Here is a 144,179-nt window from a genome sequence, read left to right on the forward strand (position 1 = left end):
CAGATTTGTAAAATCAAAAAACCCCTAGATATTAATTCACACTGAAATGTTACGAATTATTGAATATTAATCCTTTAAATGGGTCCTAAAATGGATGGTGCTGCAGTATAAGTACCTTGATAGTATCTTTTCACTAAATATATTAGAATAACAACTAGAATCATTTTTATATTTAGAAGAAGGAAAAGAGTTTGCATTTATGTCCCCCTTTCTCTCCTGTATGGAGACTCAAAGTGGCTTACAATCTCCTTTCCCTTCCCCCCCCCCCAACAAGCACCCTGTGAGGTGGGTGGGGCTGAGAGAGCTCAGAAGAACTGTGTCTAGCCCAAGGTCACCCAGCTGGCATGTGTTAGAGTGCACAAACTAATCTGGTTCACCAGATAAGCCTCCAAAGGTCAAATGGCACAGCGGGAAATCAAACCCAGTTCTCCAGATTAGAGTGCACCTGCTGTTAACCACTACACCATGCTGGCTTTCCTGTACTAACTGTAGAAAGAGCAACTTTCGCTTATATTCAGAAATCCGAAAGTATTCCCATTTAAGAAAATTGTAAAGATAATGTGAGAGAGTATTTCTACATGGTAAAACTAATTACTTTTATGAATAGAAGAACTGAATATAAATTTAAAGCAGAATGGATGTCATATAGCAATTATTTTAATATGCATAGGTCTATCAAGTCTTTGCTTTGCTGTTATACTTTAGTAATATATGAATACAAATCAATATTTTTAAACATTTATAGTTCTTTATTACATATAGATAATGATAAATAACCTCTAATAAATCATTTATATGAGTATGATTATCCATTGAAGTTGATTAACTGATGTATTAAACTTCTGAATTGTAATCAGTTTTTTAAAGTCCATCAAGTTATTAATACAGACCTATTTATTGTATTACTGTACCTTCCCCCCCCCCTTTTTTTTCCTTTGCTGTATCATGCCCTTTTCTTTACATATGGGAAAAAATTAAAAATTAACAAAGGGTGGGAACATCATGAGAGTTGTGTATCTAGATAGTCTATTAGCCATCATAGTTTAAATGACCTTAGCTTTGCTACACACCTGATTCTCCCAATTTCATGTTTCTTTTCACCTCTGGGAGCAGCAGTGGCATAGTGGCTAAGAGCAGGCGTACTCTAATCTGGAGGAACCAGATTTGATTCCCCGCTCTCCTGTTTGAGCTGTGGAGGCATATTGAGATAAGGAGGAGAATTCAGACTACTCTGTGCACTCCAACACACACCAGCTAGGTGACCTTGGGCTAGTCACAATTCTTCTGAACTCTCTCAGCCCCACCTACCTCACAGGGTGTTTGCTGTGAGGGGGGAAGGGGAAGGAGTTTGTAAGCCACTTTAAGTCTCCTTACAGGAGAGAAATGGGGGATATAAATCCAAGTCTTCTTCTCTTCTGAAAGGGTTGTATGTAATCTCTTTGATCTGGTGATGAGCACTTGCTCATGACATATCAAATATAAACTGTTATTAGAGATTAATTGTCTCAATCAGCCCATAAAGATACCTAATAAGAAAAAGCAAGTCTCCAAATCACAACAAATATGCTTTTGTGGGTATATACTTAATAATTTAAAAATACTCATCACATGCTAAATTTCATTGCATTATGCAAGGATTAAATGCAGAGGAGCTAAAAGCAAATGTCCCATCCCCTTGGCACAATTTTTTGTAGATAGTAGTGGAAGCTCTGGAAAAAGAGAAGTTTGTACACTGTGATTGCTCAAAGGAACAGAATGTGCTTAAAACAGATTATATGATGGCTTAATACAGGGAGCTGAATAAAAAGCACAGCATGTTTACAAGATGGGATTATGGTAATGACGCACATCAGCATTCATGGAAATATCTAAAACACCTCTGGCACTATTGTGCTAGTCTGTAACACTTAACATTGCCCTGAATACAGCAGTTTGAGTGCCTGCTGAAGGCATTTTTGTGCATGAGATTCAGACCATGTGAATCCTGTTGGATTCTATGAACACTTTCTTTCTTTCTTTCTTTCTTTCTTTCTTTCTTTCTTTCTTTCTTTCTTTCTTTCTTTCTTTCTTTCTTTCTTTCTTTCTTTCTTTCTTTCTTTCTTTCTTTCTTTCTTTCTTTCTTGTAGTCTAAACCCATAAACTGCAGTCTAATCACATCTCTTATCACGTATGGAATGAAACCTAGTATAGTTGTGGTGGCTGATTTCGGTAAAGAGTATCTCCCCCTCCCCCTGACCCAGAACTGTTGACTTGCTGTGCATTCATGACAACATTTTGTAGGGGAAGAAATGGCCAAAACTAGCTATGCCAATCACATATAATTTGGACTCCAGCCCCAAGCATGTTTTGTTTAGACTAGCTTGATATGTGAATGTAAAATGTAAAATGTAAAAAGAACCTTGCTGCCAGATTCTATATTCCCCCCCCCCCTTTGAATTTTGCATGCTCTCCCCCTAGTTGGTTCCAGAAATGTTTTTCTTTCATTTTTCCTCCATTGTTTTCTTTTAACTGCAACATTTTAAAATCTTTTTTCTGAGCCAGCTTCCTTTGAGCATGAGATCACGTTGATCTCTTATCCATGTCACATGTAATTGGCAAGCCCCCTGTCAGTCCTTTTCTCCTCCCCTTTCTCCTCTGTTTTCAAAAAGATTTTTAAAATGCCACTTTATTATATTGAACTAGTAATGTAATGTTCAGGAAGAAAAAGAAGAGTTGGATTTACATCCCGCCTTTCTTATAGGAGACTCAAAGGGGCTTACAATCACCTTTCCCTTTCCCCCTCACAACAAACACCCTGTGAGGTGGGTGACAGAGCGGGGAATCAAATCTGGTTCCTCCAGATTAGAGTACACCTGCTCTTAACCAATATGCCACTGCTGCTCCTAGCAGTGGCATGGGGAGAGATACAAAAAGCAGGAGTGACTGGATCAGCAATAGAATGCGGAGGTGCTGGGGTGACTGAAAAGAGTACTAGGAATAATTGCTGCAGTAACAATCATGCATCACTGCAGGTCAAATTTAGCAATGTGGTTCTTTGTATGTATGTGGGAAAGTGGGCTACATGTTTCTGTTCCTTCAGGTAATGGTGCTTGTTCCAGGAATTGTTTTGGCTTCCATTTTGGGTTTCAATAGTAGAAATGGAGGCTGAGATATTTTTGAATTGCTATTTCAGAAGGGGGAGGGTCATTCTTCTGCATCACAGATAACATCCCACCACCAACTTATAATAAATACCGGTAATTGGCTAAGGATTCGAATGTCCGACATCAAACCCTTAGTCTAGGGGTCTGCAACCTGTGGCTCTCCAGATGTTCATGGACTACAATTGGCCATGCTGGCAGGGGCTGATGGGATTTGTAGTCCATGAATATCTGGAGAGCAGCCTTAGTCAATTACTGTGCAGGATGCACAGGGGCCCAAGGTATTCCCATTGGCCATTGCTTCCACTAGTCTTGGAAAATACTACAGACAAGGACAGCGGAACAGCTGATCCACATCCCGGCAAAGCCTTCCTACCTCCCCCATCTCCAAACAAAGCCCTCCCTATCATCTACCCACCCCAAAAACTTCCCATCCAGGTTTGACCACTGGGAAAATCTGTAGTATGTATGCAGAAAAAGCCATTATTTAGTCCTTGAGTAATAGGTCTGATCTAGATTGCAGTATATTGAAAGACTAGTGGAAGCCCACCTCCAACTATATCAAACACATGGTTAGAAGGCTCACCTAGGATCACCAATTTCAAGTTGGGTCCTGAAGTTCTGGAATTGAAACATACCTCCAGATTCAAGATTGGTTCCCCTGAGAGAAGTAGCACTTTCAGAGGGCAGACTGCATGGTATACAGAGAGTCAGCATTTTGAAACTGTAGTTGTCTAGAGGAATATAGGAGAAAAAGAAGTCCTGGGGTGATATGACATCCTTATTGGGCTTGCTTCTTCCCTGAACTCTACCCTCTCCAGGTACCACCTCCAAATCTGTAGGATTTTCCCAAGCCAGAATTAGCAACCCTGCCTGTGGCATGATCATTTTGCTGAAATTAAGTGTGTTTGTCACTGCCTGGATAGGATAACAAAGACATATATGCTCCATGATGGAAGAAAGGCTGAATATAATTAATGAACACAAAGTTTAATCAACATTGCAATGATCATCTGCATCAAGTAGGCTCATGGGTCATTCTTGTTGGAATGGGCATATGTGTTTATGTTCAGGGAAGTTGCCAATGTTTTGTTTTGTTTTTATATGGTCAATACATAATGTTCTTCAGAATATATAGTATTTTTTTACTTGTAAGCTGTCTGGAGCAGAACTCTGGAGAGGTAGCATATTTTAAATAAATTACCAAACTTGGAAAGGGGTGTTGAGGAAGAAACAAAATATTTTATTATTTTATTTGCTTATTTATTTGTTCTACATAGTTTGGTCATATAACTTTGTGGTCAATAGCTCTTGGTCAAAGGGAATCTAGTTCACACCCATGTTAAACTGGTGGAAGCCAGCTCAATTATTTCCACTTCTATAAAAATGAATTAAATCCAATCAAATAATTTGTATAAATCACATATAAAGTTGCCAACCCTAGGTTGGGAAATTCCTGGAGATTTGGCCATGGTGTATGGGGATGATAGGGTTTGAGGATGAGAAGGAACTCAGCAGGATATAAATGGGATTTATTTTCTTTGGGGGAACTGATCTCTGGAATTTGGAGATCAGTTGTAATTCTGGAGGTTGGCAACTCTGGTGTACTTCACCAACCTAGGACTTTTTACCATATTCTGGCCTGCAAATTATTACAAATGGCCTCCTCAATGAGTGGGAATCCCGGTGTTCACTAGGGAGTGGCCTAGCATCCCCATGGATGACACTAGGTACGTAGCAACTAAAGAGGAGGCCGAATTGACATGAACATTGAAGTCCCCCAACACTGTCAGGTTAGGGAACCACAACGCCCAGTCAGCAACCAGCTCTAGGAGCCACGGCAGGCTGTCTACCAGCGCACTAGGTGACCGGTACACCAGCAGAACAGCCAATCTCTTTGATGATTTCCTGGAGAACCAGGGGTGAAGGGAGGGGTTAGCACAATGAAGGTAATGTCTGAGAACAGTGATTGAAGTTTATTTGAGATGACTGGTCAATTTGGTGCTTTTTCAAAATTCCAGCCAACCTCCGAATCCTTCCTTCCTTTCTTGGATCCAAAGTGGTTTTTGCAGATGACTTTTACAAGGAAAGTGTATTTTTTATTTCAAAATAAAATACAACAGCAGCACAACAAAAAGAAGTGCATGCAATATAGTGTGGAATATTTAAAGTATGGATTGATATCAGCATGAAATAACCAACAGCAGCCACTTTGCCCACTGTGTGAAAGAGTCTTCTCTAATGAAGTCATGAAACCTTCTAGGCTTCTGAAACATTTGAAGAAAGGCCACTCTGATAAAGCTGAAAAAAACCTAGCATATTTTCAGTCACTCCCAGAACTTCCAGGAGCAGAAAACCATTGGAAATAGCATTCACAATAAACCAATGGTGGTTTGCATGCATCATACAACATCTCATTGCTGATTGCTAGATCTGGTAAACCTCATACAATTGGAGAAGAGCTTATTCTGCCAGCAATGAAAGACGTGATGAACACAGTTTTGCACAAGTCACCTGAACCAATTATCATATTCCCTTCAGTAATAACGCTGGTCAAAGAATGGATAAAATGGCTGAAAACATTGAAGACAGATTGCACAACATGGTTAGGGCAACAGAATTTAGCTTACAATTAGATGAGTATGTCAGACAATAAACTTTTGCTTCTTGATGATGTTTGTTTCTTCAAAGATGAAAGTTTGGTTTAAGACCTATTATTTGCTAGAGAACTAGAAACATATGCAAAAGGGGAGTGTTTTGGGTTCTTGAGAATTTTTTCAAAGAGAAAGACATCCTGCTTAACAACATTCTTGCTTGTGCAACAGATTAGGCAACCTTAGGGTTAGGTTATTGTCATGACTTCATCACTTTCTCGAAAAACACTGTACTTGGTGTGCTTGCAATGCACTGTGTAATCCACAACATCTGGTCACAAAAAGCTTATGTTCACAAATCACTGAGCACTGTCATCACAGGTGTAAATAAAATCAAGGCACATACTCTCAATTTGTTACTGTCTCGACAGCTCTGCATAGAGAATGATTTTGAACCTTTGTTGTTGCACACAGAAGATGGCTGTCCAAGGAAAACTGAGTCATTTCTAGTCACTTTTTAACATGATTGTTGAATTATTTCAAGACTGCAATTCTGTTCTCTGTGATGAACTTATAAAAATCAAGGATGACATTGCTTACTTAGCAGATGTATTCACAGTGTTCAACAAAGTTAATTTGCAATTGCAAGGAAGTGATGTTAACTTTATCAAAGTCAAAACTGTCCTCTCCACAGTTCTAAGTTACAGTTATTCAAGCATAATATAGCCCAGCATGAATTCTTCCAGTTTCTGAGTCTCTCTGAATTAGAGAAGCAGAAGAGCATGCCAGATGATGATCTTCAAGGGTATTGTACACACTTGGACGAACTGCATAGAGACCTGTCTGACAGATTTCAGGATCTTTTTTTTTTGCTTAAAATACCAGATTGGGTGATTGATCCATTCATAGATATTGGCAGTGAAGAGGCAGGAATGGTGGAAGAACTCCTTCCATTCCAAAACGACATTGAGCTGAGACCAGGGTTCAAAATCCATCCCATTAAAATTGTTAAGACGTAATGAGTGAGATGCAAGCACATCCTTTCATATTGCTGAAAAAGCTCAATGAATTTGTTTACTTTTACTAGGTCATGTTTTATTTGTGAAATATGTACATGTGTTTACAGTGTTAAAAGATTTTTGAATTTGCAGTAGACTTAATGCCAAGAAAGAAATATGTGCATGGGTGGGTGGGGTGCTCTATAGGTGTGGCCTGGGAGCCAAGTGGGCAGCAGCTCCAAAAAGTTTGGAAACCACTGATGTAATACGTTTCCACCAGAATTCAGCTCAATCCACAGGCAGAAACTTAGAGTGCCATTTGTCAACATGGTGAAATAGTCTGGTTAAGTGAACAATGTGATTGAGTCTATGTCCAGCACCCCTCATCACTCCCTTTCCATATAGCACCCCACTAGGTAATCCTACTGCCCTCTAGGGGATGGACTGCCTATTTGGGAACCACTGTTCTAACCAGTACGCCACATTGGCTCTCTGTGAATGCTGTGCATAGTGTGGTGTATTTATTGTACCGTTACAATGTTTAATCTCATGGGATGCAATCCCTGGTCCTTAGTTCTGTTCATTAGTTATAACTGTAGGCTACATGGGCTTCCTTGTCATGAAAACCATTGCTCCCCTCCCTGTATCTTTTTGCTGATGGGGCCATCTTAACAGCATTAGAGGCCCCTGAGCAAAACAGTGCATAATGATCATATTTGACAAAGGGAGCTTTGAAACTCAAAAGTTTATATCCCCTTTAAGGTACTAGTGGTCTCAAATTTAACTGTGCTATTGCAATTTCCTGAAACTGATCTCTTAAGTGTAAAGCATAATATCCTTGACAAAATGGGACTACAGTACTGTTACCAAGCTTTAATTTGGGAAAAATAATTACTTACATGAGATTTGACAGATATAGCTGTAGAGTTTACATCACCTTGCAGCAAATCTAAACACTGCTGATCTGATCCAGAAAAGGGAATCTGCATATGGAAGGAGGCTTTCTTGGGTACCACTGATACTAATGCAGCTTTGTATCTGGATTAGTGTCTGGAGTGACATTGCCTGTCCATGTCCTGTTGAACTATTTGGATAAATTCTCCATGTGGAAGGAAAGACCACTAGCTGTGATAAACATTTCATGGCAGTTGTCTGGTGTCTGTTGGGTCCAAAATGTCTAGTCCTATCTCTTGCCTATGTGAGTTATTCTTGTTATGGACAAACAAGAGAAAAGAAGATATAAGGAGGGGGACAGCAGCAAGAAGATAAACACAGTTGTTATTTCATTGACAAATCCCATGTAATAGGAGCATTTTAGTCTGCCTGAAAGATTTGTGCTTTTACATAACAGAAATCAATAAAAAAGCAGTTAACTTTACAAACATGAGGCAAAGTACATCAAGTAAACATTAATTTATTTTAAATGTAATAATTGTTACTGTATTAAGATAACTAAGCAAGAGTAAAATATGCTCAATTAGGTATAAGCTGTAATGATTGCAATTATTACAGCTTTTTTTAAAACAAAAGGAACACATCATAGTGCTAAAAGCTACTGTCTGTATTAAAACTTAAACACATCTCTTCCAGAGTTTATGCATCATTTTAACCACAATAACAAAACAACCAATGGTATTTATGAAGAGTGTTGTTTTAAGTTATCATCTCTGATGCAGTATGAAAATTACCACCTTGGAATGATAAATCAGAATGATAGGCATTTTACAACTGGATGCTAATTGGAGATAAGCAATCTTGTTCAGCATGAAATTGAGTTTGAAACAATAAAAGATGAGTGTAGGGATGAGCTGCTGACCCAGCAGCGCCGTAAGTAGAGCGCTGGCACACCGGCGCTCCTACGGTCTTCTGGTCGCACCGCTCCCCCACTCCTCACCCCCCGATGAGTCACGGGTCATGAACCACCTGGCTCACAACCACCGGGCGTCCCAGACAAAGGGACAATGGTCTTGCCCCCAGGTGAGGATTAGGCCCAGACGCTGATGCTCCTCTCCGCACGTAGCAGCCAGGTGAGATCATGCATCACATGATGATCTCTCAGTCTCCCGCTCTCCCGCTCTCCCGGATTTCCCCCCGCCCTTCTACACGCCCCCGCTAGAATCATAATAAAAGGTGCCAGGAACCAGCACGCGGCAGAGTCGCTAGGAACACGGACACCCGCGCTCCCGCTGCTGGCACTCTCCACCAGATGAAACCTCCGCGTCTCGCCTCTTCCTTAGCGACGACCCTGCGGGGATGACTACAGATGAGCTTGTTTTTATAAGAACAGTACATCTGTGATCTGAATCAGTGATCATGCCACTAAAACAAATATCTGATACCTAAACCAAAAGAACCTGTTTAAAATTGTAACATAGATAATGAAGATGTACAACAGTATTTTAGAGAACAATCCTAAACACTTCTACTCAGAATCCTACCCAAGTCTATTAAACTTACTTTACTCCCATGAAAGTGTTTTTAGGATTGCAAAATTAGGCTGTAATCTTAAAGGCACTTTCCTGGGAGTAAGGTTCATTGACTATAATAGGGATTACCTCTAAATATAGCCACTGAGGATTCTACCTTAATATTTTAACAATCTCGTCAGTGTTATTAATTAGCTAGCAGTGCAATCCGTGGAAGCTTTACATCTTTCTAACTTTTTAGGTCTCTGTGGGTTTGGAAGGCCATGTTTCTGTTTAGAATTGCAATGTAGTTACTGATATAAGCTGAAAAGAAATGTAGCTGAGCAAAAAAAGTGTCACTTCTCATACATTTAGAGAATGCCTTTTAACTTCATAGAAAAGCCAGCTTGCTCCCTAAACTCAAATATGTGTAGAAATCAAATGGAGCCCTGTTCTGCAGGCACTGTATAAGTAAACCCATAAGCAATGTGTGCATACCTCACTTCATTTCCTGAGTATAAAAAAATTCTCCATCTTTACATCAAAACAAGTTCCTATCAAACATTTAAAAATTACAGATGCTGTATGTCAGTTTGATTGCTATGGACACCAATAATTCTATTCACCAATAATTTATTGCTATGGACACCAATAATTCTAGGGAGCCTCCAAGAGTGCTCCATGCTGCTAATAAAACTAGCCACCTGTTTTGGCTGCATCTGTTATCAAATTCCCATTAACCTCCTTCATTCTCTTGTCAACATTTTCACTCCTATGGAACTGTTGCCACCTGAGGAGAGGAAAATGAGCTTGAGGGTGCGGAAAGGCAACACAGACAACCATCTTGTGTGGAATAACATTTGGCCACAGCCTGTTTATTGATATGCAGGCTGAAGGAAGCAGAGGCACAGCATAGGGGTGGATCCAGCACTGAACAGCACATTGCTGTCTCCCAGCAATAACCTTCCCCCAGCCTGATGTATGGGGGAAAATAAACACCCAGAGCAGCAAGATAGTGGAAGCCATACAGGCACTGGCCTCTGGATGAACTCCCCTTGCTACCAGGGGGCACAAGCCACCCACAGCCCCTGTCTGGTCATGCAGTACACATGCTTGTTAACACCCCTAGGCCTTTTATGGAGGCCCCAACCAAAAGGGGATTCCTAGCACACAGGCTCTTCCTCCCCTGAATGGATCAGTTTCCATGCGCAACCCACCAAAGAGCGAGGCCACCTCGCTCCTGCCAAAGCTTCCTAAGCCAACAACCAATCACACGAAGCAGATCTGATGCTGTGCAGCCAAAGCTCTATACCCCTTTCTGAAAGATGGGTACTGTTATTCCAACACAGCACCAGAAGGCAAAACAAAATGTCTAGGTGGCAGATGTACCTGCCCCCCAGAGATTGCACAAGTCATGCCACTATTTTATTGGTCCTACATCTGGCAAGGTCCACTTTCTCCAGGACCAATGCCCCACACCATACTTGATGCCCCAATAGGTGTGAACAGAAAATAGTAGTCCCTTGAAATCAGCGTGTCATGAATTCCAAGTTCAACACCATATCGTGAGCCAGCAACACACACTTTTCTGCAAGCAGATCATTCTCTCTCAGCTGGGTAATCAAGGCGTGAAGTAGTCCATTGTTTGCAACTGCTCCATCCAGTATTGCCAGCAAGGCCTCAAAATGCATCCTTCTCTGTCCCACCCAGAACATGGTTGTGTGGCTGGTGAGGCTAAGGTCTTTCCCCCAACCACAAGACAAAGTATACTTGAGAGCCCAATGGACAATGCTATGGCTGATAATCCAGATAGTCTTGTGGTGACCTGAAAGGACTGAAAAATGAGAAACATTAGTGCATGCCAGGGAGTACCAGCACCCGATGGTGTGGATCTGCTACTTGGGCAAACCAGGTGTGCTGCAGTGGTAGCAGCACAGATACAGAAGGAGTGGGGGCCAAACTTTGATGCCAGGAGCCCCATGCGGCCCAAATAAGTCTGAAGGATGCTGGTAAATTGGAAGCATGAGAAGCACGTACCATCAAAATGTATAAGGGGACCTGGGTTGGTCGCCAGACAGAAAGGTTGTCGGCTGTGTCTCTGACTGGATAGGGCAATCCTGAGGGGGAAACCCCAAGAATCACCATGGTCCTACATGCATGCTCATCTGTCTTGGACTGGCAAAGTCAGATGCACACCTCGAAGCCACCCACCCATAGGTCTGACAGCACGAGGGCCTTGCCACTACGTCATCCCAAGATGCAGGCACCAATTTGCTAAAGCAAAAAGTCCAGAAGAAGGTAAAGGAAAAGGCTGCCTGGAACAGCTATAGTTCGAACTGGGAGGAGCAGATACTTGACAGCTGGCTGGACAGGCCCACCAGCATGACTAGGGTAATGGGCCTGCAAATGTCATGGGGTCGCAGTGTTAAGCAGCTCAAGGGACCTGAGAACTCCCTAGATGGTCAGGTGCTGCCAAGGCTCCAGAGGTCCATTGGAAACATGTCAGGGTGAGGTCTTGTGTCAGGGGCCTGGGCTCAGAACCTCTCTTTCTGGAAGCAAGACAAGGCATCTGCGATGCCATTATCAGTGCCTGGAATATAGTTAGCTGAGAAAGAGATGTTATGAACCAAGCATATAACAACAAAGTGCTGCACTAAACGCATGACCTGCTTGGAGTGGGACATTTGGCGACTAATAACCCTGACAACAGCCTGGTTGTCACATAAAAATTTTTTTTTGCTTGACTTAAAATAGGTCACACCACAAACAAACTGCAACCAGGATGGGGAAAAACTCCAGGAAAATGGGGTCCTGCAGTAAACCAGAGCCCTCCCAGCTGGTGGGCCATCATTGAGCACACCACCACCCCTTGAAATCCATGTCGAAATCCAGACTGCCAGAGGCGTCAGAGTACACCTGGAAGGCCTCCCCTGGGTTGAAAGGCATCTGGTAGAGTGAGATGTCATGGTAATTGTTGAGGAACTCCAGCTACGCAGCCAAATCCAACTTTAAACCCTTGCCCAATCTGATGAAATGATGTGGGGAGGAGGGCCCTGACATGGCCCTGGCTAATCTTGCACAGAATGTGTGCTCAGGTGCCACAACCCTGGCAGCAAAGTGAAGGTGCCTGAGGGCCACCTGCAACTCCCAAAGCGTGCATTTTCTCTTGCCCAAGAGGTCCTGGAGGAGCAAATGTAGTGATTCCAATTTATCTCTTGGCAGGCAAGAAGTGCCCTGAATGGTATCTAACAAAACACCCAGGTAAACCAATTAAGTGGTGGGGCCCACCGTCTTTTCTCCTGTCAGTGACACCCCCAGTTCTTTGGCAAGAACCTGGAAGGCAGCCAACCTAGTATGGCAGGTGTCAGACCCCACTGGGCCCACAAAAATAAATTAATAAATCATCCAGGTAGTGATGTGGAGGCTGGCTGTGAGCCCTTTTACCACCCATTCAAGGAAGGAACTGAATGCCTCAAAGGCAGTGCAGGCAACTGAGTAACCCATGGGCAAGGCTTTATTCATGTACCATCGACCCTGGAACTTAATGTCTAATAGGCAGAAATAATCCGGATGAATGGGCAGAAGGCTGATTGAATGCCACACTTTGCTAAAAGGGTTCTGGGGCCTCAGGAGAAATGATGGACACAGTGTGGTCCAGGGATGCATAGTGCATAGAGCAGAGGTCAGGGTCAATGGCATCATCAACAGAGGAACCCTTGGGGTAGGATAGATTATGAATGACACGGTACTCCCGAGGGGCTTTCTTGGGGATCACACCCAATGGGGAGACCCTCAGATTTATGAGGTGGGGATTCAGGAAAAGGCCAATGATCTGCCAGCCATGCATTCTTTCTGAATTTTGGAGGCAACTACATGGGGCAGGTCCTGAGCAGATTTTAAGTTTCCTCAATCTGTGGCCACCTGGGCCCCTTTATAGGGGATCCTAAAGCCCTGTGTAAAGCCCTTTATCAAGTATTTTGCAGCTGCTCTGTTGGGATAAGCCTGCAACAGGGGCACCAGAGAGCCAAATTGGATGGGGGGGGGGACTAGCTTCCCCAAATTTGGCCTGGCTAGAGGTGGTGATGGTGGAGGTGCCTGACCCCCCTGTCCCACCTATCCCCTGAGGGTTGGCAGATCGGGCTTCTTGAAAGGGCTGCTGGCTACCCCCCTTTCCACATGAAAACCTGGGGTGGGACTCAAAGCATGACACACAAACATGCTGGAATCTGCACTACTGCTGCTGACACTTCCCTTGGTTAAATTCTCAACAGACAAGCTGGAACCCATCCCTTTTAATAGGAAGACAATGTTTTAAGGGGTCACCCTGAGGTTTGGCATATGGATGAATGGTGACCATCCAAACCTGGTTATGGGTAAGGTCCCAGTGTGCAGTTTTGTCATGGAATGTGCTTTTCCTAAAGCTTTCATCATAATTAATGGCAGCAGCATCCCCTGTTCTGGATCGGGCTTTTAAAACATATCGGTTGCAAGATGCCAACCTCTGGATCGGCATAATTAATGGCAGCAGCATCCCCTGTTCTGGATCGGGCTTTTACACATATCGGTTGCAAGATGCCAACCTCTTTTGGGGTAGGCAGCAAAGATTAAGGCCTGATATACATAACATAACCCTATAATGTATATACATATACATATACATTATATACATATACATTATATACATATACATTATATACATTACATTATATACATTATATATTATATACATTATATACATTATATAATTATATAATTATATAATTATATACATTATATAATTATATACATTATATATACATATAATGTATATACATATACATAACCCTGCATCCAGGAGGGTCTCTGGCCTCCCCCCGAGTTGTCTGTGGCAGCTGGCCTCTTGGCCCTGGGCCCACTGTCAGAGTTGGACCTTCTCCACCTGGCTAACCAATGAAGCAACCCAAGAAGATCATCCCCCTCCCTAATAAGAGCCGCTGGCTTGGACAGTGTCCTCATCTGAGGAAGTCTCACTGGATGATGAACTGCTAGGGTTTGCCAGCAAGACAGCAGCATGACCACTCTTGCTTCTGATAATGATTGCGAGCCTTGAAGCCAGTGCCTGCTGATGGGCCAGTGATTTCGCCGCTGTCTGAATGACCCTCCCCTATGCCCAGGCTGGCATCTTTCCCCTTTGCTGTGGAGCCCACTCTTGATTTTCACTTAGGGGGGGGGCTCCCCGTGCTGAGTTGGCTATGGAGGAATTTGGTGCTTCCATGTTGATGGTGAAGGGGCATGAGGAAACAGACCAACCTGCTCCATAGGGTGAAGAGGTGGCTCTGGCTGTGAGCCCCCTGCCAGGAGGGGAGTGAGGGTTGGAACCCTCCCTGGCTGCTCGTCCTCTTCCTGTTGGCTAGTGAGCTGTGACATGTCAGATAGGGGCTGGACCAGGCATGCTGACACATCCATCTGTCCCGCTGCTTGCCCCATTGCTAGGGGCCCAAAACCCGCCCCCAGTGGTAGCTTGAGGTGAGGCCTGTCACTCCCGTTCTTCCCAGATGCTGCTGGAAAGGCCCCCAACTGTTAGCTTGGTTGATTTGTGCTGCCGCTGTAACTGGACAAGAGCATGTAACTGGAGGCCAAGCATCTTGGAATTGACTGATGGCTGTTGATTGAATCCATCCCCCCAAGATATCTAACCAGTGGCTGCTTGTGGGGATGCCCAGAGACCCTGGAAATGTGGGCTGCTGCCCCTTGTCCCAGACCCAGGGAGGCCCTCTTCTCCCACCAGGGACTCGCACTGTGGGGGCCTGTGCAGAGTGCCCCTTGAATTTCATGGCCTTGGTCTTGCCTCAAGCTGGGCAGGCTCTTCCCAGTGTGCAGCACTGCTGTCGCTGTGTCAGCTGCACTTCTGCTGCCCTTGGTACCCCTGTTTGCCCCTGCTCTGAAGGTGCCTGGTGCTACCTGTGATCTGGAAGGACACTTGCCTGGGTTGCTGCTATTGCCCATGCTGTTCCCTCTTGCCATTGGTACTCTTCCCCCCCCCCCCCCACTGTGGCTTCTTTGCTCTTTTCACTGGCTTTTCCCACTCGAGCTCCAAAAAGAAAAAATGGGGGCCTCTGTTACCACTGGGCCTACTGCAGCAGGCCCCTTGTTGTCCTCCCTCATGTGCCTCATGTCCTCCCTCATGTGCACTGTGATCTGCCGGGGGCAATCCACTAATTCCCAATTGCTCGCTGCTGTAAGTCTGCTGCTGCTATCTTGCTCAATACAGGCCTTCTTCCATTGCCTAGAGACACTAAGCTAAAAAGCTGCTTTCCCGCTGCTCCATGTAGCCTGCTAAACATCTGCCAGGTGATGCAAGGGAAAGAGAAAAGAAGCCGTCATGGCTGAAGTGGAAGAGAGGCACAGGAAGACATGGCCTGCCCTTATAAGGCTGAGCCTCGTCCCCTCCACCAACATTATGTGTCTTGCACCAGCAGCAGAATGGCCCTGCCTGCTGGGCTAGAAGCCGATGCTGAGCCCATCCCTCTCCCTGCCCTCTCCCAGGCAGCAAAGGTGGCCAAGGTAATTCTTAGCCACGCTTTCTGGTTTATTAGCTGAAATATATTTGAGACTGTGCCCTGTATATAACTCTGGCACTCTCAAGATAAAATTCCGGTTTTTGAGCTCCCCAACACTGATAGGCATCCCTTCCTGGTCAAAAAAATATTGTCGCTGTGGTGCATAGTACCATCTAGATTAGATTATTGCCCTGAACTCTGCATGGGGCAGCCCTTGAAGACTGTTAGGAAGCTACAGTTGGTGGCCAGAGTGTTGACTGGAATTGCTCATGGGGACCGTAATACTACTCCTGTCTTGTTTTCTTTCTTTCTTTGACATAGAGAATGGGTAACTTGGTCATCATGGAATATAATTTAAGAGCAGCTAAATTAGAATGTATGCATAGTTTTCACACCTGCTTGGTTGGCAGCATATCTCACATCCACAAGTCACTCATTGTGAATGGGGATATTTTATAAACTTGTGTATGTAGAATGTGACCAGCAGCCCAAAGGAAGGGAAAGGGGGCAGTGATAGATGTGCTGGTGGTGGAGAAAAGCCAGAGGAAAATAGGCTGTGAATGCCTAAGCAGTGGCATAGTGGTTAAGAGCAGGTGCATTCTAATCTGGAGGAACCGGGTTTGATTCCCAGCTCTGCTGCTTGAGCTGTGGAGGCTTATCTGGGGAATTCAGATTAGCCTGTGCATTCTCACACACGTCAGCTGGGTGACCTTGGGCTAGTCACAGCTTTTCGGAGCTCTCTCAGCCCCACCCACCTCACAGGGTGTTTGTTGTGAGGGGGGAAGGACAAGGAGATTGAGTCTCCTACAGGAGAGAAAGGAGGGGATATAAATCCAAACTCTTCTTCTTCTAAGCAGATTTTTTTGCACAATTGAGAAATACGTGAACTGTTCAAATCCACTTTGTGGTTGGTTTCACTGGACTGATTGTGACTCGCTGACAGGGGACTGAAAAGAGGTAAAAAGAAAAGATTTGTGATGATTCCATAGAAACCCTAAAGAAATGAAAAGGGGACATATACAGTCATCTCTCATTAGAAACAAAGCAGTGGAAGAAAAGACAAGTTGTGACCAGCAAAATAAGTGGGAGGCTGGGAAAGGAGTGGGGAGAGGCAAAGAGTCTCACTGAACAGAAGATTCAGAGTTAATAAGAATATCGAAACCATTAAGAGGAAAGAAGAAAAACATATGCCAGGAAACAAAGTCAGAAAGATGAACAAGAATTAAGACAATAAAGAGCAACAATCTGTAAGTCAACTGGAGCAAATACAATGAAGAAGGAGAGTTTGGATTTATATCCCCCCTTTCTAAAATGAACACATTTTAGAACAAGAGAATGAATGGGAGAAGAGAAAAGAAAGAAATTGGATGTGGCAGGAATATTAGCAGACTCACCCCTCAGGCCAAGACAACCTGGAAAACTTTACAAGCCACAAAGAACAACAGAAGTAGCAATGTCAAAATCCAGTTTCAGTGAATGCATTAAAATAGACTTTGAATGAGCTCATGCAGTAAGACTGATTTGTGAATTACAGAATGGCAATTTAAGGCCACAGGAGGTGAAGAAATGACAAGGAACATAAAATGATAAGAAGGATGTGAAGAAGGATTGTAATGGAAACCTTTATCCCCTGCCAGCAGAAGTAAAAAGATTTAAAAATGAACATTTTGTAGAAAATGTGGCAAAATACAAAACACAGCATAGTCTCCAGTATCAGAGCAGCATGCCTCTTATATGAGATTCTGTGGAATAAAGGAAGGACACTGCTGCAGCAGTCATCTTGTTTGTAAGCTTCCTAGAGTCACCTGGCTGACCTCTGCGTGAACAGACTGCTAGACTTGATTGGCCTCAGTCTGATCAAGCCTGGCTTTTTTATATTCTTTTATTCAAAGAAAAATGGCAAAAGAGGCGGAGTAAGATATTTCATGGCCTGTTTAGCAAGTGGGGAGAGCCAGCATGGTATAGTGGTTGCTGTGTTGGACTAAGACCTGGGAAACCCATGTTCAAATCCCTACTTGTGTCAAGGAAGCTTGCTGGGTGATGTTGGGCCAGTCACACACTCTCAACTCTGACCCTGGCTGATGTTTGGAGAGGAGACTTCAAGGTTGTGATGCAGAGGCAGGCAATGGCAAACCACCTCTGAATGTCTCTTGCCTTGAAACCCCTACAGGATCATCTTAAGTTATCTGTGACTTGATGGCAAAAAAGCAAGTTGAAACTGCCAGTACTTCCAACCCTACGTTGACACATTTATTGAAATCCTCCACCTAAATTCTACTTTAACATTTCCACCTAAATTCTACTTCAACATTTCTAATAAGGCCCATAAAGGCTCCCAGGGAAAATCAATTTTTTTTTGGGGGGGAGGGGGGTATATTTAATGTGACAATTCTAGTGTCAAAACAGTTGCATGGAGCTCTGACCACGTAGGACTGGAAACTGCCTTTAGTGGTCACCCCTCCCCCGCATTGCTGTAATAATTAAATTGAACATAAGCTGCTTAAGTGAGAGCAATTAAATAAGAGCTATTTGGCTTTCTCACATTTGAAGTGATGAAATGCACTCCAATACACTCCAACCCTCACTTGTGAACCAGAAATTCACTTACCTTAACTTGCTCAATAAGCTCAATAATTTTGCTTTAAAACCATTGGAATACAAGCTTCTGATGGCTTCAGGAATTACTGACTCACAGAACACTCCCCCCCACCCCCCGCGCCTGACAAGAGGATTAGAAGTAATGATTTAATTGATGGTTGAGTGTGCAGGCAAAATGTACATACAAAATCATTTCCCTAATTATATCTTTTCAGGGGGCTACAAGCTCTTATTAATTGGGCATCAGACAGTAATTACAAACTACTTGCAATTTTAGGCAAAGTGGGCTCACACTGCTTTTCTTGGAGTGAGCAAAACAAACAGAAACATGTTGTTAGAATTTACAGTAGAGAAGGAGATTAAAATCACATAAGTAAAAAAAAGTGGCATTGTAGGGTTGTTGATCCCACCCTGCTTGTTATAAGTGAAAAGCTTTGAGTTGTTTATTAATATTCTTGGGCACAATCAAGCCAAATTGAGCACTACATGCCACTAATTCAATGGAAGAGATTATGTATATGCATAATTGATCATGCCCATTCTGTGTTTTTTTGGTATCGGAATGTTTATATTAATATGAAATGTCAGATTATTAACTTTAACTCATGAATGAACTGTAAAAAAGCACTGTCATAATTACTTGTAGCTACTATTGATTTGATGGCCCCCTGGACATATCTGTACAAAGATGACTAAAAAGGAGTTACTCCATTGTATCTTGACAGTATTAAACAGAGGACTTATTTTGTGCCAGGCAAGGACAATCTTCACCACGGGTCACCAAAGACAGTTGCCCTGGGCCCTGTACTGGGGGAGAGCTTGCTCTGAAGGTCTCTCATTCAGCCAGTGAGGTAACAGGCAACCCCCATGGCTATTTTGTTCAAGGCCCCAGAATTAAGACTTCCCCTGATTCCAGGGCTTGCTTAGTGATAGGGCTTAATGCTGAAATGCTTACATAATACCAGAAAAAACCTGTACTTTGAACCACATACAGTGCGCATATCCTTTGCTACAGAGTGGACTAAAGGAGAAGATACTAGTGGGAATGGCTCCCAGATCAAAGGATGTGGCATCTAGAGAGATGAGAGCCCTAGCATCTTTTGCCTGAAGTTAAGTACTGACTGAACACTAGTACTTGACCAAAGGTCAAGCATACTGGTACATTATTGTACTTTTTGTGAGTGTAGAGATTAAAATAATGTATCACGGTGTATTTGTAAAGTTATTGCTATTTTGTCTCTTCAAGGCACTTACCATTTTTCAGAGGGTAGCTATATTGGTCTGCAGTAGAACAGCTAGATTTGAGTCTAATAGCACCTTAGAGGCAAACAAGATTTCAGGGTATACATTTTTCGAGAGTCAAAGCTCCCTGCCCAAAAAATCTTGTAGGTCTTTATGATGCTACTGAACTTGAATCTAGCTATGCTCAGACATGCATTTCTGCTAAATGCACAGCTGGGTATGTTATTGGTACATTGAAACACTTTGCTGCATTTCCCCCTGGTTTTGCTTCTTTGAGCCTAGATTACGGTATTACAACTGCTAAAATTGTTTAAAAGCCAGGGCTTTGGCAAATAGAACCATATGATACAAACCCTATGAAGAAGCAGGGCTTTGAAGACTGGCAACACAGACATTTCACCGATTCTTTGGCTTCAGCAATTGCTGGAAGGTTCCAACAAGCCAGTCTTCCTTCATAAAATGATAGTGAAAAGTAAAAGATTGTCATTCCTTTAGTGGAAACAGACACACACACACAAAAACCCCTGTGTTGCTATGTTTTACAGTCTTTTTTTTCATGGTGGATACCAAAACACAAAAATGGAAAACAACAGACTTTTGAATGAATTATGTTCTACTCTTGCATGGGTAAAATTTTAATTATCCCACAATCTATATGTCAACCAGCATTAAATTATACTATTAGACAAAGTATTGGAAATTAACTGTACAGTTAACTGTGTGTCCAGGCTCGATGTTTCGACCTCTGCATTTACCTCAGGGGACTGTAAGCCCCACTGGAGGCACACTGTGGCAGCAAGCCCCAAAGTTTGGGAAGTCACCCGTCAGGTTGCAGCAGTGAATGGCTTGGGTGGAGTCTACTGAGGAGTCAGCCAGCTTGAAGAAGTCCAGCCAGTTCCAACACTATGCTCAGTAGCAGAAGCCAAGCCACCTGTGTTCCTACCAGAGATGACCCTGACTGTGAACGTCAGGGGAGCTCTGACAAAGAGGCAGGGAGAGCAAACAGCACTGAGCTTCTTAGAGGAGGTCAGGCAGGGCAGCCAGATAGTTAAAGAAGTCCAGAGGAAAGGGCAAGTGATCTCACTACTCCGAGGCAAGTATCCATTGGTACAGGGCCCTGTCCTTCCCTGGGATTGGATTGGGGAGAAAGATTATTTGAGCCCAGAGTTGATTCTCCCTTGGGGAGGAATTTAAAATGTGTTCCCAAAGCAGCCAGGGAGGAAGAACCAGACTCATTCCAAGGCAGCTTGGAACAAGTAAATGGCAGGGAAGAATGGAGAAATTGGATGAAAAGGAAGCCCCTCCTCTTGTTCTCTTCTGAGGCTCTATCCTAGGGCACTTGCACAATAAAAGCAACCCTGCATTTGGAAGGTGAGACACCCCTGGACTCAGACCTGATCCCAGCAGATCCTTACATGGTGCTAACGGTATATACAAACATAAGTCCTTTCCTTGGTGGGGAGGCAAGGCTTTTTTTCATAATCTCCATCTGCAAAGAGGAAACATACAAACAGCATCTTTCTTGCACTGTGAGTGGGGTGCTGATTCTCCAAGCTATTGACATACTAAATATGCTCCAACACAGACAGGTAATTCTTTTCATGTCCCAAGACAACTGGCTATTGAAAGAGGATTTATTGAGTCAGGAGTATATATAACACATACTTGTCTGTTCAACTCTTTATCCAGCTGGGACCATCCACACAGATGACTGTCTGTATGGATGAGTACATGTCTTTTCCTTGGACACATGGGCTTTTTTACCATTTCTCTGAACACTAGAATTTAAGGACCCACTGAAGTTGATGGGAAGTAAATTCATGACATAAAAAGAATGTACTCCCCTTCCCCTAAACCATAATTAACTTGTAGAAATAGAATTTACTGATGATGTACTGTTGGCAGCTTGCTTTTCTAGCTTTAAAAAAAATTAGACAAATTAATGCAGAATAGATTCACCTGTGGGTGAATGCTAAATGGAATCTCCATATTCAGAAACAGTCTACCTCTGAATGTCAGTTACTAGGGACTAACAACAGGGAAAGCCATTGGCTTCAGCAGCCCTGCTTTCAGGCCCTGTAGGGTTGAGATGTCTGAGAAACAGGATACTGGATTAAAGGACTACTAGTCTAATATAGACAGGCTTTTCTTTGCTCTGATGTCTCATGAGCATCATAGGGTTGTTGAACTAAAGCCTCCATAGATGTTTCCTACATCATTGTTGAATCCAATGGGAAAATTGTGACTGTGCATTTGCATTGATAGTGCAAAACTGTTTTGCAAAAGAAGAACTTAATCTAAAACTATACTAGAATTATTCTTACACTAGGGCAGCGGTTGGCAACCTTTACCACCCAAAGAACCATTTGGACCTATTTTCCATGGCCCCAAAGATCTACTGAGCGAGAGAGGTGGCTCCACACGAAGCTGCCTCCGGTTTGGCCCCTCCACTCACCTTTCCTTCCAGTGCTGGGAGGCAGCGGTGCCAGGCAGGGAAAGCTCCTCTGCCTGACGGAGCAGGCAGCCACCTGCTCTGTGGGGCAGAGTGGGGAAGGCATCTCTGGCCTGCCCAGTGCCCTCCAGTTCAGCCACCTCCAGTTTGGCCCCTCCACTCACCTTTCCTTCCAGCGCTGCTCTGGAGGGCTGGAGGGACACGCTCACGCTACCCTCCGACCTCCAGGCCACACGGAGCCGCAGTATAAGGCTGAAAGAGCCGCATGCGGCTCCAGAGCCGTGGGTTGCCGACCCCCTGCACTAGGGTTTTCTTCTGCTTTAGACATAGATGGAAATGACCATGAAAGATTCCCTTTGTTCTGAAAGGTAGGAATAATCTACATACTCACGTTTGTATTGCCCAGAAGGAGGAAGGCCTGGATTTAGGTGAGTTTAGCACTGGTTTCAGCTATAATCTAGAGGTCAGTGTTAGTTGAGAACCTCCTGTGCACAGTACTCTTACTTACTAAAGCTGGATTATGTTTGATAAGGGTTGTTGACCTTCTAGTGCAGTTAATCTTCATGAGCCAACATTTATCATGATACTTGTGGGAACAGTACAGAAGAAATGAAGCCTCTAATTATATTAAGAGGAATTAAGTCTATCAGAGTAATTTGGATGGATGTCAGACTAGATGTGGTCACTTCTCCTACATTGTTTTATGGTGCTGGAGAATTCACACAGGGGCAGGCAGCATTGTATAGCCCAATTTTGTCAGATCTTAGAAGCCAAGCAGGATCAGTACTTGGAAAGGAGACCATCAAGAAAGAGTCTGCAGAGGAAGAAAATTACGAAGTACCTCTGCTTCTCACTTGCCTTGAGAGCTTCTTGCTGGGGTTGCCAAACGTCATCAGTGACTTGATGAACCTTTATGCTCACATGAACTGGGGATTTCATATTTTATTAATGTTTTCCAAAGTGCATTTTGCAGAGCAGAAACGTAGGTAACAGTGTGTGTATGCATTGTGGGCTTCTCCATTTTTGGCATCTGTGACACAATTTATGTGAAAGAACACAGGGAAGGATTGGAACCATGTAATATATTTAAAAAGTCTTCCACAGGTACAGAGTATTAAGGAGCAGGCTTTTAATATCTGTGGCAACACTGATTGAATTGGTGACATTTTCCCCAAATTATACCACTGGTTATCAAATAATATTTTTAAAGGTTTAATTATAGTTTTATCATACTTCATGAAAATTCTTTAGAATGCAGTGCTATGAACACTGACATGTCCTATCAAAATTACTGGAACATAAAGGTCAAGGTCCAGCATACAGACTTGTCCTCATCAGATGAAGAGACTGAAGACCCAGAAACGAGGAAGCTGGGTACCTATCACCACCAAAGACCATTGGAACCCTTCCAGGCCCCCCTTTGATGTGCAGGCAGAGCCCCAAGAGTCTGAGTGAGCCTGCTTACCCTGGGAAACAGACCTGATTTCAGACTCATATTTAGACCTGAACCATTGCTCCACAGCTTGCTGCTAAACCAGAGGTCTCTCCCTCAAGCTTCTCCAAGGCCTGAACCTCCTCAGATCAGTCACAGTACTTGTCACCATAACTAGGAATGGCTCCTTTAAGTACAGTAGCTTCCTTGTGGAGGTGCAGTATCTATATCTCAAGCTCCTTGCAGTAGCATTTAAGGCCACAGTTTTTGCTAATACAGAGTTGGCTACAGCTCCTGGCTTTCTAAAATAAAATAAGGCTTAATGCGTAGGTCGTTTGGGAAACTCACATAAAGCTTCTGATGAAAGTAAATTCCTATGACCCAGATTTAGATTTTTTGTATCAATTTCAACTTCCTGAGAATGGTAAAACATATTCACAGTTGTTGGGGAGAATATATAGTAATTTGCAATTGCAAAATGTTAGAAGATTCCAAATTTTATCACCTAATTTAAAATCTGTGACCTTCTCTGTGATTCCATGAATGAAATTGAGGCTTGTGCTTCAATTAAATTGGAAATGGAAAACAGTTCTATATATAGTTGGTAGGTTATTGATCACTGTGTTAAAAGGGCAAATCAGTACAAAAACAAAAGAGATTCCAAATTGTCTCTGAAATACACATTTTTCTTATTGAGGGGCAGGTAAAATAGTCTGAAATGCTTACATGTATACACATGCATGAACCCTACTCAACTGCTACCTTGGCTTTCATTAGCATTGTTCCTATATATTGACTGCACAGTTCTTCAGTTTATGGAACATATGAATCAGCTGCATAATACATGGGTACATTTCTTCAGTCACAGGCATCTGGCAAGGAGTCAAGCTATGTGCAAAAACTATGGCCTAGGCTCTTCAGCTTGATCTTATGCGTGTGTCCTTGGAAGTCAGTCTCACCGTGTTAGCTTCAATGTGCTTAATGCAATGACTTTAAGCAAGTGAAATAAATGTGCATGAATTTGCTCCTAATGATGCTTGCTTACTCCCAATTCCTCTTTTCCTATGCATGACCACACTCTACCTGAGCACACATAGCAATTTCCCTGAATGACATGTCAAACACTGGCAGGTAGAACGTCAGTCTTACTCATTTAAACAAGAAAATTATACTCTTGTCACTTTGAAAAATTACATGAAAATGTGAAACATTGTGGGTGTGTGAACCAAATCACAATACTGCCCTTAAATTGCTCAGTGGTGCTTAAGGAAATAATACTTAACTCAGCAGAAACTGTTTTTATCCTGCAGATTTTCATTCTACCAGAGAACCCAAATAATGTATTTGTTGTATTGCCCTCTCCTAGGTGCACAAGGGACCAGCTTATTTTGAACCAAGCATAAATGTTCAGCTTTGCATTGGAGAAAATCATGGTACAGGATATATCAAGCAACACAGAATTAAACCATGTTTAAAGCATGGAATGTAAGTTCTTTAAACACTCACTCCAATTTTAATATATAAATACAAAATAGGCATAAATTACAACTGCACAATTTCTTACATTATTTTATTAAGAACAAAATTGCTTGTACAGACTAGATCTATATAAATAAAATCACAGTACATTTAACTTATGTTTATAAGAATGTTATAATCTTTTTAAAAAATTAAGAATTGTAAGTTTATTTCAGTTCTCAAACTGTTACTGCAAATGGATCATGCATTATCTCTATTGAACAAAGATAAAAACATCCACCAAACTGACAAAACCCTGACAAAGATGTGGCTTAATGCTCCAAAATTAGACATTGAACATAGATGTACCAGGACTATTCATTGAACAACAAATATTAAAGTATAACACAATGTTTATGTGTTATAAAAACAAAGATATCTGAATAAACACAGGCTTTTATTTACTTTTGTGATGAATAGTAAAGAAAAAAATTAAAAGACTGTGACTGTCCAGCATGCAGCTAAACAAAACATTCCAATCTGAGAGATGACTATGGTCAAACACCATAGCCAACACAATGAACACACATGACCTCTTATCAAATGGTAACTTACCACTGTGTGCTTGTAACCACTTGGTTGTATTGCTGCACCAAGTAATCAGGAGGATTATACTACTCCCTTCTTCTTCTTGAGATAGACGCTCAGGTAAGGAATGGTAGTGAAATTCTCTTTATCACCTAATTAGTAAAGAAGCCTTACCACGTGGCTGCATACACACATTATCATTTGATAAATGGTCTGTGTTTGCTTGTTATTAGCCAAAAGAAAACAGAAACAGGACAATATGGAAAGCAAACTGATAAAAGAACCCAGAGTCCTTCTTCTATATGTGCCATATCTGTATCAGATTTGATAGCTTATTTAGCAGCTGAGGTGAGTATCCATGTTCTTATCCTTCCTGAGTGTGGTCTCAACACAGTCATTTGGATTTAAACAGTTCATTTTGCTTCATGGAGATGGAGGCCCTTTGAGAGAATTGCAGGACCCTGGCGTGCTTCCAGTCGTAGTTCCTTGCCCAACCCACTGTATTAGAAATCACCTTTTAATGTAATGCTTGTAGATATACTTCATGGAATGCACAGTTCCATTTATATTGCATTCCATTTGGGTATAACTTATTTAACTTTTTTTTTTTACTTTACAAAGCACAATAATGAAGAACACACCAGCCATTTATGATAGCAGGAACCAAAGTGAAACAGACATTAGTGCTCTCCTTTGTGTAAAAACACTACACTGTTGTGGCTTTTCAAAGAACAAGCTATTTTATAAAAATGACTGTATGACAGAATTTTTTTCCTTATACTGGAGTCATTATTTTCCAATTTTTTTCCTTGTGGTACAGTCATTGTGATACATTGCTTTTCACAGAAAGAAACACTGATAATTCAGAACATTCCATCCTGTTTTGTCCAAATCTAAGCAATGTCAACATTTAACTTTTCTCCTTTCCTCAATACGTTGGCTACATTCAAATAACAACATTGTACTTTTAACACATCCTGAACAGAAACATGCTGAAAAAAAAGTAGCTTCAAAATGAGTACTCGATTAACTGATTGCTTTAGGCTAAATTGATTTCCAGCAACAGTAGATGATGCTCCCCCCCCCTCACCTGCCTGCCCCAATACTGATTTTCTTATACTTCTGACAAGTGCCAATCAAACCTTCAGGAACTTTTAACTGGGGCCTTCCAATGACAGTATGGTTCTCTGTTTTAAATGAATCATGTAATGTGCTTTTTATGTTCATGACAAATAGAAAACAGAAGTGATGAGGTTAAATTCTATTACCTTCCATCTCTTGGTAGTTAATGCCAAAATTAAACAAAATGAATATGGAAATTGACTGAGATGAACTTATAGAAATTTTAACTGTTGGAACTGTTGGAACAAGTCTCATAGAGGCCTGTTTGTACGCTAGTGATCCTTAAGTTACAGCTGTACCGGTGACCTTTTTCTCTCTTTGTGCTGCTTTGTAGCTCCTAGGAAAATCTGTGATTTATCCAGGTTGTCAGTCAAGTTGGAAGTATGTTATGGGGTTACATCTAACCTTAGATACATATTACTTATACAAAAGCAACTGTTAACATGAGTTGACTGTAAGGAAATATATGACCCTTTTGAAAATTTAATTTTCAGGGGATACTTAAGCAGGATGTTGGAGATCTATTATTGGATCTTCCATTTCTTTAAATGTCTTTAGATAGGAGAGGGATTTGGATTGGAATACTAACACTGCATGTGCATGTGTTAGTATTCTGCATGTGTTAGTATTCCTTTTTTTGTTTCCTTTTTCCTTTTTTGATGTAAATTAGCCATTTGGTGGTGTCCTTTTATGGAAGATATATGGGGAAAATCTATGTTTCCTCTACCAGTTGAAACAGCTCCACCAGAAAGCCAACTGACACTGAGAAAAGGGTGCAGGGGAAAATGGCAAATCACTAGCCCACCATGATATAAATTGTTATTCCTCACAATACTATTCAGAGACATACAAAGAAATGGGAGACTTCAGGTCTTCAGCAGCTAACCTAGCTGCGCCCTTTGTTTATATGTGCATTAAGGCATTTAAAAACAATCGAGATTCAGAAGTAGCATAAAAATCTGGCACAATCTATATCAGATCCTGCACACTGTTACAGAGTGTCCCTCACAGGCTAGTCAGCTTCTGATCTCTTATATGAAGGTTACCATCTTATTATTTGTTATTAACCTTTGTACAAATAGTGTAAACAAATGTCTCTCTCCATCTGGTCATTGTCTACTCCTCTTTCCATTCAAAACCCACTTATGACTATGCATCAAATTCTCAGTCCCAGTCTCAGCTCCTGATTGTGGAGAATTTGGATTGGAAAACACTCATTTCAGGTCTATTTACAGATGTGAAAAGCTGTAACTGCACTATTAACCAGCATTTTTATTTTAAAAATGATTCACAGTTGTGCAAGCAAGAAGCATGCACAAGAAATAAGATCATTCTCCACTGATGAAGGCCAAACACCAGTGAATTGAAATGTGGCAAGGACAGAGATGATAAAAGCATGCTTTGCACTTCATATATAGTAGTGGCATTTCATGGGTTAGATCTCATGTGGCCCAGTGATCCATATGGGTCCCATTGCCCTGGGTCAGAAAGGGCTGCCAGGAGAAGGGCGGGGGGGAGGGGCGGGATACATAGAAGATGCACAAAAGCTAACTGCATGTGTGAAAGGTGTCCTTTGTGAAAACTATGGTAATTATTCAAAAGCTTTAATAATGCATTCTGGATTTTTTAAAAAAAATTAACTCTCTATTTTGGCAAACCAAAGATATGGTATCTTAAATACTAAGAAAGAGTGGCATACTTTTAGTATCAGCATCCATTTCTGTTGGAACAGATATTTGCATTTTGAGTGTTGACTGATCATCAGCTCTTTGATTTGGGTTCTGCTTGAACCAACAGATATATGATTCTGGATAATTATTACTATTCTGGCTTATAGGAGCTGATTTAACTTGAAATACTACCTGCTTCTGCTCATTAGTTACTCTGGCAACCTTGTTCATGCAAATACCAAAAAAACCCTCTTAAAATAATGCCAAACTTATAAGTAAAAATACAAAATGCTTCTAAATCAATCAGATAAAACAATCAAAACCCCAGATAACAAAAATATTTATGCAGGGACAAATTGGAGTCTTATTTTCTAATTGTTCTAACATGACTGAAAGAGTAAGACAATACTATGAATGTTGTGAGAAAATAACTCCAAATACTTGTTCTAGCAATCTAATAAAAACTGGGAAAAGTGTGTGACCAAAAAGAAACTACAATATTTATCTAAAAAAACCTACATTAGCAGTCCTATGGGCGGGGTGTGTGTGTGTGTGAGGGAGTGGCGCAGGTTTGCATCAATGTGTTTGCCTTTCCCAAGGCACTTATGCTGATGGAGGACCAGCGTAAATTACGCCCCATATGAAGTAATCCCATAACTGTATTGAGCCAATACGATTACGCAGATTTTCCCAAATGATTTGGACATAAAAATGTGCCCCTGAGCTCATGTTAATTGCTTCTGGAAAGCTGCGTCAGCTAATATGTTCTTTCTTCCACATGGCTGCAGCCATGGGATCACACTATAAGGGATTTCAGCATATTAGAATAGGACAATGAATTCCAATAACATATTGCAATTTTAGTCATAGGATCAATTTTTGAAGAGCCACATTTGGTGTTGAATTTTTATCTGAAAAAGATAAGAGACTATATTTCATGCAAAATACTAGGTAAGGCATCACAGTCATATCCTGTGCTAGTTTAGTGAAGAATCCGTATTGTGTTATGTACTTTATTAATTAAACTGTTCACATTCAAGGCAACAATATGTACCATGGGTGCTTACACAGTGAAATGTTCTGCAAAAGATTTCTGCAAAGAGCAATGACTATAACTCTCTAAAGCGCTTCTCACACTGGAGTTTGACTGGTAGCAGCAATATGAAGGCGGAAAGACAGGAAAGCTTGAAAAATCATGCATGAGATGTCCCTCAAAAAGGGCACTTGGGAAGTATGATTATGCTGCATTAATTATTATGATTATGCTGCATTAATTATTTTCCCCTGTATGCCTTTGTGAAAGTGACTTGTTTATGATTCTATACCTTTTGTTTTAATGTGATAATGCATGAACTTTTACCCCTTTATAATTTTAGGTTTTCATATAGCCTGCCATAAAAAGAACCAATTGCATAGTTATTTTATTCCACCAGCATCACTCTGCTTTTTTTTTCTTTTTAATGCCCATTGTTTTCTTCTCTTTTCATAAAAACATGGCAGGAAAAGCTATATGAAAAATCATTTTAAGTCTCACTGGTTAATTGTTCTAAACTATTACAGTGGTGTATTATTAATAGGCTGTGGATTTAAACTTGTCTCATTAGAACAGACATGCAGAAACTGGCTAACAGGGAGAACATCTGCTTGACAAGGCAATCCCAGTTATGCTATGAGGAGCACAATTAGCCTTAAGGCCTCTTCACACTTATTGCACATCCTCCCTGCTGTGGCCCTCCTTTACTGAAATGACCAGATAGGGGCAATGTGAGGGTGGAGGGTGAAGTGGGATCTCAGTAAAAGTAGGATATCAATCTGGATACTTTTATAAGCATTGTACAAGAGAATCCAGAAATCTAGTTGCTAAGCTTCTTTGTATCCCATTTTAGATCAGTCCATAGACCAGAGGGGTTTGATTTGTGTCCAAAATAGATTAATATGTGTCTGCATGTGCATGCGTATGTGCATGCGTACATGTGTTCCAAAGTCCCCAGTTTCAGGTTCTTTTCCACCACTGTGCAGGACACCTAAAAACTAACCATTTGCAACAGATGCTGATTCGTAACATGTACCACAACAGACAAGAGGTAATTCATTGTACAAACTTGGAATATTTAATTGAAAAGTTAATGTCAAATTAAAAACTGAACAGCAATATTTAACCTAAAATATTTTAATAATGAGAAACACTTCCAACAGCAGAATTATTATGCATTTCAAAAGTACTGATTGCCCTTGCCTTGCTTATATGCATAGTGATGCAATGATTCAGAAGAAAATTGAGGTGACCCTGGTTTTTCAGAATCTGATGGGGAAGAGAATTTAATCCCGCAGTGTTAAATACAATAGGCACATGGTTATTGGTCCCCATTTCTTTCATTAGGAAGCTGAAAGTAATTCTACATTTTGATTTAGAACACATTTTCACCTACCATGTCAAAAATACTTAAGGAAATTGGTTAATTTTTCAGATGAGAAATTGCTGCTTTGCTAGAACCCCCTCTGCAGGATTAGCTAATTGGACTACAGTTTGGTTGGCCTGGCCCAAAGTATTCATGTGCAAAAAATGCTGCAAATGCAATCATTTGAATTAGGACAACAAACTGTAATCCAAATATCAAAAGCCTGGATAAATATTATCAGCCAACACATCCAACAAGCCTGTCAGAACACAAGCCTATTTTAATTTGCATTCATTCTGAACAAAACCTGTTGAAGACTAAGTTTTACAGTCTTGCTCACCAAATGCTGTTCAACTGCTCATGTATTTCATGGATTAGGTCTAAAGTGGTATCACTTTACCTACTTTGAGCCTCACTCTTAAATTTGCATTCTCAATTGTGTTCAGATTGTTTCCAACTTCTATAATCTACATAGCATTTCACAACCTTTTGTTAAAAGAAAAGATAATGCTTAAATTCTGTGGTGGGGTTGGCTGGAAGCAGAGGTGTACGGCCTATAGGGACATGGGGGGGGCATCCGGAGAAGGAATTGGATCCGGGCACCATTTCCTCCTGATACGCCTCTGACTGGAAGTTCTCATCTTATTGCAAGGGTTCCAGCATGGTTGTCAAGGTACACTAAACTAATACTGCTCCCAATGCTGCATGAATTTTCTAGTAGTTTTTAGTTATGACTGGAGGAGATGACATATACATAAAATCTACTTAAACTTTTATTTACTGATACATTCTATTTCATACATGATGAGTATAAATAATTGCCTATTAAATGTAAGTTGGCCAGACTAGTGGGTGGTGAAGTCAGGAATATAAAACATGGCAACTCTTTTCTCCCCATAAATGATAACAGTTATCATAATAAAAATAACATTCTTTCCCATGATGTCAAAAATATGTATGGATATGGATTTTTACCTGATTTTAGACAATATGGCTAGCAGTGCAATTAATTTAAGGGGGAATGGATGACAATATGGGTGTTACTGATAGAAATGGGTAACTACATTAAACTATAGAAATATACAGAAAGAAAAGTACACCTATATTTAACAGAAAGAGTTTTTGTCTTATGGTGTGGGATCAATATACTCTAGGACTGAGCAAGGAGGGGAGGATTAAATAGTGGGATTGGAGGTATGTCTTTACCCCTTTGGACTCTCTGCGGAATGGCCCCTGAGAAAATGGCTACGAAAGGGTTCAACAGGAATGCCAAATTTCTGCTGAATAGGTTAAAAGTGTGAGGAAGCCTCTTCGGCAGCCATCCATGCGCAGAAGGCCTGCATAACATTTCTGCGGAATAGGGCCCTAAATGAAGACAAAAGAAACACAGGAATCTAACTGAAACTTAAAGAGAAATTTTGACTGCATGGTTTCTTACCATGATCTCCTAAAACATTTTAAATTTCCATGTAATTTGACATCCTACTGACACTATTAGTGGAAATACATTATTACAAGATATGAAGCAATATTTGTCTTGTATATAAACGGAATAACAAGTCCTCTCAATTTTTTTCTCAAAATGTGGTATCCAGAGGACAATGCCGTCCACAAAAGAAAGATGTAATTCAGAAGACCAAGATACACTGTTGTTTACATACTATACAAATCTTCATATGCATAATGTCTGGGTTTTATTTTAAATTGGAAGTATTTTACAGTGCACTAAAAAGAAAAATTATTAGGGACCAGATTTTACTTGCATTCAGCATCGATCTTGCTTAAAATCCTGGATTCCAATGAGCCTTAACAGTCTATGCAAATGTTTTCTGATATGAAAAAGTATTTTTCTTCAGCACCTGCATCTGACTAATGGAGCTTCCACAATACCATCAAGGACAGCGTGCCAGATAAAAAAGTCTTACCTCTGCAAGTGGGTGCCAGTGGGCTATGGGTTTCCGTGGATATGAGAGCATTTCATTCCAGTGGTCTCTACCAAGGCTTTCAGCATTGTTGCCTACTTGGCACACTCCAATGACCTCATTGTGACCTACACTGTGAAAAATGTCCATAATATTTATTTCTTAAAATTTTACATTCAGGAATCATGAAATTCAACTACATGAACAAAACAAAGGAAACAGGTGATATAAGGTTAGCTGATGCCTATAAAACTGAGCTCAATATTAGAATGAGCATAAGCTGTCCTTCCAGCTTGCTTTCACTAACATATCGATAATGATATACTGGGATAATAATAGCAAAGTGTTTCTGAGTAGAATCTAGGAGAATCTGCCCTGGAAGCTTGCTAAATGACATTGATCCAGAACCACACTGTCCACCTAACCTAAATTATATGGATTTTGTGGGTTTTCCTCTGAAGACGCCAGCCATGGATGCAGGTGAAACATCAGGAGAAAATACTACTGGAACACAGCCATACAACCTGGAAAACCCACAACCTCTAGTGATTCTGACCATGAAACCCTTCGACCATATACTAAATTGTATGGTTGCAATTGACAGTGCAAATACAGTGGGGAAGTACTGAAACTGCAAAGGATGTAGCATGACCTTCATACCAGTGTAAGGCCCTTTCCACATGGGTCAATAAACCTGGGATAACAATGGTAAAAAACCCATTTTCGGGTGGAACTTCACATGGATCCTGCCCCTAAAGCGAGTCTGCTCCATGTTATTTCCCCCAAAATGGGTTATTCAAGAACTGCACTATTCATGAGTCTTTTTTAAAATCCCCGGTTGCAGCTGCTTCTGAGTGAATAGCCGGGAAGGGAGGTGCTTTTTTCGGCCACGCATCCCTTTAAAAATTTTCCTGATGCCCATCTGCATAGCCACACAGGTGCAAAGGGTCATAATGTAAGACTGTGGGGACTCACTTGTAGCATAGCTATGCATTGGTGGGAGGCAAATAAAAAAAGACGTGCCTCCATGTGAAGGTGTGCACCTTGGCCAATTAGCTCACTGCCCATGGGACAGCCTGGGGCCATGCCGGATTAATTTATCCCGGTTTCAACCCACTTTATATTTGTTTAAGTGGAAATGGTCTGAATGCTCCTTACATCAAGGTAAAGGCATTTATGATGTCACAGAGGTACTTACACTGGTGCTGGGAAGCTGCGCAGCAGCGCGATGCCTGGGTGGCAATACAGCTCTGACTGGGCAGCAACACAGTGATGGCATCAATGCTTCTCTGGTGTCAGAGCTTACGTCGGTGCTGAGGTGGGCATTTCTAGGGTAGAGCTGGCTTTAGTTGGCTTCCTGAGTGCTTTTGGCTTGAAAATGCTCCCATTTGCCAGCAAAAAGGTAGCTAGATTTCATAGGGGGATTTCATAGAGATCAGGAGAGTGTTGCTTTTGGCTTTCCAGGTGGGGTACAGCAAGCCCCTTAGGAGTCAGAACAGCTGAGCTGTCCCCAGGCACACTTCAACTCCCTTCCTCCTCAGGATTGTACTGCCTGAAGAGAAGAACTAGGTAAGCCACTTTGGGTTTCCACTGGGGACAAAGCGGGGTATAAATGAAGTAAATAAACTGATACTATTATTGGATAGTTGGCTTGTAGAACGTTTGACTCTCAGCCTTTTCATTCATGGTTGGGAATCATTACCAGTCATTTGCCTAGAATGTGTGAGACCACATAAGGATGCACATCTTTGTGTTCTCTCCCTCCCAGAGTGGTGTAGAGGTTAAGAGCACTGGACTCTAATCCGGAGACCTGGGTTTGGGTTTGGTTCCCACTCCTCCACTTGAAGCCTTCTTGGCAGGGTCAGATCAAGGGGGAACTGTGCCCGGAGCACAGTTGCTCCCCACATCCCTACCATGCCCCCGCCTGCCCCACCTCACCTTGCCTCACCCCGCCCCAGAATGCCCCTGCCCCAGCACACACCCAGTGCATCATGAACCCCCTTCCCCTTGGCGCTACACCACTGCTTCTGGGTGACCTTGGGCTACTCACAGAACTCAGAACTCTCTCAGCTGAACCTATCTCACAAGGTGTCCTTTGTGGGGAGAGCTGCTTTGAGATTCCTTTCAGTTGGGAAATGTGATGCATAAAAATTGACTGTTTTTTTTCTTCCTCTTTTAGAAAGAGAACAGACATCTATACTAGATTCTGGAATATCCCCACCAAATGTGAAAAGATTCTATATAAGTCTGCGTGATCCAACTACCATTTCAAGCCTCAGGAAGGTTTTTTTTCACTACTTCTTAATCAAGAGATTAAGGCCCAGAGGTGCATATGTTATTTATTCATTTAACTTCATTTATATTCTACCTTTTCCCTAGTGGGGACCAAAATTGTATCATTTTGTTCTCTCCTCCAGTTTATTGCCACAACCATGTGAAATAGCTTAGGCTGAGAGTGTGTGGCTAGCCAAAGGTCACCAAGCAAGCTTCCATGGTAGAGTGGGAATTCAAACCTAGGTCTCCCAGTTCCTAGTTCAACATTCTGACACTATAACTACTATACCACGCTGTTCTCCGCAACCAAACATCCATTGTATCAAAACACTCAGGTTGCCATCATTTAATTGGTGTTGAGCTCCAATATATTTAACAGAAAAGTTGTGCCAGATTCAGTTTTAGTTTCACCTTTTCTGGAGTTTTAGAGGTGCTCCCTGAGAACAAACAATTACTGTCATTAGAAGAGACTATCAGCAAACTTCTAGTTATATATCTCACCGGTCATAATCCATAACAGCTATTGATAAATTAATTTGATCAATGCTCTCTGGAGGGACATCAAATATTATGGCTTCATTGTAAACAGGATTGAGGGTGTTTCTCTTGGTGGAAGTCTTTCTCTTCTTCAGTCGTCTTCCTTCACACATTAGCGAAACCTTCACATATGGATCTGCATGCAGGATGCAACAAGTATTTATTTTACTTAAAACAAATTAATATAAAGCATGTGGCATTTCCATTTCACTTTGTGTTCTACCCTCTTGTTATAATTTTACCCATATTTTAAATAAAAAGGCATATTCTGAAATTAATAGAGTAAAAAGAGACTTACAGTCCCTTGTCAATGAAACATTATGATTAATGAGTAAGGCAAAAAAGACAGAAGAGAACACTGTGATGGATACATGCATGACACTTGAAAACATAACAGAGAGGTGTATAATTACTTTACAAATAGTTCTTTAAGTAAAAAAGGAGTACCTTGAAATTGGCATGAAGGACATTCCTACCTGATGCTCCTGTTATATCCATTGCTTTTAAATTTCTAGCTTTTATTATAGTAATGGTTAATCTACCAGCTGTTGGAAGATAGCAGAGAGAAAACATCAACTCGCCAAGATCCACCTTATCCTATAAAAATAATAAAATACATTTGACACAATGTTACTGTGCTTCTCAAATAAATATCCCAAATAAATGTATGATAAATGTTTGCTTTCACATGAGAGAAAAAATATTGTTAAAATGCCACAAATATGTCACCACTTTTAACACCTGTATTATCAGTCTTATGTCCACAACAGTTCCAAGACAGGACAGTAAAATATAGGGGTCTACTAATTATTTGAGACTGTTTTTCTGTTGTAGCCATATTTTGATACATTTATATTCTAATACCTCAGGTGCATGTATGTATGAATATGTTTCCATCTGTTACTTCTCTAATAGGGAAATTTAAAAGCAGTATGCTTGATTCAATACTCCCATGGTTATTGCTTTCAACAGGCTAGAAAAGCTTAGGTCTACTTCTGGAAGGGAAATCCTTATGATCTTAGTTCCTTCCAATCTACCTAAGAGCTAATTCAGACAACCATTGTGCTATCTACTCTTATTGCTCATTGTCTTTTGTTAGGAACATAGTTGTTCCAAAACTTAAAGTTATAAATAACTTGAAGCACAGATAATGTTATCAGCTACTTGTGCAAGGATACATAGTCATTAAGAATAAGGGAAACATAAGCTACCTTTTAGATAGAATTAATGTATCAGTTAATCAAGATTTAGATTTAAAAATGCTGATCAGATGATCTTGTACACTTAGCCCTTCTGTGCTACTAACAGTGCAGTCCTTGGGGAGGGAGGGTAGTTGTGCTGTGGCCAGAAATGGCACAGCTATGGCGCTATTGTGCTGCTTCTAAAAAGGCTTGTGTGACGAATGCATTTATCCTGCATTCAGGTTACAGGGTGGAGCCGCCCCTGAAAGAGTTAAGCCCTGGCCAGCCCTGATTGGCCAGAGAAAAAAGGCAGGTAGTATAAATACTGTCAGCGAGAGTGCTGAAGGGTTCTGGCTTTTTGGTCTTTATGATTTCTTGGCTCTGTGTGAGCTTTTGTGCCCTCGGGTACTTTTGAGGCAGAGTGAAGAGAATCTGCAAAGATCTCTCACTTCTGTGGTTTAGTAATAGCTGAGGAAGCTATTAAGTCATCAAAAACCCTGAGATTTGGAGGCGAGTGTCCACCCTCAGGTGTTTTGTTTTGTGTTTGTGAGGGAAACCTCTAAAAGTCTGTAGGTCTGTCCTCCAATACATTTAGCACCAGTCTTGGGAGGCCCAGTTCCTGTGGCAGAGAAGCCAGATTTTGGGAGTGTGGAAGAGGGAGGCTGTTATGCCTGAATCCCACTGGGCGTAGACTGGGTGTTTTATTTTGTGGTGAGGTACAGCGGACTGAAGTTTATTTTATGAGGGAGTGTGAAACCTCCAAAGAAACATCAAAATCTGAAACATCTATTCCTGAAGTAAAATTTTGACACCTGCGAGTGTTCGTACATTTAAAACCTAAAGTGAAGTGCCTGCAACCATTAAGCGTTAAAACAATATTTCTCTGCAACCGTTAAGCTTAAGTAAACTTTCTCTGAAACCAATATGCTTACATCCTCTCCAGTTTACCTGAGAAGCCTCTGTTAAAGACAGCAATAAACGTTTTGAGTTTTTGTTCAACTGTAAACCGTTCCAATCTTCATTTATTTTCCTGCCTGTGTCTGTGTGTTCCCCAAACGAAAGAGTGGTGGCCGTTAAAAATCAGTATTGAGTGGGCTATATATATAGAAAGAAAATTTATTTTTGGTGGCAGCAAAACGAATATTTTTGGTGGCAGCGAAAAGCAGAATATATATAAGTGCCTTCTTTTACAGCTTGCTACACTGTGAACAGCAAGCTGAAAACAACACTGTCCCTTTCCCTGTGAATGTTACTGTGATGGAGAGATTCTATTGCTGAAGCAAAGAAGTTACACAAGTGTCCGGGCGCGGCCCTGTCCCCAGCGCCCGAACTCAGCACAGCAGGCAGGGCAAGGGCTGGCAAAGGGAGAGACAGCAGGATAACAGCAGACAGAGTAAAAGAGTGAGTGTTGGCAGGGAGGGGCCTCTCACAGCTGAACTGGCTGTGAGAGAGAGTGATGAGCTGCAGCTGGGCCAAGAGATAAAAGGAGAAGGGAAACGTAGATAAAAGGAGAAGGGAAATGGGCCTCTGGAGCGGCTGCTGCAGCAGGGACTGGGGAGGGCGTTGGCAGGGGAAGGGAGTGGTAGAGAAGTAAGGAGCTTAGAAGAGGCTGCTGCCCAGCGCTGTGGGGGAACAGGCTGGGGAACCCCGGGCTTCACACCGGCTGTACACCCACCCCACCCCTGTGAAGCGTAACAGGGTGGGGCAAAAAAGCCGGAGAAGGGGAGAAGCAATCAGAGGGCTCTCTTCTGTGAGTCAACAGAGAGAGGGAGAGGGGTCAGACAAGCTGGTAGCTCTGGCAAACAGCACCGGGACCCCAGGCCAGGGTACGGGAGGAGGGTACAAGGCGTGGCCTAGCGCAAGGCGCCCTGTGGGCAAGACTGTTCCTTGGCCCTCAGGGCCAAGCTAAGGTTACATCGTCTGGGGAGTCCAACCCCCAGGTCAGGGAAGGTGGGTCGGTACAGCCACCTCAGGGGCCAGGGCAACTAGGGGAAACGCCACAACAAGGATGCCACAACAAGGACACTACAACAAGGGCTTTGATTCCAGGAAATGCCATTCAAATTTGACCAGTAGAATTCAAAAGGTTAGATTACCTCGTGGCAGGGCGGAGTTTTCCTGGGAAGGTGAAAACAAAGGATTTAAGATTCCACCTGAGGGGTTTGACTAGGAAGCATCTCTCTACTAGGGGCTCCTGGGAGAGAGGACAATGAAACTTTAAAAGGAACTTATTTTGCTAAGAGAACTGTACTAAGATTTTATTATTTTCACTTGAAATAAAAGCTTATGAAACTTAGCAGGCTGGAGTGCTGGATGGAAAAAGAATCCACAAACGATTGCTGGATTGCACCCCCCAATCCAAGGGCAAGATCGTGACATGGTGCCACTGATTTGCCTTCAACAGGCTAGAAAAGCTTGATGGCAAAAGTATGTGCCAGCAAATGGGGGCATTCCTGGGCCAAAAAGTCTCAGGAAGTCAACTAAAGCTGGTCCTACCCCTGGGAATGCCCCCTTCAGCACTGGGCCAGGTTTCTGTGTGCCAGAGGAGAGCTGGCACTGCACCTGTGCTGAACCCGAGGCACTGCATTGCTCTGCATACACCCAAGCATCAATATAAATGCCCATGCCAGGATAAATGCTCCTTACACTGATGCAAATGGCATTTTTGCCAGCACCAGGGTCCCACCACCTCCTGAGTTTTGGGGTCACCCTCCTTTCTGGATTGCACTGCTAGAGATACTGACAGTGTGCAACCAGTGAGTCTCAGATCCATCTTTTTATATCTAAAGTAGCTTTGCTAACAGAATTGGTGTCCGGTGAGCCTTCCTCATTCATGGTTATGATTAGTAAATTAATAAAAGTTTGAAACTAGCTCAAACTGTTACTTGCTGTGCTTCATATTTTCTAAGAGATGAAACTGAGAAGCAGATAAGAGCCATATAGTATAGGTCTCTCGCTCACCTTGAGAATAGAAACATTGTTTTGACAAGGTAATGACACTTAATGAGCCTTGTTGGATACAAGTGAAATCATCACATTCAGAATAATTGTTCTTTATGGATGAAATATATCTGTTTAGTAGCATGGAAGGAAGTTATCCAGTAGGAGAATGTTCCTGAATGGAAAAGGTCAGGGACAGAAAAATAGAAGCCCAGAAATTTTGAAGGCATTTTTCCCCCAGAAAAGAATGGAAATTGGGGTGAGGAAGTGAAATATTTGCAATAATAATCATTATTATATCTAACTTGTTGTAGTGCACTAATAACACAAAAGTACATTTGTATAACTTCACATGCAAAATCATTCTACTTGGTATATTTATGAAATTTATGAAATCCACAATGCTACAGAGAGCACACTGAAAACTTCTGTACACTGTGATGAATATTAGTATTGGACATCTGTGAAGCAGGAAAAGTAAACATTCAAAACTGAAAACAAAAATATTGAATTAAGCAAAAAGAAGTATAATATTTGGATGGGTAGCCCAATTTGGGAAGGCGGGCTACTCATGTTGGAAGCCACTGCAGCCTTGTGCCATTGTGGATGCCCACCTCACTGGCGCAAGTGAGGTATGCGCTGGTGGAGTGGGCAGATACAAGGCAACTGGGAGCTGTGCAGCTCTAAGGCAGTCAACCCCAGAAGTGGCCACCATTTCCCGGCCTCATCGGCACAGGACGATACTCTGGTGTTGCTGGGGGCATGCTGAGAGTGTTCCCAGGGCTGGAGCAGACCTTAGGCAGTTTCCACCAGCCATTTGACTTAGGTACATCTCCACCAGAGGAGTTGGACTTACACTACCCTTCAGGTGGCATAAGTCCATTTTACGCTATGGGGGATTCTTCAGCAGACGTTTGCCACCTTCTGGCACCCACTGAATACCCTTTGGAGGTGGCGTGACAGCATGGACCTCTGCATTGGGTTGTTGATAACTTACAGTCATGGAAGGATTAGCAGCATATTTGGATATAGAGTTATGACTTATAAAATTAGAACATTTTACTCTTGCATAGTGTATTATTTTCACACATGTAAGTGCAATTGTATATAAACTATGGATTGTTTTATATGCTTGAAGTGGCATAAGGAAACATATATACATGTATGGTGGTTGGTAAATTTTCAGTACAAGATGGTTCTTATGTACTTCTAATATAATTGTACAGTACTTTATAAAAATACTATGTAGAAGAAGAAGAGTTTGGATTAATACCCTGCCTTTCTCTCCTGTAATGAGTCTCAAAGCAGCTAACCAATTCCTTCCCTTCCTCTACCCACAACAGGCACCTTGTGAAGTAGGTGAGCTGACAGAATTCTGAAAGATTGTGAATAGTCCAAGGTCACCCAGCAGGCTTCATGTGTAAGAGCAGGGAAACAAATCCAGTTCGCTAGACAAGTGTGTGCAGCTTATGTGGACTGGGGAATCAGACTGTAACCTGGTTTTCCAGATTGGAGTTAAACCCTCCTAATTCCTAACATGCATATATACTGGTCCTTGCTCAGGTTGATGGGATGAAAACAGGTACTGATGGAATCTCTCAAGTGCTTCTTCTCACTCCAATTCTGTTTCTTGTAATTTAATAACTGCTATTGATATGCACTTAAGACATACTTTAAGATGCATGTTAGTTTTTTCATAATGATTTTTTAAAATGTAACAACTACACACCACAACTAAAACAATGCATTGCACTTCTCTACTGTGAACCAATCACCCTAACATTCAAACATTACTTTAAAAGTAACATAAAACGACTTGACTTTCCACCCAAAACCGATTGCTAAATTTATCTTTAATATTGTACTATTACCATTAATATTTAGACCAGCATTTTTTTAAAAAGGAAAAAGCTATTCAAATTCATATTCTATTTCATATAAAAAACCGTATCTCTTTAATTTATTCTTGGACTAAAGAGCAATCTATGTATAGATTCTTCAGTCCTTATCCTTCTGATCTACTAGAGAAATTCTTATGACTGTTATCTGACAATCCTCTTTTTAATAATGTGTAGCATTCTACTATGTTTCACTGATTTTCTACATTTCAACTATTCCACTAGATCAGGGCTCTGCAACCTATAGCTCTCCAGATGTTCATGGACTACAGTTCCCATCAGCCCCTGCCAGCATGGCCAATTGACCATGCTGGCAGGGGCTGATGGGAACTGTAGTCCATGAACATCTGGAGAGCCGCAGGTTGCATACCCGTGCACTAGATGTTTTAAAGTGAACACATTAATGTTTTTCTTATAGAATTCTTCAGGCCCTGCTGCAGAGGAAATTATTTATTTATTTGTTTGTTTGTTTGTTTGTTTGTTCATTCATTTGGTTTGATTTGATAGACCACTCTATCCCCAAACGGCTCAGAGCAGTGTACAAGTTAAACAGAAAACAGCAAATAACAGTATACAGACAAATCAAATATCATTAAAATCCATAAAATCCAGTTAAAACAGTAGCAACAGTACATCCAACCCTCACATTGGTGGATGGCATCTGGTCCTAACCCCGGGAGGGGGCCTGCAAATTGCCGAAAATAAACAGGTGGGTACAAGGGCATCAGAGAGGGGTGGAACTCAGCGGCCAGCCTCCCCAAAAGCCCGGTGGAACAGCTCAGTTTTGCAGGCCCTGCGGAACTCGCCAAGGTCCCGCAGGGCCCTAACTGCTGGAGAAAGAGCATTCCACCAGGAAGCATATCAAACTCTATTCCTCCTCCCCCCGCCGAAGCCTAAAATATAATCCCACGGTTCAGAAAGCATGAAAGGCAAGAATGCTGGAAATGTAGAAAATCAGTGAAACATAGTAGAATGCTACACATTAAGTTAAAGTTAAAGGCAGCTGCCTCTCCCAGTAAGGTACCAACGTCGCGGATCTGATCTGCTTTGTTCTCATACTCCCCAGTGTAGTGTTGCATGTAGGTTGCATGTAGGTTACCAAAAAGTAAGGGAGCATGTTGGGGTTCCCATCAAATTTGGTCTTCAATTTGTGCCGCCGTGGGGCTAGTGGTACGCGGCCTGGTGCCGGTGGTGCTGCTGGCAGGGCGGCCAGTGGAGGCCAGTGAGGTGCTGGTTTCTGCAGTGGCAGTAGCACCAGCAGGGCCACGGCAAGTCGATCAGGGCCCACTTCAGCCCCATCACCCAGACCTCCAGGCGGTACTCTCCCTGGTGGGCTCCTTGGAGCTCCTTCACCTCCCAATGGGGGAAGGTTGGCCTCATCTCACACAGCTTCATCTGCTTCTGGAGAATGTAGAGCTCTTGTTGCATCTCATCTCTCCCTCTCTCCTCCATACATCCGCCCCGCATCTCGGGGTTCATCCCTGGTGGTGGTAATGGCTTGTCTGATCATCCGAGTAATATTCCTCCTGGTCCACTCACTGTTGGAACCAGGTAGAGTCCCTCCACTCCATGTCAGTCTTGTAGGGGTCACTTCTCCTCGTACCCACCTGGAACGTTGGATAGGTAGAAATTTCAAGTACATGCAATTGCTTGCATTCAGAGTGTTTCTGACTGTTTTGCTGAGTTCATTCTCTCCTCTGGGGCTACCACCAAGAAGGAGCAGGGAGTCAGAAATCCCTCAGAAGGAGATGAGATTGAGAAAGCTATCTGGGAGAATCTCATCTGACTGCCCACTTGGATGCCCTTGCTTGCTCCCTCCTGGTCCACATCAGCATCATAAAGCTCAGCCCCACCATCACTCTTGGTCCCTGGCTCCATTGGTGCCACCTTTAGCTCCACTGCTTGACTGCATAGAAGCCAGAGTGGTTGATTGCAGAACCAGCTTAATGTCAAACCTGGGATCTGTGACCCAAATCAGACTCTAAGAAGCTTTTATTCATAAGAAGCCTTTATTGGAGAAGACACACAGGTAGCAGACAGAAGAGTAGTAGTAGTAGTAGTAGTAGTAGTAGTAGTAGCAGCAGCAGCAGCAGCAGCAGCAGCAGTAGTAGTAGTAATAGTTTGGATTTATAACCCCCTTCCTCTCCTGTAGGAGACTCAAAGGGGTTTACAATCTCCTTGCCCTTCCCACCTCACAACAAACATCCTGTGATGTAGGTGGGGCTGAGAGTGTTCCGGAAAGCTGTGACTAGCCCAAGGTCACCCAGCTGGAATGTGTGGGAGTGCACCCAGATAAGCCTCCACAGCTCAGGCGGCAGAGCGGGGAATCAAACCCGGTTCCTCCAGATTAGAGTGCGCCTGCTCTTAACCACTACGCCACTGCTGCTCTATTCACTATGCCACAAGCAATATGTTGCTAATTCAAGAAATATGTCTTCTGCCCATGTTTACAAGCCAGACAGAAATCAGGTTTAAATGCTTAAAGCATTACACACTGGTTTGGTCTGTACTACTTACATCTATTACTGCTTCTGGCATACTGAAAGTCAAAGGAATTATGTGTTAGACATTATCAAATTTGATAAACCATACAGAGTTCAAAAAAACTTCTGTTTCATACTGCCCAAAGCTATTCTGCCATAGAATTGGAAGCACTTCTACCACATAATGAGATGTTTGGGAAATGGGGACAAAGGTATCATTTTATACCACCAGTTTCCAATTAGACCATCAGAGCCTGAGGAATGATTTATAAATGACCAACTTTGTACAAGTAATATCATGAATGATAAAATAACCTACTTATGGGTTACTGTAAGGTTCAATAATATCTATATAAACAGAGAGATGCCGAGAAGGGTCATCTGTGTGCTGCTGCTTCTGCTGCTACCAAACTTTAGCACACCACCAAATTCTGTAAACTAACACCTGCAATCATTTGAGAACTTGATACAGGCAAAGAAACTGGAGTTTAGTTGAGACAAAAGTGCTATTGACCATTCCTGGGGAAAGTCAGCTTGGTCACTGTTACACATGACTTAAGAACATCCCAATTAAATAAGTGTAATACATTTTATGCGGGGCTGCCTTTAAAGAGTTTCCAGACACTTCAATTGGTGCAAAACATTATCCCTTGGAATGTAAGGGGAATCTGCCTTGATGAATATAAAAAACTAGAGCTAGCCATCTAACACAGCCCTAGCCACCCTATCTTTCTCTTTGTTTCTAGACCCAGTTAAAATCACTACTTTTGATCTATAAAGCTCTAGTACCAGAAGGGTCATCTCCAACTGTAAGAACCTGCTTGGGACATAAGATCAGTTAGGAGTGCCTTATTAGGAGTGCTTATATAACAGATTCAAGAACAGAAAATACCTGCAATAACGGCTTTTTCAATTGCTGCTTCCAGATATGGAACTTACTGTCCCTTCTCTTTTGACTTTTAACTTAAAGATCTCTCTACTCAGATGTATCTTAGGGTACGTTTGATTAATGGTGTTTTATTACATGGAGGTCTAGGTCTTACAGTGTTTTATGTCCAAGGACATGAAAAAACACACAAAAGAACCTTAGTGATTAAAAATCATTATATAAGAAAAGTGTTACAACCTGGACTAAAAGCCCATTTTTTTAAAAAATAAAATACCAAGCTGGGACTCAAGGATGGAGTCATTGCAAATTGGAGACAACAATTTTGGCAAGAACGGGCCCACCTATAAAGATCTCTTGATAAAAGGGACGGAAGATTTGTTTTCGAATGCAGGGAACAAATTAGATTTAACAATGATGTATGCAACTGGTATACAGATGAACAACTATATAATTTTTATAAATCAGTCAATAAAAATTGGGGATTTAACTTAAATGAAAATGAACATGATAGTGTTCTATTGAAAGATGAGAAAAAAAACAAATCAGCAAAACTTATAAGGTCTCGTTAGCAAACAGTATTATTCCATAATACTTGGAAGACAGAGGAACAGAAATATTACAGCCACTCTTTATTAAATCCCATCTAATGGTGTTTCAGCCATAAAGTATCCTCCACTGATATAGGAGCACAGCTATACCTGGTGAAATAGAGATGGCTCAGCTCTTGACTGCTATTCATCTTTCTCAGCACAGAACAGGTTCCTGCATATTACTAGCTGTGATGAACAAAGTCTGCCTATTCATTTTTGTACTGTCTATGAGAGCCTATTTTTAATCAGACCACATTGAAAGGGAGAAAAACTCGGCACTTAGGCAGTCAACAAGGTGGCAACAGCAAGTGCTAAAGATGTTCTTTCCAAACTGTACAAGTAACTTTTGTAAGTGCAAAATGATGTATCATTAGGCTTACATAAGGTGCACGTAAATGGTTCCCCAGTAAAGGAAGTGCTTGAAAGAGCCTAATAAGATAAGATGCTTTCTAAGTGCACTTCTGACGTAGTTAATAGTCTACAAAAGCTCATGCTCTGCAAATTAAAAAAAGTTTTAAAGGTGAAATTGGATTCTCATAACTCCCCTTCTGCTAATGTCCTTGCACAAATGGAAGTTGTTGTTTTTATTGGTAGCTTGTGCTAAAATATTCTCATTTCATGCAAAATCAAATTTTCACTTGCTCAAACAAAAGCACTTGGATCACCATTAACTGCTGAAAGTTCTAATGATATCTTGAGTTGTTTTGGAAAAAAGACCCTTATGGGAACCATTTACAAAGTCCTTATTAACCATTAATCATTCCTTGCAAAAAGAAAACACAATTGCACAATTTGAATTGAAGAATTATCCTGCTAAGTATTCACTACTACACAAGCAGTTGCTCAATTCTTTGGACTATATGTGTAAGTGCTTTCATGCATCTTTACATCCTCTTCTGGATTGCTGCTACCTTCTTCACTGTCAAAGAAAAAATGTTTAAATCATGATTATCACTAATATCATAGAAGAGATGAAGCGTCCCAATGCTCCAGAAAGAATCACATTAAAGTGTCTGTGTCTATCTTTTGCAGTGATACTTCACAAGGAATGAGAGAAGGTTACTGAATTTAGACTTGATGGGTCTGTACATTACATAGGTTAATCTCTCTCTCTCTCTCTCTCTCTCTCTCTCTCTCTCTCTCTCTTTATATATATATATATATATATATATATATATATATATATATATATATATATATATATAGTGAATTCCACTCACTGACACACTCACCAACGGAACTTAGTAACCGCTGAACCTACCCACTTGAAATTTGGCATGCTGGTTCCTCATGTGCCCAAGCCACTCAATAAGAAAGGATTTCCAAAAATATTGAAGTCAACTCAAGTTATTAGCTATTTTCTGTTTTTCCTATTCATCTCTGCCCATCTGCCCGAACATTCCGTGGGTGACAGTTGAGCACTTCAGCCTTCCCAGAATACCAGACGATGGTCACAACAGCCAACAGAGGGAGCTGTTCCATTAGATCCTAGACCATTTAGCTTCTCTCAACACAGTCCCTTGTGTATAGAGGATCTAAACAAGGGTGAATGCTTACAGGAGTAAACTCAATTTTCAGATACAGACGATCCACTCACAGAGGACATAGAACAGACTCCCAGATTTTTTAAAGGGGAGGATTTATCTCTACTAATTACAAAAACTATAAATGTGTTAGATTTGCAGCGCCCAGTGGAAGCTGAGGATCCAACTGGACAACTGCAAAGAAAGCCTATAAAGGGCAGGGGTAATCAGAATTATTTCCTGGAGGAAGGGGTCCCTTCCAGGGTTCTTCTCCTGCCTCCCGAGTAAGAGAATGGAACAACCCACTGAGAATACCCACTAATGCAGGGGTGAGCAACTATGGCCCTCCAGATGTTCGTGGACTACAATTCCCATCAGGCCCTGCCAGCATGGCCAATTGGCTATTCTGGCAGGGGCTGATGGGAATTGTAATCCACAAACATCTGGAGGGCCATAGTTGCCCACCCCTGCACTAATGGAACAGCTCCCCAGTTCCTTTGATGCGTCACTCACTCTAACAGTGATTGGTATTCCGCGTTTACATATACAGCTTCATGTCACAGGAGTTTTCAGTGACGGCCACGTTGCTGCTCTAACTCCACTATCCAAATCGACAAGCTGTGGTACTGCCCACCAAACAACAGGCACGCTTGATCCACTGGTGCGATGCCTTACACACAGCAACTTACAGATTTCATTACACACAGACAGCACCAGAAAGCTGCTGCAAACCATGCAAAACCCATCCCGCCACACCACAGGCACGCTGTGAGGAAACATGCTGCATGTCACCCCTCAGTTCACGAACACACTGCAAAGAAGTATGCTGCCTGTCACATTGACATTCATATAGACACCGCTCTCATTAACACATAGGGAACCACGGGTGCCCTGCTATCCAACACTATGCTCCTCCACACACAGCAACCTGTTCCTTCTTCTGCAACCACTACAGGGTGACTCAACAAATTCATACAGACACTGTGATCACCAACACGTTGTGAATCACAGGGGCCCTGTCTAACACCGTGCTCCTTAGCACACAGGAACCTGTTCCTTCCGCTGAAACAGGTAATGGGAGAACATGCCTTACATACACAGATCAACTTACCCATTGCATTACACACAGACAGCGCCAGGAAGCTGCTGCAACATATGCAAAATCCCCGTAGCGAAGCACGGGTACCCTGCTAGTACTTTTATAAAGCAAATAGAGCCTCAGATGATGACTGAGTGAGGCCTTGTCAGCTGAAGGGGTGGTATCAGAGTGTAGGTTGCAGGGTTTTTGCTTTGCTATCCTAAACAATAACGAACCCTCCATTGGTGGAGGGCTCCTAATTTCTTCCAACCTGCAGAGCAGCAGCACCCCCTTAACCCTTCTGCCTCCCCCACCCCAACAGTCTTACAGCCAGCCTGCCTCCCCCACCCCCCAAAGTAACCCTGGGCCCACAGATGGCCCCACATTCCTCCCCCCATCTTCCCCTCATTCCCCAAACCAACGCTGGGCGTTTCCCCCCCATGCCTTCTCCCTGCCACCAACCCAATGATGGGCCTTCAGCAGGCCTGCCGTTTCCCCTCTGCCTCCCTGCCCAATGCCATCCCATGTGAGGCACATGATAACCATTTTGCAGTGTCAATAATAAATAACTTAGCAAGCAGCAGGTTGCACTGACACACATATATGTGACTTTTAAAAATATGTGAGTCAAGTGTTCTTCCCATAAATGTGGGGTTATTTATTGGTTATAATTTTCCAGGCATTAGAAACCAATTGAACATCAATGCTATACATTTTTTCTACTGAAATATACTCTCACTTTCTTTGTGGAATGACAGTAATGTGTACCATGTCAACAATACCAATAACTGAAAGGGCACCTGACACTGCATAAAACAAATATTTAGTAAATGTAAGTTCACCCAGATCCATCAGCATGTCTATCAATTCACCAAATATCTCAACATTATGTAACATTAATTTTGTGTGAAGCTCTACAAAAAAGAGTCTGCTCTGCATGGGAACTGAACATTGCAAAGCTGCCTGAAATACAGTATTCTAGGAAGAAGAAGAAGAAGAAGAGTTTGAATTTATATCCTCCCTTTCTCTCCTGTAGGAGACTCAAAGGGGCTTACAATCTCCTAGCCCTTCCCCCCTCACAACAAACACCCTGTGAGGTAGGTGGGGCTGAGAGAGCTCCGAAAAGCTGTGACTAGCCCAAGGTCACCCAGCTGGCGTGTGTGGGAGTGCACAGGCTAATCTGAATTCCCCAGATAAGCCTCCACAGCTCAGGCGGCAGAGCTGGGAATCAAACCCGGTTCCTCCAGATTAGATACACGTGCTCTTAGCCTCTGTTCTGTCATGAGATATGATGTGATGTGGTTGCAATATAAATGCCAGTCTGATGGTGATAGGATGCTACTCTTAATGAAGATTGTAATCTTGATGCCATTTTCTTATGAGTAATCTCATTAAAATAAATAGAACTGATCATAAATGTGTGACTTTACACTTGTACTCCAGCTGCTTAACCAACTAAAATTTAAATACTGAGAAGGGAAAAGTATTGCAATTAAAAACAAAAAACACACACATCTAATAGCACTGTAGGTAAAAGCTTTCATGAGACCAAAAATGTAATAAAATGTCACCTTCATTTTAAAAAGACTAAAGCTATTGATAAAAAATTAACATACTTTAAATCATCGTCAGGCAATTTTCATCAGGACTTAATTAACTTGTAGAGTAATAAGCTCCAGTGGCCTACGGAGCTGTTTTTCTGTTCTGGGCTACTGTGGAAAGCATCCCAAAATCACAGCATTGGTGTAAACAGCCAGAGATCCTAGCAATCTAGTGATTTGCTTGGACTAACTACCTGGGGACTGAGTTTGCCAGTTACCCATTAGTAGTTACATTGGATTGAATGAACTTCAGAAGTTTCAGCAGTTTGAGCACCCTAAGGGAACTAATGTTAAAATGACAGCACATAATGTTCCTAGATTTTCAGTACTTACTACTTTCAGGCAAGCAATAGGACCTATCACATCAGAGGAGCCCTCAGCTATTTCATAGAACAGCTACTGTAGGAAACGTGGAAAAAAATAGTCTATCTAAGGGTGATTTCCCACTGGCAATTAATCCTGGGATAGTCACCCAAAATATCCAGGTTCCCTTGAGATCTCCTCCCAACCAAACCGTGGAACACAGATCAGTCCTGTTTCTGGTGCTCTGCCCTACCCTTATCACGGGATTTTTCTGGACCTGCTTGTATATGGCACCTTTTTGAAAAAGCACTCCAAGGGGCATGCCTAGACGTCTTCACTAGAAACATGCTGCAGTGAGGATATTGGAACCTGGATGAAAAGGTGCCAATTCCTTTGAAACTTGATTGTATCTAGATTAAATTTTCAATGGGAATTCAGCAGTCATATGTGGATCGGCCAATAGTAACAGCTGCCTCTGGAAGCAGATAGGCTTCTGTCATGAACAGAACCCATCATTTCATATAGCAGAACAGCACTTTGTTTGTCTGTGCACAAGTCACACTTCTGCTTCCTTCCCCACCCCTAAAGTTCCCCTCCCCCACCTTCTATAGTTCCATAGTTGGTCAGTTTTTCTGCCCTACGATGTGGCTTCTTTTCAGATAAAAAACCCTTCCATTATCCAATGAACTGAGCAAACCAGCAGAAAGAATGAACAACTGTGCCAGGACTCAATCTATTTTAATGTGATACAGGAAATATAACTTGGGAGGGAGCTGAAGTGCTACTATGTCTGCTTTAACTCATGTTGCAGCCTGTACTAAAGCGTACAATAAATGCCAAAGAGGGCAGAAATTGCTCTGTTTCACACTTAATTGCTTTGGGGGATTGTAACTGTATGAATGCATGCTCTAAATCAACAATGTGTCTGACATTAGGGGCAAAAGGACATGTGAGAATTAGGCATTTGTTGCAAAAGGTGTGATGCATCATCTTGGAGTGGAACACTTCTATCTCTAGACTTTTAGAACCTAAGTACAAATTAAATAGGTAAGTGGCTGTTGCCTACTTGCATCCCATCCAACATGTTCCTGGTAACACTTGGTAAAAGGTGCACGATGTAACATCATTGGGTTCATTGTTTCCCAAGCCCCTACAGGCAACACCCAATGAACTCAATGGGAGTAGAAATGTTGTAGGTGTTATAGGAAAAGATATATATTATATATAAAGATGCCATAAAAATAACTTTCATTATTTTTCTTTGTTCCACCTCTAAAACAATTACAAGCCTGAATCCAACAGCAGTCCTAACCTATGGACCTATTGGGAAGTGCAACCCCATTAATAATGGGTGACACCTTAAACATCAGGTCAGACATTCTGCTCTATTTCACACTTCTATCTTGTTGAAATTAAGTTTCAGTTTATTAGCCTGCACCTACTCCAGGCAAAAGTTCAGGGTTTCTACAGCCTCTCTGGGGTTGGCCAGAAGTTTGAAATAGAGCAGACTGTCATCTGTATATTGGTGAACACTCAGACCAGATCTCCAAATGACCTCATCCACTAGTTTCATGCAGATGGAACAAGAGAGCCTTGTGGAATGCCACAAGACAAAGACCAAGAGGTTCAGCATTAGCATCAGGCTGCGGGGCGGGGCTTGGAGGTATGGCCACACAACCCTGGCTTCAGTGCTTATAAAAGCACCCCTCAGAGGATGGAAGACGACAGTCTCTTCTGCTTTCCCCAGAGGGAAGGACAGAAGCTGGGCTGCCAGTTGCTGGGCTCTGGGAGCCTGGGGGAGGGGTGTGTGTGGCTCGGGAGTGGGGACAGAGCCCCACTCCAGGCGCAGTGTGGGGGCACCTGCAGACAATTTGTCTCTGGGTGCCATTTCTCCCCTATAGGCCTCTGCTCAAATCATTAACATCTCATAGGGCAATTCATGTGGAAATCTGGATAAGTGGATGCATAACTTGTCCAATCATTCCTTCTCCAAAAAGATTACACTAATCATGGTGTGCGCAGAGACCTACATTGCATCTTACTGTAAGAGGGTAATAAAAGAGAAAAGTACACATCTCTTCTACTATGAACAGACTGCTGCAATCAGATAAAGGCTTGAACCAGGAGAAGTTTTTAAGAGAGCAAGTTGTGATGATTCAGCTATCATAAGTGTGCATGCCACAGGTAACAATGGCTCTTTCACACTCAATGAAAAACTCATCTCCTGTTTTTTCACTAACTTTTAGATTAACAAGAACTCTCATAATATATTTTTAAAAAGTTGTCCATGTTTGCCAAGAAAAAAGAATCGAAATCCTGCAATGGTGTGCTGGCTTAGAAAATGTGAGTTATCACACAATGTGAAACAACTCATTAGAAAAAAATGTTGGTGGTGAAGTGAAACTGCTGAAGTGCTACAGAAAGTGTTTCTTCTGTGCCAAGTGTGAAGAGTAATTATTCCCCTCCAACCAAGAGTTGTTTCTTGAAAAATGTTCACCTAACATTCAAAACTTTTTAGCTGAAAACCTGCTAACTGATTCAAAACCTGCATGGTTTCTGCATGGCACAATTATACTGGATTACAATTGGTATCTTACAATCCGGGTTTATTTTATCCTGGTTTCTCACTTCGCATGGCTGCCCGGTTCTGTGAAGGAATCAAGTAAAGGCCTGAAGGAAATACTTCAGTTTGTTTTGCATGAACCTGGGTCTTTTATATTTACACCACAAGCGTATCCACGCATGTGTGAACATCCCCAGTGTCCCACATTCTGACTGGCTCTTGTTTTTTGGCAGTAGTGAGGAAAAATGAAGCCCTCACTTTTTCTAGCTCTGGATAGCACCTGGAACAGGCCTCAACATGGCAAGTGGCAGCAAAAAATAATGGGGCACAGTAGCACATAACATTCCCACTCATGTTCTCATATTTTTTTGTGGAAATCGAGACTCTCCCCATGATATGTCTACTAAGATTCATCTCAAATTACACATCTCCCAAGCTATGCACTCCAAGCAACCAGTACACGTGCAAAATAGAAAATGGAGACATTTTGGGACTCCGCTCGTGATCAACCCAGGTGAAATGGCACCTGGTCAATATCAGGAGCAGAAAACGTGCTTGGGGAAACTTTTTGGGAAGGGCGGGCTGCAATGTTCGGTGGCTCAGCAAAGTTAAAAACTGACATGACATCAGGTGGGGAGATCAGGGGGGCGGGCAGCGGGGAGATCAGGCAGCTGGGTGGGAAAAATAAACTGGTTCTGCTCCCATGGTGTTTGCACAGTAAGGGTTTACTGTAGGATTTTTGAAAAGAATTGCCAAATTGGTGATTTTTTTTAAAATCCCAGGATGAAGGAAATATTGTGGGACAAACTCACTTTAGGACTGGGAACTGTACAAACTTCTTGGCCAAACCGGGATATTTCCCTTGCTCAACCCAGGATATTTGGACCATGCAGAAATGACCAGGGAGAGTCAGTACAATGTGCTTTACCTGCACCTGCACTCTATCAAAGTATCAGTAACCTTTGATGTTCTAACAGAAGTAAAATCCAAATCAATGCCTCTGTTCACAGTTTTATTTCATCAGTATTTTTTGTCATCTACTTAACTGATCATTTGGTCTGGGGGAAAATGAAGAGGAGACGAATGGCAAATAGAATTGCTGTCCAGTCCCCCAACACCATTTTTACTACAACCTCCTCATAGTGTATTGCTGCTAATATGTATGACACTTCAGGAAGAATGGAATAGGAAAAACACTAACCTATGTCAGCATAATTGATAACTGAGAGCCCTATGCAATGACAATTTGACTGTGCAAAGCATGAAAATCCATTTTTCATATTCCATTTCCATTGTACATTTAGAGATATTGCACGTGTGTTGAATTACAAAGCTGCAGACTGACAAATACGAATTTGTGGAGACATATGCCCAACTCTTCTGTTAAAAATCTTGCAAATCAATGTCAAAAGAACTTTGCTTTGATACCATTTATAGAGTATCTATAGATGTATAAATAAATGCTGGGGGCAGGGTGCCCTGTTCTACTCTCCCCTTTCCCCCACCAAGCCTGCTCCGAGTGGGCAGAGACCTGCATTGGAAGCCCAAAGGCTGCCATTCTGGTTTGCTGCTGGGGGCAGGGGGTCATGTTCTCCCACCTCCCCCAACAGGCCTGCTCCGAGCAGGCAGAGGCAGTGGTGTGATTCAGCAGGTTCGCACCATTTTGGCAGAACTGGTTGTTAAAATGGTGCTTATAAACAAACAGTTAAATTATTTAAATCCCACCACCAGAACTGGTTGTTAAATTATTTGAATCCCACCACTGGCAGAGGCCTGTGCTGATGACCCAAAGGCCGCATTCCTGGCTTGCTGCTGGGGGCAGGGGGCCTTGTTCTCCTCCCTCCCCCAATGGGCCCACTCTGAGAAGACAGAGGCTTGCACCAGCGACCCAAAGGCCATGTTCCTGGCTTGCCGTGGGGGCAGGGGACCTTGTTCTCCCCCTCCCCCAATGGGCCCATTCCGAGCGGGCAGAGACCCGTGCCAGCAGCCCAAAGGCCGTGGCTCATCTGTGCTGCAGGGGTCATGGCTTGGAATTGGGGCCTGGTTCTCCCCGGAGCCCCCCTAAACTCACCCCAAAAACTCGTTGCCCTCTGCGCACAAGGAGGGGCCTCAAGCTAGTTGGAGCCTTGTAAGCTCTCAGCCAGCCCTTCTTCAATGTCATGTCACTGCCAGCGATGTGATGACTCTGCCCTTAATGAACATGGCCACCAGCCACCTTCCACCCTTCTAAGAGCAAGCACAGCAGGGCCTCTTCACTGGTGCCCTTTCCCAGGTGACAATGGCGGCCTCCCTAAATGCTGGCCGCTTTTTATTTAAATTAAATATTACAATAACACAAAGTGAACAAATTATTGCTTTATGAAACTAGCAAATTTATAAAGTGGTATTCAAGAATGTACTTTTCACAGGCATAAACCTGACTTTTTAATACTGGAAAATGTACTAGCAGATCATAAATATTCTCCTTGACTTGGTTAAGAGTTTATGAGAGCTGCAGATGTGATATTTCATTCAAAAGTGTAGCAAAGCCTCACAGATGTATTGTAGTTTGTACCACTATTCAATCAACTAGTGAATTTATGGTCTCTCCCTCAGCAGACCCAGCAAACCTTAGATATGATTGGAAAGATCAGATTCCTGACTTGACACTGTAATCTCTAACATCAATGACCACAGGCCTCCTGTACTGCAGATGTCTTCTGAGCATCCCCAAAACAGAGCTGCCAGAAAATTATGGTAACCCATTAAGAAAGGTTTTTGAAACCCAGGATGGATTCTGAAAGGGGGAGGGGGGTTAGCACCTAGGAGGAAAAGATCTTTTAAATTTTGAATAAAAGCCCAAGTACACTGAACATTTTAGAGGAATCCCATTAGATGTTGCCAGTCTCTAATATGACAAATTGGTCCCTAAATCAAAATTCTGGAAAATCAAATGGAACAATTTATTTATTTATTTATTTATTTATTTATTAGTTCCACTTTTATACCGCCCTCCCCCAAAGGGCTCAGGGCGGTTTACATCACAATAAAAAGCGGATAACAAAATAAAATACTAAAATTCATATCAGTTAAAAGCAGCGCTCCTAATTCATAGTCAGTTAAAACAGATGGCGTTTAGCCATTAACTCCTCAACTCCCCTGAGAGGGGAACAGCGGATCTTAGTTGTTAATGGGCACCTATCAGCAGCCGGCCTCCCCAAAGGCCCGGCGGAATAACTCAGTCTTACAGGCCCTGCGGAACTCATGTAGGTCCCGCAGGGCCCGGACAGTTGGAGGAAGAGCATTCCACCAGGCAGGGGCCAGGGCCGTAAAAGCCCTGGCCCTGGTGGAGGCCAGCCGCATCATAGAGGGGGCGGGGATCTCCAGTAAATTGGCCTCTGCCGAGCGCAGAGACCGATGTGGGACATATGGGGCCAGACGGTCCCTGAGGTACGATGGTCTGTGGAGTAGATAAATTCTTAGTAAGGAGAATAATGGCTTATTTTCTCCAAAGATCTCCCAATTTAGTAGCCACTAAACAGGCTAAAGATGTTATTGAACAGTTACAACAGGAAATAGTCTCATAATAAAAATGAAGTATACTTACATTGGTGACGTATTCAATATCTTTCCAAATATTACACTCCCTAGGAAAGTCAGTCAACTCTAAAAAATTATCTACGATCACTTGGCCAATCAAATCGTGCCTGGAAAACCGATCAAAGTCATACACAGAGAAGTGAAGTTTCCTTGTGCTTAAATCATTGTAAGGAACAGGAAATAAAAAAACTTCATCAAAGACTGGGTTCAGGGTCTTTCTATGCACTTTAGTCTGGTGTTTTGTTTTCCTATCAGGAAGTAAATAGATCTTGACATATGGGTCTGAAGTCCCAGAAAAGTCTTTTGCTGGCAGATTGACAGCTTTGTGGATTTTTACCATCAGTTGTTCTAAATCACAATCGTATTTCAGAATAAAGTTGAGTTTCCCACAAGACTTGCTATTATTTCTCCGCCCATCATCTGTGTCAACCGATCTCTGCTTATACAGCTCTGGCTTGATACGTCCAATCCCAGTCAGCTGCTCCTGCTTTTGGATCTGCTGGATATTGAAGTCTGGGTTTGAGAGGTTGAGTTGCCTTCGGATTGAGTTGTGCCTTAAAAACAACAGTGACAGACTTGATTACACTGGTAGGAATAAAAAAATCCTCTGAACTCTGTTTAAATATTAGGAATTGCCAAAGCAAGATTTTGGATCATTAAGAACAAAGAAGTCTTTAAAAATGCTTGTTTGAATGGCATTTACACAAGAATGGCATTTACACATTTTGATAATTTAATTATTGCACTTGTCATTTATTTGACAGAACTGTTGCTAGCACAGCTGTTAGTGTGGCTTGCCTTATGGTGGCACTAGCTTAGATCAAACAACAAACCTATACCAAAAACTGCTGAAACACCCCAAGGTCATTGCTAATCCAAGAAAACATTTAAAGGCATGCATTTTTCAGTACAATTTGTGCAATATTCTTTTGGGAAACTAGCAAAACTATTTCTGTTGGCAAATCTGCATGTGCTGTGTTTTGATGTTAAGCAAGGCTAAATCTCTTGTTTGGCATCCGGGTGGTTTAGTCATGATAGGTAGGGATGACTGGTGAGTGCCCTGAGACACTGGCCATGACAGGGTGTGTGTCTGGAACAGCTCATCTCAGGGACTTACAGTAGGAGGGGTTTGGGAAGGAACAACTTTGGTTCTCAGTAATATCTCTCAAAGTTAGTAGAGATCTTACATTGCATTATGGGGAAGGGATGAGGGTTAGAGTTCTTGACATTTCATCTGTGGGCAAGGATAAACAAGGCCACCAGAAATCACCTGGTCAAGTCTGAAGCAAAGGTGGTTCTGCCCAACAAAGGCAGCCATTAACTAGACTCCGCAGCACAGTTCACCTATTTAAGTATGTTGGGATGTTTAATAAACTGACATAGGTTAGTTATTTAAATAGAACTACTAGTTAAACCCATGTTGTAGTTTTGTTCCTTTATTTGGGAGTCCCTAGGCAAACTGGTTGAATACAATGGCATCTAAGCAGGCAAGATTCTGAAATATACCCAGCTTCAAGGACAGGCAGACATCCAAGAGGAGAGAAAATTCCATGACCTAGAAATTGTCTTACCTAACTCATTCTGGCTTCCAGAAAAGTATAATTTTGTACTTGAAATTATTTACATAACTGGGTTTCAGTCTGCAAGCAGTGTAAGACCAAGAATGAATTGCCTATCATTTTCAGTATTTAAAAATTATGTGTCAAAAAATCATAATGTGTATAAGGTGTCAGTTTCAGGACAGACAAAGGATACATTTCCAGCTTTCAAAAATTACCATGTCTGATTTTCAGATGAGTGCAATAGTAATAAGTGACAAACTTTACATAATTGTGGTGAGGAGCAAATGACTTTGTATATGAAACATGCTATAAAAATGATAATGATTAGAACAGAATTATATCACCAAAGGTGAGAGACAGGGACAGAAAGAGATGACAGATTTCATCTTCTGTGACTAACTTCAAGCTGACTGGGGTGCTGTGTGGTTTCCGGGCTGTATGGCCGTGTTTTAGCAGCATTCTCTCCTGACGTTTCACCTGCATCTGTGGTTGGCATCTTCAGAGGATCCGAAATCCTCTGAAGATGCCAGCCACAGATGCAGGCGAAACGTCAGGAGATAATGCTGCTAGAACACGGCCATACAGCCCAGAAACCACACAGCACCCCAGTGATTCCGGCCGTGAAAGCCTTCGATAATACATTCAAGCTAACTCTTCACTGTTCTCTCTTTTCAATCACTGGAAAGTGGCTTTGCAATGGATCACAATTAACATAATTCCTCCAGAGACTTAACATGGGAAAATTGTCTCTCAAAGGAAAAAAAAAACATGCATAAGACACAAAATGATGACTATTTCTAAACAAGAGTTTACACATATATTTGAAACAAATTTGAAATAGCCCATTCTCACTCATGGCTCTCGAAGTTGGCTTGATGACCAGTTTCAGTTGACACCAGGCTGCAGTTGATATTTAGTAACATATTGAGTGGTCACACAGAGAATATGAATATCAGTTTGTAAAAAGGGCTCCTTTTCATCATAATCTCACAGGGTAACAGAAGTAACTTTTACTATTAAGGAAAGTCAGTTATCCTATGCAGATGGCAGTCAAATGTACAAATGAACATACAGAGCGGGGATCAGGCTCACATTTGCTGATATCACACCTATCCTTCAAAATCCCATTATACAGAAGTTGGGACTTGCATGCACAAATGTAAACAGGAGCCCCACACTCAATCTATCACATGTAAAAACTGAGGGTACAGATCACACCTAAGAGAGCAACCTAAGGAAGGAGGGGGAAGCAAAAGAGCTGTGGAGCTGGTAAGACCCTGCTGCCAGCATAAGTGCCAGTCCAGCTGGCGTAAGTGGCACCTACAACATCTAGAGGGGCACTAATGCTGGAGGCAGGGCACCGTGTAGATCTGCAGTGCCCAAATGTGAAAGTGGCTGCTGCACCATTGCTCCTCTGCCTGCGCAGGAGCCAACAGTGTTCCAGGGGCGTTCCTGAGGATAGAGCTGACTTTAGTCGACTTCCAGAGGACTTTCAGCCTAGGAATGCCTCCTATATGTGCTGGCCACTTACACCATGGAAATAGCATCTGTACGCCATTGAACAGTGAGTTGGGGTCTTCTGCTCTGTTTTAGATTTATTTATTTTCTTTGCACTTCCCCAGTCCTCTTTGGAGGTGGTGCCGTTGCACTGTGGCAGCTCCATCCCTGCCTGCTGCAAAATTGCCACCCCCCCGCCCGATTGTACTGCCTGAAGTACACAGTCACAGGCCTTCCATGCCACTGTTACTGTTAACATATGTCATCACAGTTGAGGCCAGTGGGTATTCTCCTTACTCCTCCACTGATTTTTACACTCAATTAATCATTTGCACCTGGATCATCACAGTCTTGCCTTCTTTGGGGTTTCCGTAATAGATTAAGTTCTCTTAAATTGTTCTCTTACACCCTGTGGGATATGATTGTGAAAGTTACTGACATTTAGCAGTCTGTAAGAAAGGGGTTCCTTTTTCTATGTTTTTGGAAATGCAGTGTATCACACAATGACAGCAAAAACCAGATAACTTCTGCTCCTCCAGTTACAAGTAAATCGGAATCTTGCATCCAGTCATGAGGAAGAAATAACTTCATGAAGCACTCTCTTTTTTTTTAGAAACTCCTGAACACACTCAGATAGCTGCTATGCTGCAGAAGCATAATGTTTTACCTTGATGTTACGGCATTCCTGCTATTCCATCAACACTATTAATCAGCTAATGGGGGTGGTATTTGCAATAACCAGAACCAGCACAAGAAACACTGCTCACTCTAAGAATAGTATACCCTGCTCTGCCACTGCTATGCTATGCTGTCCATGGGAGAACCCCTCACATCTTACAGGAGTTCAACATGAGTTTGCTACTCACCTAGTGTCATTCTAAGCAAAGTTAGAGCCATTTAGGTCCAGTAAAATCAATGGGTTAAGAAGGATGTTTACTTAGGAAACAGTGATCATTTTGAAATGTATTTTTATAATCAATAAACATGATTTGCAATAGGATCAGGTAGATAAAACAAAACAAGAATGTCTTCTGCATAAGTGATGCATGGGATTTACTGCTACCAGTCATGTGATGCAGTTGCTAGATTGGTAGCTTCTAAAAGATTGAGACAAATATGACACCAGAAGCATATTAGGAGGAAACGGCACCCGGGGGCAACACCTGGTCAAGCGTCCCCCACCCACTCCACCCCAGGGCCCCCATGCCGCACTTATGGTGGCAGTTCTGGTGGGTGGCTCAAAAGGGCACCGCGGGGGCAGGCCGGCTCCTGCCATCCCTATCAGCAGGAAGGCCAGGGATAGCAGGAGCCCAGGGCACTCTCTTTGCAGAAGGGGTTCCCGGCCATGTGATGGGGTGCAGCCTCAGTGCTGGTCACCGCATCTGGACAACACTGGTGTGATCTCCTGATGGGGAAAGGCCTCCCCACCGCACAGGTGGGCCCAGCCTTGGGCACTGGCACAATCCCTCAATGGGGGAGAGGCCTCCTCGCCGTGTGGCTGGGCCCAGCCTCGGGTGCCAGTGCAATCCCCCAGTGAGGGAGAGGCCGCCCAGCTGTGCAGCTGGGCCCAGCCTTGGTCCCCAGCGAGTGGAACACCTGGCATGGGGGGAGCTGCCAGGCACCAGCTGGGACCCCGCATAGCAGGAGAAGCTGGGCGCGGGGACCCAGCTGGTGCCCGGTGCCCCCATGTGACTGAAAGGTGTGTGCCCAGGGATATGGGTGCCCAGGGACATGGGCAGTATGTCACTGCTATCCACTGAAAAAAACTGCAGTTACTTTGAGTGCTAGATGGGATTGCTACCTTTGTATGATTTGATCATGTGATTTCTAAGACATCCAATTGGCCACTATTAGCAAGTGTGTATTGAACTTGGTGAACTTTAAGTCTGATGCAGTACAGAAGTTTTTAAGTTGTTATTCTTACCTACTTCCATTCATGTTCCCATAATTTTTATGTTCTTTATTGTATACTTTTGTTCAGTCAGACCTTTCTAAGTGACTGCACATCCCACTCATGGCATCAAAACTTTGGCTAAAACCTAACACTTCCTATTTCTAAACCTCACAAGTGTTTCATTAACCTGTTCTATTTTTGCTGAAACCTTTGCAAAGATATATTAACACTCACAGGATTAGTGACAAGTGCAAATGAGCATAATTTGCAAGATTTGATTGAAGCCACCTTCACCTGTTATTGGACTAGCAATTTTGTCCAGCTGATGAACAAAGAAAAAATCTTTGGGACCTACAAACGTTGGCCTATTAGTGGGTCTTGCAAGAAGATGCCAACAACTGTTTTCTTCAGATTTATGCAGAGTACCTCACTGATTTACTGCAGCCTCAACTTTAAAGTATGAGAAAACAACAAAACAGCCAGAAGTATAGGCCATTCTTTTTGTTTTTTCCTTGCATAATATTAACAAACCATATCAACTCTAATTTCTTGTCAAGGTACTTCTTATATGGATCAATGAACATATAAAACTGGCCACCACCTGCCTCATAACATTCCTTACATTGTATAGTCAAGAGTCTTACAGAAAACTTGCATGAAGGTTTAACACTGAGCAATATATAACAATACATAACAATATATAATAACATATGACAACTGTAACACTTTTAGATTAATCTGCAACCTAAAATGTGTGTGGAAGACAGCAAAAACCTCAAAAGCAAATGTCCCTAAATCACTTCACCATGTTGCCAAAATGTATTTCTTAACATATTAATGTCATGCCAATTATAGCAGTAATGGTGAAATTCAAATGAAGGCAAGTTGTAGGGCAGCAGAAAATTGTACAACATAAATGCTGTAATGTTGTGAGACAACTTACTGATTTAGGAGCATAAATCTACATGCATACTGGACCAATAAAATATATCTGGCTGAATTCCCACTGAAAATTTAATCTAGATACAACCAAGTTTCAAAAGAATTGGCATCTTTTCATCCAGGTTCCAACATCCTCACTGCAGCATGTTTCTAGGGGAGGCCTATCTAAGCCTGCCCCTTGAGGGGGTGCCTGCTGTCAGGGGTGCAATTGTTAAGCAAGCAGAACCAAAATTTCAGAGTATCTTTAGGAGACCCTCTTGATGATACAAACCCAAGTTTGGTGAAGTTTGGTTCATGGGGACCAAAGGTATGGACCCTCAAATGTGTAGTCCCATCTCCTATTAGCTCCCTTTGGAAACAATGGGGGATGGGGCACCCCCTTTGGGAGTCCATAGCTTTGGACCCCCTGATCAAACTTCACAAAACCTGGGTGGTATCAGTAGGAGATTCTCCTGATGATACCACCCAGGTTTGGTGAAGTTTGGTTCATGGGGGCCATGATGAAATTTGGTTCATGGACCCTCAAATGTGTAGCCCCCATCTCCTATTAGCTCCCATTGGAGTGTTTTTTCAAAAAGGTGCATATACAAGCAGGTCCAGGAAAATCCCGTGATGGGGGAGGGGAGCACCAGAAACGGGGCTAATCTGTGTTCCATGGTTTGGTTGGGAGGAGATGTCAAGGGAACCTGGATATTTCGGGTGACTATCCCAGGATTAATCGCCAGTGAGGAAATCACCTCTGTGGAAAAGCAAAATAGAAGAAATCTTGGCCCATTTGCTCCATGAAGGCTCTGCTTTGTGACCATACATGTGTTTCTGAGGGGAGAATAAAGAAACTACTCTTTCAGTAGTTACTCTTCCCTACAGTACTATAGTACTAGAAGTCCCCAATATGGTGCTTGAATGTGGCCTGGTAGGGCTTTTGCCCAGCAAGGTTTCTGATTGATTACTGGAGATTTGATTGCCTGTGTTGATTTTTTAAAATGTGGCTTTGACAGCAGCTGCCACCAAAGCACAAGGATCTACATTGTTATTTAAGTTATGCTGTAGCAATCATTTTGTGGCTAGCTCTGCCTTTTGTGGCAACTGTGCCCACTATGCTGTGTTAGAATTTTAAATATGCCCTCAAACTCAAAAAGGTTGAGAATTCTCTTTTCTCTGTAATATTAAAGTAATTCTAAGTAATTCTAAATACTGACCGAGCAGAAGGGGTTGGTTCTGTGATTTGCCGATGCATTCGAACATTGTGCACACAGTTCTCCTTAGTCCCTGTCTTTGCATCCAATGGAATGTCTGGGGAGGTGTGGCTAATCTTCATAGAAGAGTCTGGGTATGAAGTAGGCTGTCCCAGGTAATCCTCACTATACTCATGGTCATTGGTATCTGTATCTGTATAGTTCAGTGACTCCTGTTTGTCTTTGTTTCCAGGCAGACCGCGTTCTCGCCAAGGAACCCAGCAAAGCTTCCAGGACACAAACAGAGATACCCCAAACAAAGCAAGTCCACAGGCAGTGACAACTAATGACAGTAAGCTCACGGAGATATCTGAAAAGAATAAAAACAAAAGGAATGTTAGCATTCTGTTCTATTTTACTATCATTCGAATGCAACTCGCTATAGATCTTTATACAATCATGCTTTGTAGAACAGTACTTCCATTATCTAAATGGCTTTTATGCGTACTTCTGCCCAATGATCCATCCAAAAAAACATATGCTTAATAAAAACTTTCTTGGAGAAGGTATGAAAATACATTATTCAACTAAATTATCTTATGAAATGTAACAAAGGTGCTTACCCAATGCTATTTCCACCACTATTGCAATGACTTTTATTTCTTTGTTTATAATTTGAATGGGCTAGGGAGGTGTTAGAGATCTAACAACAGCATTCTAGATTAATTTAAATGCAGGCTAATTAAACATGAGGGTTTTTTTTAGCTTTCCATTGTTAAATCTACCACCTAATTTCTGAATCAGCATGTCTACTAATTGTTTAACTATAATTGTATACCTATAAGAAGAATACAATTTTCAGGCTTTAAAAAAAGGCATTCCTTCCATTCTATAGTGCAATAACTATCCACTGTCATTATCTACTAGCTTTTTTTTTAAAAAAAGAAAAAAGGTAAATCTCCCTTTTAGCTACAGAGATAAGGGGAACATCACAATTGCCTTTCTCCTAAACAGAAATTCAGAACCTACACTACGTAACTTGGGGAAGGGGGGGAATCACCCTGGCCACAACTGTTCATTTACCCAGAAGGCTCCAAACACTACTACTAGTTTTGTTACTGTTTTCTAAGCTTTTCTTGGATTTATTTTTGGTAGCCTTCTAGACATGATGAAGTGATACATTAGATGCTAGCATTTTATGAAGTCCTACTACCGGTTTCCCCAAATATAAGACAGTGTCTTAAATTAATTTTTGCTCCCAAAGATGTGCTATGTCTTATTTTCAGGGGATGTCTTATTTTTCCTGTGTTTTGTTTGTCGAGCATGCTTCCAAACAAAAACTTTGCTATGTCTTACTTTCGGGGGATGCCTTATATTTCGCACTTCAGCAAAACCTCTACTATGTCTTATTTTTCGGGGATGTCTTATATTAGGGGAAACAGGGTATTATCCTGTCTTGTTGCCATGCTGACAGATCTAGTGGAAAAAGTCTAAAAACTGGACTGGAAATAGTCTTCAAAATTTTAATAAATTGATTGTATACAGTGACATAGGTATAGATTTTTATGGGGGGTTGGGGGTGGGGCCACATGCTCATCCACCCCTGGGGGTGTGGCCGTGCCTCCCCAAGCCCCCCCAGCCTCAGTGCTTATAAAAGCAGCTCTCTGAAGCCAGGGATGGCAGTCTCCTGCTGATACCACCCAGGTTTGGTGAGGTTTGGTTCATGGTGTCCAAAGGTTTGGACTCCCAAAGGGGGTGCCCCCATCCCCCATTGTTTCCAATGGGAGCTAATAGAAGATGGAGGCTCACCTTTGAGGGTCCATAACTTTGGACTCCCTGAACCAAACTTCACCAAACCTGGGTTTGTATCATCAGGAGAGTCTCCTAAAGATACTCTGAAAGTTTGGTGCTGCTAGCTTAACAACTGCACCCCTGACAGCAGGCACCCCCCAAATTTCCCCAGATTCTCCTTTTAAATCCACCGCCTTTGGCATGGATTTAAAGGGAGAATCTGAGGTCCCCGAGTTTAAACATTGAAAGTGTTGTTTTAACTGGGGACTCCTGATTCTCTCTTTAAGGTGGATTTAAAAGGAGAATCTGGGCTCCCTAGTTTGAACACCATTGAAAGTGATGCTGTTTGGGGGTGGATTCCAGCATCACAGCGACTGCCCAAAGGGGGGGGGGACTCAGGTTTTGCACCAGGCTCCATTTTCCCTAGCTATGCCTCTGCCCAGAGGGAAGGGTAGAAGGGACTGTCAGCCGCCAGCCCAGCCTCTGGGTGGGGGCCGGGCCAGTGGGGCTGGGGGTCTGCAATCCCTGGCCTCAGAGAGCTGCTTATATAAGCCCTGAGGCCAGGGCGGGGCTTGAGGAGGTGTGGCCATGCCCCCAGGGATAGGTGGGGGCATGGCCCCTCCCCCTGAACCCACCCCATAAAAATCTATACCTATGTCACGGCATTATACGATCTGAAAATTCTATTTACCCTAAAATTAAACTGAAATTTGGCACCAAAAATATACCAGGTAAAATGTATAATCTGGCTAAGAGTTTTTTTAAAAAAAATATTGGTGACTGAAGTACTTTAAAAATATTTGCTTTCAAGTTCAATGTTTCCATTCTTGTGACCAAAACATATCTACAATTCACTATTTCACCACTTTAGAGTTGGACAACCATTTAAGAATATGCCAGGGATTTCATTAATCAGTTCTGCCTAAGACTTTTATGTATCTTCAAAGTTAAAATGTTACAATAGTTTGTAAATGGTCCCATACTTTTAAATACTGCAGTTCTCATGCATTGTGGGGATTAGTATAGAAACATAGTGAGGACAATTTACCTGCCAAAGATCACTCCTCTTATATGAAAACATTTTATTCACAGTAGCAATCTGGTTGAAAACAGCAGTAATTAACTGAAATTAATCCCAATGGGAGACCTGGTTTTCAACACTTGGGGCGGGTTGGGGGGATATTCCTTCCTTTCCTTGATTAGTTAAGCCTGAGGGCTGGGTTCTCCTGCTCTTAACTAAATGGAATGCTTGTAAAAGAAAACAAAAATTATCTTCCATAGGAAATTAAGCCCATGGGCTTTGTTTGATAGATTTCTCCCTGTCTAGACCATGCAGAATGTCAGGTGAGGGAAAGGTGCATGGTATCTCATTCTGCAAGAATTGAGGACTGATACTTTTCTGTACTAATGAGCCTCCAAGACAGTTCACAATAGAGTTAAAACAATAAAAGCAATGAAACAATGACATTCAATTACAACAACATCAGCATTTAAAGGTATCAGAATGATTTCTCCAGAAGATTAGGCACCAAGAATGGGAGGAAGAAAAATGATTTCAATAAGCAGAACAGGCACCTCTTGGCATATAAATTACAAGAATAGTGAACTGCTGAGCCCCTTCTGCACATGCAGAATAATGCACTTTCAATCCACTTTCACAACTGTTTGCAAGTGGATTTTTCTGTTCCACACAGCTGCAAAGTGCATTGAACGTGCATTATTCTGCATGTGCAGAAGGGGCCCATAAGTGAAGTATCTCTGGTAGACACCTTACTAACTTCTAAAAGAAACAGATAATGATAGAATGCAGACTACTCAGTATTTATTTAGGGCTTTAAAAGTTAATACCAACATTTTAAATCATGCCTAGAAAGAAATTGAGAGTGAAGACCATTGAGTACCAGTATGATGGGTTCAATGCAGTAAGTCCTTATTAGTTACATGGTCACAACATTCTAGAATGTTGTGAAATTTCAGAAAGCTACTCATACTATGCACAACACATTACAGTTGTCTTAACTAGTATTACTAATAAAAGGATAATTAATGCAAGATCTTCCTTTTCCAGGACGGGATGCAGCCGGCATTCTATATGAAGTTTCAAAAGGCAGTCCTAGTTACAACTGTGATCTTTCTTGGCCAGTGTAAGTACTGAAAAACGTCCCAGATCATGAAGGTGACAATCAACCCTCCAGTATTAACTGAATATCACCACTTATATGATCTGACAACAGTACCTCCCTTCTCACTCAATTCAGTTTAATTTGAATTATTTAGGATAATGTATTGATATGGATTTTAACTCTTGTTTTATTGTATGTATACTGTGCTGCCAGCAGGCAGGGGCATGGCCAGGTCTGACCCCGCAGGGAAAAGTGGGCGGCAAGCACAAGTGTGGTCAGGTCACAGTCCAATGGGTCAAGGAGAACTGAGTAGCAAGCTAGGAATCAACGAAGAACCAGGCACACAGTGGTGACAGGTAACACACTTGTTGCACCAGGCAGAAGCAAGCTCGCAGCAAGACTTATATAGAGAGCCTTGTTTAGGGGGCTGGGATTCTGCGAGAAGTTAGTCCTCATCAAATGCAGAGATTTCTGCCAAACGAGCACTCCTTCTGTGCTTCTGCAGTAGCAGCCTCTGCTTCTGCCTCCTATGCACAGCTGGCTCATCACTGGGTTCCCTAGGAGGATAGGCAGGCTTCTCCACCTGTATGTCATCAGGCAGGGAAGGAGTGGGTGTTGGCTCTGCTGCTGGGTCTTCTCCAGGAGCAGCTCACTCTGACTGCACTGTGTTCTCTGCTTCTGCCTCAGAGTCCTCTGTGTCCTGATAAGTACCCAGGGGCTCATGACATATACTGATATTGAATCTGCATATTGTAGGAAGCTGCTCTGAGCCCGTAAGGGGAAAGGTTGCTTGAAAATGTAATAAAAGAAATGAATAAATGAAATAAACAATGCATATTTTTGTTTATATCTTGCTGTTTCCAAAGGGTTCATGGTGGCATGCATGATCTTTTCTTCCCAAAACAAAGGGTCAGTGAGTTGAACAATTAAGAAGGGGTTTGGATCCAGGTCTCCCAGGCCCTTGTCCAATAATTGTAACTACTACAACACAGTGGTTCTTCATCCACACTTCTTGGTGGGCCAGACTGTTCCAGTGAATTGCCTATATCTGCACTGAAATATCAGGGCTGTCAGTGCCTGTCAGTTGAGGAGCTGCAGGGAGTTTTGCACTTCACTACAAGTACAGAGAAACATCATAGAGAGGTATTATAATCCTCAAATATAATCCTACAGTCTGAACATATCAATGACATCAAAGTTTATGAACTATATAGACTGACAGGTTATTTTTATTTTGTGATTTCCATAGTGTAGGTATAACAAGGTCAGTAGAACTGGCTCACTCACTGATGCCTCAAACCAATAACCTTACTGTCTTGAAAAATGACCTATTATTCATTGTGTTTAAAGAGGTATCAGTTATGCTAGGCAACAGTGTCATGTTAAGCAGTGAAAACTATTTGTATCTACTGAGATTTTTTAAATAATCTTTTAGAAACTGAAAGAAACTGAAGACCCTTTTTTCTTGTCAAGGTCTACTGGTGTTGATGTCCTCAGGGGTTAGAAATGAATTTACAGAATGTTCCTTCCTCCCCTCAGAGTATAAGAAATGGTTTAACGCTTCCACATTTTCAGAAGTTACACTCTAGAAATATGACCTCTCATTATTCTCTTGGTTTAATTTTTTTTCGAAAGAACAAATCTAAACATGAAAAAGAGCAGGAGACAGGAGGGGAAATTAGTCATTCAGATAAGCCCATCAGAGTGCTGCTCCAGCATCCAATCACCTCTGAGAAGGGGAATGAGATGTTGGAAGGAACAGAGGAGAAGTGGGAATTGAATTCTGCCTGAGAGAGAGGGCAGTGACAGCCCAGGTCAGGCTCAGGAAAACAGAACAGAGTGAAGGGTAGCTGTGCCTGATGGTGTCACAAAGCAGTTTAGCACTTTCTTTTTATACGTGCACCTGGAAACAGAGGAGAAGGTTTATAGTTTAAAGCAAACCTAGATCCCAAAATTCTAGGAAACTGTGTGCATCACCTCAGTAGGAAAATAAATTCTTGTCACTGAGAACCCTAAAAGAGTAAAAATAAAACAAAGAAAATATTTTAAAAACCCAGTTAAAACATGAGGGGGGGGGGAACTGAACTATAAAGATACTCTTACTATCATATGCTGATATTTTCACTGACTATACACAAGGCAGGGAAGTGTACATGCATGTCCAGTGCTACCTCAAAACAATATTTTGAAGACTGAAGCACCACAATATACACCTTTCCACTCAGCAGGCTGGTTTTCTTTCAGCTCACTTCCTAGGCATTAATTCTAGTCACTATAATATCTGATTCTCAGTTCAACTATTTGTGATGGCTTATGTATTTCCTACTAGACATCCCACTGTTGACTGGCTGATATGACAACAATAAGTATTAGTGGCTAGCATACAAAGAGCATCTCTTTATATTACAAGAAATGGTCCTATTCCTAAGAGTACCTCTGAGCAGTGAGCACCTTAATGTCTGAGATAAGTTATAAGTTCAGTGTTGGACATTATGTAACCTTAGCCTAAGACTGTGCTGCAGAAGGAGGCAGAGGAAAGGATGCTCACTGGGGCAACCCAAAAATTTTGAAGACACATTTGTCTATGCAAGCCCACAATGCTGTTAACTGGGCAGATATTTCTCTTCCTGTTTTTTTGTTCAGGACTGGGTTTTGAATGAGAAGCCTGAATCCCCAACCCAGTAAACAGTGTGAAAAAAAAACACACAGCTGTTTGAGTGAGCCATTATCACATCTGGCAATAACATATCTTACTTTTGTCTGCCAGCCCTACCCATGCTGCATGACCCATGCTGCATGACAGAAAGATGATGGACAGAACAAATGGGATTACAAACACTATAAATTGTTCTGATTTTGTTAGGAAGTTCCTTATCTTCACAAATACACAAATACACTATCGAATTATCAATGGCTTTTTCCTATGACTCTGCAGAAAAGCTTTCATTGATGTAACTGATTGGTTAAAAGTGGTACAGCACTATCAGGAAGAACAGTTTAAGCTTTCCATGTGTAACTTTAAAAAACCCCTACAAATAAATGGCACTTCACATTTCTTTTGTATACAAAAGCTTGAATTCCCCCTCCTCATCATGCCTTGCGTAGCATTCTGTTCAGTGCTGAAGAGGACCATATTCAAACACATCTGATAGTATTATAATAAAACCCTGACTCACAAATGAGTGCCATGGATACAAATGAGAAGCATAAAGCATAAACGAGAGCACATCATAAGAGAAGCAGCCCTCAGAGCTTCTATAATTACATTGCAGGATGCTCTAGCTGCACAGAAAGGAGTTCTATATAACCAAAGCTGTTCATACTTGAGGGATTGCCATGCAGGTGTAATTTGGTATGTGACATAGAATTCAATATCCCTATCCCAATATCAGAACAGCAAACAAAGTTGGAAACTGATGGATAGTGATCTGGTGAAAGAAGGCATAGAGCTAACTAGGAATTTGCATAGCCAGGAGGTAAGTTTTCAGTCTCCTACTGCTTTGTGATATTTTGCTATGCTTGAGGTTTCCTGGGAATTACCTTATCTTATGCCGCACAATTCCTCTGATATATATTTTTAAAGTCTGGATCTAGGAATTACTTGCAATGAGCAGCCTACCTATGTAAATATGTTTTGCATAATATTCAGCATGAAGTGTTTGAATCTTCTTTGAGTTTTGATTACTTTATAATACTGAAAGCCTTTGAGATATCATTAGAATGGCTCAGCACTGAACCACTTGTTTTTCTAGAAAGATACTAAGTTTTATGAGCAAAAGGATTACTGGATTTGGATTGATTATCTATATTTACAGGTAGAAGTCTGAAAAGGAGAGATAAATATAAGCAGAACATTTCTCATCACCTGCTGTTACATATAATTTTGATCCAAATAGCATGATCCAAAATACTATTGAATATATTATAGAAATGCTGAACATCCTTCAAAAAAGAAAGAATACACATAGAAACCTATGCAGACTTCCATCTTTATTCACTTGATGCTTTAAAAGATGCAAATGTCAAAAAAATATAAAATGAGCTTACTGTGCCAATCTATTTGAAAGAAAGGGCACTCTGAAATCTACTTTTTGCATGAAAAAGCAAATTAGTCTTTAATCCTTACCAATGCTAGAATATAAACATTTGACATGTTGCTATGAACTGGAGCAATGGGGAAACTTTGTATTACTTATTCACAAGTCCTTTCTTCATATAGAATCTTTATTCTAGCTTTTCTACAGAGTGAAAAGGGTGAATGAACTACCAAATGGGATTAACACATAACGCTAAAACATTATCCTTTAACCCCTTTCACTTTGAAACAACTGAAGGTGGAACAATTGTCATTCTCGTTTCCTGAATGATGCCTCATAAGAAGCTGTAACGCAAGGAACAGAGCAGATCAACCATATCATTTTTCCCTTATGCATAGTCACATTCTCTCTCAAAGCATAGCCTAGCAGCAGAAGAGTCACTTCTGTAGAAAAGCAATAGCCAACTTTACAGAAGGGAGCCATCAAAGAGTGTTATGTGGCACTTGCTGCCCTTTCTAAATTGCAGTTCTAGGTTAAAATAATTAGGCTGTTTTAAGGCACCCTGTCATCACTCAGTTATAAAAACTGGTCAAGCTGGGTCAGTGACAGATAACATAGTGTAATCCTTGCAGAAACATAAGCTCATGTCTACAGACAGACATTTGAGGAAAGAAACCAAAGGAAACTGAAAAGTTGTGTCATCTTGCTGTGGTTAGAGGATTTTGAATTCTAATTACAAAATTGTGAAATACAGCAACTTTATTGTACTGGAATGAATTAGCAGAGTAAATAATAGGGCAGAGATATGAGTGTGTTGTTTTGTAGAACTTTACTGGATAACAAATGAATTTACATTAAATATTGGAACAGAAAACTATCTATGCAAGAGCTCAGTCTGGGTGTCTGTGCAGTCTATATGCACCTGTGTATCTGTCTCTCCTCTTCTGCTGAAAGAAAAAAGCAGAGAGATCATTCCAGAAGCTCATGAGATTCCAGGAATGTGACTTCAGTATTCTGTCTACATACTTAACAGTTAAGTCTTGCCTGACTGAATGAAGTCAGCACTTGTAAAATTCTAACAAACTTTCAGAAATGAGATGAAGTATAAAATATGTCAGCTACTAGAACTATTCAGATGATTCTGCTAAAGCAGCACAGGCCTGGTGAAGTGTAATCCAGATACTAATGAAAAGTCTACCTTAGTCACATCAAATCAGATTGTTCTTGCAACAGGGCTCTACTGAAATGTTATTCACAAACAGGTAAATAACTGGTCTTGAGATGTATGCCTCTGCTTCATTAACACTTAAAACATCATACACAGAGTTTGAATTCAGCAGTACCTTAAAGATCAACAAAAAGTTTTGGGGAAGAGGGTTTTTTTAAGCACAGAGCGCATTCTGGCTCAGCTACACCTCTGCTGCGTATCCAGATGTAAGTCAGTGTTGCAGATGGAGATTGAGACTGACCTTAAAGAACAGACACTGCTCAGCAAGATTACAGGCTAGGCATTACCCAGAGCCTTTGCAGAAGCAGTCCTAGACAAGTAACTCTGAGGAATAAATAGCCATTGATAAGAACTGCAGTTGTGATTGCAAAATGTGTTCTTCCTGACCTTACCTGCACACTACTGTTGTCTCCAGGCCCTGACTGACTGCAGACCAGCTTCTTGACCTTGATTCTCAGCTTCTCCTTGTTGCTGTGTACATTCCTGGCTTTCAACTTCTGGCTTGATCAACATTGCTCTGAACTCTCTGAGGATTTGGTATCTGTTGAATTATTCTGTTGTCAGCACAGCTCTGACTCTGAGCCTCCTCAGTGCTGTCTGTTAATGTGGCAGCACACCAGCCCCACCCAGCCTGCACACATACCAAACTGAAAGGTCTATTATCTATGCTATGGCCTACCAGATAAAATGCCTGCCATATTTCCAAGTGGTGGTTAGAAATCTTCTGTTATTACAACTGATCTCCAGATGACAGAGATCCCCAAACACTGCCCTTCTCAGGCTCCACCCCCAAAATCCCAATCCAGAGCTGACAATCTTACTGCCAGTTGAAACACATATACATAAACCAATTTCTGCCATCACAGAAAAAAATGAGAAATTAATCAAAATCCAGTTATAAAAGAAATTTGTTGCTTCTGCCGGTTCCAAAGTCCAGATGATATCGGGCCTCCCCCTTAACTTTACTCAACTCAAAGGGGTGTCAGTGACAACCCCAAATTATGGCATGTGGGTTCCTGTATTTCTTCAAAATAATCCTATAAATACAGGAATACATTTTCAATTATATTCTAGATCAGGGGTCTGCAACCTGCAGCTCTCCAGATGTTCATGGACTACAAATCCCATCATCCCCTGCCAGCATGGCCAATTGGAGTGCCGCAGGTTGCAGACCCCTGTTCTAGATGTTTCCTGAACATCTACATGCATAATATACTTATGAATACTATTTGGAAAGAATTATGATGTCCTGCCATCTTAAAGGATTGGTTACATTTATTCATCTATTGTTTGACTTCATTCATATCCCACTTTTCTCCCCAGTCAAAGAGTGCAGATTTGAGCATAGTTCTCCTCAAGTATATTGCTGACTTATTACAGAAATGAACAGATTTGCTGCCTAAAATATAATTGCCATTTTCTGTTTGGTTTTTTTCCTGTGAAATTATAACCATTACCTGCATTTAAGGTGAAATGTTTTAACCTCTAAAAAGATGCTGGGGGACACAGCAATAGCAAGTTTATTGCTAATGTGAAGGGTCAATTTATGTCAATCATCCACATATTACAAACACAGCAAAGGGGAACTAATCCATGTTTTAGATACAAATCCAGAGAGAAATGTTTGATTGTTAAATACACAATTTTGCTTGTTGGTACCAACAATCCTTCTGAACTAAATTTTTAACAGACAAATTACATTCTACTTCATGATTTCTTGGTAGAGAGATATTTTATAACCTGTTCCACATAATGACCTGTGGCGTTTCCCCTAGCTGCCTGGTGTCCTCAGGAGAGTGTGCCGTCCCTCCTTCCCTGACCTGGGGGGTGGATTCCCCAGGTGTTTCATCCCCTTGGCCCAGAGGGCCAAGAAACAACCTCGCACACAGGGCGCTTGCATGAGTGTACCTCCTGGCCTTCCCCACACCGCCAACGCCCCCCTCTTAGCTGGTCTCTCTGCCTTCCTTCCCCTGGCTGACTTGAGAATTCGCACCCTCCCCCTCTCTCTCTCCCTTGTTGCTTCACAGGGAGAGGAGTTTCCTGGGGTTTGTCCCTCCCTTGTTGCCTCATAGGGAGAGGTGTTTCCAGCCTGTGTGAAAGACTCCCACCCTGTTACTGCACAGGGATAGGACCAGCCTAAACCGTGCTCTAGGTTCTGGTAGGGGGTCTGGGCTCCAGGGTCCTCTTCCTTCCCACTTCCCACCATTGAGATGTTCCTTTCCCTTGTCTGTTTACACCACCACCCACATTCCCTGCTGCTGCTGCAGCAGCTCCTAACTTTCCCTTCCCCACTTCCTTATATCCCTTCTGCCCTCTCATTTCTCTCCCTTGTCCCAGCTGCTTCCCCAGCCCATCTCCTACATCCGGCTCAGCTGTGGGTAGGTGGGCCCTGGCTGATCTAAGCTGCTTCTCCAGCCCATCTCCCACATCTGGCTCAGCTGTGGGTGGGCGGTACCTGCTGGACCTAAAACTCCTCTCTTCCCTGCCTTCCTCTTTGAACAAGGCCTCTAAGGCCTCCACCGTCCCTGCAAGAGGCTCCTCTGCAGCCTTCCCATCTCCTGTGGTGCGAGCCCGTGTGTGACCCAGCGGGGCAAGTCCGGGCGCTGCGGCTGAGCCCGGACATGACCTAAGCAAAATTGTTACTTCATCTGCCATTGATCCACCCCCCCTCCATGTGCTCCATGCCCCGCACTTGTCACAGACTAGTCCTGACTAGACGATGAGTGGGGGGCATGGAGCATGTGGGGGTCCAAGAGGAAGTGGCAGATGAAGTTACAATTTTACTTAGGTCTTTATGTAAAGCAGACAGTAGTACTATGTACTTTCCAAAAGCAGGACAGCTGAGTAATTTGTGATATTTACTGATGAGTTGTTCAAATAAGAAGTACACATCATTTAACAGACTAATTTTAGTGGCCAAATTATTGCAAGATGGATTACTAGAGGAAAAAAAGATTAAGTTAATTGAGACTGACAGAATGCTATTGTGTCTTTTCCAGTTGCCTGACAGTAGATATTGCCTTATACTCAGCTAAGGAGGAGAAAAAAGAATATCAATATCTTTTTTTCTAGCAGACATTCTTAAAAACCCTACTGGAAAATAGAACAGGTATTTATATAAATTCCAGCATAATAGGTCCTTAGTCATCATAATCTTAGTAATAAAAGAGCAGTGAACACAGAATCAAATGAATGCACAGAACAGAATTTTTAGATTAATGTCTTTGCATGTAAACAGGTTATTTTATACAGACATTTTCAGTAAAAATGAAAATGGTTTCTGTAATGTGGTCAAATCAGTTACATGATGGCTAGTAAAACCTAAATCTGAGCCCTTTGTATGTATTCACTTTATACTCAGATGTTCATAGGTTTGGGCTGTCTTAGTAGCCAGCCCAAGTTTGTATTGCCTGAGACCTTATAAAAAATGGAAGCTCCTCTCTATTGTCAAGTTGAGATCAAGCACAACTTCAAGGGAAACTCATTTTCATTACGCAAGTGACCCAATCATCATTAGTGGGCTGCCAAACTGGCAGGAACATCATGGGCAGGAAAGAAATGATGGGTGTGGCTTGTGCCAACTGTTGCATATCAGTCAGTGGTGGGATTCAAATAATTTAACAACCAGTTCTAGTGGTGAGATGCAAATAATTTAACTGGTTGTTTACAAGCACCATTTTAACAACTGGTTCTGCCGAAGTGGTGCGAACCTGCTGAATCCCACCACTGATCTGAGTCCTCCATTCTGCAACCCTTTCCACACTGCCTTTCCACACTCATGCCACTGCTGTCTGTACTATGCTCTTGCTACCTGTGGGAACCAAATAACTCTGGGCCAGGGATTGAATGGGACTCACCCTTGTTGAACCGAGACACTCAGAAACCTGCAAGCACTATTTTAAGTAACCCAAGGCTTACTTTGGAATCAAGAAGAACTCTTGCACTTTGTCAGACTCAGAAAATGATCTTTTTTTATATAAGGTGCTTAATTCAAGGTCACCTCACTGTCTACTGAGTTTCTCTAGAGTTAGTGTGACAATGGGGAAAGATCTTAGTCTTCTGATCTTAGAAAACATTTTCTCATCCTTACTGATTTCAATCTTGCATGCTCTACGTTTTCCTTTGCTAGAACCTTCAGTGCATTTTACATTTACATAGTAAGGTACTTAGCATTTCTTAAGATAAACCTAATTTTGTCAAGTGCCTCTGACATGTAAGGAGTGTCTTGCTACAATGTCTCAACATTTCAAGAATTTTAATGCAACAGACTATTTTAGGTGGTTTACCAGAAATTGGTAATGGATACATTCTAGATAGCCACATTCTAGCTTCTGGACACAATGGACATCTCTCTTATATCATTTGAAAGTAGACTGTTAGACTCTGGTAATCTTTATATGCAGTATTGTTGTATAACTTGAACTAGAATTACGTCTGTTATGAACATGTTTGGGCTCACAGCAGAGGTGTAGCTGGGCCATATTGCGCCCGGTGCATTCTGCATTTTCTGTGCCCCCCTGCAAGGTGTCCTGGGAAGTGTAGTTCCCAAGAGGCCATTTTTAGTGAACAGGCCTCTTTTCCAGCCTGCACTTTCAAAGGTAAGTGGGGGCGGGGGGGGGTGCCGCAGGGGAAGGAGGCAATTTTCTGCCCCCAGGCATGCGCCTGGTGCAATGTGCACCCCCTCACCCCCTGGTATCTCTGGCTCGCAGTGAAGATCCGGGAAGGCAGCACATTATTTTAGATAACAGGGATAATGACCCATCTCTTAATTGCACAGAACAGGAGAGTGGATTAATTAGGTCATCCTTCCAACTTCTTCACTGCTGCTGACCTGTCTTATCACTTATGCTTTTATCAAATATTATCCATTGTGTGTACAAAGAGTAGGGGGTAACAATATAGGAAAGTGTATGGAAATTATACCACTTTTTTAAAAAAATACTGGGCTTTTTTATAATGTTGAATAGTTTAAAATGTTCTTGTTTCTGTTACTTTGACTGTAGGGATGGAACTCTAGTGCCTGGAACTGTAACAGCTGGTAACAAAAAATATAACAGCATTAAATCAACTGGCAGCAAGCAGGGCAACCAACTGGGGAAACTTAGCTAAAAATCCCTTTCCCTTTTATTTCCTGAACATGTGTTTAACCTCTTCCTGTGCTGTTTCAGAAACCTAGATCCAATTTACATAAAAGCTTTCCTATTTAGGGCATCAAATGAAGCCATATGAGCTCCAAATGAAAAATGTAAATAACATTGTATGATTACAGTCTACAAACAGAGTCTAACAACTGGTGCATGCACCAACATAGAGTTCTATGATGCCTCATAGTTACTGGGGGGGTCAACAATAGCAGGCATCTATGGGAAAATGTGGTAATAAGGCTGTCCCACACTCAAACATTGCATTTAATTATTTTAAATAGGTATGTGTTGCCTTTCACTTTAAGTGTATAAGGTGAACAATAATAATCAAAATTAAGAATAATCTGAGCCAAGTAAAAATACAGAACAAAAAATAAAATTAAAGTCATAGCAGAACTAATGGTGAGCATCCATAACTGTTAGTGGGAAATTTTGGGTTGGTAAAAAACTGGAAATTGACAGTAAACTGGATAAAGCCAATACACATAGTCTTTATTCAGCTTTTTGTTTAATTTTTTTGTGTTTTAAAAATTCAAATACAAAAAAATTCAGTTCTCCCCAGTACAGCTTCTCAAGTCCACATGGATGACAACAAACAAGTCTAATGAGGACAAGAAGGCTTTCTAACTGTACTGTGGGGAAATTCTTTGTGGCTTTTATTCTGAACTCTAACCATTTAAAAGAACAATGACATTGTTTTGTTGCAATGTCCCTTGAAAGGGGGAAGGAGCAGAACCAGATAAAAATGTGAAGAATAACAACAACATAATTGACCTGGGTATAAGTAAGGACAATGATAATGGAATCAAAACAAGAGGCTATGTTTAATCCAGAGACTGGGTAAAACCACATCATAAATCAGGTGGAATAAGTATAGGAAATATTCTTACAAATTATCAGACTAATGCAATTTAAGAGAGCAAAAATGTCTTATAAAGCTATAGTGCTATAATTATTGTTGATTTGTTGCAAGCAAAACCACTAACACAGTTATACAGCCTTGTCTCACAAGGTGCTTCCTTCCCATGATGCTGAAGGGGGGGGGGGCTATAAGGGCTGTCAGCACAATATCATGCCCAGGTAAGAAGCAGTACTGCAGTTTGGGGTGATTAGCAGCCACTCCACTCAGTTCTGTGAAACTGCTGGCCAAACACCCATAGTGCTCATGGCGTTGTAAGATCAGAGCTCCATGGATCAGTCTCAGCAAACAGAGCAGGCATAGCTTCAGTTCAGATCCACATGGAGGACATAATTATTGGTTGGAAGTTTCACCATGAGGCTAGGGGTGGGGTAAAACCAGACACGTGGAGAGGGCAAATTGTAAACCCTACCTGAACATCACATGCATAACTCACCAGTTGTGTATTTCTGTGCCAGGGACATTACTTATTATTGTCCTTGTCTTGGCGCAACCAGCAATCAACAGGGAAGACACTTGGGAGGTACTATGGCACAAACCATGTGCCAGGTTCTCAGCATGCCCTCTGGCTGCAGTGGCTGGTGGGTATTCTGCTGCCTGGCCATGTGGCTGCCATCTCACATATTTCACCCTTGTTCCTGAGCTATCCTGAGCATGTCTTCAAACCATTTGACATACTCATTACTTATACAGACATGCATTAATTGGGATGTTTCTTCCTTCTCTCAGTGGCCTTTGGTGCAGCTTGCAGAGGCAGAAGAGTTTTAATGTAATTAGAGTACTGGCAACCCATTGGATTTCATCACAGTTTTCCTGTTTGATGTTCAAGAAATGTCTGGAGTGCTCCATGGCTGTGTCTTTTTGTGATTGAGAATGCACAGATAAGAATTGTACCCCACTTCTTGCCAGTTCTTAGTAAAAAAATGAGAGCAAATAGGTGTCTAACTGAAAAATAATTTCCAGTTTAATCAGATATGGCAATTTGTTGTTTTGTTTCCTCTATTCCATGCTATGCATAAGTATTGGGGACAGGGCCAAATTTACTTTAGTGGAGGGCTCAGACAGAAATAATTCAGGTGTATTTCTAAAATTATTGTCCTTTTACCCACACTTCGCAATACAGGCAGGACAGGAACATCTCTTTTATTGCTTAAAAAGTCATCCACCCATACCATTAATTAGCCTTATGAAACAAATACGTGATTGGCTAAATTTGCCTCATAACGCACAGTTCCACTCTCAATCTCACTTTAAGAATGTAAGTAATACTGTATTTAGGACACAATGGCATAACAAATAGAGAAATGAAAGCAGATGAATATTAGAGGTAAATTCAATGGTGATGAATACTGCTTTGAGTATGGCCTCTATCATGAACTCACTAGTTAGCCAGTTCCTCTGATCCTCAATATATGGATGTATAATTGTTAAAGATTACAGGAGTGAGGGGATCTAGACTACAAGAAAGTAATGCAAATTAAACATTTGTAAACTTACATAATTACTACATCTTATTACTAAATGGGTTCTGTCACATTTGATCTGTGCTCTGAATACCTGTGTGTAACCCACCTATGTCTCCAGAAGGATTAAATAGCATAAAACTAATAGCATTGAATCAACCTATGGGTTACCTGGATCTGAATAGTGAAGCCGAACAGCAGATTTTTCTTATCTTTTCAATGAATGTTTAGCTGAAGTGAAATTATACCTGAAGTTAAGATTAGGGATGTTCCAACTTCCTGGTGTATTGCTTGCCAGTACTTCAGTAGGGTGATGATGGTCAACATTGCATGCTTACATCACTTCTGGTAAAACCCACAAGTGAAGCTCCTGGGGGGGATGGAAGACATGCACCAGCATTCAACATTTAGATCAACTGAAAACCAGAAATGACATACGGATTCTCTAGCTTTTATAATTTTTTTGTAAATGCTAGCTGGAACATCTAGCTAGCTAGCTGCATCCTGGAAACCCTAGTTAGAATCCTTCTTATTATTGTATGGAGTATATGTGAGAGTATCTATTTTTGTTGCTGTTTCCTGGATTAAACTGCAAAGTACCAAGAGATGTTTGTCTATAGGTCATCACCGCCCCAAATGTGCAGCACTTCTGAACTCAGAAGTTGCTCCAGTAAAGGATGCAATCTTTTTGTCTCTATCAAATTCCCTTTTAATATGAACCATGTTTTGCCTCTTGCCCTGTGTAGTATCAAGAACACTAGGGAAGGTTAGTGGATAAATTAGAGTCATAGTATTATTTATATGAAAAAGAATTAAAAAAAAAGGAGTATGACAGAAACAAGCAAGTGAAAATGAGGCAGTAATAAAAGCCTTCTTTGGGTTTACCTTAATGAGGCAAATAAATGCCAGTTGCCATGCTCCAGCCCAAAACAGTGGTGTGAAAACGGTCTAAACCCTTTTACACCATTTTAAGCCATTTTACACCATTTTCACACTGCTGTTTTGGGCCCAAGCAGAATCCGCCATTCTTTCCATTCTTTTATCTGTACAATGATATAAGAGAGACTGAATACTATTACATGAAGAAACAACAGGTATAGAGGAAGAAACAATCTTGTGTCAAGACAAGAGTTTTGAGAGCTGGGGTGCTTGCTATTTCATTTTAATTAGCAGTTATAAACCATGACAGACAGAGCATTTAATTATGTCTTTTGAAATCTTCATTAAAACATCAAAGAGGGTATGAGCACTTATTATGCACTGAAAGCTGTATCAGAAATCTGAAACAAAAGACTGCCTCTGCACAAAAATGCACAAGTTGGTCTGAAAGAGTCTAACAGCCCAATCTAGATGAGGAGGGGGGAAATCTGCAGAAGAAACAGCAGAGTTGCATGATACGTTTGCCCTTCCACCACATAAGGGGGAGCGCTTTCAGGGCAAGGGGAAAAAGCACTGACAGTCGGCTGTCCCTCTGCTTCACAGTCCTGAAACCTGGAAGTCTGGGTTGCTGCAGAGCTGCACTGGTGTTCTAAGCAGACACCAGCATTTTGGAGGGCGGGGGGACCCACACATGCCAGGGCATTCCCAGGAGTGGACCTGATGTTAGTCAGCTTCTACTGGCATTCCACTCCAGGAATGCCAGCACCCGGGCTTCCAGACGTATGCCACACTTTGAATGGCATAAGCCATTCAAGTCAATGGGGCAATACAGAAGGCAGGAGGGATTTCCCCTCCCTGCTGCACCACCCAAAAGCACCTTTGGTGGCAGCATGGCACTGCCTTCACTGTACCACCTCCACCCACCATGGCGCTGCTACAACTGTCTGTAGAATGTAGTGCTACTTGCCACCAAGGCTAGAAAATAGCTCAGTTTTGCAGGTGTTATCATAACCAGGCAGTTAGGACCAATGAAAGATGGATTCTTCACTAACAGAAATATCAGATGATGCTGACCCAGGAAGAAGAGCAAACACTTCTGAAAAGAGAAAAATCATGAAAGATAATAGGTCTAGAGAAAACATAATATGTGTTTCTGGAAAGAGACACAGTTCTGCTGGCTACAATTAGACAACAATTTGAAATGGAAAACAGAATTAAAATGTTCTACTTCATCAACCCATAAATCATATTCAGTAACTCCTAAATCTGGATTTGACTATCAGATAATAAAGTAAAATAGATGTATCTGTGCAAATTTTTTTAAAAAATCAGAATTCACAAGATGTTGCTAAGCATCTTTAGCAATTAAATACTGCTGAAGCTTTAGTGTGATCACAAGAATCAAATGTACAAAGAACCAGATGTTACAGATGATTACTTTTAGGGAATGAGAACAACCAACACAAACTTCCTCTAAAATATTTGTTTCTAACATCAGTGTAACAGATGTGACAATAAGTATTTCATCAGAAATAAACTGAAACCCAAATATAAACATAAAAAAATGCTGCAGACTCTCCTTTGCAAAACACCTTTCACAGTAATCTCCTTTGTCCCTTGCCAAAACCCAGTGAATCAGGATTGCAGGCTTTGCATTTACTTGTTTTTCCCCATCACTTTGAAAACAATGTCACAAGATCCACATTAAAGCCAAGTACAGCTTTAAAGTACAGTAATCTGCCTCTATGTGTTCATTCTAAATAAAGCCATAAAACAGCTTAAATTAATGCCAGGGATACAGCTGAAATCCTCTGCAATATAGAAAGTTTTAAAATACAGCTTTGTACTAAGAAAACAAACAAACCCATGAGGTATTACCAAAATATAAGATTCAAGCAGGGGTCAAAGACTAGACAAAAATATAACCACGATTTGGAACAAGGAGCCCAAACCTAGTGGAAAGCAGGGCTTTGTGGAGAAGATTTAGGTAACAAAATGCCTCCAGAAAAGGAAATGAAAAAAATACTTTTAGAAATAAAACAACCAAAAGCAAACATATCTGTATCCTTAATGACTACAGAACATCTGGACAGTTCCAATTTCTCTACTTCAAGCCTCTGAAGAAGCTTTTTCAAAAATTTGTTCTGAACTTCATCTCCTGGAACCAGAAAACAAGAAAGCTGTAGGCATGAACCCAGAAAATGAGGATCCAACAAGATTTGAAATTTTCTTATCTCTGAATGTATGGAATCAAGTTACCACATCAAACCTTATCAGGGAAAACTTGGGTTACATAGAGCTGTTGGGCATTAATCATGCACAGAATAGCACTAGACTAATAACATCAAATTAAATCATGGTTAAGTAGGCAGCATACCAGTCAAACCTTTCTCTTAAAACTGAAAATAGTTATACTGTAGAATATCCGCTGAATATTAAGGAGGAAGCTTAATCCCATGGAATTCTGTTGCAGATAGTTAAATAGCTGATGTAACAACTACTGCAAAATACCCATGTATGTCCATATATGTTTTTCATGTTCTAAATATGGCAAGTTATGGATTCCCATGCATTGTCATAGAACAATACTAGATAGTGCTTCAGAGTGAGGACAGATGTTTTGGACTTGCTTTCTACTCTCATTTTTTTACACAAGTTAAATAATGGGTATTTTAAAAGCTTATGGTTAGAAATGTAAGTATATTTTCATAAGTATGTACAATTCTATTACATATTAACCCTGCAAAACTCTAATAAAGTAAAAGGCAATTTATGTCAAAAGCAAGCCGTATTCTAAAGGAAGTCTCAAAACTATCTTCAATTGCAAGGCTACATACAACATTTATTTTCTCATAAATGATCAGCATACTCCCCTCCCCAACATGAACTGTGGAAGTAATAAAACAGAAATAACTTTGTCTAAGTGGTGCATAGCATAATTTTAGTATATAACATACAGTTAAAGATCTGAAATGACAAAAGAACATATAGTCCAGTATTGACAATGGAAAGAAAACATTCCAGATCAGAAGTATTATATCCAGTATTCAGGAATACAGGTTTGATGTTCTTGCAATGCCTGCATCCGTTATTTGGGGAATTTGGGAACTAATGCAGCCAGCCCTGTCTCTCTTTCACTCCAGAGGTGATCAGCATTGTCAAATATCAAAAAGTAAAACATATGTTCAGTTTTATGGTTAACTGAACATAAAAGTTCAGTTTGTAGCACAAAGCACACAGCCTTCAGCTCTGTACCAAGACCTTCAGATTGAAGCTGCTAAACAGGGATACCATTTAGGCTTCCATCCCACCCCCCAATGTGTTCAAGTGATATGTGATTATTGTTTAGGCCAATGAATTAGCTCTACACACTGAATAGCTACTGCTTAAAATAATTAGATCAGCTCAGGCAATACATCTGCATTACAAATTCCTTTTCTTAAAGGAAAGGAAGGCTCTATGTAAGTACCACTGCTCTGCTTTAGTTACTATATAATATAAAAATGAACCACAACAATTAAAATTCATTGCAATATTTCAGTTTCATTCTAAATATATCCAGGCCTGAACAACCCAGGCTTGCCCTATCTCATCAGATCTTAGAAACTAAGCAAAATCAGCCTTGGATGGGAGACAACCAGAAGAGTCAAGGGTTGCTACACAGCAGTGGTGTATTTACCTAGGGAACATGGGGTACCCTATGTCCCCACCCCACCCCCAGTGGAGAGCGCCAAAATTTCTGGTTTGTTTGTGTATGTTTTGTATGTTTTAGTGTTTTTTCAGTTTTTTGCCTGCAGGGGGTGCAGTTTTTAGGCTAGCAGCACCAGAATTTCAGATATCTTTCAGGATACTCTCCTGATGATACCTCTCAGGTTTGGTGAGGTTTGGTCCAGGGAGTCCAAAGTTACAGACTCCCAAAAGGGGTGCCCCATCCCCCATTGTTTCCAATGGGAGCTAATAGAAGATGGGGGCTACACATTTGAGGGTCCATAACTTTGGACCCCTTAAACCAAACTTCACCAAACCTGGGTGGTATCATCAGGAGAGTCTCTTAAAGATACTCTGAAATTTTGGTGCTGCTAGCTTAACAATTGCACCCCTGACAGCAGGCACCCTCCAATTTCCCCCAGATTCTTCTTTTAAATCCACCCCCTTCAGCATGGATTTAAAGGAAGAATGTGAGGTCCACAGTTTAAACATTGAAAGTGATGATGTTTCAGGGTGATGGAGAATCCACCCCAAAACAGCATCACTTTCAATGTTGTTTTAATTGGGGACCCCAGATTCTCCCTTTAAGGTGGATTTAAAAGTAGAATCTGGGCTCCCTAGTTTAAACATCACTGAATGTGATGCTGTTTGGGGGTGGATTCCACTGGAGCTGTTTTGTGAGAGATGATGCTGACATTTGTTTGGGAAATGTTTTGCTGGGGGTGATTTGTAAAAGATTTACATGCTTAATACCCACTTGCACTGACTTGGAGCTGTTTTTCAGGCTAACAACCTACCTCATAGGGTTGGTGTGAGGACAAAGTTAGGAAAGAGAGTTGGTGGGGAGAGAGAGACATGTATGTTTTGCTGGGGGTGGGAGGTGTTTTGTGAGGTGGTGCAAAAAATTATTGTTTGGTCATGGTGGGGGAGGGTTTGTGTGTTTGGCCCATGGGTGGGGGGCTACCAAACTCAGGTTTTGTCCACCGGCTCCAGTTTGCCTAGATATGCTTCTGCTACACAGAGACAGGGAATGACAAACTATGTTTGTCTCTTGCCTCAAAAACCCCATGGAGTCACTGTAAGTCAGCTACAACCTGATAGCACTTTCCACCACCACCATTCCTCTCTCTCCTCCATCTTAGGAATCTGGAACAGCGTTCCTGCCAATGTTGGAAGAAAACTCTGCTAATTTCACTGATTTACAGTACAACTTACTCCCAAAAAATTGTGATTTAGGAAACAGTGATAAGGCTGCAATCCTAGGAAAACTGTCCTAGGAGTAAGTCCAATGAATAAAATGGGATTTACTTCTAAATAGCCCTGCAGAGGATTTCTCATTAACTGTAGCATGGTGAACTGAACATGTGTGCATCTTAGGATGTTGTGGGTTTTTCAGGTTGTATGGCCGTGTTCCAGCAGTATTTTCTCTTGACATTTCACCTCCATCTGTGGCTGGTTGAAGATGCCTTCGACAATAATTGTATGCATTATGTTAATGTTTCTCATAATCTCATTAAGGTAAACCCAAAGAAGAGTTTTACTGCATTGGATTCATGTTATTTGGAAGTGATAATTTTAAAGTTTATTTGTCTTATTTCATTTGATTTGGCAAGAAGTTTTTATATTTTGATGTAAAAATGGGCAACTTTTAAATTGATTTGATATTGTAATGTAGGGTTTGAGAAAAACAAACATTCTTGCTATCTAGTAACACAGAAATGACCCCCATTTTGACTTCTATTGTTATTTTCCTGTGACATTTCCTTAGATTTTTAACATGAATAATTAATAGGAACATTATAAATTAATTTATCCTAGAAACCCTCCCATGGATATAACTTAGCAGCTTTCAAAAGAACCACAAGATGGGCTGAAAAATACTGCCTTTTATTCTAAACACAGCAAACAAAAGGACACAGAAAGAACAGGGTGTCAAAGACTTTAAAGATCCTTAAGGGTGACAGACAGGTTGGTTAAAAACAAAACCACAACCCAGAGGTAATGTATAGCACCAGTCCCCTTAATTAACTTGCCAGCCAAACACCAACAGATAAAGTCTCCAGCCCTTCTTGCTCTAATAGCAAGAACCCAGCCCTGCTAAGTAGGAAACTTGCAAGCTGGGTTCCAAAAAGAAGTAACTCTGGTCGCTGCAGAAGCGGAGCGAGGGGAAACTGTGCCCGGGGAGCGCACACGCCCTGCGTCCTTGCTGCAGCGCTGCCTGCCCCCATTCGGAATGCCCGCAGAATGCCCCTGCCATGCCCTCTCCATGCCCCGGCCCTGCCTCCATCACACTTCCGCTCGGGGCATCCTCCCCGCCCCGTGGGCGGGGTACACCATTGGGTAGCTGTAGCCTATAAGAGCTAAACTACTGAAGCCTCAATCAGATTGAAGCACCACTTAAGAACATTACAAAGTATAAGTAATAAAACTTATTTAAGGAATGTGCAAGAATATGCAATATATGAGTAAGGACAAAATAATAAAGCTAAATATCTAACCGAAGCGTATTTGCAAGCATTGGTTCTTTAAATCTGGCAATATGGAATTGAACTGTGTTCAAAGTGCAAAACAGATGCTCCAGCCAACCTAGCTCACCCAGAATCAACAGGTGTCCCAAGGACAGATGTAATCCCAACAAAGAGCCAAACTAGAATGAAAGATCTTTCTTTACATTCAACCAACCTACATTGGCATGATTGCCCAATCAAGTGTATAATGAATGATGTAAACTGACCAGTCAGATATGTTGCTAGCCAGGTGCCATGATAAGGCTACATATCTGCAGATGTACAGAGCCTAATTAAGTGAACACAGTCTGCATTTCCCAGGGGTCTCTCTCCTGCATTTTGAATTAAAATACATTTCTTTCCTGTCATACTGATATTACCTCCAAACTCCCCCCCCCCAAAAAAAAACAAGGTCCTGCACACAGAAACCGCCAAATTCAGCTTCTGCCTTCAAACCGTGAAGAAATCCATGGCAGCCAAGTCTTAGAACACTCATTGAACAAATGCTACCCCTCTCCAAGTGACAAGACTGTGCCTGCAAGGAACCAATCCTAAATCACTTTCTAGGACTTCTTGCATCATGGGACTGCAGGGCATTTCCTGTAAAAACCGCTGAGGTTTGTGGCACTGTAGTTTACAGGGGAAAGCATCTGGTGCCCTATCTGTGAGCTGCTGGGGGCATGTATCCTCCTCCTGCCACAGATCTAGCCCTCAGGGAGTGCTAGCACCAGCAGCAGCCTGCCTCCCACCACTGAGAGGCCAGGGGCTCCAGAAAGCACCAAAACTGGGGCAGGTAGCCACAGCCTCTGACCTGGCTGCTTCTATCCCCTATTTGCCTGCTGCCTGGAACAGCTGCTTCCCTCATCTCCCACAGATCCAGCCCTGGCTGTATTACCTGGTATTTCTGATTAATGCAGAGAGGACTCTTTTGGAGCAGTTTTCCAGATGTCCTGTGCTATTCACAAACTACATTTTTGGGAATGTAGGGAACTACATTTTTGTTTCAAGTTCTTCTACAGGATCCTACACAGTTAGAGCTCCTGTGCTATTAAAAGGCTATTTTACCAGTCTGAATTTATACCTATAGCTCCAACTCTTTCAGCTGTCAACTGAAGATAGACATGAGCTTTTAAATGTGTTTTACTGAATTATTTTCTAATCTTAACATTGTTTTTATTTGTTCTAATATTTTGTGTGCGCCACCTTGATGATCTTGATCAGGTATAAAGGAAGTAGAAAACATTTTAAATAAATAAATGTGAAGCAATTCTTTTGCTTTGTGTAAATTTACCCTCCAGTAGCTCATCACACAAGAAGAGCCAAGGAGGAATGCTTCTGGTGCCAAAAAAAAACCCTTCAGATTTTCAGAATCTGACCATTTTCATAGGGAAGACTCAGCAGCTCTTCTCATGTAACTTCCAGTCAGAGGGGTAGTTGGGCCAGAGTGCACCCGGTGCACTCTCGGGCTTTTTTGCCCCCCCCCTGTGGTGGCGACCCCCTCCCCCTCCCACTTACTTAAGAAAACCGAGCAGGCTGGAGAACAGGTCTTCCTGTTCTGGTGGGAACTACATTTCCCAGGGTCTCCTGGGAAATGTAGTTCCCACCAGAACAGGAAGGCCTGTTCTCCAGCCTGCTCGGTTTCCTAAAGTAAGTGTGGGGGGGCGCCACAGGGGGGCCGCTGTGGGGGGGAATCACACCGGCTCCCCCACGGCACCCCCCCGCAGTGGCACCCCCCACACTCCCATTCACTTTAGAAAACCAAGCAGGCTGGAGAACAGGCCTTCCTGTTCTGGTGGGAACTACATTTCCCAGGGTCTGTTCTCTGAACAGGAAGGCCTATTCTCCAGCCTGCTCGGTTTCCTAAAGTAAGTGTGGGGGGGTGCCGCAGAGGGGCCACTGTGAGGGGGAATCACACACCCCACGGCGCCCCCTGTGGTGCCTCTCCACACACTTACTTTAGAAAAGTGAACAGGCTGCAGAACAGGCCTTCCTGTTCTGGTGGGAACTACATTTCCCAGGAGACCCTGGGAAATGTAGTTCCCACCAGAACAGGAAGGCCTGTTTTCCAGCCTGCTTGGTTGTCTAAAGTAAGTGTGTGTGTGGGTGCTGCAAAAGGGGCGCCGCGGGGGGGGGGGGAACCACAGGGGGCGGGGAAAGGGGAGGGGCGGGGGGATTTTGCACCCCCACGTGACCCAAATTCGTGCGCCCGGTGCGTTGCACGCCCCCCGTCCCCTGGGAGCTTCGCCACTGCTCCCAGTACTGTACACAGAGAAGCTGAGATGGAAAGATTGTTTTATTTCACCTCCATCCTAGAAGCTACTACTAGCCAGTTGATTCATCCACTGTATCTGTTTTATTTGTACACTAAATTCATTTTCACATAACACTTTTCTCCAAAAAACATCTGAAATGTTTAATCTATCTCAGTAGTTTTTCCAGCAGCCTCAAACAATTGACAAGTATTCTATTTGTCTGCAGATAGAGAAACTCAGAGGTAGTGACTTGCCTAAACCCACCAAGTAAAAACACGGTAGAGCTGAGATACAGTTTAGTTAGCAAATTTACAAATTTACAATGATCCAAAGGAAGAAGCTATACCCAAGAATCAAATGGAGTTTCTCAAAAGGATTGACTTATCTTTTATTGCTTCTCAGTAGCTGGAATTACTCAAAAGGTATGAACACTTATCCCAACTTCAGGGGAAATATTTTAACTCAGCAGCTGTACAAGACATTTGCAATATTAAAGTTTACATCATCACCATTGTGCAAGTTAACAATTTACAGGGCCAGTCTTGCACACACAGAGCCTGAAGATCCCATTAGCAGACTGTTTTCACCTATGTCACCAGAGGTACGTCATGTTTAACGTACTTTAACATTATCCATTGACACTAATAGGGCTATAAACCTGTTCCTTTTTAGTTAATGTTTGCTGAAGCCAATTAGACAAGTATAGCAACTCAGATTAAAGGAAAGCAGCATGCATTTCTTGTATATGATTGAAAATTGTTCCTCTACACTTTCAGTACATGAACCAACATGTCAAATGAATTTTAAAATCAAATCATACAGCTCATTAACAGTCCAATACTTTTAAAAAGCACCATACTAATCAGATATTAGGCTTAAAGACATGCCCCTCCCCTTCCCTGCATGCGATCCCTCACTCCCTCCCCTCAGTCACTCCCTTTCCTTGGTATGGTATCCCTCCCCCTCCCTCCGCTAGGGTGTGTGGGCCATGTCCAGATGCTGGGGTCCCTCCCCCTCCCTCCCCTTCCTTGCATGCCACTCCTCCCTCACCAGCTACAGAAGCCTATCCTGCTTTTAGGTCTCCCTGCTGCCCACAAATTGAGGAGTCCTCTGCCACTGGCAAGGGTCTGGGACTTCTATCCTCACAAGGAAGAACTGTGCCAACAACAGGGCTCAGTTTTGCAAATGGAGCCTACAAACATACTTTTACACACATACAGTTCTCTGCAGTTTGTTGGCTGAACACACATTGGAAAGTGTGTTCATAATCTCATTGTCATCTATATGCATGCAAAGTACTTTATTTTGAACATTCTCAGAGCCTTAATTTCAACATTTTTTATTAGAGAATACACAAAATTGCAAAAATCTGAAAGGGGCATTTTACCAATAGAATAGAATAGAATAGAATAGAATAGAATAGAATCTTTATTGGCCAAGTGTGATTGGACACACAAGGAATTTGTCTCCGGTGCATATGCTCTCAGTGTACATAAAAGAAAATACATTTGTCAAGAATCATAAGGTACAGCACTTAATGATTGTCATATAGGTCTAGTAAGCAATCAGGAAACAATCAATAGTAATAAAAACATAAAATGTAAAATCATAAAATAAAATGAAATGTCAGCACAGGCTATAGTCATACAGTCATAATTGGGAGGAGATGGGTAATAGGAATGATGAAAAAAGTAGTGCAGTAATTATATAATAAATATATAATAAATAGTTTGACATTATCGAGGGAATTATTTGTTTAACAGGAGTGATGGCATCTCGGGAAAACTGTTCTTATGTCTAGTTGTCTTGGTGTGCAGTGCTCTGTAGCCGCATCTGCTTAGAGGGTAAGAGTTGAAACAGTTTATGTCCAGGATGCGAGGGGTCAGTAAATATTTTCACAGCCCTTTTTTTGACCCGTGCAGTATACAGGTCCTCAATGGAAGGCAGGTTAGCAGCAATTGTTTTTTCTGCAGTTCTGATTATTCTCTGAAGTCTGTGTCGATCTTGTTGGGTTGCAGAACCAAACCACACAATTATAGAGGTGCAGATAACAGACTCAATGATTCCTCTGTAGGTATGTAGGTACATTCCAATATGTACAGCATCTTGAGATCAATCACAATTAGGTTGGCAGTCCCCCAGTGAGGGTTGGGAATCCCCTGCTCCCAGCTCATTTTCCACTGCTGGTCAGTGTGACTGGATAAAGAAATGCATGTTAGACCTCTAGCATGGCATCATTTTGGCAAATATATCATATCTTTCTAGAAATCTCCAGAAAATCTATAATAAGAGCTCAGAATTTTTTATGATTTCTAGACATCACTATTGGGAAAAACCTGGAAGTGACATCCTTCCTCTCCTAAAATCACCCCAAACTCTATTATTTAACCATAGGGTTTTTGATAATTCCTACAAAGGTGTGATATTTTGGCTTTTTCCCAGAAATGAGGTCACACCATCACCAATGGCCATTCTCATTTCTCCTCCCACCAGTCTCCTGCTGGCGGTGGCATACTGCCCATGGAGATGTGTGTGTGTGTGTGTGCGTGTGTGTGTGCACAGGCGTAGCTACCATGGGGACATCCGGGGACAAGTGCCCCGGGCGCCACCTTGTGGTGGGCGCAAAAATTGCAGGTTCGTTTGTGGCTTTCTGTATTTTTTACTGTTTTTTTCAATTTTGGCCTGCAGGAGGCGCAGTTTTTAGGCTAGTGGCACCAAAATTTCAAGCTATTGTCAGGTGACTCTCCTGATGATACCAGCCAAGTCTGGTGAGGTTTGGTTCAGGGGGTCCAAAGTTATGGACCCCCAAAGGGAGTGACCCCATCCTCCATTGTTTCCAATGGGAACTAATAGTGGATGGGGCTATCATTTTGAGGGTCCATAACTTTGGACCCTCTGAATCAAACTTCACTAAACCTATGTGGTATCATAAGGATAGTCTTCTGCTGATACCACCAGCAGCGAAAGAGGGGTCCCAGTCTGGACCCCCGTGCATCCCCATTGTTTCCAATGGGAGCTAATGGTAGATGGGGCTACCCTTTTGAAGGTCCATAACTTTGGACCCCCTGAACCAAACTTCACTAAACCTGGGTGGTATAATCAGGATAGTCTCCTAAAGATAGCCTAAAATTTTGGTACTGTTGCTTAAATATTTCTCTCCTGACAGGCACCCTCAATTTTTCCCCGGGTTCTCTCTTTAAATCCACCCTCCTTGGAGTGGATTTAAAGGGAGAATCTGGGCTCTCTAGATTAAAAAAAACATTGAAAGTATTGTTGAAGGCTTTCACAACCAGATTCAACTACTTGTTGTGGGTTTTACAGGCTGTGCGGCCGTGGCCTGGTAGATCTTGTTCCTAATGTTTCACCTGCATCTGTAGCTGGCATCTTCAGAGGTGTATCACAGAGAGAAGTCTGTTATAAGAGAAGTCTGGACACAGTGTATAACAGACTTCTCTCTGTGATACACCTCTGAAGATGCCAGTGAAACATTAGGAACAAGATCTACCAGACCACAGCCACGCAGCCCAGAAAACCCACAACAACCAACATTGACAATGATGCTGTTTGGGGTGGATGGGTGGGAAATCTACTCTGAAACAGCATCACTTTCAATGTTGTTTAAACTAGAGAGCCCAGAGTCTCTCTTTAAGGTGGATTTAAAATAACATTAAAAGTGATGCTGTTTCAGGGTGGATTCCCCCCTTCAAAAATAGCATCACTTTCAATGTTGTTTAAACTAGGGAGCCCTGGATGTGTTCAGATTTGTGTGTTGGGGCATGTTCTATAATGTGATGGTGACTTTGCGATGACCTGGTGCAAAAAATGTTGTTTGGTCGTGGTGGGGGAGGGACGCTGCCCATATGGGGCAAAACTCAGATTTTTGTCCCGGGCTCAATTTTCCCTAGCTACGCCACTGTGTGTGTGTGTCAAATGACCCTGGGTGCAATGGCCCAGGAGGGCGTAAAATTGCACCCTACCCCCCTTCTCCCCCATGCTGACCCGGATAGGAACAGCCGGGTTGGCACAGGGGAGTTGTCTTAAGACAGAGCCAGCCTACTGCCAGGAACCAGCCTGCTACCATGGTGGTAGCCACCTTCTTCCCTCCCCAGGCCCTTGGGGGTGGGGCTCAGTGGCACAGGTGAGTCGAATGGGCACCTTGGTGGAAGGCTGGCTCCTGGGCCACCTGCCATGACACCCTGCTCCCGCCTCTCTGCAGGCCAGCTTCTGCCATCCCCAGGGTCTGGGGAGAGCAGTAGGCGGCCTGCAGGGAGATGGGGTGGTGGTGGTGGTTTGGATGGGCACTGAGGCAGCAGGCTGGCTCAGGAGCCGGCCTGTCACTGCAGAGCCCATCTGAGCCACCTAAGCCCCACTCCCAAGTCCCGCCCATGAGCAGAGGGGGTGCTGGGGCAGGTGGGGCACCCGGAGCAGGTGTTTTCCCTGGGCGCCATTTCCCTCTACTGGTTGCCAGAGCAGGTAAAACAGCTAAATTTACAGTGTTTTTTAAAAAAACTTGCCAGTGTTAAGGATTTTTCATCCAGATGAGGGCCTTTTAAAACAACTAATTAGATATTTTTTGCTTTTCAGAACTAACTTGCAGCAAATTTTTATTTTCAATCAAAGCTCTTCTGTGCTTGAAAAGCACCTTCTTTTAACATTGCAGCTATTGCCGTCTCCTTTCTAGGATAACCAGCCGGCCTAGATAAAAATTTCTTGTTTCTTTAATAAAGGCTGAACATGTGGAAATGAGCAACTGAAGCTTTTCATTGCATGGAGGTAGCACTACCTATTAATTAACATTCCATTGAGCCTCTACCTCTATTACATAAAAAGAACAATTTTTTTACTCCAGGCTGGTTGGCAACCCTATCTTTGTAGTATGAAAGCTTGTCAACAAAAATTTCTTAGCCTTTAAGGTGCCATAGAACTATCAATCTTAGAAAAAAAATCCCTCATATTTTGTGAAAAAAATCACCTTCACCAGAAAATGTACATGTTGTAAAATATGTGAGCTTATATATAATTTCCTGTCAAAAATGGTAAATTTGAAAGTTCAAACTAGTTAAAATATAAAATTAGTCACAGCTTAAAAGTAAAAATCACTCCATTAGTTTATTAGCTTAGAAAAGATTAAAGATAGCAAGTGTTAAAAATAACAATTAAAACCATTTAAGTTTTAATCACTGCATTGCTTTTATTAACACAGTTAATATAAGGTCTGATTAGTAGGAATAATCTTATTGTTACAAGTAACATTACGATAAATCGGATGCACCTGAATAACCAGGGGCAGCCATTGCTGCTGGGGTGAGCAGCGCAGCAAAATAAGGGGTTGCAAGGTAGGAATTGCATGCTGCAGGACCGGGTGCATTGATTGGCTCCCAGCCGCTTCGGCGGGAGGAGCCTGGGTATATATAGACGCCTCTCCAGGTCCGCGCCCTTCCCGGCGGCGAGACCCAGCAAGGCATGGTGGTGTGGTTGGCGTCTCGCATAAGGCCTGGAAGGAGACTGGTTGCGGCCTCTTAACTTGCCTTTTCTTTCCCTTTTTTTTTTCCGACTTTTCCTCACCTTGCTTGTTCTCACTTTTATTCCTTCTTTCTCCTTGCTGGTCGTGACCGGGTCTCACGCCGCTTGGGTCCTGCCGGGCTAAGAGCAAGGAACCTTCGGCAGAGCTCGAGCTCCTTCTTAAATAGGGTTCGGTCCAGACCGCCCGGGTCTCCGGAAGGTGGCCGGGTGGTCGGGCGGATTAGTGCAGCGACGCTGGCGGCTGCAGCTTTGGGTTCAGTCCCCCATTGGCGGGCAGGCCCGCTGGCCCAGTGGAGCACCCTCCCGGGCGGGGAGGGCTCTCCGCTGCCTCTACGGAGCCGGCCGGCGCCGCGGGCACTGGATCCTTTCCTGGTACGCAACTTAGCGGTTACGCTGATGCACCTCCCGCAGGCCCTCGGCGGTGTGGCCAGCGATTCCGGTCCCCCGCTGGGTGCAGGGGAGCCGGAGCCCCCCACGCCAGCGTTGCCGGCGCATTCTGGCGGCACCTCGAAGCGGGCGGCTGGAGGCCCTCCAGCTCGCCGCTAGTCAGCTGGGCTCCACATCAGTGGACGATCCGCTGGCCCCTCCGCTCGAGAGCAGGAGGTGAGGAAGCGGTCGCCGAGGCGCTCCCGGTCCCTCCAGACGGCTCTCCCAGCTCTTCATCTTCGGGTGAGTCCTCCGAGGGACGCATTTATGCCCAGGTTGGGGAATTCTGGTTCCAAAGGGAACACGTGCCCGCTCTCCCATTTTGGATCGCGAAAATGCAGGCCCTTAAAAGTGCGGAGGCGACCCTTCCCAGCCCGCTCAGGACGAGCCGCTGGCAACCCGGCCTGGGTCCCACCTCCCCAGGAAGTTCGGGAGCCGGGCACTGACGGGTACTATGTCGATACATTCAAGTTTCCGGGCGGGAGGGCGATATGGCTTGTCGGGGAAAGCGGACAGAAAGCGGCGGGACCCGGGCGGCAGCCGAAATGCATTACTTTTAGCAACTGGCTGCAGGGTTTCACTGGAATTCCCTGGCCCTCGCCGGCCGCTTCTACCCCGCGGCCTGGCACCTGGCGCCCACATGTCCCACGTGCTGCGAAGCTCGGCGCTGGTCGGGCGAAAGCCAGCAGCCATTGCCTATGATGATGCCATCCGGAAGAACGCTGGCCCCACGAGAGCCGGTTCCGCTTGGGATCTCATCCACGCACCAAAACCTGAATGGTTGACGCCCAGCCGGCCGTGAAAGGCCGCTAGTTGAGCCATCTGCCCTGTAAAATCCGGGCGAAGAGCTTTCCCCGGGCGGGCGGGGCAAAAGGGCTTTGTTGGGAATTAACCGGGCGCTTGCCAGCTGCCCAAGTGTAGGTTTGAGCATTTTGCTCCAACTGTTCTGGCAGTCATGGCAGAGCCGAAGCTGCCCCAAGTCGGGCGGGCGCCCCTATGCAGGCCCGGCTCCCGGGCGCCGGGCTCCACACACAAAAGCTCGGGTGGTCTAAGCAGTGCCCCCACCGCGAAAAAACATTGACGACTACTTTTCCCAACTGCAGTCGCTGGCTCCTACACCTGTTTGCCTTCTCAGCCTTTGCTGGTGTGGCTGCAGCGTTACTCCAGACAGGCGTCGCTGCCCGCTGGGGCAGGTTTCTCCTCTAGTTTTTTCAATCCCCTACCGGTGGCCCTCGCAGAGCTTTACCAGGCGGACAACTTAAGTCGGTCCGAGAACCTCTGGCGCGGGTGGCTGACAAACTTGCCAAGAAAATCAGGGCCGGGTCGTGCATGGCTGGCCCCTTCAGCCACCCGCTCTCAGCCTCAGGGTCTCACCCAATTGGCACTGGTGCCCTTCTGGCAAAATGTGACATTCAATCTGCTTTCCCGCTCCTGCCCATTCCCCGACTTCGAGCTGCTGGGCATCCATTTCCAAGGCAGCTGGTTTGTGACAAGGCCATGCCCATGGGCTGCTCTCTTTGCCTGTGCAGCTTTTGAGACTTTCAGCACGCTCCTTGGAATGGGCATGCTCAGCAGAGGACCGGGCGGGTGACTCCATTATCTGGGTGATTTTTTGTTCATCGGGTGGGCAGGGCACCAGGGAATATTATTTTGCTTTGCAGGCTTTCCAGGCCCCGCCGGGTTGAGCTGGGGTCCCCTTGGCTCCTTCTACAAGGCAGAGGGCCCTCCACTGCCCTCTCTGCTATTTGGGCTTCCACCTGACTCGGTTCAAGGCATCTCCTCGCTTCCCGCGGATAGCGCTTCCTGGCCCCCACCACCCTGCTGCAATCCCTGCCCCATTTAAAAAACATGCAGGGTTCGCCAGGTCCAATCCTTACTGGGCCACCTTTATTTCGCCTGCAGGGTGGTGGCACCTGGCAGGGCTGCTCTGCTCTCGGCTGGCTAGGTCCTTGTCGGCTGCAAGCCCCTGATCACCGTGATCAGGGTATCCCGGGTCTGGAAGGAGGATCTGCAGGTCTGGCTGGCGCCTCTGGCCCCCGGGGCGGAGCTGTTCCCGGCGACAGTGCCGGCGTCCCTCTGGAACCTTGGCAGCGAGCAGTCATCACAGGTGTTTTGAACTCGTTGGCACCGGCCACATGCAGGCAGCACGACCGGGAAGCGCGGGACTGGTGGAGTTTTCGCCGCGACCACCGGGAGTGGATGTCCGCTGGGCGGGTGGACACGGGCCTCCTCCTCGGTACCTGTCCGCTCCATGGGCAGGATGCACCCCGCACTGCATGGGGTGCAGCTGGCAGGGATCGCTTTCTATTGCAGGGTCTCGGTTTTCCCGGACGCTACTAAGGGCTGCTCGTCTCTGCCGCTGGGGCTGGTTGGCACAGGGTCGCCCCAGGCAGAGGGGATCTCAGGCCCAGTCACCAGGGAGGTGCTTCGGCAGTCACCGGGTGCTGCGGCAGGTGTGCGCTTCACGCCATGAGCTTTGCTCTTCACAGCCGCTTCCACCTGGCACACCATGGGGCTTTCAGGCCCGGGAACTGGTCAGCCCCACCAGGGATCGGAAGCCTTCCAGCACCGGGCTGCAAAGGGAGCACCTAGTCCTGTCTGGGGACATGGTCTGGCGCGTGGCTGGCTCTTTTCAAAACCGACCAGGGAGGGTCGCTGCGCGTCGGTCACCATGCCAGCGCCCTACCGGGCGATGCCTCCTGCCCATCCCTCCACTCACCACGGGTTTCTGGCACAGGCCACCGGTCGGGTGGCATGCTCTTAGTGCATGAGGGTGGGTCCCCTCACCAGGTTCCAGTTCCTGGCGGTGTTCGGGCATGCCTGGCCCGGGCTGGGCTGCCGCCGCTTAATTTGGCCTGCACTCTTCAGGATAGGTGCCACGCCACAGCCGCCGCACAGGATGGTAGGGACGCAGGGAAGACATTTATGGCGCTTTGGGCAGGTGGCGGTCCGGGCCTTTCGGGCGCACATCTCGCCCACACCTGACTTGTTAATTCTTTCCACAGTGCCTCCAGGACGCCGCAGACCGTCTATCGACAGGTGTATCGTGGGGCACAGCCTTGCAACCGCTGTTGAAGAATACGCCTGCACTTCGGACTGGGGCCACATCTCGACTCGGGCGCACGCGGAGGATTGTGTGGATGGGGCAGGGCACATGCTGTGGCATGAGCTGGAGCCCATAATAATTGAATATATTTTCCAGTCGGCCACACCGACCTATTGGTCATTCATTTGGGGAGGAGGACCTCCTGCCAGGTCGGCCTTTGACCTGCGTGCGCGATGGCCACCACACTTCGGAGCTTTGCCAGGCATCGGCCTGGTATGACCTTGGTTTGGTCTGAGATGCTGCAGCCGGTCCACTGGAGGGGAGTTGTGGATCCCACTGCCGGGGACAGGGCCTGCAGAAAGGTCAACTAGGCGGCCGCTAAGGTGGTCCTCTCCCCTGGGGAGCGGTGGCGGACCACTCCAAGATCTCCCGGGACAACAGAGACTTCTTTGAGCCAGATGGCGTCCGCCTGACCCAATGGGGTTTGGACATGTGGCTTCAGTCCATTCAACTTACTCTCCTCTGATGGTTGAGATAGGGACAGGCTCAGGCTTGAGGAGTTGGGCGGTGAGCTGCAGGGAGGGCAGCTCGGGCGGGTTTGCAACGGTGTCGCACATCTGGGGAGAGAACCAGCCTTCCGCTAGGGCTCCCAGGCTGGCGCCTCTATGAGGGCCGGGTGGGCTGGCAGGCTGGCAGGTCGGGCAGGCCAGGCCGCTGCCCGACACCCCAGGGAGTATTGGGTTGGGCCGGTAGGCGGCCATGGGCTTAGCCGGGTGCCCGACACCCCAGCAAGCAAGGCAGGAGGACGGGCTGTGTGCTCTTGGGGCTTAGCCGGTGCCCGCCTCCTCAGCATGGGCGGGAAGAGGGTGGAAGCAAGGAGTGTTATCTCTGGGCTCCCTTCCCGCCAGTCCCATATGATGGGATGGGATGTGCGACCCGTTTGCCGCCCAGCTCTTTTGTATATAGTTATTGCTGTTATGTTTGATATTTCAATAAACGGCTGGCGCGCATGGATGGGGCAGGGCACATGCCTGTCGCCGCGGGTGTATTTATTGTGCAAGTAAGTCCTCACCATCTGCAGCAAATCAGATGCACCTGAATAACCAGGGCAGCCATTGCTGCTGGGGTGAGCAGCGCAGCAAAAATAAGGGGTTGGGTAAGGTAGGAATTGCATGCTGCAGGACCGGTGCATTGATTGGCTCCCAGCCTTTGGCTGGAGGAGCCTGGTATATAGTCGCTTCTCCAGGTCCTACCTTCCCGGGCGGCGACCCAGCAAGCAGCGTGGCCCACCCACCCTCCCGTAACTGGGTTGGCGGGGTTTTCTTTGGGGCCTTACTGTCGCAGCTCGGCGGTTTGCAACTGTGTCGCGACATCTGGGGGGAGAACGAGCCTTCCGCTAGGCTCCCCAGGCTTGCTCTATGAGGGTCGGGGTGGGCTGGCAGGCTGGCAGGCCGGCAGGCCGGGTCAGCTACCGACACCCCAGGGAGTGGGTTGGGTTGGGCCGGTAGGCGGCCATGGGCTTAGCCGGTGCCCGACACCCCAGCAAGCAAGGCAGGAGGACGGGCTGTGTGCGGCCTTGGGGCTTAGCCGGTGCCCGTCTCCTCAGCATGGGCGGGAAGAGGGTGGAAGCAAGGAGTGTTATCTCTGGGGCTTCCCTTCCCGCCAGTCCCATATGATGGGATGGGATGTGCGACCCGTTTGCCGCCCAGCTCTTTTGTATATAGTTATTGCTGTTATGTTTGATATTTCAATAAACGGGCTGCGGCGATGGATGGGGCAGGGGCACATGCCTGTCGTCGTGGTGTATTTATTGTGCAAGTAAGTCTCACCATCTGCAGCAAATCAGATGCACCTGAATAACCAGGGGCAGCCATTGCTGCTGGGGTGAGCAGCGCAGCAAAATAAGGGGTTGCAAGGTAGGAATTGCATGCTGCAGGACCGGGTGCATTGATTGGCTCCTGAGCCCGCTGGCATGGAGGAGCCTGGTATATATATAGTCGCCTTCTTCCAGGTCCGCTGCGCCTTCCCCGGGCGGCGAGACCCAGCAAAGGCGTGGCTCCACCCACCCTCCCCTGTAACTGGGGTGGCAGGGGTTTTCTTTGGGGGCCTTACTGTCGCAGCCTGGCGGGTTTGCAACTGTGTCGCACATCTGGGGGGAGAACGAGCCTTCCGCTAGGCTCCCAGGCTTTGGCGCCTCTATGAGGGCCGGGGGGTGGGGCGGGCAGGCTGGCAGGCCGGCAGGCCGGGCCGCTGCCCGACACCCCAGGGAGTGGGGTTGGGTTGGGCCGGTAGGCGGCCATGGGCTTAGCCGGTGCCCGACACCCCAGCAAGCAAGGCAGGAGGACGGGCTGTGCGCCCTTGGGGCTTAGCCGGTGCCCGTCTCCTCAGCATGGGCGGGAAGAGGGTGGAAGCAAGGAGTGTTATCTCTGGGGCTTCCCTTCCCGCCAGTCCCATATGATGGGATGGGATGTGCGACCCGTTTGCCGCCCAGCTCTTTTGTATATAGTTATTGCTGTTATGTTTGATATTTCAATAAACGGGCTGCGGCCCATTCCTTTTCCAGCCTGTCGTCGTGGTGTATTTATTGTGCAAGTAAGTCTCACCATCTGCAGCAATATTGGATTTTACAATCTGCAGTTGTTGAATACCAAGCCCAGCCACAATATGTAGACAAGTTATAACCTCTAAGTATTAGCAGAGTTAAATTGGTGACCCAGATTTACACATGACAAATTTACGGAACAATCCTAATGTCTACTCAGACATAAGCCCCATTTCTTTACTTATTTTCATCCCAATTAAGTGCTTTTAGGATTGCAACTTTACTTGCTGATATTGTCAAAGTAGTAAATTTTTGCAATTTCAGAATAATTGCAGCTATAAAAACTGAGAGAAAAATGCTACCAAATCAGAACAGTTACATTATTTACCCAAACTCAATCTGCGCTCTGTTGGATTACTGAAAATTCTAGTTTATGGCACAGAATGGTTTCACAATTAGCTTGCTTGCAACAAACTGTACTAAAACCTAAAAGAGTTATTCCACCTATAAATCTCCATTTGATCTTGGTTTTAGAAATGTTCTTCCCCCATGGCTAAAATTTGTCATGCTTTAATTCATTTTAAAGAACTATGCTTTTTCAAAAATGTTAGCTCAAAATCAGTTGAGTCACTTTTGAGTTATCCAAGGATAAAATATTATATATGTTCCTACTTTAAAAAATAGAGCACCATTTAAAAGAGAAGGCTGCTTTATTTTAATCAACTTCACTTTTGTTTGCGACTCATCTACAGTTTTGTTCTTTGGAACCATAATTTAATTTTAAGTATATAACAAATATGCAAAAAAATAAAGAAAATATAAACAAAGAGAAAGAATAATAAATATTTAATCTAAACCCATTTAAACACATCCTTTAAATGCCCCCATGTCAATTTTCTAAAGATTTTTAAAAGAAATTTTCTCTTTCCCACCATAGGATAAGGTATAAGACCCTGTTTGTAGCCATTGTGTTTTTCTTCCCTCTGAACTTTTTAAAAAAATGACATCCAGTCAGGGACCATGCAGTGCAAGTGATGACATCACTAAAGGCAAATTAAACCATTTGATTGAGGGCAGAGCTTACTGAGCTGGATGCAATTAGTTTCCATGAGGTTTGCCTCGTCAATGAATCCTAAGCATGGGGGCTGGACTGCAAATAATGCTATGGATAGTCAGCTTTAAAAGATGAACTTTGTGAATACTTTCCTACATCCAGCCAGACTGTTCTCAGTATAATCTGCAACAAAGCTCGACTCACATTACAAGCACTGCCAAGAAAGTTGGTGCTCAGGGGCAGAGTCTCTGGTTTGCATGCAGAAAAACCCAGGTTCACTTCCTGGAATCTCCAGTTAGAAGGGATCAGATAGTAGATGATCTGAAAGATCACAACCTTAAGACCCCAAATACTTGCTACCAATCAGAACAAGCAATGCTAAACTTGATAGATCAATGGTCTGACTTAGTATAAGCAGTTTCATGTGGTGACCAATCAGAAAGTGGGAGGCTCATTTCCCCCAAATAGTCCAGGCCAATGATCCCCAGGATCATGAATGTTTTAGCACTTCAAGGACTGTATGCAAAGCTAAAATGCAGCAGTCTCCTGACTAGGACATCAGAGGTGTCAAATGGAACAAAACTCTTCATTGTACCTCCAGAGTGATACCTGGTGTGCTACTCTTATAGAAACCTAGGTGTCATATCCTGAATGCTTATATGACCTCCCCATCTTGAAAAAAATGTTATTTTTGGTCAGCTAAAAGCCTCACAAGATCACACAGGAAAAGATTTTTCAACCATTACAATGAGTAACATAGTACACTGTGACAATTCAGTGAGTTAGCACAACAATTTTTTTTGTATTTATCCTATCCTCTTTGTTCACCACCTATGGTTGATCAAAGTCCACCATAATTCCACTTCTGGATGTATGTAAGGGAAAAGAGTATTTCAGATAAAACAATAGCTGTGAGTTCTACACCGCACAAAAGATATCAATAAAATACTCAGCTCCAGACTTACTACTGGTGTTCTAATTACTGTATACCACAGTCAATAAACAAGAGTCAGGCCCATTCCTATGGGAGGAAGGGAACTTCCAGAAATATGTTCTGCCCACCTCTGAATTTCCAACTTTCCTTTAAAATACGTCTCTGATCCTTTTCATTACTATTTAGTGTGTCCTGTAGGGTGTCCAGCTTTGAGTTGGGAAATACTTGGAGATTTTGGAGGTAGAGCCTAAAGAGGGTGGGGCTTGGGGAGGGGAAGGACTTCAGTGGGTTCTAATGCCATACAGTTTACCTGCCAAAGTGGCCATTTTCTCCAGGTTAACTGATCTCTGTTGCCTGGAGATCAATAGTACTAGCAGGAGACCTCAAGTGATCACCTAGAAGTTGACAACCCCAGCATCCCACAACCTTTTCTGCTTGGGCCCTTTGCCTCTTTCTTGTTTCTTTCTGACTTCTTTTATGTTCACAAGTGGAAGAAAAGTGGAAGAAGACTGGAGTGCTTAGAAAAAAGGGACTGCCTCATTAATTTTTAGTGAAAATTTTCACTAGGAATAGATAGGATCATATGGTAGAAGGGACAGAAAGATCGGAGCACAGTTTCATTCAACCTGGTATCTAATCAAGTCAATCTTTATTACGGCCCCAGACCAGCATAAGGTAAATGAAGCAAAGCATAAAACACATTACAGTGTAAAACATATTAAAACAGTAGATAACGTATCTAAAAGAAACAAAAGCAAAAGCTATTAGTAAAAGGAAGTTGAGGACACAAAAGGTACAGGGATTGTAACCGACCTTGCTGTAACTTACCACTAAGAAAAAGTATGGGACTCTGAGCATGCACGTAATACCTTTTCTTTATTAATGAACAATATTTTTATTCTCCTGCACTCACTGTGAACAAAATTTAGGACTAAGGGACTGAAGAGGCATAATGCTGAAGAAGGTTTAAGCCCTAGAATTCCTGCCTCACAGTCTTAAAAGACTTGAGGAAAAATGTAGACAGAATTAGTAAAATAAAGTCAATGAAAGACTCCCAAGTACAGATGTAAGTATGTAAGCATCTGCCCTTAATTTCTCTTCCTGTAAACCACAGTTCCTGCTTCCTTTTTAATCTGGAAGAAGATTTTAAAAACAAAAAAGTAGAGTAAGTCTATTTTTCAGACTTAAAAAATGTACAGCCCAGCATGGCAATAAAGAATAGAAAGCTTTACTTGATAACTATAGCGGCATTGTTGTACTCAGTGTGACACTAATGAAATTCACAATGATTAACAGTTTGGCCTTTCTTATTTATCATCTTTTTATCTGCATAAGTAGTTTCTGATCTCTCTTCATCCTATCTGGAGCTTCATAACAGTTTCCATAACAGTTTCATAACCTTTATGAATTTTTTATGGTGGGGTCCTAGAGAAAGAGGCCCCCTGATGTTATTCGAACAGTCTTTTTGAATGAAAAGATAGACTACATTTTTATTACCTCTGGCAACCTAGAGTACGATATCACTGACATGTAAACACACTAATTTATGTATTTATTTAAAAACACTTTTAAACCACTAATGTTAAGCTTTCCACTCTAACGAACTCTAGCAAAGTTTCAAAATGTGTTACTAAAGAAAATATTCACAGATGAGTAAATCTGTCTCCAAATTCCCTTCACTTTAACAGGAGAAAGATATTGCTATGCTTGCTGTGTTGCCATTCTAAAAGCTATAGTCCATGAACATTTGTTACAAGGATACTTTTGAAAATCGTATCTTTGTGGTAAGGTCACCAAGGCAATTGTACAGCTCAGTTATCCTGTTGTAACTTTCCTCACACATAGGCAGCTACTGGAAACATTAAGCAAGGCCAACAATATTCATAAGAAGCTAAGAAAAGCCATGATGGATCAGACCAAAGGTCCATCAAGTCCAACAGTCTGTTCACACAGTGCCCAGCCAGGTGACTCTAGGAAGCCAACAAACAAGGTAATTCTTCCACAACATTTAATATAATAGGCATACTCCTCTGATACTAGAGAGAACAGGTATGCAGCATGGCTAGTATTCATTTTAACTAGTAACCATGAATAGCTTCTGACCTCTATGAACATGCCCACTCCACTCTTAATGCCTTCCATGTTGACAGCTAGCACCACATCCAGGGGCAAGGTGTGATGGTTAAGAGCAGGTGCACTCTAATCTGGAGAACCGGGTTTTATTCCCCGCTCTGCCACTTGAGCTGTGGAGGCTTGTCTGGTGAACTAGATTAGCTTGTGTACTCCAACACATGCCCCACCCACCTCACAGGGTGTTTGTTGTAAGGGGGGGCGGGCGGGGCGGGGCGGGGCGGGAAAGGAGATTGTAAGATCCTTTGAGTCTTCTTATAGGAGAGAAAGGGGGGGGGATATAAATCCAAATTCTTCTTATTCCACAGTGTACCTATGTATTGTGTGAAGAAATAATTATTTTTGTCTGTTTTGAATCTTGCATCCTTCAGTTTTGAATCTTGCACCCTTCAGGAGATGACCCCATGTTCTAGCATAAAAGAGGGAGAAATCTTCTTTGTGTCCACTCTCTCAACACCATGCATACTTTTATAGATCTCTAGCATGACTACCCTTGACTGCCTTTATTATAAGATAAACAGCCCCAAGCATTTTAACCACTCCTCATAGGGTACAGCCCAGTGGTTCTTCAGGCGTTTCAGATGAATCCGAACTGTTTCATCAGTCTTCGACAACATGGCCAATTGGCCATGCTGACAGGGGCTTATGGGAATTGTAGTTCATGAACATCTGGAGAGCCGCAGGTTGCAGACCTCTGCTCTAGCCCCTTCTGACCATTTTGGTTGCTCTTTTCTGCATCTTCTCAAGCTCTGCAATATCTTCTTTTTTGGAGGGGGGCAGTATGGTGACCAGAAATATACACAGTATTCCAAGTGTGGTCTCACCATAGATTTATATATGGGCAGTATAACAGCAGCAGTTTTATTTCAATTCCTTGTCTAATTAGGGCCAGCATGGAATTTGCCTTTTTCACAACAGCTGCATACTGGGGACATCTTTACCAAGCTATTAACCACCACCACAAGATCCCTTTGTTAGGCTGTTGCTGACAGCACAGATCCCATCAGTATATATATGAAGTTCAGATTTGTTGGCCCAATATGCATCACTTTAGACTTGCTAACCCTGAATCTCATTTGCCATTTTAATGCCATTCCACCAGGTTGGAGAGATCCTTCTGGAGCTCTTCAGAATCTGTTTCTGTTTTAATTACCCTAAATAATTTGGTGTCATCTGCAAACACACTGTTCACCTCCAGCTCTTGGTTACTGATGGACAGGGTTGAAAAGTACTGGTTGCAACAAAGATCCCTGATGGACACCACTGGTCACATTCCTTAATTGTAAGAACTGACAATTTACTCCTACTCTCTGCTTCCTATTTTTTAGCCAGCTCTCAATCCATAACAGGATTTGTCCTCTTATTCCATGACTAGGACATTTGCTAAACAGTCTTCGATGTGGGACTTGTTCAAAAACCTTTTGGAAATCCAAAGCACACAATGTCCACAGACTCATTCCTGTCCTCATGTTACTGGCACTTTCAAAAAACTCTAAAAGATTAGGGAGACAGGACCTGCCTTTGCAGAAGCCATGTTGGTTTTTGCTCAGCAGGGCTTGCACTTCTGTATGTTTGACAATTCTTTAATAATGCTTTCCGCTAATTTACCTGGAACAGCAGTTAAGCTAACTGGTTTGTAATTTTCTGGGTTCCCCCTGGAACTCAGCAGAAGACAGCTGCATACTTTGCGGTAATAGCTGTTAAAAATTAAAGCTGAGAAGTGGAACATTCACCCAAAGGGTTCCATTTTAACAGCCTTCCCAAGGGAAGAGTAGCATGCCCTGGGGCCAAATAGTACATAAGTAAATGATAGGATTTCCAATCCTACATGCTATCTCAAGGAATATATTCCAGACCGAGTTATTTCAGACTTTGGTAATTTGCAGGAGCAGACAAACTGAAGTCTTGATTTTGCTCCTGTACCTCTTGTGCTAAAGTAATGACATCAGGAGTTCTGTGTACAAAAATGGAGCAATGAGACAGATCATTTCTGGTGGTATAAACATATTTATGAATATGTTGGAACCTCTTCTCAAACTAAAAAACTAACAGGTTCCCTTAAAATTGTTACTGAACACAGACATCAGGCAGGTCAAGGATGGAAACTGTCTTCTTTAACTTTAGATGAATAGCTAAATGTTTGGAAAAGTTCCATCTGAGAATGGAGGTCCACTTTAGAAATATAATTACCGGTAGTTGTTGTACAAATTCTGTACTACCACAGCAGAGCCATGGTAACAAAAAAAATGTCCTGTCCACTTCTTATGTTGTTATCAGCATCTCCAAGTGTAGATAAGAAAAACCAAACAGTTCATCTTCCCATCATATCTGACTTTACTTAAAACAGTTAACTGAAATTGAGAGGAAGAGACGTCATCTATGATATCAAAGGAAGAAAAACAAGAAAGCCCCTACAAGAGGTGGACTCACTCTATTGTTCCTAGCAGAGAAGCAGGCTGCTATACATTGTAAGCATATCCAAAACTGAACAGCAGTTCTTTCAGAGAGAAACTGTTGTCTAGATGTTAGGCTCTGGACAAACCTGCTGTACACATAAAAAACATGAGTGGTACTTGATTTCCATTTGCATATACACTGTAATGCAGCTACAGATCATTCCAGTATAAAGTTGCAGTTATTAGTCAAAGTGAACAGACTGCCTGTCATAGAGAGACAGACTGTCTTCAAGTACACTTGGAAACAGATCCACAGATTAGATCTTCTAATAGGAAAAGGTGTGGGGTTTTTTTGTTTCATCCGCTCACAGAAGAAGAGGAGGAGAGTTTGGATTTATATCCCACCTTTCTCTCCTGTAAGGAGACTCAAGGTGGCTTACAAGCCCCTTTCCCTTCCTCTCACCACAACAGACACCTTGTGAGGTAGGTGGGGCTGAGAGAGTTCCGAAGACCTGTGACTAGCCCAAGGTCACCTAGCAGGAATGTAGGAGTGCAGAAACACATCTGGTTCACGGAATAAACCTCCACCACTCAGGTGGTGGGGATTCAAACCTGGTTCTCCAGAATAGAATCCACCTGCTCTTAACCCAGTGATGAAGGGAGGGAAAACTGAGGCTGGGACATGAACTTCCCATGTGCCCCCTATTGGAGGGGGGGGGGTTCTTTGTTGGATCCATGCTGTTCCCACCAATCCTTGAAAACTTGAAGAGAAATCTCAGAGCCCATTAACTGTCTTGTACTAATAACTCAACAAGAATGTTTGTCTGAGTAAATCAAGCTATCTTTGGCCTGTCTATTATTGATGGGTTTCTGCTGAGCCACACTGAGTAAAGTAAAAGGTAAAATTTCCCCTTCAGTCATGTCTGACTCTGGGGTACCACTGCAAGCAGTGATTTCATAGGCAAGCCTCTTTTGTGGGGTAGTTTGCCATTGCTTTCCCCGGCTATTCTTTACCCCCTAGCTATGAGCTAGGTACTCATTTACCGACCAAGAAATGGATGGATGGCTGAGTTGACTATGAGCCAGCGACCAGGATACCTGGCCCACAGATGCCAGCTGCCAGGATATCTGACCCACATGAGCCAGCTGCCAGGATATCCGACTGTGTGAGTAGCAGTGCAAGCACTTAACCACTATGCCACGCGCCACACTGAGTACTGTCTTCCTTTTCTGTAAACTCAATAAGTATTTCTCAATTAAGATGAGACAATTAGGATAAGACAATTGACTTCATAACTGGAAAAGCAGACAGCAAGACAATTCCTTTTGATCTGCCTCACTCCTACAGTGATATATTAGCACAGAAAAGTGGGTTAAATGTACAGGTCTCAAATACTTGTACAAAGTAATTCCATACATAATATAATGGAACAGCAAATAACAGTTTTTCACTTGGATACATAAATGTATTCCATTTCAAAGAAAGCACTATTTTTTAAAACTCAATTTTGCTGAATCTATACCTCAACCAGTAAACTAAATCTCAGTCAGTATTCAGAGGAAGAGACTTGTGCATAAAAGTGGGCTTTTGCACATAAGAGATCCCTTTCTGGATTAGGGTCTGTGAAATACAAACTGATGCTGCATGTATAGAATAACTGATTATCAGTTGTATACAAGGTATCTAAAACTGAATTGTGAGCTGGGCAGAATGCACCTTAGTGATCAACAAAAAAGACCAGATTCAAAATTTCTTCAGAAGCAAAAGAGTCCAATCAGACCTGCAAAGTATGGATTGCGATGTACCTTTTTATTCTTTTTGGCTGTTGTTATAGTTCATGCAGATAGGAATAAGCAACTGCTTCTACTATATAGGTCCACTGATCACAGTTATTAAATGCATACTGCGGCCCAGATCACAACCTCAAGTTATCACTTGTAAGACCCTTCTAATAGTCCCAATGACACCCAGGTTGCATGTTACTATCTCCTTCCAGGCCTATTATTTTTTTCATTAAATTCAGCCCCTTCCAAACAAAAAACACAGCAGATTAAAGACCAAGATTTAACCCCTCAAAAAGCTTATAAGTAAGACAGTTTTTCTAGCCCAGAATATTACAAGGGTATTACTTTAGCTCCAGAAAAGCTTCTTACTTGTATCAAGAAAACAAAACAAAACAAAAAAGCTGATGATTACAACAATATGGAGGATCTGCTAGCGAGGCAACATAGCAGAATAAACATATTTCATTTTTCAATAGTCAGGGTGATACTACAGCTGTGCCAATGCCAGCTACTCTGCTCAGTGACACAGGTACTCACAACTTTAGTATCACAAATGCCAGATAGGAAGGGGCACTGTAACAGGCATGTTTCCCTAAAGCCATTTTTGTTAAGATCAGATGTCCTCTGCAAGAAATCCAAAAAGCTTTTAATAAAACCAATGGTTTAATACACAACAAACTTACTCTACAGCTCAAAAAAACCCAACCAATGTTCTTTTTAGCAAATCCAATGTTCTTTTTAGCTCCTAGATAACACTATATTCAAAAAAGCACTCTAATGATTACATTTCAATGGTGCAGATAACTAGTTTTTGACATTAATCTTGGACATAAGTTCTGAAGCATTACTTAGAATTGAGAAGTAAGACAAAAAGAAACAATAATTTTCTAATTTTTTGACAGATGCCCAAATATAATGTATAGCCACATTTGAAACTTGTAAAATCCATATTTACATTTTTCTACAAAATTAAATTAACTTTAAACTAATACAAGACATTGTTACAAAAATATACTAGGTTTGTAGGTTGTAGGCTTGTAGGCTTCACTTGTCTAATCCAAGTAAGAATTAACTAAAAACTTACAGAAATAATGAAAACAAACTCAGAACAAAAGCAACATATCACATAAAAAACTCTCAGTACCAAAAAGCATCAAGGTTGCACTCCTACACACAATTATTTAGAAATAAGGCTGATTGAAATCACTAGGACATACTACCAAGTAATATGCAGTCTGAAAACAGTAAGAATACCCACCTCCAAATGGGACATGGGTATCCCTGGTAATTTGCACCTCATCGTCAGACTACAGAAATTAGTTCCCTTGGAAAAAATGGTTGTTTTGGAGGGCAGACACCATAGGTATTGTATCCTATAGAGCTCCCAGTCCTACTCAGGCTCTACCTCCAAATCTCCAGGACCTTCTCAACCTGGATCTGGTGTGATTGGATCTGGTTGTTTAGGACTGCACTGTTAATGTTTTCAAGACCCTTATTCAAAACATAACAGCAGCATGGGCTGAAGATTTGTAAATGTGTTAGAACTCTGACAATCAGATGTGCACTGTATGCAGTTGCCATACACGACACCTTAGGCCCATGACTACTTACCTGTTCCTTGAGGAAATACAAATCCACAATCACAAAACTAATATTATCTGCAGTTAACACAATGGAGAGTTGTAAGCAGTGGGGTCCTCCAGGGATCTTTGTTGGTACCAGTGCTTTTCAACCCTGTCCATCGGTGACCAAGAGCTGGAGGTGAACAGTGAGGTGGCTAAGTTTGCAGATGACAAATTATTTAGGGTAATTAAAACAGAAACAGATTCTGAAGACCTCCAGAAGGATTTCTCCAACCTGGAGGAATGGCATTAAAATGGCAAATGAGATTCAGTGTTAGCAAGTCTAAAGTGATGAATATTGGGACAAAACATCCAAACTTCACATACAATGGAACCTTGGTTTTCACCGCTAATCTGTCCAGTGACGAAAACCGAAAACAGTGTACTTCAAGGTACGCCGTTTGCGCATGCGCAATGCTGTTTGCGCATGTGCAATGCAAACGGCACACTGGAGATATTAAAAAGTCGCCTTGGAAGCCGACAAAAGCCGAGGCAACCGCCGATCTCTGTGGAGACCAAATGGCCAGGGGCAACCAGCGAAGACCGAAACTGTCGATCTCCGAGAGCAACGAAGACCAAGGTTTGACTGTATACACTCATGGGATCTGTATTCCATGCTGATCGTAACTAGATACACAACAAGAAAACAAAATTCCTTCCATCATAGTACACTTACATAAATCTATGGTGAGACCATACATAGAATACTGTGTACAGTTCTTGCCATACATAGAATACTGTGTACAGTTCTCCTCTGCCCCCACCCCCACCCCAAAAGACATTCCAGAGCTTGAGAAGATGCAAAAAAATAGCAGCAAAAGTAATCATGGGGGCTAAAGCAGCTGCCATATGAGAAGTGATTAAAACTATTATGGCTATTCTGCTGAGAAAAAAAGGCAGGAAAAGGGAGCCATTATAAAGGTCTATACAATTATGGACAATGTAAAGAGAATGGACAGGGAGAAGTTGTTCTCCCCTTCTCATAATATTAGATTGTGGTGTCCTCTGCTGAAGCTGGAGGGTGAGATATTTACAATTGTGGAACTCCCTGACCTGGGATGTCGTGGTGATGGCTGCCAACATGGAAGGCTTTAAAAGAGGAGTAGACGTGTTCATGGAGGGCAGGGCAATTCATGGCTACTAGTAAAAATCAACACTAGTCATGATGCATACCAATTCTCTCCAGTATCAGAGGATCATGCCTATTATATTAGATGCTGTGGAACAGTCATCTTTTCTATGTGTTTTCTATACTCTGTTCAACATAAAGAACCAAGGAAATGTGTGAATCAACCTGCTGCATCTTCCTGGGTCTTCTTTATGTTGAATGCTCCGCCGGATCCTAGTTCCTGCCATCCCCCTTCCGATTCTCTTTTAGTGTCAGAGAATCATATTTAAGCACCACTTCCATCAAAAACATTATGCCCTGCACTGTGAAACATAGAAGTTTGATAAAACAGCATTTATATTGCCTTGGACAGCTATTTTTGTAAAGCTGCATCTGCCATTTTCTTTCCCAAACTTCCGTTTCACAGTGCAGGATATTATGTTTTTGATGGAAGTGGCTCTTAAATACAATTCTCTGATACCAAAAGAGAGTGGGCACTATTTTGAGCTGCAATCATGCATGCTGCAACTTCTGCCACAGCCTGCATGACCGCACTTAGATCTTTATTCTGAAAGGAGTATAGTCACCTGGTTTGTCACTGTGAGAACAAAGTGCTGGAGTTAATGGACCTTGGTCAGATCCAGCATGACTCCTCTTATGGTAGAGATTGACTGATTCTAGAATTTCAGGGCCAAAGCATGTTTTAATGTCTGTTTAGAAAGCAGAATATAAGACATGTAACTTTCTGACTGAACTGCTTCCTTAAGGAAACAGAACATTATCAAAAGATAAGAAACCAAATATGCCATGATGAAGACAACAGCCATAATCAGCACCAAAGGCTGGGACTCACAGTAGCTTTGATAGAAGATCACAGAGAGGAAATTCACCATGCTTGCTTCTGTATTAAAAATGCTATTGCAAGACAGTATGTGCCTGTTGCAAAATCCAATCCTCCACCCCAATATCTTAAGAACATTTTTGCTAAGGATCACATCCAAAGATTTATTTCAAGAAGAAACAGAAACAATCAGTTTAACCATTTAGCATGTGCACTGTATTTTAGTTCCTGATTTAACCAGATGAATTTACCATAGATGAGGAAGCAAATAACTTCTCAAGCACCACCCATTGAAACAACCTGAACAAGTAGGGTTCTCTATTCTTCTTGCTGAAACAGCTTCAATCCAATTCTGGTCTACTCAAGAAGCACTCTTGAAAAAACACAAAATATGCTGCTGGTTGAATCCTGCCAACAGTGTAATCTGTTTGGTACTGTTTGGTACTGTTTGGTACTAAAGCAAAACATGTTGTCTAGTAACATTAATAAAACTGTTTAGAATAGTAGTGGAACTACTAAAGGACTATGTAATATTGTTATCCCAGTGCATTTATTTGACTCTGTGTGTGTCTGTAAGAAACAGAGTGATTACACAAATTTCACAAACCTTTTGGGCAAGATCTCCATTTTCCAGTGCTTTATGCTACCTTGAAAAACACCACCACCATGCCTTAAAGACAGTATAATGCACCGTCCTGTCCCACTTTTGTTCTCAGGTTTCACTATTGTCAATACTTGGTTCCTGCGGGTGTTTACTTGTTCAGCAGGCACATGGAGAAGTCTTAGGGTGGGAATGGGAGATCAGACAGAATCTCAAAATAGTTCCGAGTAAAACATGGAGTAAATATGCATAGAACTGGGATGTAAGTTGAGGGAGAGAAGGAGAAAATTAATGTTTATAATTTACTTATCTACTCTGAACAGTAAGCAAAAGCAGTATAGAATGTGGTTAATTGATAAATTAAAATCAATAGACTAATTAGCATCAGGCTAAACATACAAGATTCATGATCCATGCCCACCTCCCAGGCATGTAACGCCGAAATACACTTCTCTGAAATAAATTGGGGGTGGGGTGGACAAGACGGCATTCTTCCCAGTTCCTCAGGATGGGGACGTGGACTCCTCCATCACTTACTCGCAGCGAAGGAAATCCTGACTGAGTGGGGGAATCCCTGAATGGTCCAGGTTAGACCGAAACCTGGTCCTTTCATTTCAGGGTTGGGGCCAGGTCTGAACGGATGCGACACCTCTCCGAACACAGCAAGGGCGGCTCCTATTTAATTCTGATGAGGGAATAAAACGGTGGCCGGATCTCCCTTCCGTCCCACTAAAGTTCTCCTCCCCTCCCCTCCTAGCGGTCCGTTGCAGCCCCACTGCTTACCGGAGTCTGTGAGTCGGGGTCTGGCGCTGTCCCGCAGATAGTAGTTGAACTCCAGGCATCGGTCGTTCTCGACGGCCCCGGCGGAGCAGAGCTCGGCCAGCAGCTGCAGCGCTTTCTGGCAAATCTCGTCCTCCCTGCCGCCAGGCATCGCCCCCCAGCATCCTTGTGAGTGGAGAGGAGCTCTCCGGTCGCTCAGACGCGCTTTCTCGGCTGTCGCTGCCTGCCTTCTGCCTGCCGCCGCCAGAGCCACTGGAGAGCCGCCTGCATGCTTGGAGACGGCGGCAGCCACGGCAGCGGCGCCCCTCCTTCTCTTTCTCCCCCGAGCTTTGTCGCTCGCAACTTGGCCGGCTCGGCCTTGGGGTTCTTCCGAAAGCACCGCCTTGCCCGCGAAAGAAAGAACGAAAGAAAGCAACCGGGGGCAGACCTCGCCACCAGTTGCGCGCCAGTCTAGGCGCACATACAGCCACAGCGCGATGGACGCGCTCCCTCGCCTAGTCTCCCGACGGCGCCCGCACAGCTCTTCCTAGTGGCGAGAGCTCCTACTGCAACGCCGGTGGAAAAAGGCGCTTCTGCTCAGCGCCTAAGCCGAGCTCTGGTCGACCCCTCCCGATGTTCCCGCTAGATTTTCACCCTCGAATGAACCTCCCCTCATGTTTCCACCTTTCTTGAACAACACTTTCCCCAAAGTTGATGGAAACAAGTTTGCATAAAACATTCCAAAGGAGCCCTTGTGTGTGAGAGAGAGAGGAATAGCAGGATGGGACCCTATTTGCATGGTAACCTTAGGGTTGCTAGCTCTGGGTTGGGAAATTCCTGGAGATTTTGGGAGTAGAGCCTGGGGAGGGTGGGGTTTTGTGGAGAGGAGGGACCCCAGAAGGGTATAATGCCATAGGGTCCTCCCTCCAAAGAAGCATTTTTTTCCCGAGTGGACTGATTGGTCGTCTGGAGAAAATTGTAATAGCGGAAGATTTCTGGGTGCTACCTGGAAGTTAACAAATCTTTATCCAATATACATTTGGGGAGGTTCTAAAGATGTCTGATGAAAAGTACAGCTTCCTAGTAAAGCTAGGCTGATATCACTTTCCCCTAGTTCATATTGCACAGGATTTCATAACTCTGGTGCCTGCCTTCCTGGTATGTCAAGTGAGGGACAGGAAACCGTGGTTTGTGAGGAAATTGTCATTGTTGCACATGGTAGTCCTTTCTTGTGCTAAGTACAAGGCAGGAAAGCAAGCATTCTCTAAAAGCATTGTCAAAGCTGGCTTCAGAAATTCCTGGAAATTTCAAGACATAGGGGACAGCAGGGAGCATAGCAGGCATGTTGATGTCACTCTAGGACTTGTGTTTCTCCTAAACTCTATGGTATACCATAAAGTATATACTCCAAAATGGCAGTTCCTTCAGAGGAACTGATCTGTCTTGTTTGGAGATCAGTTTTAATTGTCTGAAAATGATAGGTACCACCTCGAGGTTGGTATTTTCTTATGATTTCCTGTGGCTGCTTTTTCATAAATGTTCAGTGCTGCTGTCATAATATTTAGGATTGCCAGACTCAAAGTATAGCCTGGAATTCTTCTGGAATTGTAACAGATCTCCAGATTACAGAGATAGTTCCCTTGGAAGGAATTACAGCTTTGATAGAACAAAAACAAGTCCTAGAGTGGCTACAGACTGTGGATGTTCTAGAAATTCCATTTCTCTGATGGTATAACCATACTGATAAGGACAAAGTGACTTTCCTCTGTGAGGAACTAAAACTGATCTCCAGTTATAGAGATAATTTTCCTTGGAGGGAATGGCAGCTTTGGAGGGCAGGCTAAAAAAACATTACATTCCCACTGGGTTCCTTCCTTCCACAACAAGAAAACAAAATTCCTTCCATCATAGTACACTTATATAAATCTACGGTGAGACCATACATAGAATACTGTGTACAGTTCTGGTCATTCTCCTCTGCTCCCCCCCCCCCCCCCCAATATATTGCAGAGCTTGAGAAGATGCAAAAAAATAGCAGCAAAAGTAATCATGGGGCTAAAGCAGCTGCCATATGAGAAGTGATTAAAACTATTACGGCTATTCTGCTGAGAAAAAAAAAGGCAGGAAAGGGGAGCCATGATAAAGGCCTATACAATTATGGACAATGTAAAGAGAATGGACAGGGAGAAGTTGTTCTCCCCTTCTCATAATATTAGATTGTGGGGTCCTCTGCTGAAGCTGGAGGGTGAGATATTCAAAATTGTGGAACTCCCTGACCTGGGATGTGGTGGTGATGGCTGCCAACATGGAAGGTTTTAAAAGAGGAGTAGACGCGCTGAGGGGCGCGACAGCAGCAGCTTCGGGGCAGCTGCGCTGTCGCTGCCCCTCTCAGTGGGGAGTGCCGAGGGACCCCGCGCTACTCTCCTCAAGTAGCGCAGGGCTTAAGGGAAGTGGGGAAAGGCCCTCCCTGAAGTCTGACTTTCCCAGGAACTGTGTTGTGATCAAATCTCTGGAAATTTCCCAAGCTGCTGTTTCTCAGTTCTCTAAACTAGAAGCTGTCTGGGGAACTGAGAAAGGGGTGGCACTACTCTTGATTAGTGTCCACCTAGACGCTTTTTGATTTTTCCCCTTAATGGGGATCCTCTGGAGATGGCAGCCACAGATGCAGGTGAAACATCAGGAGAAAATGCTACTGGAACATGGCCATACAGCCCAGAAACCCCACAACACTCCAAAATTTTGAGAGCTTTTTCAAGTGGAACTTAAGTAAATAGGATCTAGTTACACCACCACATAGAGGTAGTATGACTTACAGAAGTCTACAAGCAATGTAAGGAGGAAGGAAAAGGTGGGAGTTTGCGTGATGTGAGTTGAGGAATTTTAAATGTTAAGTTTAGTGAGAGAAAGTGATCTCAGGGGAAGAAGAGTGCTTAGAGGAGCTAACCTTTGACTTGGATAGAGCATCATATGACATGGGATATCCTTGTTAAACTTCCTCCACTCCCCTAACTCCACCCTACCTAGGATCACTCCCAAATCTCCTGGATTTCCCCAAGATAGTGTTGGCAACTCTATAAATAGGTCTAAAAATAGTCTTGAAGGCTGCTTTAGACAAATAGAATGAGATGGCATAACATGGAAGAGACAGGATGAACTGCATCACTTCAGACTAGGGTCAACTCTGCTTACCTTCTCAGAACTCACGAGACCAGGCTAGTTTGCCTGCCATAACTGAACACCTAGCAAGCCTTTTTAAACTGATAGTGTAACATTACATGTTTCAAAATTCCCATGCATTTTGCCAGGCCCTCTGCAGCCCCGTGCATTTTGAGGTGGGGGGGAGGGGGTGCTTTTGCCAGGCCCTCTGCAGCCTGGCATTCTTGGAGGTGGGGGCAGCTGTTGCTGGGCCCAGCCCAGCTTGACTTGGAGATGGGTGGAAGATGGAGGCTCTTGCTGGGCCTAACATGGCCCAGTGCGCTTGGGGGTGGGCAGGGATTGAGCGGCTGGTGGCAATGGCCAATGAGAGTACAGGATGCATAGGACTTTGGCCCCTGTGCAACCTGCACAATAATTGGCTAATGGTTCATCACCAGCCATTAGAACCCTTAGCCAATTACGTATAAGACAACTGGGAAACTAGCACTGCATGTGAAAGTGCTAGGCTAGAACCTATCTATCTGATGTGCCTGATATTTATTTATAGGAAGGTTTGACATGAGAGAGCATTAAAAAGGAACCCCTCCCATCTATAGCCTGAAATGGTAAGAACACATTCTGCCTCCTGAGAATTTTACAACATGTGGAGACTAGGGTTGCCAGCTCCAGGTTGAAAAACACCTGGAGATTTTAGGGGTGGAGCCTGAGGAGAGCGAGAATGGGGGGAGGGACTTCAATGCTGTAAACTCCACTTTTCAAAATGTCCCTTTCAGAGTATTGACACACTCTGTATGGGGAGGGCGGGGTATAAATATGAAAATAAATAAAATAATTTAGAGCTTAATTTTGCCTGGATATATTCAGGGACAATCCAAGAGGAGCAGAAACAGAGATAGAAGAGGGGATTCTTGAGAGGAGTATACATTAGAAAATAGCATCCAGAAGAGAAAATGTTGGATGACAATACAATTGGTAGTCAGCAACATTTTCCTAGGTGATCTTTGTATAAGGCTCTTTTTCTTTACAGTTTTGCTTATAATATTTATAAACAGTTGGTACAATACCATATGTTTTCTGTGTCTCACTACCTACTCCATGCATTACTGTTGCTCAGCTAATTGTCTTACAATTACTTTCTATAAATAATGCATGCACCTACAGTTTGCATCCAACTGTCAGAGGGAAAAAAAGTCTTGTATTTTACATTAGACAAAACATTTTTTGCTTTAAAAATGAAAGGCATGAAGAGCTTTTTATGCAAATGAAAAATGTGTTCATGTGTATGTCAGGAACAAGCTTAATCACATGCCACATCTATCTGACCTATTTTAAGGTATGCCACATTTATTACAACCTACTTAGCATAGGCTGGATACAGAACCAACAGGACTATATAGCTTTCTTTATAAAGATCCCAATATTTCCAACAAGCCAATTATTGCCTCTTAATTTGGGAATAATAAGAAATCAGTTTCAAAGATTTTTATTACACCACAGGCCATGAAAAGGTTCAGATAATTTTATGTGTGCTGTTTGAACAAATTTTGTCTACATATGCTTATGTAGTATAATTTGGAATACTGGTTACTCCAAATCTATTTTGGTAACATGAAGGCCATTTTTATGGTTCTTGACCAGTTTCTTCCCTTTACTCTGAAGGGACTCTCTTCTGTCAACATTTCAAACTTTAAAAAAATCCAAAGTGTTAGAAACAGCAGGCTGGAAATGGGCAATAATATATTCCATTGTTACTCATATCCAAATTCTTTGGGAAACTTGGTTGCTCTATAATAAGTTGCTGACTTCCCTGCAACAAATTCAGGAAATAGTTCCCTAATAAGGGCATCGCTAGAGTGGAGATGCAAACTGGAACAGATGTTACTGGAATTTCCTGAAGCATATCCCACAAAACAACAGCTGGTCCTGGCTAGATATGTGAAACCCAAAAAAATACAGGGGGAAGGGATTCCTCCAGGGATTTTTTTTCAGTTCTCCAATAAAAAAAATTTGGAAATGTGGTTGAGTGCTGAAAAAAAATCTTCCAGTCAAATATTGTTTCTTTTGGAATAAAGGCCAGGTTTAATCTACTCAAATGTGTAGTGTGCAAATGTTTATAAATGACAATCTAAAGAAGATAATAATTCCTATCAATATTGGGATATGGAATGGTACAGTATAGTCCAGTCTCTCTCAATCTTGGATGCCTCAGTGCAGGCAGTGACTGGAGCCCATGGAAACAATGCAGGTTGCTGTCGCACCTTGGGATGGAGGCACAGGGTGGGGGGATTGTTGCTTACCTCCCTCCAGTGGCGAAGCGCCAATGGGGACATCCGGGGCGGCTTGTCCCGGGCGCGCCTCTACCAGGTCACGTGGGGGGGCAAAAACACAGCAACACCCCCTCCCCCTTCCCCCCTCACCCGCAGCTCGGCTCATGCGGCCACAGCATCCTCGCTGGGTGGGCAGACAGACTTGCAGCAGCCAGCAGGACCGTCTGTGAATGTCCTAAACAAAAGGAGGGGGCTTGAGGAGGAGCTCTCTGCCCCTCCCTTCACAGAGAGACTCTGCAGCCAGCCAGCCAGCCAGCCAGGCGAGCCGTGTGATTGGGGGCGGGGTCAGGAGCCTGGAGGGCACTCAATCAGATGCAGCAGAGGGGGTGGGGTAACAAAGGGCAGGAAGTTGATAGAGGGAAAGCAGAGCAAGAGAGAGGAAGTGACCTGCGTTGTAAATAAGGAAGAGAACAAACGCAGCAGAGGAGAGACTGGAGAGAATCGATTAAGGAAAAAAGACAGGGTAAGTGCTTAAGGGGGGGAGCAGCATAGGACAGAGGCACCCAAACGCCCTACCAGGGGCCCCCAGTCCTGCCACAGCCGCTGCTGCACGTGCTCTGCAGACTGAAACCTGGGAATGGATCGCCCCTTTACTCACTCAGGATGCTCTGCATTCTGAGGAAGAAAAAACAGGGTCTCCCCACCCCTTTCTCTGGCAGCATCTCTAGGATTTCAAGCATGCTAGCTTCAAGCCTTCAGTTTTAGTGGGTCAGAGGCAGCCAGGGACCCTGCATCCACTGAAGTTTGCTCCCCTCCCTCTGGGATGCAAAACAAATCCCCCATTTCTCTCCCTCTCTTCTGTCTGCAAAACAGACTTTGGCTGTAGTGAGGGAGGGCAGCTGCGGGGGGTGGGAGCAAAACTCAGATTTTAGCTTTCCGGCCTCCATTTTCCCTAGCTATGCCTTCTGAAGGCAATCCCAGCAGGGTTCTTTTCAAGCTTGGAGCAAGGATTTGAGCCTAAGAATCTCTCTCTGATCCTGGTCTGACACTCTAGCCACTACATCATGCTGGCAGGAAGTCCAGAGAATGTCCTTTCCTCTCTGTTGGTCCTTTCTGAGGTTAAACATGAGTAGCAGTGCCATTTGGGGGAGAGAGACTATGGGGGTTCCTTATCCCTTCTGTCAGGGTCTGATGGATATCAGTCACAGTCTGATGGATATAGTGACAAACATGTTGGACTAGGATTGGACTAAGACTGGATTAATCCATTTGATTCATCACTTGGCCACAAAACTCACCTCGGGCCAGTTGTTCAGTGAGAGAGCACCTGCCTGGCATTTAGGACCACCAATCTCAAAGTGGGGCCTGGTCTTCAGACTGCAGAGATCAGTTCCCTGGCAGAAATGGTATAGACCAGGGGTCGGGGAACCTTTTCCCCTCAAAGAGCCATTTGGCTCACCACCAAATTTGGCTCACCACCAAAGAGCCATTTGGCTCACCACCCACTGCTTTCGCCTCGCCCGCCCCCCGTAACTTGCTCGCTTCGCTTCGCCCTCCCCGCCGCCTACCCCTTGGGCTAGATATGTGCCCGCCCTGCTTCCTGCAGGGTGGGCGAAGAGGGGCCCGGCGGCTCGGCCTGCCCGGCCGCCGGGAGAGCGCCCGCCCCGCAAGTAGTGGGGCGGGCGGGAGCCAGAGCCCGCGGTGCGGCCTCGCCGGCCGCTGGCTAGAGATGTGCCCACGCTGCTTCCTGCAGGGCGGGTGAAGAGGGGGCCGGCGGCTCCGTTCATGGAGCCACAGAACAGCGGCGGAAGAGCCGCATGCGGCTCGCGAGCCGCGGGTTCCCGACCCCTGGTATAGACTCTATGATATACCATAGAGTATAGGATAAACAAAAATCCTACAGTGACATATTGGCACTGAGCTTATTCCCCTCCCCAAATTCTCCCAAGGCACCCCCACCAAATCTCCAGGAATTTTGTAAGCCAGAGATGGCAACCCTGTTTGCCTGAATAAGAATGCAGGCTCAGTTTCTGGCACCTCCAATGAAAGAATCTCAGTTAGTAGGCATTGGGACAAGTTCTTTCTTTGCCTGAGACCCTGGAAAGATAGTACTGAGCTAGGTGGGCCAGTGCGTGAAGTAAAATGTATTGTGAATAGTTCACAGCACAGTCCTGTACAGAGTTACTCCAGTCTCAGCCCATTGATTTCATTCGGCTTCCACTGAGGTAACTCTGCATAGGATTGCAGTTTATGTCCACTCTCTTTATTCATTCATTTAGTGCATGTTTAGCCTGACATTCTTGGTTATATTGCAAAAAAAGCAGAATGATTTGCAAGCATCTGGGGACAAAAAAAGAAGCATATATCAGGCAGAGAAAGTTTGTTTTACAAGACAGTCAGTTCTGACTGAGGCTACATAAGATGCTAAAATGCTTGGAGTACTAGTGGGTGTGGCCTCAAGGAGGAGATCTGGGTTCAGATCCCTTCTGCTTGGCCCCAAAGTGCAGAATGTGACTTTGGGCTAGCCATGGATGTCTCTGCCTTGCCTGCTCTCTAGTTTAAACAACATTAAGAGTAATGCTGTTTCAGTGTGGATTCCCCCCTTCAAAAAATAGCATCACTTTCAATGTTGTTTAAACTAGGCAGCCCTGGGTGTGTTCAGATTTGTGTGTTGGGACATGTTCTATAATGTGATGGTGACTTTGAGATGACATGGTCCAAAAAATGTTGTTTGGTCATGGGGGGGGGGGGGGGCAAAACTCAGATTTCGCCCCGGGCTCCATTTTCTCTAGCTACACCTCTGCCTCCCTCACTGGGTAGCTACGCAGGCAAGCTGGCATGGCACTCACAGCCATGCTGACATCTTGCAATGCCACAAATCATCCCTGTGACCCCATGTGGCTACGCAGCTGTGAGGTGGGGAAACACTTCCTGCGGCAGCTGTTCACTCGTGAGCAGCTGCAATCACGTTAAAACTAAAGAATTTCAGATAGCCCAATTCTTGTAAAACCTGTTTTTTGGGGGGGAAACAAGGGGCAGACTCACGTTAGGGGTGGGAACCATGTGAAGTTCTCCCCAAAATGATGTTTTTTTTTTCATCCTTAACCTGTGTTTATTTGCCTGTGCTGAAGGGGCCTATGTCTTTGTGCAACAACTTAAGGGATTGGACTTCTGTTGTGCAACTAGAGAAGAATATTGTTTGTTACCATTTACATGCATTGACACTCAATGATTATGTCTTAAGTGATAAGATACTCAAGGGTCTTCATCTCCAGAAAGCCCCTGCACTCTTTTGGGAGAATGATCCCAAATAAATGTTATCAGGATCTTATTTTGCCTATTATAGAAAAAGCTATGGGGGAGGTGACCACTGCTGGGAAAAAAGTTGATACAGCACTTGAGAACATTAAATCCAGTGTACCCATAGAGGAATTTTAGTCCAAACTGAGAAATGCAGAAGTGGAAATTTAAACGTACACTGATAAACTTAAGGAGACAAAAAGTGGAAAATTTAATAGAGGAACATCTGATTACTCCAGGGAGTTTGCTTACAATTGCTAATTGGATGAGTAGAGGAAGAAAAGAATTCAGAAGGAAAAAGAAAGTCACTTGGAGAGATCAGGAAAGGGGATACTGCTCTTCCATGGATTTTGCCAGCATTTCTTCTTCCATGAGTTTGGTGGAAGAGGATGTTGAACACAGAACATATTTAGATACAGCAGGCAAATGTAAGAACCATCCACTACAACCCTAACAGCATTTTTGGGAAGGTCAACCTTCAAGGGGGAGTTATTAACATCTTAGTTATTAGCATCTTCTCCAAACCATTGACACAAGCCCAGTCTCAGGCTTTAAATCTGGGAATTAATGTTGTTCTTACCCCCAAGTACAATGCCCTACAGACATGGATTGATCTGTTTAAATTGACCAGACTAATCAAATTGTGGTCCTCCTTTGATAAATTGGCAGACTATCTTCAGATCCAAATCCCATTTTACCCCCATTATTGAAATTCCAGCTCCAGCTATTTTTTCTAACATTGTACGAGTTCCAAATGAGAAAATAAAAACCCAATTTGTCTTTCAATGACATGAAGGCTTTGCATTCTCTAACTTGGGATGATTCTTTAATAATAAAACTGACTGACAAAGGGGGTGGACTTTTTAGTATGAACACTAATAGACCATTGTTTCAGCGGTGGGATTGTTACTAGTACCTATTGTTCAATATTTAGATTCGCAGGGACATGCATCAGAGACTCCACAGATTTTGTTAACAAGGTAGAAGGCCTTTGGGTAACACCAGGAGCATGTTTAGTCACTTCGGGTGTGATTTCCTTGAATACCAACTTACCACATTAAAAAACTAGGTCCACAGCTGACTCCTTTTTTGACATTTGACCAACCAAACATCCATTTACACATTTTCTTCTGGATTTGGTTATTGATTGTAATTATTTTCAATTTGATCAGTCCTATTATCTTCAAATCAAAGGGGTCGCGGGGGGGGGGTCTCCCATAAGTACCTTCATAGACAAATTTATTCATATCTCAATTTGAAGACAGTCTAATAAGAAATCTGAATGTTAACCCATTTTTGAAGACATGCTTTTTTTTACAAACGTTTCATTAATGACCTATTTGTTATTTTGAAAAGGTCTGATATTGCAGATTCTTTTATGATTTGGCTGAATTCCCTGTTTAACACTATTACATTCAGAGCATATACTAGTCTGGACAGTTTGACTTACTTGAATGTAGTTATTTCCATTACGAGGGATAGAACTTTTATCAGTTTCACGATACAGGAAACAAACTGAGAAGAATGCATATTTACACTACACTTCCTACCACCCATGGAATATTTAGAACAATTTACCGGATGGGCTATTTTTTGCAGGCTAAAAGGAATAGCTAAAAGGAATTGCACTTGCTTTAAAGACTACAAACATTAAGTTAAGTTGTTAAATAGTGATTACCCATAGTCCATCACTCAATGGGGAGAAAAAGGACTGACAATATTAACCAGAGAAATTTACTACAACCTACAACTAAAGTCACTGAGAACTGCATTGTCTGTTCATTGGAATTAAAATTAAAACCATCATCTACAGATATTGGCCATGGATTCAGGATTTACCAGGATATGAATCCCCACCCTTAATAGGTCTAAGAAAAGCAAGAAATTTGGGGGACCTACTTATTAGAGCTGATGTTAGAATACAGGTTAAAAGAACACCTTGTGTGTGTGGGCAACTTTAAGTGCAGCCTCTGCATGGCTGGTTCATTTCCCGATAAGGGATTCTTTAGAAGATTTACTGGATTCTCTAACTACAACACAAAAGTGTAATTTATTACAGCATTTGTGACTGTAAATTAATGTACATTGGACAAACTTCTGGAAAGTTAAAAAATCAGGTTAACAGAGCATCTCTTGCACATCTAAAATCATGAGAGAGAAGCTCCATTGATGGAGCATTGCATCCAGAGACATCACTCTCTTGAATCTCTGCGCTTTGGAATCTGCATGACAATTGATGAGCATAACGCTAATATAAATATACGACAGATTTAGAGGATGAAAAGCTCCTTGATTTTTTGCCTTGGAACCTTAGAGCCAACCGGTTTGAACCAGACTTTGGGCTTTTCCTCATATCTCTAATTAGTCACACCTGGGACATTATGACCTTGTGGACTCATCCTCTCATTATAATCTCTGTATGCTTTTATCTTGTCAAGAACATTTGCGGCAGTAAGAACTTCTACAGACCACTGTCCAGGATGGTAACTACTTTTGTTGTAATTCTGTTGTAACAGGTTATATTTGAATGTAGATGATTATATGACATTTGTAATCCTTGCAGGTTCCATTGAGTTGATTTTGTTCTCTTTTGGAACAACTCAGAAAGTTTATGGACCCTAAAATTATTGAAAAGTCTCACATGTAAGTGAGTATGCTATATAAGGGTGATTCATTAATATATTGCACCATGGGTTACAGCTCCCTTTTGCTTATAATTTCTCATTATATTTTGCTCTACAGGTTTCACTAGCCCCTTGAAGTATTAGCTTAATGGCCAGTCGATTGATGAATGCATTTGTATATACTTTTTTGTGATTCTATATTGCAAAGCACTATGATGAATTTTGTGTTTTATGCAATGATATTCAGCTGTCAAGCACTATGGTGTGCTTTTTCAGTTTGTCAAAAAGTACACTTGAGAATAAATTCATTTATTGAGGTTAAACAGCTTTTGCTGGGAGTCATTTCCAGTGTAATTTAGTGTACTTACTTTTATATAGAGCTAAGCCTGATCTTCCTTTTACTTTTTGATGTTCCTCTTTATTTTAAAAGTAAATTTCTCAGTTGGAAAATTTATTTCTTACATTCCTTCTGTAGCAAAGAGATATCTGAATTCACTTATACTTACTTCTTCAACTTTCCCAAGTTTTCCTTGTGAGATGATTGTGTCAGGAACAACAGTAATCAAACATAGGTTTGCTTGAAGAAAAAGAGTATACAGATCATAGCTATAGTGAATCTACAAGCAACATTTGACTCGACTGTGACCGGTTAACACAATATTGCACTATTCATCTGGTCATATGAATACTGAGCTAATTCACATATAGCCTTTAAATATGTCTCTTGAAAAAAGATTTCTGGAATATATTTGATTTATTGGGGAACTTTAGACTGTCTGCATTTTCATTCCAAAAAAATGTTCCATGGCCTTTAACTTGCATATGAATATGACAGACTAAACAATTGCTAAATGTTGTACTTGAGGGGGTGTTAGAGATAAATTAGCTTTCCAGTTTTGTTTGTTTGCTCCTTTCTAATTTTTAAGCATTTCACTGCTTACAGGCAGGTGTCATCCATTACTATTCTTTCATGCTTTCCAACATAATACAGCACATAATACAGCACATACAGTTTTCAGAACAAAAAGTGATGCAGTTTTCATAGGTTTACTCCACAGCAGTAATCTGCTAGGGTGCCAGAATTAGTTAAATAGCTTTGCTGGGCTTTGCTTACTGAATGATAGTTTGGTAGTTCCATCATAGCAGGTCCTGATGGAAGCATAGAATGTTTCATCCCATTATCAATTAAAGGAAACCACATCTGAATCTCTTAAATGATGTCTATGTTCACTAAAAACCCTGCTTTGTTTAGAATAAATTATTGTTATTGTTGCTGTTGCTGCTGTTGTTTGTTTGTTTGTTTGATTATGTATACCGCTCTACTCTATTTGGACCAAAATATATTTATTTGTCCATTAGATAATTTGTTTGGAGTAAGATACATTTCTGGAAATTACCCAAAGGAAGAATCATACAGAAACTTAATAACCGTATGGCCCATTTGAGGGAGAGGGTGGCGAATTGACTTGTGGAGGTGGTGTGGGCCCATGCTGGCAGATTTGCCCTCCCCAGGGCACTTACCCCAGCAGAGGGGCAAACCTGCAGATGGGAAGATACCGCAGCCCTCTGGGATGCCTGGACACAGCTTTGGGCACCACATCAGTGCTCCTGAACTGCTGCTACAGAGGCATGTTGGAGGGGCATGTTGGAGGTGATGTTAATTGGCTTCCACTGTGGCTTTGCGACCAGTTACACCACAGCCTGGCTTGGACTTACACCATTCTTTTGACCCAGCAGCTGCCCTCGTTGCCCTCACTGCTCAAAATTGAACATTACAGGTACAAGTTCAGCAATTAACTAATGCTCTGCTACAGCAACAATTATTATTTATTTATTCATTCATTCATTCATTCATTCATTCTTTGGATTTTTATACCGCCCCATCCCCAAGGGCTCTGGGCGGCGTTAGCAGCAATAGGTGCAGGTCAAGATCTCAGTTGAAATGAAGGTGCCTTGAAGAATCAATACCTGGATGTGCTGTCTGATGAGAAAGGCCCTGGATGTACTGTATGATGAGAAAGGCCCTGAAGCACAGCAGAGAGCCCCCAACACAGAGCCCCCATCACAACAGAGAGCCCCCCAGCACGGACAGCAGTGCAAGGTAGGTATTGGGGGGATATTCTTGGGGGGGGGGAACCCCAGGTGGTAAGGAAAGAGAATCCCAGTGGAGGGGCAAATTCTATTTATCTTTGGTTGAGTGGTTAGAAAAGCCGCTTGCCACTGAGCCGGCGGGGATTCTCCACTTTGTTTTTTTCCTTTTTCAAGCCACGTGTGATGGTGGGGGGATTTTTGGTTTCCCCCTTTTTGCTTTTTCAAACCACATGCGGCAGTGGGGGATCTCCATTTTTTTCTCCGTTTCAAGCCCCACGAGCACTCCGAAGCCCTTATATGTATGAGCCTGTCCAAATATCTTGTATTTGGATAGGCTGGTATTCGGGCGGGACGTGTTCGGTCCAAATACACCCAAATAGGCTGGATTCTGCTCGAACCCAGGATTTGTTGAACCTGAATCACCAAGTCCAGTACCCACGTTTAATATATCCATTCAATGCTTACTTTCACTACCAAAGTAGAATCTGAAATTACATGCCAGTATTTGGGATGTAACCTCCTCAAAATAAAGCAGATAAAGCTAAAGGCTTTTGATTCTTGTTTCCATCATTTTCTTACCGGGGTGGTGGTGGTGGTGGTGGTTCAGTGTCTCAGGGTGTTATGGCTCACCCTCATTGGCAATTTCTGCCATTTGACAACACCTTTAGGAAAATACAATCAAACCCAATAAAAGTTAAGTCAAAATCTCTCTCTCCCTCTCATATAGTCAACTTTACTTTTGCTTTCTGATTACTCTCCTTATCTGTTACAAATATCTCAAAGTCTTTCAAAGAAAAATACACACTTGAGAAGTCTTGTTTGAAGGCTGACAAAGTGAGGTATTTTATGTTTTCCTGAGACTGTCAGTTCAAACTGTTTTCACTGTTACTTTCCCTTTGTTATAATGAAGCCTTTTGTGGACTTCTTACAGTGCGGCTGTTTGCTTCTCATTGTGGTTGTCCCAAGGTTTTCTCTATGCAGGGCATGTCTCCTGCTGTGAAGCATCTCCAGCAGCACCAATCCACCACTTTGCCCACACACAGTTTCCTTTTTGTTTCCATGCCAGTTTGGGACTATCGACTATGTCAATTTCACAGCTCTGTTGCATTATCAATAGACTTGCAGTATGAAAAAAACAGCCCTTTCAATCATGGCTGGAACATTTACTGTGTGGACAGGGGAAGGCAGGGAGGAGTTGGAAAACCAGAAGGAAGCATAATGCATCCTAATTCCTTTCACCTTCCAATGTAAAGGGATTGTGTATTTAATGCAAGGCAAGTGCATAACCACAAGTGCATAAAAAGCCTGGTAGAAGGTGTGTAGAAATGGGCTAAAATTGCTAGATGTCTGTATTGTAAGCACACTAATTCATGTGAACAACTAGGGGACCCACAGGAGGGAAGAATCTTATCCTCTTCACACTATCTCCCCCTTCCATTCCTCATCACAGACCCTATAACCTCTTTCCCTTCCCCATTTCCTTTCTATTTTCCCATTGTCTCTGAAATGCAGCAACCACAACATCAGTGACATTATTTGCAATTGCCTAATTCATTTAAAATGGCTAGTGAGATCTTGCAAGGTAACCTTTTACTGTTATGTTTCATTTTACCCCTTCTTTATTTTTTAATTCCCCCCTCCCTGCAAACTTCGGGATTTTTCCAGCATTATAGAAACATCTTCAGTTTATATACTTGGCTCCACTGTATGGATTATTTAATCCACACTTTGTGGTAGTGATCAGAGCTACACATAAAGATGCCAGTTGGATCTGTATCTCAGAATCATGCCAGAGCAATCTCTTAAAGAAATGAATTTTTGACAGAAGAATAGAAGAAGCATCTTAGTTCATTCTGAAATTCATTTTTAATAGAAGAAGTATCTTAGTTCATTCTGAAAGCAGTTGTTAGGCTTATAGAGTATGGCAGGCTTTTTTTCTGAACATGGAATCATCAGGAGGCAAATTGTGGAGAAACAAAGGACTATCTTAGACTGCTTTCACATGCTCATGGGACTGTTTTTCATGGTACAAATGCAGAGGATTCACAACAATGGAGCTTCCACAGGAGGGTTTCCTCACACCTTTTTATGAGGTTGTTTTCTCTGTGGTGAAATGCCGTAAAGAACAGCTATTGGAGCTATGAACTGCTTCTTTACTAGGAAAAAAATGTTAAGCATGTGAACATAATGTTTGAAGAGGACTGAAAATGTGTAGGAGAGGGAAGGTTCATTGCAGTGCCAAACTGCAGCCCAATTTAGCTATATGCTGGGGTGTAACTGCCTAAAATGATGCCTGGGTTAAGCACAACAGCTCGCCTTACCCCAGGTGCCACTGGGCAGATCACTTGTGGGTCATGTTTTCCCACTGCCCCCTTGCAACTGCCCCCTGCTCAAATTCCACATGAAGTTTGGGAGCTGGGTGCAGTTGAATGCTCAGTTGACCAGCACAGGCTTGCCTGTTCGATGCTGGGCTTGGCTTGACCCAAGCCACGCTGAGCCCCAGATCAAAATGAGCTGTTGAGGCTTACTAGTTCCACCTTTATACTGTTGACTCCACCTTCCAAGCTCCACCTGAATGGTGGCAGAGTTTGGCAGCAGAGCCAACATGATTTAAAATGGACTGTCAGCATTTCCAGTTGTTGGGAGCTGTTCTGGTAAAAAAGCAGGGTGAAAATCCAACAGATAAGCAACAAATAACAACAAGAAAAACATCATTTAAGTACTAGTAGGTTTACCATAAATATTCTTATATGGTGAATGGAGCATCTGTTGAACTTGTGAACTGTCAGACAAAATGCATTGAAGTACAGTAGCCCATAGGAAACTCAATAATCCTTCTCATTTTGCTGCTGCCCCCCCCCCCCAAAGGATCTAGTGGGGTCATGCTGCTTACGTGATGAGGGCTGCATTGTCCTGGTAGTTCACAGGATGTGTGGGCCTATGTTGATAAAAATAGCCAAAGAGATTTATTTCTCTGAAGAGGTGGCATAAAAATGTTCTAAATAAATAAATATAGTTCTAACAAGAAGCATGTCAGCAATATTCTCCTTAACCTTGTTAGAAGATATAGATGATATTCAATGCTCATAATACATTTCATAACAAATTTAAATCTCTATAGTCCTGGTTTCTTGTTTAAAAGGAAAGGATCAAAGATTCTTTTGATAGGCAAAGAAATACATTAATAAACACATCAGACCCCCTGTCAGAAAAAACATTAGTGAAGGCAGTGTATGGGGAAGAAGATATCAAATGTTTGAGAGCAACATGCTCCTCTAAGATACATGTTCATCTTGGGATCAGAAGTGTCTAACTCTTGATCACAGTCTCTAAAATCATACTGTGGACACTAGACACCAGAGAATTAATTGGAGCTGAATTTTTGAGTGTTTAACCTGTATTTCCAAAATACTGGGATGAGTATGAAACTGAACACCTACAAGATATTGTCCCATTGGTTTTCCTGGACACTGTAATTATATCCTCCTCTAATTAAGACTTATAGTTTGCATATGCAGCATCTCCATAAATTCAACATTATAACTGAATAGGTAAACACACGGAACTGTTGTAAGCCTGAGTATGCCCTCCCTTAAATAATCAAATGAACAGCAGAAACATAACTAAGTCAGAAAGAGCAATATTTTCTAGCTGAATCTGACCCTGGTCCACTGGAATTCAAAAAGAGCATTAAGCCTCATTGGAAACCAAAAAGGATTGGCAGTCAATTGTGAGGCATGACTGTTCAATTTGTTGGGGAAGCTGTGCAGCATCCAGCAAGTGAGAGAAATGTTGGGACACCAGCTGTGGACCCATGCATTTATCTTTTTAAAAAATGCATGTGATGTCTATCACTATATTTGATGTTAAAAATGTAAAACAAAAGTTCTAATCTTTTGACTACAGTTTGGCAGGCAATGTCCTTATCAATTAGAGAAAACAATGGGGAGAATAGCCTCCCTGCACTTCTCAGGTTTTTTATTTAAGAAAGGTATGACTCTCTATTCTCATAGGGTCAAAAACAGACACAACGTGCCAGAAAACACAGGTGTTGTTTAATGTTCTAAGGCCCAGAGTTGCTCCCTCCGTATGGGATTATATGACAACCTAGTAATATCTAGATTAGATTACTGAAATTTTCTGTATGTCTGGCTGTCCAAAAGCTACACTTGGTACAAAATGCTGCAGCCAAATTATTGACTAGAATGAATTACAGGGGCATTATCACTACAGAAGAAGAAGAAGAGTTTGGATTTATATACCCCCTTTCTCTCCTGTAGGAGACTCAAAGGGGTTTACAATATCCTTGCCCTTCCCCTCTCACAACAAACACCCTGTGAGGAGGGTGGGGCTGAGAGCCTCCACAACTCAAGCAGCAGAGCTGGGAATGAAACCCGGTTCCTCCAGATCAGAGTGCACCTGCTCTTAGCCACTTCTTTTAGCCACTACGTCACTGCTGCTCCTAATCCAGCCTTGTTCCATCTGCACTGGACCCCAATTTGCTTCTGGGCCCTGTTCAAGGTGCTGGCATTGACCTTTAAACACCTATAAGGCTTGAGGGCAGCATCCCTGAAGAACCTCCTTCTCTTTTATGAACCTGACCATCTATTCTGGTAATCTTCATAGGCCCTGCTTTGGGTGCCCCAATTCATCTTTCATCCTTCTATTGTTGAATTATGCTAGCACTTAAGACTTTTTTTGTTTTGATTGGCATATCCCCAATAATTGTTATTGGCCCTCTTCCCCAGTTTTGGTGTTGTGTGTGTTTATATGTTTTTATTGGGTTACTTTTATATACTTTATTTTAAATGTTCTTTGAATGTGTTTAATGTTTTGATGTTTGCTGACTTGGAGATCCTCTTTGGTTGGAAAGGTGACATAGAAATGGTTTAAATAAATAAATAAGTCATAAATAATTTCCAGTTTGACTTCCTGTATCACTAACCTTGCTGCCAAAAAAGTATTCAATAGACATATCGCTGTTGTCCTTGAACTTACTTCGCTTCTTGCAACAAGAAATTAATTATAAGTACCATCAAGTTGCAACTGACTCATAGTGATTCCTGAAGTTTTTTTAAGGCAAAAGCAGTGGCGTAGTGGTTAAGAGCAGATGCATTCTAATCTGGAGGAACCGGGTTTGATTCCCCGCTCTTCCGCTTGAGTTGTGGAGGCTTATCTGGGGAATTCAGATTAGCCTGTGCACTCCCACACATGCCAGCTGGGTGACCTTGGGCAAGTCACAGCTTTTCGGAGCTCTCTCAGCCCCACCAACCTCATAGGGTGTTTGTTGTGAGCGGGGAAGGGCAAGGAGATTGTAAGCCCCTTTTAATCTCCTACAGGAGAGAAAGGGGGGATATAAATCCAAACTCTTCTCTTCTTCAAAAAGAGCAGAGATAGTTTGCCATTGTCTTCCTCTGCACAACCACCCTAGTCTTCTTTGGTGGTTTCCTATCTAAGTACTAAATATGGGCAACTCCGCCTAGCTTCCAAGCTGTGGCAGGTTCAAGCTAGCCTGGGCTATAGGTACAGAAAATGTATATGTGGACAGCTCCAAGGCTATAAGTTTAAAAATCCAATCTTACAGAAGCACAGTAAATGAGAAGCAGAATAACCAAGAAAGGCCAGCAAAATATCCAAAATGGATGGTCAGTCGTTTAATCAACAATTATAGTTATCAGTATGTATCCAACAAACTATGAATGTTTTGGCAGACAAGGAAAAGTTTGCCAGATGGAAAAGTTTGGCAGACAAGGAAGCACAAAATGAATAATGATGAATAATAAAGATGGAGCTAGTAAACAAATATCTAACAGTCTTAAATAGTGTTACTTGGATTGTTTATAGATGATTATTGGCCATTACAGCACTGTCCATCTGGAATATAGCTGTTGCTTTTTTCGCTTGTAAATTTTCTTTGCTCACTCCACCACATTACAACATAGTTCTATGTATGTCTACTGAGAACTGGATTCAGTTGCCAGCTTCTTATTTCTTATTTTAATAGAAAGTCACAATGAGTCTGCTTCTGTGTTTTATGTGGTCTCTTGAACAAATTGTTACAGTTAGAGGGTAAGTGGCACTATAAGTTGGAGCCACACTAAATTTTCAATAAATGGAAAGGAACTTTCCTTCCTCCCCCCTCTAAATGCAGCCTTCATGAAATGCTATTCCTGTGGGATGGAGGTCTGTGAGGAATGATTTGAGGGGTGTCTGCTGCAGAAAATGGAAATTAGCGGAAGTTTTCAGTTTAATCTGCATCCAAACCCTGTGTCTTGTGCAAGTGGAAACAATGGTTGGATACAAGAAGTTTTTCTTTGGGCAATTCTCTTTAGCTATAAAAAAACCCCTCACTTTTTCAATTACATTCATTGAAGAGTGACACTCTTAGAGTGCTGTTAGATAAAAACCCATAAATGAAAAAAAAAGACATGCTGGTTTTTTGTATTGAGTCAAGCCTGATATAATCCACTGCAGGAAGGTACCTATGGACATTTCAGAAAAAGTTGAAAGGAAAAGTAAGAAATTAGGCATCATGCTGCCCAGAGCTTTAAGAGCTCAACTTTCATAACCAGCATTCCCTTTTTCTTGTCAGGATTCAGTTTCAAATTGTTCATTCTTAGCCATTCAGGCTGTAGGTCAAAACATCTCTTAGATCAACAGATAGGGTTCTGAACCTCAAGATGGTAGCTGGAGAACTCCTGTGATTACAATTGATCTCCATGTGACAGAAATCAGTTCACCTGGAGAAAATAGTTGCTTTGGAAGGGTGGCTCTGTGGCAGTATACTCCACTGAAGTCTCCCCTCACCACCACCACCAGAACCCCTCCTCCTCAGACTCCACCCCAAATGTCTCCAGGTATTTCTAACAAGGTGCCAGTAATCCTATCAACAGGTGACTTGGAGAAAGTAATATTGAATTGGGTGTTATCAGCATATTGATGATAATCAACTCAAAAAATGTTGATGATTTCTCCTAAAGGCCATATGTACAGATTGAATAGCATAGAATAGATTAGGCCTAAGTCTTGTGGAACCCTTCAGGACAAATTTCACATTGATGACAATTGGTCTCAAACATCAACCACTGGAGTTCAACCCATAAGGAACTATTTAAACAAATCCAAAGCATAACTGCTTATACCTGATCCACCTTTAAATATTTCAATAAGATTGCATGGTCTACCATATCAAAAGTTGCTAATAAATCCAGTCAGAGCAAGAGGCATGGCCTTTGTCTACATACACCCAAAGACTATCAACTAATGCCATATTAACCACATCTGTTCCTTAGTCTAGCCTGAAAAGAGACTGAAAAAACAATACAAAGCAGATGACTCATTCAGGAAGACTTAAGTTGTTCTGCAACCACTCTCACAATCATCTTGCCCAAAAAAGGTTGATTGGAGGTTAAATGATAATTGGTTAATTGTTTTGTCTGCAGCAATAGTTTTTAAAGAAGCAAACATATAACTGCTCTTACATGGCCAAGGGAAGGCGTCCTGAATCAGTGATTGATTCATTATGAACATCAAGGACTCATTAATGTGGCTAGCCACCAGAGAGGAGGAAGATCCAGAGCCAAAATGATAACCTTCATAGATGCCAAAATCTGTCAACTCCCATCACAATAATTGGATCAAAATTATCCATAAATAGACAATGCACCAGACAATTTCTTCTGACTTAATCAAATTACAATCATAATCCAAACAATAAAATAGGATTTGGGGTATAGAACCAAGCAGAAATCTAAAAGACACAACTGAAGCAAGGCATAATAGTAACATATTATTCTCATGTTAACATTAAATGGTGCAAGATTACATAGTAGAATCCAATTTACAGTAAACTATACATAGTAGTATACACCAATCACTAGTAATCTGTTCCAGTAACTTTGTGATTCATCGTTGTGACCTCTGTGCAGTCTAAAGTTAATTTAATTTGCTTAAAGGAGTTTTCTAGGCATAGAATGAGTGCTCTCCTCCCCCTCAGTCATAAGCCTGGGCTATCCAATATTCCCACCCAGGCCCTTATGACCAAAGTGGAGGGGCACACTCCCTTCAGATCTCTTTTCCCCACCATGAGAAGTGGTTGGGTTTTTGGTTAGCTGAGCTTTCCTCTCATTAGCAGCTACTTGTTCCTACTATTAGCCATTTTTTCTTAGTTTTCACTTTATTTTGATAATATTACTATTGCAGTTTGTGTGTGTGTGTGTGTGTGTGTTTTTTTTTACTTTATTTTTCAGTATAGTTCACCTATTTTTGGCTTGTACCTTTTCTAGCTGTGACATGAGGAAATCCAAGATGGCTCCAATGGAGATCTTGTGGCATGATCCTCTGTGCCTCTGATGACCACCAGAATGTGTGGTTTACCTAGGGGGAAGGCCATGTTGTTGCCTCTTGAAAAGCATGTGGCCGCTTCTCTGCAAAGGTGTGGAAGGAATTCTTTGCATCTGTCTTCACCCAAGAGGAGGTGAGGAACATTCCTGCACCTGAACCAAGCTTCTTAGGAGGCAAATCCGAGGAACTAGCAAAGATAGTGGTAGACAAGGAAGAAGTTCTGGCAGCCATTGATAAACTAAATGTTACCAAATCCCCTGGCCCAGATTGCATTCACCCAAGAGTTCTTAAAGAGCTCAAGCATGAAATTGCTGATCTTCTCACTTTAATATGCAACTTATCCCTGAAATCAGGCTCCATCCCTGAAGACTGGAAGATGGCCAATGTCACACCAATCTTTAAGAAAGGATCTAGGGGGGACCCGGGAAATTACAGGCCAGTCAGTTTGACATCTGTTCCTGGTAAATTAGTAGAATCTATCATTAAAGATAAAATTATAAAACATGTAGAAAAGCAAGACCTGCTGAGAAAGAAGTCAGCATGGCTTTTGCAGAGGCAAATCCTGTCTTTACAAACTTACTGAGAGTTCTTTGAGGGGTGTAAACAGGCATGTGGACGAGGGGTGAACCAGTGGACATTGTCTACTTGGATTTCCAAAAGGCTTTTGACAAAAGTTCCTCCTCACCAGAGACTGTTGAGAAAAAAAACTACAAGCAATGAAGGAATAAGAGGAGGGAAGTCCTCCTATGGATTAAAAAACTGGTTGAGAAACAGGGAAACAAAAGGGGAGTGGGTGTAAATGGGAAGTTCTCACAATGGAGAGATGTCGAAGTGGTGTCCCCAAGGATCCGCTTTTGGGACCAGTGCTCTTTAACCTATTCATAAAATGTGACCTGGAAGTAGGGGGTTGGAGTAGCGTGGTGGCCAAGATTTGCAGATGATACCAAATTATGTAGGGTGGTGAGAATCACAAAGGATTATGTAAGAGCTCCAAGCCGGACCTTGATAAATTAGGTGAGTGGGCTAAGAAATGGCAAAATGCAGTTCAATGTAGCAAAATGTAAAGTTGATGCACATAGGGGCAAAAAAATCCAAACTTCACATACACGCTATAGGGGTCAAGCTTATCAGTCCACCCAGGACCGGTAGAAAAGGGATTTAGGCGTCTTAGTTGATAGTTCCATGGGAATGTCCAACTCAATGCATAACGGCAGCTGTAAAAAAAAGGCAAACTCTATGCTGGGGATCATTAGAAAAGGAATTGATAATAAAACTGCAAAGATTGTCATGCCCTTATATATAAAAGCAGTGGATGCTGACCGCATTGGAGTACTGTGTCCAGTTCTGCAGTAGCACGCATCTCATCAAAAGCGATATTGAGGAGATAGAAAAAGTGCAGAGAAGGGCAACAAGGATGATTGAGGGACTGGAGCACCTTCCCTATGAGGAGAGGCTGCAGTGTTTGGGACTCTTTAGTTTGGAGAGGAGGCGGCTGAGGGGGGATATGATTGAAGTCTACAAAATTATGCATGGGGTAGAAAATGTTGACAGAGAGAAATGTTTCTCTCTTTCTCACAATACTAGAACCAGGGGGCATTCATTGAAAATGCTGGGGGGAAGAATTAGGACTAATAAAAGGAAACACTTCTTCACGCAACGTGTGATTGGTGTTTGGAATATACCCATATGACCCGAAGAAGCGGTACACTCCTGTATATCTGGGATGGTGGAGTCCCTCTTCCACCGAGCGCGCAGCTTCGGGAGGGACGCACATGGAGCGGTGAGGGAGGTAGGGGACACCCGCCTAGCCAGCCAGATCAGCCGAATCAACCCTGGCGATCAATGGGGTGACAGATGTCGCAGCCAGATCGCCCTCACATCCTGTTTGGAATATGCTGCCACAGGAGGTGGTGATGGCCACTAACCTGGATAGCTTTAAAAGGGGCTTGGACAGATTTATGGAGGAGAAGTCGATTTATGGCTACCAATCTTGATCCTCCTTGATCTGAGATTGCAAATGCCTTAACAGACCAGGTGATCGGGAGCAACAGCCGCAGAAGGACATTGCGTTCACATCCTGCATGTGAGCTCCCAAAGGCACCTGGTGGGCCACTGCGAGTAGCAGAGAGCTGGACTAGATGGACTTTGGTCTGATCCAGCTGGCTTGTTCTTATGTTCTTAAGGAGAGAGAAGCTTATCTACCAAAGCCCTTTTCAGCTAGGCCTTGTGCCCTCAGTTGGCCTCCTAGGACCCATCCGGAGACATGGAACATTCGACCTCCTCTGTCGCCAGATCCCTGGGGCAAGCAACAGTCCCTCCTAAGAAGACCAAGCACAGATGCACTTGGTAGCTTCCTCACAGGAAATAATTCCCTCCTGGAAGGGGTGTGTTCTCCTCTGAAAGGCCCATGCTCTCCCACTTTCTGCCCTCATTCCTGCTAGCCATTTGGCCTCAGCAGCTGAACAATTCACCAGCAAGGAGGGTCTCCCCTTTGGCCCATTGGTTTTGGCTCCCTTCTTGGGGAAGTCTCAGGAGCAACATGTGAAGAGAGGCCACTGTTTGGGACCAAAGGCTCGTTGGTCTTTTGCTACACTGCCATGTTCCTCCTCCCACCTGAGAGATGAAGGCCATCAGAGGCAACCTTCACATTCCCTGGGAGACCTACATTTCCCCTCCTGTGATGCGGACTGCATGGACTGGGGTTCCATGCCCTATGCTCTGGAAAACTTTTGGGAGTGGCCACCATACCCACAGACCACTTTGGAGCAATGGCAGTACACTTTGCTGCACCTGGTCACACAGATACCCAGGCACACAGTACACTTTACCGCACCCGGGCAGTACACTTTACCGCACCCAGGTAGTACACTTTACCATACCCACAGCACAAGGTCTTGCATAGTTCCACCAATGGTGGGCAGACATCTTTGTGAGTGATCTGCAGCCTGCTTGCTCTCACTCCACTCCGCTTGAGTGTCAGAGCAGCTGGACAGTCATCCCATAAGCTTTCAACTTGGACAGAGATTCAGACTCTGAGGTTGAAACTGTTGGTTCCCTCAGGGCCCTGAGATGGTATGCTGCCTCATATGAAGTCCACAAGAGCTACATACAGATTATATAAATGGCCAACGCCTTTAATGTTTTGTTCATGAGACCCCCAGAGCAACAGATCCCAGCCTTGATATTGGAGACTAGGCTGACACCTCACAAGTGAAACTCCTTGTGGCAGAGACTACCTTGAGAATTGCCAAGGACATCTAGGAGATGTCCAACTCGCCCAAGGTGTAAGGTCCCGAATGGAAGATCTCCCATTTGACATGAAACAATTACTTCTTGAGAGTACAGCTGAGGTCCTTCGTGGTATGCCAAAAGGTAAACTTACCACAGAATTCCTGGGGATTTCCCAACTGGCCTTTGCTAAAAACATCTCTACCTCCCATGGCAGGTATGGCTGCTTTATTAGGTTATATCTAGAGGAGCAATAACACTATGGGGCTTATTCCTCAATATGGGTAACAGCAAGGGGACCAACATAGAGGCAGATTCTCCCAATTCCCCAAGCCCCAGTTCCCACTTAAAGGCAAGGAAAAAAGGATAATGGTACACCTGAGCTTTCCTCCTCTGCAAATAAAAGAATCAGACCTGACCAGAGAATGCTTCAATCTCTTCCCTTACTCTGTAGTTTAGAGACTGTTTGTCTTGTTTGGTTCAAGCTCGCGCTGCTGTTCTGGTACTAGGGTTCTGAAAATTATTTAAAGTGGTTACTCATTGGAGTTCTTGTCTATGTCTCTTTTGTCTTTAAGAGTTTCACCAAGATCTGAGTTGACAGCTGAAATTGCTTCTCTCTTACAAAAGGGTGCCATAGGGGCAGTGCCTCATGCCTCCTGGGGTAGGGGGTGCTTCTACTCACACTCTTCATGAGTAGGAAGGATGATGACCAATTACCTATTTGGGATTTGCAGAGACTTGCCTTAATTAATTCATTGCCAGAAAGAAATTTTGGATTCTAGCTATGCAGGACATCATGCCTCTTTTGGATAATGGGGAGTGGTTTGCAGTGATTGATTTAAAGGATGCATATTATCATGTAGCCATTTGCAAGTCTCATTACAAATACCACAGGATTGCTGTGGGTGACCTGATCTATGAATTTTGCATCCTCTCCTTTTGATTGTCCTCTGTCCCCAGAATTTTCACTAAGGTTGTGGCTACAGTAGTACTATATCTTCCCCTGCAGAGATGAAATATCTTCTCCAATCTGGATGACTGGCTCTTTGTATCTCACCTAGCAGTCAATCTCCAAGATAATTTGACTTTGGCCTTGCACACCTTCCAGGTCCTGGGACTGGTAGTGAATACTACCAAGTCAAAGTTGCAGCCCACTCATAAAATCAAATTTATAGGCACTTCCCTTGATTCTGATCCTGGCGATGCCTTTCTCCCAGTTAGGAGGGTTGGGATTATCCAACACCTCATTGCCAAAATTCAAAACTGAAGGTTCCAAAGGCCTATTGTTATTCAGAGGCTCTTGGACTTTATTGCCTCAGCCACTGTCTGGTATGCCAGACTCAGGATGTGACCGCAACAGAACTGGCTCCTCAGGGTGTTCAAAACCAGGGTTGACCCACAGTGGAACAGGTTGTTCATTTCCAGTAACATCCTCAGTTCCCTGAAGTGGTGGCAGGAGGACACTCATTTCTTGGGTGGCATGTCTTTGTAGGCAGTTGACCCTTCCATCCAGTGGGGAGCACACTGTCAAAGGCATACTGTTCAAGGGCTCTGATCTCAGTTTGAAACATCCTTGCACTGAGAGTGATCAGACAGACACTAGTTTCTTTTACAAGTCTGCTCCAGAGCAGGAACATTTTGATTGCTATGGACAACATGATAGTGAAATTTTACATCAACAAGCAGGATGGCACTGGTTCCCTTTTCCGACATAAGGAGGCTTGCAAGAACTGGGGATGGGCGGTGAGCCAAAACTCTCATTTGTTGGCCCTTCAAGTAGCAGGTTCGTCCAACACCTGGGAAGACAAGCTCAGACAAGCCTTCAAGACTCAGAATGAATGGGAGGTAGCAGATAGGTACCTTCATTGTGTGTTCTCAACCTGGGAAGACCAAACGTTTATTTGTTTCCCTCCCCTCAGAATGCCAAGTGCCCCAGGTTCTGCACCAGGGGAGGGTTGGACTTGCACTCCATGTGAGATGCTTTTCAGATCTGCTGTCCAGACATCTGCCCACACCTTTGATACCCAAAGTGTTAGCCAAGGCCAAATTGGACAGGCCAACCTGATTTTACTCACTCCTTTCTGAGCCAGGAGACTTTGGTTTGGACCTCTGTGGAACCTGTCCAAGGACTGGCACATTCTGTTTCCGCCAGAGGCAGACCTTCTGAGGGTGGGTCAGGTACTCTTTCATGATGTACAGACTCTATATTTCACAGATGGGGTGGTTGGAGGACATTTTGATGGTCCTGGTGGCTTCCAGGAAACCTTAAATCAGGAGACCTTATGCAGCAAAATGGGTTAAATTTGTCACCTGGGCGACATTCCAGGATATAGACCCTTATTCCTGTCCAATTCTCCTATTTGCTCTCCCTGAAGAGATCTGGATTAGTGAACTCTTCTGTTAAGGTGCACTTGGCAGCCATTTCTGCCTTCCATGATGGGGTTGGCACACGCTCACTGTTTTCTTTTCTACTATCAAAGATGTTCCTTAAGGATTTAACAACTCATTTCCATCAGTTAAACCCCCTGTGCCTCAGTGGAGCCGTATACAAGTGCTTAGCCAGCTAAACTTAGCCAGCCAGTTTATTTTTGAACCTTTGTCTTCATGTCATCTACAGTTTCTATACTATAAAACAGCCTTCCTGGTGGCCATCACCTCTGCATACAAAGTTAGTGATTTAAGAAGGCTTCACTCTGACCCCCCACCCCGTTCACACAATCTTTCCCAGTTAAGATTGTGTTAAGGCCTAGCCTAGAACACCTGCATAAGGTAGTGCCGAGATTTCATCTGTCTCAAGATATAGTTCTGCCCTTGTTCTTTCAGAAGCCTCATTCTCAAGAAGACAGGGCCTTACACTCTCTAGATGTGAGGAGGATACTCTCCAATTACATTGATAGGACACAGTCCTTCAGGAAGGATCCACTTTGTTCATATGCTTTCAAGGAGCCAGGAAGGGCTCCTTTGTATCAGCCCCACTCTCTCTAAATGGGTCACCACTACCATTAGACTGGTTTACCACAAAACTCAGACCCCTTGCCCAATTGCCATCAAAGCGCACTCTACTAGGATGCTGGTGGCCTCTATGGCTTTTGTGGCTCACTCCCTTGACTTTTATCCGGCATTTTGCTGCGGATGCAGATGCCAGGGCTGAGACGACTATGGAGCACGCTGTGCTACAATCAGTGGTATGATGATTACACACACTCACCTCCACAGCACGTAAGCTTGCCATTCTCCCATGTGAGACTGCACAGAGGCCACAATGATGAAAAATGGTGTTGTTTACCTGTAACTGTTTTTTCATATAAAGGCTTCTCTGCGCAGGCACGCCTCCTTCCCACTTTCCTTGCTATGGTTTGTCATCTAGCTCAAGTGGTAACTTCTCATGGTGGCAAAGGGAAATCTGAAGAGAGGGAGTGTGTCCCTCCTCCTTGTTGATGTGGCCTTTGGTGGGAAGATTGGATAGCCCAGGCTCATGACTGAGTGGGAGGGGAGCACTCATTCTATGGCTAGAAAGCTCTTTTAAGCTAACTAAATTAACTGTGATTGACCTGCTGAATTGCAGTTCCCATGAATGCCTGCACAGAGAAGCCACTAGAGGAACAGTTACAGGTAAGCAACACTATTTATAATTTTCATCACCACCATTTGCACACACTACTTAAACTTTATATATGTGAAACTGAAATACACATTACTGTAAATTAAATTACTCCTGCTGTACTGCTTTTTATAATTTGACTCTACAGCAGACATCTTAGAACACAAACTACAAGTGTAGGTATGTGTTTGTGTGGTGGGGGGGGGAGGGAGAGAGAGAGAGAGAGAGACAGAGGAGAAAGGGAGAGGGAGAGAGGACAAGTGCAAAAATGCACAAAGACTGCCCATATGCCATCGTGCTCAGATTGGGTGGTGTTAGGCAACTGGCAGCCCTAACCGATGACAGGTGTTAAGTCTCCTCAGCTATACTTACATATAACAACTGAAGCTCACACTAACTTTAAACATGAATGTTAGGTGGTCTGCCTTTCTTCTTTACTGGCCCTTACAGAGGCTGAGGGAAGGCAATTCATTTTGCAGAAAAGGATATACACACTGTCAATCTCTCTCACACAAACACACAATATTTGAATTGACTTAAGAACACTTCACATGATTGGTAGCAAATATGAATATGGTGGGTTAATATAAAAAGATCAAAGCAGAAGCTAAGGTTTTAAATAAGGTACTGTAGCACAACATATGTCTTATGAATGTACTGGAGAAACCAGTAATGTACATATTAACCATATTTTTAAAAGTTTTTATCTGAAAAGAGCCATCAAATGGTATTTATTCTTCTTGGCTGGGAAATTTAAACCATAATTCTTAATGAGAATTTCACTGAAATATTAATTAATTAATTATTTTTATGGTGTATGCAACTTCCCCTGTATTTTTTATCCTTTACTTATCATCTGTGTATAAGCACTATGATGTATTTTCAGGGATCAGCCAAGTTTTCATAACATGCTTTTCTGATTATCAACTTCATAAAAGCATGAGGGATCCATTAACCCAATTTAGTCAAATGAAAGCTAATTTGCTCTTGACTTGCTTCCTGTACAAATGAATTCATCAATCATATTAATGCATTTGCAGCATCCTGAGATTACAGGCAATTCTCTTTTACTATGTGAATATTTGCTAATATAATTGCTAACTAGGTTTTTCATTTTTTTTTTGGTGTGTGTGTGTTAAATTCCTCCCTTGGTACCTAAATTTCTTCCAGCTTTCTCATGTGAGAAGTATATATGGACTTGATAATAGAACAATCAAAGGGATGATGGGCACTGGTTTAGATGTGTGTGTTTTTTAAAAAAACTGTTAGATAAATTTACAGAGGACTATTATTCATGATAGCTAAACGGAATCTTTGTACATGGTTCTGTATATGCAGAGGGCTGCCTCTAAGGAGATGGGCAATAAACAACAAGAAGTGAAAGTAACTTTGAAGTCCAGCTCAAAGTCCTCACTCCCCTCCCTCTCTCCCATTCCCTTGCATGGCAACCCACCCCGTCCCTCCCTAATGTTCCCCTTCCGCTGCTAGGGTGGGCCATGTTCAGTTGGCAGACCCTGTCTCTTTCACTCCCTTCCCTTACAGGTGAATTACCTAGCTTAAAACATGCTGGGAGTTATGAGCTATGTTGTGTTCAAATTTCAGACCGTTTGGTCCAGCAAACCCCTGGACCCTCCCTCACCTTCCCCTTCCTCCGCTAGGGTGGGTGAGCCATGTCCAAATGGC

General features: G+C 42.9%; 1 protein-coding gene across 4 annotated transcripts; it reads right to left on the bottom strand.

Annotated features, from left to right (window-relative positions):
* Positions 1-24,953: 24,953 nt before the first annotated feature.
* Positions 24,954-114,396, bottom strand: SYT9 (synaptotagmin 9). 4 transcript variants are annotated; one of them, XM_048484312.1, is made up of 7 exons: positions 113,911-114,396; positions 63,093-63,438; positions 56,006-56,552; positions 35,847-35,967; positions 35,335-35,506; positions 32,563-32,692; positions 24,954-25,944 (listed from the first exon to the last, which is right to left on the bottom strand). In XM_048484312.1, the coding sequence occupies exons 1-7, from the start codon at positions 114,056-114,058 to the stop codon at positions 25,870-25,872; spliced, it is 1,539 nt and encodes a 512-aa protein (XP_048340269.1). In that variant the 5' UTR covers positions 114,059-114,396; the 3' UTR covers positions 24,954-25,869. The 4 variants fall into 4 exon arrangements, with proteins under 4 accessions (XP_048340269.1, XP_048340270.1, XP_048340268.1 ...); XM_048484313.1 differs by having other exon boundaries at positions 24,954-29,149; XM_048484311.1 differs by having other exon boundaries at positions 24,954-32,002.
* Positions 114,397-144,179: the final 29,783 nt, after the last annotated feature.

Source organism: Sphaerodactylus townsendi, linkage group LG02, assembly GCF_021028975.2.
Source record: "Sphaerodactylus townsendi isolate TG3544 linkage group LG02, MPM_Stown_v2.3, whole genome shotgun sequence".
Classification (NCBI taxonomy): Eukaryota; Metazoa; Chordata; class Lepidosauria; order Squamata; family Sphaerodactylidae; genus Sphaerodactylus; species Sphaerodactylus townsendi.

Coding starts and splice junctions, on each gene's coding strand:
- SYT9 (XM_048484311.1), bottom strand. CDS start 114,058: ATGCCTGGCGGCAGGGAGGACGAGATTTGCCAGAAAGCGCTGCAGCTG. Junction 63,439..113,910: donor ACCCCGACTCACAGACTCCG/GTAAGCAGTGGG, acceptor TATTCTTTTCAG/ATATCTCCGTGAGCTTACTG. Junction 35,507..35,846: donor GGATATAACAGGAGCATCAG/GTAGGAATGTCC, acceptor TCCTGCATGCAG/ATCCATATGTGAAGGTTTCG.